Source organism: Myxocyprinus asiaticus, chromosome 11 (assembly GCF_019703515.2).
Source record: "Myxocyprinus asiaticus isolate MX2 ecotype Aquarium Trade chromosome 11, UBuf_Myxa_2, whole genome shotgun sequence".
Taxonomy (NCBI): Eukaryota; Metazoa; Chordata; class Actinopteri; order Cypriniformes; family Catostomidae; genus Myxocyprinus; species Myxocyprinus asiaticus.
In genome coordinates this window covers 51582129-51726307 of record NC_059354.1, presented here as the reverse complement: position 1 = coordinate 51726307, position 144179 = coordinate 51582129, and the positions used below count along the sequence as shown (strand labels likewise).

At 38.3% G+C, this 144179-nt stretch overlaps 7 protein-coding genes across 9 annotated transcripts in view; 4 read left to right on the top strand and 3 right to left on the bottom strand.

Annotated features, from left to right (window-relative positions):
• Positions 1–5457, top strand: part of LOC127448250 (plastin-2-like) — a 20508-nt gene extending 15051 nt beyond the window's left edge. The window contains exons 14-16 of the mRNA XM_051710644.1: positions 3561–3681; positions 3789–3913; positions 5011–5457. Of these exons, the coding sequence (XP_051566604.1) occupies positions 3561–3681; positions 3789–3913; positions 5011–5143 (379 nt within the window). The 3' untranslated portion in view covers positions 5144–5457. The remainder of the gene's footprint in view (positions 1–3560; positions 3682–3788; positions 3914–5010) is intronic.
• A 99-nt stretch (positions 5458–5556) lies between these two features.
• cnot11 (CCR4-NOT transcription complex, subunit 11) lies at positions 5557–15749 on the bottom strand. Its single transcript, XM_051710676.1, has 8 exons — positions 15558–15749; positions 15005–15380; positions 12295–12459; positions 11887–12039; positions 11597–11799; positions 8079–8281; positions 7852–7948; positions 5557–6025 (listed from the first exon to the last, which is right to left on the bottom strand). Exons 2-8 carry the CDS (start codon positions 15321–15323, stop codon positions 5828–5830), a joined length of 1338 nt encoding a protein of 445 aa, XP_051566636.1. The 5' UTR covers positions 15324–15380; positions 15558–15749; the 3' UTR covers positions 5557–5827.
• Positions 15750–23996: 8247 nt separating this feature from the next.
• On the top strand, positions 23997–30379 carry rpl31 (ribosomal protein L31). 2 transcript variants are annotated; one of them, XM_051710712.1, is made up of 5 exons: positions 23997–24044; positions 24402–24505; positions 29277–29402; positions 29519–29631; positions 30324–30379. In XM_051710712.1, the coding sequence occupies exons 2-5, from the start codon at positions 24402–24404 to the stop codon at positions 30353–30355; spliced, it is 375 nt and encodes a 124-aa protein (XP_051566672.1). In that variant the 5' UTR covers positions 23997–24044; the 3' UTR covers positions 30356–30379. The 2 variants fall into 2 exon arrangements, with proteins under 2 accessions (XP_051566672.1, XP_051566673.1); XM_051710713.1 differs by having other exon boundaries at positions 24019–24069.
• An 843-nt stretch (positions 30380–31222) lies between these two features.
• On the bottom strand, positions 31223–81054 carry LOC127448220 (TBC1 domain family member 8). Of its 2 annotated transcripts, XM_051710595.1 has the most exons (21): positions 80987–81054; positions 80398–80691; positions 69673–69783; positions 69416–69534; positions 69093–69321; positions 67094–67334; positions 64899–65106; positions 63356–63553; positions 62846–63007; positions 61851–62001; positions 61087–61301; positions 55009–55126; positions 54240–54525; positions 47479–47584; positions 46955–47053; positions 45906–45974; positions 42691–42928; positions 42492–42557; positions 41200–41286; positions 38000–38097; positions 31223–35845 (listed from the first exon to the last, which is right to left on the bottom strand). In XM_051710595.1, the coding sequence occupies exons 2-21, from the start codon at positions 80522–80524 to the stop codon at positions 35453–35455; spliced, it is 3321 nt and encodes a 1106-aa protein (XP_051566555.1). In that variant the 5' UTR covers positions 80525–80691; positions 80987–81054; the 3' UTR covers positions 31223–35452. The 2 variants fall into 2 exon arrangements, with proteins under 2 accessions (XP_051566555.1, XP_051566554.1); XM_051710594.1 differs by having other exon boundaries at positions 69416–69783.
• A 2463-nt stretch (positions 81055–83517) lies between these two features.
• On the top strand, positions 83518–91728 carry pdcl3 (phosducin-like 3). The gene is made up of 6 exons (XM_051710702.1): positions 83518–83707; positions 84990–85113; positions 85230–85320; positions 90535–90678; positions 90864–91072; positions 91268–91728. Exons 1-6 carry the CDS (start codon positions 83702–83704, stop codon positions 91414–91416), a joined length of 723 nt encoding a protein of 240 aa, XP_051566662.1. The 5' UTR covers positions 83518–83701; the 3' UTR covers positions 91417–91728.
• Positions 91729–91878: 150 nt separating this feature from the next.
• nms (neuromedin S) lies at positions 91879–94692 on the bottom strand. Its single transcript, XM_051710709.1, has 8 exons — positions 94578–94692; positions 94020–94072; positions 93673–93726; positions 93552–93578; positions 93418–93471; positions 93256–93324; positions 93040–93082; positions 91879–92056 (listed from the first exon to the last, which is right to left on the bottom strand). The coding sequence occupies exons 1-8, from the start codon at positions 94654–94656 to the stop codon at positions 92016–92018; spliced, it is 420 nt and encodes a 139-aa protein (XP_051566669.1). The 5' UTR covers positions 94657–94692; the 3' UTR covers positions 91879–92015.
• Positions 94693–108409: 13717 nt separating this feature from the next.
• Positions 108410–133606, top strand: LOC127448256 (E3 ubiquitin/ISG15 ligase TRIM25-like). The gene is made up of 8 exons (XM_051710654.1): positions 108410–109012; positions 111218–111313; positions 111416–111649; positions 112370–112538; positions 113420–113551; positions 123500–123600; positions 132893–133018; positions 133214–133606. The coding sequence occupies exons 1-8, from the start codon at positions 108437–108439 to the stop codon at positions 133394–133396; spliced, it is 1617 nt and encodes a 538-aa protein (XP_051566614.1). The 5' UTR covers positions 108410–108436; the 3' UTR covers positions 133397–133606.
• The last annotated feature ends 10573 nt before the right edge of the window (positions 133607–144179 follow it).

The following is a 144179-nucleotide window of genomic DNA, read 5'->3' as shown; positions in this document are numbered from 1 at the left end:
TGGTGAACCAGTCCTTTGAAACATATTTCTCATTACAAATTATTTTTTAACGATGTTCCGAAGAACATCGTGTGTGCTTCAAATCTCAACAGAGTTCACGTGATCAATTACAATATTTATTTACATTTCATTAGTCACCTATATAATAATGTATAGAAACAGTGCACCATCTGATATATTTCTTTGTTTTACGTCATAATGTTTCTTTAACTAATACTGAGACAGTTTTCTAGAATTTATTTGTGATTTTTTTGTTCCCTCGCAATACATCAACCATGCTTTTACTACAGTTACTGTATTTTAACCATGATACAGTATTTGTAGTGAAACTATAGTAATGATACACAAAAACTGTGATACTAATCATTCCACCCAAACAACCAACAACCAACAACAACAACAAAACGTGGTAACTACAGTTTTACTAGTAACTGTGCTCATTTTGGTTATTCTGTTGTTATTTTGTCCACCAAAACAAACAAACAAACAAACAAATTAACAAAAAGCATGCCTTTATGATTTTTTTTTTTTTTTTTTTTTGCTGAAGGGTTATGATATTTATTAGCATGCTTTTGGTCCTCGTGTTTTATTACTACTGTGTGGTTTTACCACAAATATCTTTGTAAAAATTTGGTTACTATAGTAAAACTACAGTACATGGTGTGGCCATATTTTTACCACAAACACCATATTTGAACTAGAGTTACTAAAGTAAAACCATAGTATACAGGTTACTAGTGAAACCATAGTAACCACAAAATGAACCATGGTTACTACAGTCATGGTTGCTACAATATTACTCTAGTAAAACCATAGTAACCACAAAATGAACCATGGTTACTACAGTCATGGTTGCTACAATATTACTCAATAAAACCATAGTAACCACAAAATGAACCATGGTTACTACAGTCATGGTTGCTACAATATTACTCTAGTAAAACCATAGTAACCACAAAATGAACCATGGTTACTACAGTCATGGTTGCTACAATATTACTCTAGTAAAACCATAGTAACCACAAAATGAACCATGGTTACTACAGTCATGGTTGCTACAATATTACTCTAGTGAAACCATAGTAACCACAACATGAACCATGGTTACTACAGTCATGGTTGCTACAATATTACTCTAGTAAAACCATAGTAACCACAACATGAACCATGGTTACTACAGTCATGGTTGCTACAATATTACTCAATAAAACCATAGTAACCACAAAATGAACCATGGTTACTACAGTCATGGTTGCTACAATATTACTCTAGTAAAACCATAGTAACCACAAAATGAACCATGGTTACTACAGTCATGGTTGCTACAATATTACTCAATAAAACCATAGTAACCACAAAATGAACCATGGTTACTACAGTCATGGTTGCTACAATATTACTCTAGTGAAACCATAGTAACCACAACATGAACCATGGTTACTACAGTCATGGTTGCTACAATATTACTCTAGTGAAACCATAGTAACCACAACATGAACCACGGTTACTACAGTCATGGTTGCTACAATATTACTCTAGTGAAACCATAGTAACCACAAAATGAACCACGGTTACTACAGTCATGGTTGCTACAATATTACTCTAGTAAACCATAGTAACCACAAAATGAACCACGGTTACTACAGTCATGGTTGCTACAATATTACTCTAGTAAAACCATAGTAACCACAAAATGAACCATGGTTACTACACTCATGGTTGCTACAATATTACTCTAGTAAAACCATAGTAACCACAAAATGAACCATGGTTACTACAGTCATGGTTGCTACAATATTACTCTAATAAAACCATAGTAACCACAAAATGAACCATGGTTACTACAGTCATGGTTGCTACAATATTACTCTAGTAAAACCATGGTTCATTAATGGAAAGGGAACACAAAATTTTGAGGGAATGCAAAAATATCGTATTCCCTCCCTGTCCTCTAAGCAGCTCTGTAATACTAAATGTTTCATAATAATTTATTAGAATTTTGGACCACACAACTTATTTATCTTTCGATTGAGATACTACAGATGGTCTGTTTGAATACTCCTTTCTGATTGGCTGGAATGTGTGTGTTAAAACCATTTAATACACCGGTAGTTCCAGTCAGTTTTAATAAGTGTTGTTTATGAATGTGCCCACTTTGCCAGAGTTTTACACATCTGTTCAACTTCTGGATGTAAATATATTGTATCAAGAGCTGGTGTTTCATATTGCGTTAAATGTTTATTATTGAAAAGTTTCGGTATTCAAAAAACTCATAAGTGTTTCTAACGTCTCCTGCACATCTATTTTCTATTTTTGTATTCTTGCTTTCTTTTTTATTGTTATTATGCCAAATAAATAGATAAATAATTTATCTGTCACATCACAAAACACAACATAATGAAGTCATGCAACGCTGTCTTTAAATCAGCTGTGAAGCAGTGTTATTATCGTTAACGAAAAGTCAAATGAAAACTAAATGAAAACATTTTCATTAACTGAAATAAAAATAAAAACTGAAATGATTAGAGAAAAACTGAAACTAAACTAAAATACTTTGTCATAACTCCAAAACTAACTAAAATAAAATAAAAATGGACCTTTAATTAATTTGAGTTTTTTATACACAGCATGGTGAATATGACCAAAGTGGGACACTTTTGTTATTTTTGTCACTTTTAATTGTGATCCAAATGCACATAATCTGACATTATACCTTTATAGAAAGCTTAGGATGTCTCACACCTTACTCAAAAGCAAAAAGTAAATAAAACTCAATACTGGAAAGAACAACTTTTTGGACACCCTCTTTTGACCAAATCCCAGATTTTTTTCAGGCAGTGTTGGTAAAGTGGGACAGAGGAAATATTATTCTGTACAAAATATCTACAAATCATTTTTTTAAATATATATTTTCTTACACACCGTTACACCATAAATCATCATATGTAACATTTGCAAACTTTAAGTTAACTTTTACTTTATCACCTTTAATATTTGCCTCAAATTTTTGTCATTTTCTTTACCATTGCTTTTGCCACCGGTGGTCATGAGCTCTGCCACACATCCCAAAGTAAAATCATCCATTTAAGACCTCAAAGAGTTAATTGTTTACTTCTCAAAGATTAGTTTAGAAATTATTTTTAACCTTTTAAGCAAATACATATGGATACAATAAGGGTCAAGTTTAACTGTCCCACTTTACCCATCTTTACCCTATATTATAAAACTTGAAACATCTATATTAATTAAACATGACAATGCCAATAAATAGAAGAACACAAGACTGCCCAATTGACTGTTATTACTATAGTAAATACATGTAATAGGTGTAACAAGGACACATTAAAATAAAGTGTTACCCAAAAATCAATGACAGCTGTAACTAATCAATCCTGGCAAGAGACCATGGTATGAGTGGGATAATCCATGGAGAGGTGTGCGTTAAACCATTTTAATGCACTTCGCATCGGGTGGTTCTTTGCCTCCACATCGTGCATTAAAACAGTTTAACGCACTATTTAGGTGTGGTCTGCAGTAATGGTCTGTATGTATGTCTGCAGGTATACTCTGAACATACTGGAGGATCTGGGTGATGGACAGAAGGTGACTGATGACACGATTGTCACATGGGTGAACAACACGCTGACAGAAGCCGGTAAACGCACCATCAGCGGCTTTAAAGTAAGCAGCACATATTCACACTGATGGAGAAGACACATGACTGTATAAACACTCGGATTACTCTACTGTCCACCTGAGCAAATGTTTGATGTTTTACGATTCTTAAGGATGGATCTATAAGCAGCAGCATGCCGGTACTGGACCTGATTGACGCCATCCAGCCCGGATCAATCCGTTATGACCTCATCAAGACAGAAGATTTGACAGATGAAGAAAAACTCAATAATGCCAAGTATGTTCAGCTATGAGAAATAAATCCTCATTAGTGTACCAGTGATTAATATTAAAGGGGTGTTCTGGGTTCAAAACTAGTTCAGTTCTATTCAGTTCAGTACAGCATTAATGTGCATCACCACAGAGAATCATTTCAACTCATCTCTCAATTAAAATAAGAAATTAAGATCATGGGGAGGTCTGGGTAACTCGGCGAGTATTGACGCTGACTATCACCCCTGGAGTCGTGAGTTTGAATCCAGGGCATGCTGAGTGACTCCAGCCAGGTCTCCTAAGCAACCAAATTGGCCCAGTTGCTAGGGAGGGTAGAGTCACATGGGGTAACCTCCTCATGGTCGTGATTAGTGGTTCTCGCTCTCAATGGGGCGTGTGGTGAGTTGTGTGTGGATCGTGGAGAGTAGCATGAGCCTCCACATGCTGTGAGTCTCCGCTATGTCATGCACAACGAGTCACGTGATAAGATGCACGGATTGACGGTCTCAGAAGCAGAGGCAACTGAGACTTGTCCTCCACCACCCGGATTGAGGTGAGTAACCGCGCCACCACGAGGACCTACTAAGTAGTGGGAATTGGGCATTCCAAATTGGGAGAAAAAGGGGATAGAAAAAAAACTAAGAAATTAAGTTCATGGCTACCACAGCCCAGTCATTCAAACATTAAAATACACTTTGTTTCAAAAGTACAGCCACAAGACTTAAACATGTGAAAACATGAGATTAGGGTGATAGAGTCGCTGTACACTTATATCTAATCTTTATGTTCTGATTGGCTCTCTCACCGCTCACCGCTACTGGGTGGGGCTAAAGAAGTGATTAAAGGTAAAGCAGGCGTTGATGTGTTGTTGTGGAGGCAGTCAGATGCAAATGTCTAGTGTGACATCACAATGTGGAGGAAGTCGAGAACGAGTCGTTTTGGCAAATTCTCTTTAAGCAGTGAGGAGGAACTTTTGCGTTCTGAAACTTACAGTGTGTTTATAAAGTACAATGTCCTCTTATATGTCAAAAGATCAACGAACATTTGATTCCTCATGTCATGATTCTTTGATTAGAAACAGCTGACATCAAACTTGAACATGTTTTTCTTTTGTTTTGTAAGGTACGCTATCTCCATGGCGAGGAAGATCGGTGCGCGTGTGTACGCCCTGCCAGAGGATCTGGTGGAGGTCAAACCGAAGATGGTGATGACGGTGTTTGCCTGTCTGATGGCGAGAGGAATGAGACGCATCTAAAACCTCCAATCACAACACATCTTTCACTCAAGGATTATTATCCAGATTTCACTGGCAATAATGATGCCTTTTATTTTGTTTAGTTGTCTCACAAGCGTCCCAGTCATAGAAAACCTGGAAATATCAGGGAATTTTAACATTGTGGTTTCCAGGCCTGGAAAAGTCATGGTCACTTCTGTATCGAATGTAAATGTTACTATCTCATAGGCTGGATATTACTCTTTGCCATGTCTTAACACAGTGTTAATAACCTTTCAAATAGTTCTGTTACATGCACATGAATCAAAATAAAAACAGGTCCTTTTTCTACTAAATTGTGTGCGTTTGTTCATTTAAACATGGTTCAAGTTCATTGCATCTTCACCTGTGGAGCAGATGAATACTACAGAGTAAAGAAACATTGTACACTGATGTCCCATGTGAGGATCCATCACTTTAATGGGGGAAAATTACAGCAACTGGAATTAACAAAAGACAAGTTTCAGAATGCTGTACATGTACCAACAGAACTGAGCAGAAAGGAAATAATCAGGTTGTTCCTGTTAACAGGATGAAATCTGTGATGATAGAAATACTGAGGTTACCTGGACCTCTGTCAACAGGCCTGATCTTCTGGGAAATGAGAAGAGTTCATTCAATAGAGAATCATGTTTAGCAGTCAATATCGTGCATCGTTGTGACGGATTATTTGGCGGTCTTGCTCTCGGGGGGTGTCTCTCCATTATCAAGCGTCTTCAGGAGTCTGAACAGACCTGCCGCCTCACGGATTCGACTGAACTCGATGCAGAAGGCTTGAACCTCGATGAACAGATCCTGAACATTGATGATCTTATTCCTGATCAGTGATTGGAGGAACACACACACCAGACGCACCAATCGGTTCTGTGCGAGAGAGAGATGTGGCATTGTGAGAACATAAATACAGTAAATGACAGTAATAAAACAAAACTGATCTAAAGCAACTCAAACTATCCTTAAAAAAAACATTAAATGCTGTGGATCCATTATTTTGTACAGGGGGGTAAAAATGATATTTTCTTGGATGATTTTGGAGCAAAAATAAGTGTAAAAAACATATCCTTAGAAAGGTGTCAGCATCATGATTTTATTTTTACACAGAGATATTTAATACACATATTACACCATTATATGTCAATGGTGAGAGTCCAAAAAATGGGAAAAACACCTTTTTTTTTTTTGTGTTGTTTTTCCAAAGTTGGAGTGTCTATAACTTCAGAAGTATTAAAAATATCTTAATGTCCTTTGAGATTCTGGTTCTGAACAAACTTTGTTTTATATCTTTATTTTTAAGGCCCTAAATGGTTAAATCCCAGAGATATGGGGCTCTCAAGGTGGCTCCATGCGTAACGTTTTTAATTTTATTAAGTCAATTGTTAAATGTTGACATTAATATTATTTTTTAATTATTATTTATTTATAAATTTGCACACAAAAAAAGAAACAGAAGCAGATATAAAGAAAATACAAAAATAAAATATTAGGGCTGGGAAAGAAAAAAAAAAGCCCATAAGGGCTTATACAAAGAAATTAAGTTCTTATTTCATAAAGAAATTAAGAAACAATAAAAGACAAAAAGATAACAGGGAAAAGCAAAGAAATCATAAAGTCATACCAATTAAACTTTGGTATTGATGAAGAGTTATTGTGAAACAAGAAACATAAAAAACAAGTGGTGAACTGTAATTAAGTATAGAAGCTCCAGTTCCACAGAGACGACCCTCAATATTAAAACTGCAAACTGACCAAGAGATGTCCTGAAAAAAAAATGTAAAAACAGGAAGACGGTTTTCTGAAGATGTTGTGCGGTGATGATGAATCTGTGACTTCACCTGAAAAATATTTTTAAAGGAGTCTGGCAAAATAAATTGACATACTTGATTAATTTCATAAAGAGTTTGTATCTTCTGAAAAAGTGGATGTGAGGTTACTTGAAAATGAGATGAAGTAACCATTCTAACAAATCCCATCATTATTGTTTTGATGTGAATAAATAAAAGGTACATTTCTAGTTGCAACATTATTTGTACTTCAGACATTTGCTTTAATGGACATGAAACACATTCGCTTCATACCATGTGAGGCACAATTTACACATGGAGTCACATTGAGAGCCCCATATCTCTGGGACTTAACCACATTATTCCTTAAAAATAAAGAGGAATGTTTGCTCTGTAGCAGAATCGAAATGGATATTAAGATATTTTTAATACTTCTGAAGTTATAGACACTCCAACTTTGGAAAAACAACACAAAAACAAAAGGTGTTTTTCCCATTTTTGGACTCTCACCATTGACATATAATGCAACAAGAGGTGCTGAACTCAATTGATTTTAGTAATAGACCTAAATATCTGTGTAAAAATAAAATCATGACACTGACACCTTTCTAAGGTTACTTTATCCCCCCATAGTTTTGCTCCAAAATCAAAATGTGAAAATTGTCATTTTGACCCTCCCTTTACAAAATAGTGGATCCATGGCATTTAATATTTCATCTTTCTTCAGAAAAAGTATGAAAATAAAAAACTTCATCCAGGGAAGATTCTGAAATTTGGTTGATTTGACATGGAATAACCCAATAATGTTGACATTTTTAATTGCATGATAATCGACACAAACTTGTATTACGTGTTGTGTAAATCTCGCTCACATACATGCATCATGTATTTTATGGGTGTGTGTGGTACCTGCATGTATTTGTCTTTGATTTGTTCACATGTAGAGATGCAATTGGAGATGTACAGATGAATGAACTCAGGAGGAAGTTCCACAGCTGTCGTTAATCTACAACAAAGCACACACAACTACATTTACACATACATCACCTACATTCAAAATGACTGAATGAGTTGATTAAATGAAATACATCTATCAGTTTCAGGCTGTTGAGCTCTTCAGAAGAGCCGATCTGTACCTGTTGACCACCTCCATGGAGTGCAGTGACATGTCCATGTTGACCAGGACAGAGAAGTATTCTGTGATCTGACTCGATGACATCAGCTTCAGCAGCATCTCGATGGCCACCAGAGGATTGTTCTCAACCAGGTCCGGTAGTTTAGCTGGTGTCAGGCCGATGTGATAAACCAGCTTTGGGTCTTTCTCCAGTTCACCCAGCAGCTGATGGGAGAGTTCAATAAACACATATTTTTAGGAACATGTTTTGCATTGACATTATTCACATAACATTTAGAAAACATTTTCTCTCCCAAATTATCATTACTGTAATGCAATGTTTTTCAACACCTCAGAATTCCTGAGGATTTTGACTGAACAAGCAGTAATGGACTAATAACATCTCATAACTTCAAACAGAGTCATTAAGTGTTCAAATTAGGGCTGTTAATCGATTACAATTTTTAATCGATTTAATTACATGATGTGCCGATTAATAAACCTAATTAATCACAATTAATTGCATATCATTATTGACAGAGAAAGGCCCCCCAAATGAACATAACTTAGTATATAATACTTAAAATAACTATAAATATCATACTGTATATATTGTAATTCAGATCATTTAAATACATTACATCATTTACATAAATTGTGGCAAAAGACAAATATTTAGACAATACAAAAAGTGGCTTTAAAAGTCAAAATATTGTTCGTTTTATTTCCATATCACTGAGCATACTCCTAGTATTGCCATACTTCCCTCTGCACTATTTTTAATAGTTGGTCTAAGTACTCATGCGTCAGACGGACGCCTTCAGAGCGTTTCACTTTGCTTGAGTTGCATCTCACTAGTTTTCAACATCTCTAGTCACACGAGTTGTTTTTAGCATGCAAGTATCAAGTTAAATGTAGTTGAAAAACGCATCTTGAGATCCCTGAATTCTTTTGTGCTCGATCCAGCTGTCTTTAAGCACAAGTGCGAATCATCTGTGGAAGACCGTGCTGCTGCTCATTGGTCTGACAAGGCGTGATGCCGGTACAGCTGGAGCGCTGACTGCCCCCTACTGCATCAAGCAGGGCCAGAGTGGGATTCATATTCAGAGCAGGAATTTTATGTCCAAGTCAGTCCCTTGGGGTGGGGGCGGGAGAGGGGTGTAATAATAAAATGAGATCATAGCAAAAATATACTTAAAAATATTTACAATTACTATAAAAGATTTCCATGTCTTTATAACACATATGGCATTAAAAATGGACATTTGAATCACTTAGATTTGAGCTTTCTGACATACTTCACTGCAAAAAAATTTTTTTAAATGCTAATAATTTTTAAAATGTGATCTCAGTGATTTATCTCAGCGTGGTATGATTGTTGATGCCAGACGGGCTGGTTTGAGTATTTCTGTAACTGCTGATCTCCTGGGATTTTTCACACACAAGTGTCTCTAGAATTTACTCAGAATGGTGCCAAAAACATCCAGTGAGTGTCAGTTCTGTGGACGGAAACACTTGATGATGAGAGAGGTCAACAGAGAATGACCAGACTGGTCTACGGTAACTCAGATAACCACTCTGTACAATTGTGGTGAGAAGAATATCATCTCTGAATGCTATTCTGAAATGCGGGTTGGCGCCGTTTTGGTGGCATGGGGGGGACCTACACAATATTAGGCAGGTGCTTTTAATGTCCCTCGTGAGCCATAGGTTCCCAACCCCTGCACTAAACCATCATTAAATCTAGTTTACATGAGGGAAGTATCTGTGTGCCTGTCACGGCGTGGTAAACTTTCATCAAGACGACAGTCAATGAGTGAGTATTTCAGTACAGTAATTTATACTGAGTCATAAAAGCCTTTATTGTAAAAGATTGTGTTGATAAGTAGGTTTATAGTGAATTTTTAAGATGTTGTCCGCTGAGTTCAGCATGTGCTGCGTGGTTAAAGCGCACTTTAACAGTCTCGTCTCGTCTCTCACTCCAGCTGCAGTACAGAGCACCACACGCGCGGCTCACAGGCCCAGTTTAACCTGTAACCTGAAGACACAGGTTGCGATCGAAAACTGGAAAATGCTGCCTTCAGAGGCTGTACAAGGATGGATGAAGTTAGGATAAAATAAGGTGCTTTTTAAACTGTTCAGAGAGATCCATTCATCCAAAAACACCGTTGTTTAAACCATTAACTGATAAGGCAGCTGCCTATGTTTTCCGATGCAGCCAAAGTTCTGATAAAACAGCCCTAAACAAACAAAAGTGTAGCTCCAATCTCGGCATCCTCCGTCGGTGTTGTTGGTTTTATTGTCGTTTCTATTGAAACGCATGTGCAAATAACGTCAGTAAAAAAAATGGTCGATACTAGATGACGTCACTATGGTGGCTGTGAATGCAACAGGGGAAAGTCTCCTCGGGTGTTCCGTTCCTCGTAAGAGTTCTCATCTAGAAAGTTACTGAGGGAAAAGTACCAGGACTGTAGGTGGGAAAAGTCCTATTCACTCAGCTAATAGTACCTGTTCTTGGTGGATCTTCTGTGATTCTTCCCCTGTTGTCATGTGAAGCGGTTGTGTGGCGCAACAGCCAGTGTTTTGTCTCTCTCATTTGTTTGGGTGTGAAGCGATAAAGAACGGTAGATATAAAACGGAACGCAATTCTGATCTCATAAACACCGGCCCTGGCATAAAAGGTGGTACATGAAGCTTGAATTGCTCCAATGGAAGGAACAACGTACAGATCAGGAGCATGATTGAGTTAATTTTTTATGCATTATTTTTCATATATAGTTAAATCGCACTAAATGAACACGGTAAGTCGACAGCCCTAGTTAAAATGCTAATGAAATGGTGGCCTGGGTAGCTCAGCAAGTATTGACACTGACTATCACCCCTGGAGTCACGAGTATTAAATCCAGGGTGTGCTGAGTGACTCCAGCCAGGTCTCCTAAGCAACCAAACTGGCCCGGTTGCTAGGGAGGGTAGAGTCACATGGGGTAACCTCCTCGTGGTCGTGATTAGTGGTTCTCGCTCTCAATGGGGCGTGTGGTGAGTTGTGCGTGGATCGTGGAGAGTAGCATGAGCCTCCACATGCTGTGAGTCTCCGCGGTGTCATGCACAACGAGTCACGTGATGAGATGCACGGATTGACGTCTCAGAAGCGGAGGCAACTGAGACTTGTCCTCCACCACCCGGATTGAGGTGTGTAACCGCACCACCACGAGGACCTACTAAGTAGTGGGAATTGGGCATTCCAAATTGGGAGAAAAAGGGATAAGAGACTCTACTCTCTCCATCAATAGTTGGTGTGTGGTGACTGTACTGGTGCACTATGGTTGCCATCGTATCATCCAGGTGGATGCTGCACACTGGTGGTGGTTGAGCAGAGTCCCCTGTTCACCGTGTAAAGCACTTTGAGTGTAGTGTCAGAAAAGCGCTATATAAATGTAACGTTCATTCATTCATACATTTTAAAAAAGTTAAATAAAATGCTACTGAAATGCTTCAGATGTGGCGAGGTTGGGCACTGATGAGTCAGTGGTCATGTGGTACCTGCGTCTGCTGTGCGGCTGACAGTGGACTCTTGAAAGCTTTGGCCATGACGCGCTTAATTTCCACTCCTGTGCCGCTACGCACACACATGGAGCGGTCCCACTGGATCCTGTGATCCGGTTCACACGGGTTCAGCCAGGCCAGCTCGTCCTCACACACCAGCAGAGGCGGAGCGGGCCGGATCAACTCCGGACGGAAGTGACCTGAGACACAATCAGACAGACGGGTCACTCAGTGTTTTAAAACACGCTTAAAAACAACTACAGTTTAATTAATACACTTTCACTCACTCTCAAGAGGAGGACGTGGTCCTGTCATCAGTGATTCTGTGATCTGACTGGCCACTGAGCTGTCAAAGCCAGAGTTGGAGGAGTCAGGGTCGGGGTCGCTAAGCAGGCTGGGAAAACTGGCTTTACTCTGAGTGGGCAGCTCAGACTGACGCTCTGAAACAAACAAACCATCTGTGCGTCACTGGCTGAAGAAAGTTCCATTAGCCACGTAACAGCACTGTTTATTACACAGCTCTCTGGAACACTTGATTGTGATTGCTCAGATATTTGTCTATATTAACACTAAACTTTATAGTTGACAGGCAAGTAATTTCTCTCGTATCACTCAACACTCTTCTCACATAATAACATCATAATAAAAGCAGCGGTCTACTCAGTGAGATAACGTACAGACAGTCGGTCACGTACCAGCGAGTGCAAGTTGCAGTCCACTGATGTCTATAGTCTGCGGCGCTGAGCCCACGTCCATACAGGACACCTGTCTCGGTGTCTTCTTAAACAGGTCTCGCGGTGGGGCGAGCATCAGCTGGGACAGGAAGAACTTCTCTGACAGCGTGATGGGAGGAAGGAAACCTGGAGACATTGAGTGATTGACTGATGAGGGATTCACAAAGAAAGTTGAGTGGCCTGCCCTTAAAATACTGGAATTAGGCACTTATTGTACACAATATTTACTCAAAACTCACCAACATTTTAAAAGTGTGTAATTATATATTATATATATGTGTGTGTGTGTGTGTGTGTGTGTGTGTGTGTGTATTATCCATTGATAAGACTGTTGGTTAAGGCTGCACAATTAATTGAATAAATAATTGAGATCACAATTACATGCTGAAGTGTTCAACTTTTCTGGTGTTAAAATACTCTCACCTATCCCAGCTTAATATGTACAGACTACTATAAGTTAACCATTTGTAGGTTGATGTTTCTTTAAAACTGTAAACATTGTGTCAATAAAAAGTAGTCTGGAGCGGCCCGTCTAGCCCGACATGACAACAAATGCTGCCTTCGGAGGCTGCATGATGAAAATAAGGTGCTTTACAAACTGTTCTGAGATCAGTTTTCATTCAAAAACACTGTCGTTTGAGCTGTTAACTGTTTTCAAATGCAGTATGTGTTTGACTCAATCAATGGCATGAGTTGGGGGCGGGACTATCTATTTGTTCGAGAGGGCGTATTCGGAAAGCTGTTTGAAAACAAATGTTTTCTTTTGCGATTCCATTCAGTGGCGCAAACAAAATTCCACACTTCATCTTAAAACAGGATTCCTCAATGGGCGGCCCACGAGAGACAAATGTTTGGCCCGCGCTAAAGGCCTCTTCACACCAAATCCGTGACAATTTTGCGAGATGTACTTCTGACTATAGGTCTATACAAACGGAGTCCATAAAAATAAAAAACAAAAACAATTTCACCCCTGTACAGTAGGCGGTGCTGTTGCTGTTCTACAAACATTTATGCCAGTCTCCTGTCTGCACCTTCAGCTGTTGGAGATTAATATAATAACGCTGTTAAAGCATTTATTTACCTAATCTGGCATAACTGTTTCATTACGTTCTGTCCAAAGTGTTGATGCATTCTGAGGAGCATATAATCTGTGTTTTATGCGAGTGAGATGAGTGAAGTGCGCTGTTGCATAAATATACATCCTCTTTATATTTGCACATATATTTTGCTACGAGTACTCCCGAAGACAATTACTCTTTTTATAATGTCTGGATTAATGCCTGGATAATATAACACAAGCTACTGTGACAGAAAAACACATGGAATAGTGCACATTAAGAAAGTGTAGTACGGGGGGCCTGGGTATCTCAGCGAGTATTGACGCTGACTATCACCCCTGGAGTCGCAAGTTCGAATCCAGGGTGTGCTGAGAGACTCCAGTCAGGTCTCCTAAGCAGCCGAATTGGCCCAGTTGCTAGGGAGCGTAGAGTCACATGGGGTAACCTCCTCGTGGTCACTATAATGTGGTTCTCGGTCTCGGTGGGGCGCGTGGCGAGTTGTGCGTGGATGCCGCGGAGAATAGCGTGAAGCCTCCACACGCACTACGTCTCTGCTTAATGTGCTCAACAAGCCACGTGATAAGATGCACGGATTGACGGTCTCAGATGCGGAGGCAACTGAGATTCGTCCTCCGCCACCCAGATTGAGGCGAGTCACTACGCCACCACGAGGACTTAGAGCGCATTGGGAATTGGAATTGTTGAGCACGTGACCGCGGAGACATAGCGCGTGTGGAGGCTTCACGCTATTCTCCGCGGCATCCACGCACAACTCACCACGCGCCCCACCGAGAGCGAGAACCACATTATAGTGACCACGAGGAGGTTACCCCATGTGACTCTCCTCCCTAGCAACCGGGCCAATTTGGTTGCTTAGGAGACCTGGCTGGAGTCACTCAGAATGCCCTGGATTCGAACTCACGTTAATACTCGCTGAGCTACTCAGGCCCCTGGCTTTTTATTGTTGACTGAATTTTACTTCTGATGTAATTACGTTAAATACTATATAACAATTCTATATATAAAAAAGTGAATTTAAAATCAAAATGATTAATGTTTAATGTTAAAATGTATGTTTTCTAATTTAACGCTGCCCCCTTAAATTCTTTGGCCAGTTCATGAATAATATATTTGATTTATTTGAAGTAATTAAATGAACAGTTTCATGTCTATCCTTGTATTTTTCATCGGGTCGAGGTTGATAAGTGTTTTAGAAAGTAATTAGTAATAAGTAATGCAACTACTTTCAGAGTAATTCGTACAGTAATCTAATTACACTACAGATGTAATTAGTAGTTAGTAATTAATTACTTTTTAAGAGTAACTTACCCAACGCTGGTGTGATGTCATAACTTCGAATGGTTAAATTATTTAAATTGGTGTAAAAACACCCGCTTGTAAATGTAAGGACAACTTTTTAATTCTTCACCTGCAGTTTTTCCAAGAATGTCAAAATGGCCAAATATCGTCCAGACCGATATACCACTAATTAAACCATTCTATATTTCATGAACTTCATAAAGTATGGATGACCACTTCATATTTACAAGTCTAGTTTGACGAAACACAGCACAGACTAAAGCACGTGTCCACACTGTGTGCTGCTGTAGTACCTGAGAGCGGGTTCTCCTGCTCTTCTCCGGCAGGTGAGGGGTTCAACAGGTGTGCAAACACAGCGGCGAAGGGGTTTGCGGCCAGCGGCTCGGTGCGGTACATCTCCCACAGCAGATAGAGCGCTGTGAGCCGCTGCGGAGCGCTCGGGAGAAGATCCGGCTGCTGCAGTAACATCACCAGAACCGAACCCACACGGAAGTGTTCGGCTTTACCGAAGCAGTGGTGGAACGCCGTGGAGAGCTGCTCGAAACTGTTACTGCACGCGTCCTCAGACATGATGCCCAGCAGGTTCGACAGCTCTTTAGGAGCCAGAGTCATGATGATGATGATGATGATGATGCTGCTGTCACACACACCACTGGATCACGAGAAAAACTACAAACACACGGAACAACAATGGATTTAGACATACATTAGATTCCATTAGTACACGCTGAGTGTATAAATCTCATTTGTGTCTCAACACTAGTGAGCTGCCTACATAAACAGCACTTATGGCGGGTTAGACTGCTGACCATGTAGGGAGCTCACTAGAGTAGCAGCAAAATTTACCTGAGGCGAGTTCATTTATAACGTCACATCAGCTCATGAATATTCAATGAGAACGTGATGACGCTCCAGTATATCCCGCACTCATAGAACGGTTTTCTGTGAGATTAAACACGCGTGTGTTTGAATTATTTCACTCTTTTTGTTTTAGAATCTGAATCGTCCGTTCGACACAGAACTTCCGACGAGCACTTCCGGCGCGCAGAATGGGCTTATGGGAAGTGTAGTCTATTAGAAAATCACTGCGCAACACTTCCGGAAGTCTCCCTTCAACCTTAAACTACTTATTTATTTGTACATACATATCGGAATATTTAGCAATAAACGTAAAATATATTGCTTCCATACTTATAATCAACAACCTAAAATAAATAGTTTTATATATTCCCATCGTTTGTTTTATTTAATTACGTCATTCGCGATGCTTCATGGGATTGTAGTTCATTCCCTCATTAAAGATGTGAAGTACACTGTGTTGTATCTTTGTCTTTACGTCTGAGCGAGAAACACTATTTTACCTCAAAACAAAGTTTATAATGTTGTGTTTCACCCCGGAGCTGGATGCTCATGCCAACGAATCCTGTTGATTTATAACCTCTTATAACAGACCTTTACCACACAATGTGTTTGCAGGATAAACTTCGACAGCAGTGAATGGGAGATCACAGCAGTTATTATTTTCACTTACACGTTTGCTCCAAGAACAAAAGACAAAATCCACTGTTACATTAGAATGACTTTCCAGAGGAGGAAATAAACAGAGAGTTGTGGATTAAGACAGTAAGATGGGAGAAGATGCCAAATATACTGGCACTCTCTCAGCAGCTGAGGGTAATTCAGTTTTTTAAACTAATTCCAAGGTAATATAACACAAAGCATAATGTTATAAACTTACACTCAATATTTAAAAAAAAAAAAAAAAAAAATCATAAAAAAGTTTGCTAGATTTACGCTGCTGAAAAAGGCGGAAACGCGTCATCACAGCCTTTGAAAATAGATCTATTGTTTCCCTCCGGCTGTTGTAGTTTATTTATTTATTAGTTTATTCTTTTTACAATAAGCAACTTTTGTAAGTATGTAGACTGTTCTTGGAATTAATAATAATAATAATAATAATAATAAAATAAAAGGTTGTTCTTGTTGACGGATTACAACGCCGGTGTTGCGCCAATTCCTACGGGCGGCTGAAACCTACCCCCCTTCGCGTGCACGCGCACAGTACCGCCGTGAAAAGTGGGAATTTCGTCCTCACCCAACCCATCACTTATACATTTTCCAGTAGATGGCAGCACAGACTCTAAAATGTAATTCAAAGGATTTCAAACGCCATTGCCCCACGTCCTTATGGAAACAGTTATTTGTGTTTCTACACAACTCGTGTAATAAGTCGATTAGATATGTGTGGCAAATGTCATAAATATTATTACAACAAGTGTTGGAAAACCCTTGAGCAGTCCAAAAAAGAAAATTATTATTTAACTTGTGGCTATGATAATATCATTGAAGACATCAAAAATCCCTTTATCAAATTTGAGATAAAGTCTATATGAAGAGTCTCATGAGCTGAAGGCACTATGGCCTTGACCCACCATAACCACATTTATGTCATATTTATGCCAGTAATGTATATTGCCTCGCCTTGGCAACACCTTTCAATATATCAAAAATCGGTTCACAATTTAGCATCTTCAATCTCTTGGCATAATGTTGCCCACATTTGGTGCCAGTCACATGAATCCCATAGGAGGAGTATTAACAGTTCAGGGCTTGCAATTAAAACAAACAAACACAGTACAAAATAGCGGACATCCTGTTGAAAGATGTCTGGCTTGATAAGAACTATGTACCAAGTGAAACTGACCCCACTAATTTAGTATCAATGTGTATCTATTAAGAAAAACAATTGGCTCCTCTCGGAGTACACATTCTGCAAACTGAAAGAGAGCAAATCAAGCAATTTTATAATATAGAGAAATCAAACGTATATTACACATCAACTGACCATATACACCATCATTTGTCTACATTGTCCTCAAGCATGATCTTAGGAAACACATTGTCAGTTTAGGATAGCATAAAAAAAAAAACTATTTTACATCACTTACTTTCAAAGCTAAGACACCACATGATGTGCCATCTTTTTGCTTTGGGTGAGGCAGCGTACTGCAAGACCACCTTGACACATATATATATATATATATATACTCTCTCTCTCTCTCTCTCTCTCTCTCTCTCTCTCTCTCTCTCTCTCTCTCTCTCTCTCATTTGAAGAAATGTGTCCCATGGGATCAAAGATCAAAGCCCTCCTTTGGGATGGCAGCATAATCTTTGTAAGTTTTTAAGTGTAGAAAATTAAAACATTTAGGAGATAAGGACACTTCTTTACACTTTGTTAATTCAACTATTTCTATTCATTAAGTAAATTCAATACATCACAGGTTTTAGAAAAATCACTATAAAAGATTCTACAAGCTTATTAATAATTCAATATCTGTATTGTACTATGAAATCTTGCAAGTGTCTTATTTAAAAGTCATTTGTTTTGTTTTTACTACAACTGTCCCGTGGTGGTCATTCACAATGCCAATTAGATATTTGTACATTGTGGGATCAACCTGAAATTCAGAAAAAGTATTTTAATATTTCTGTACTACATTTCAAAATTGCGACATAAATAAACCTGAATAAATTCTTTTTTTATAAGGATCTTTTTCCATTCAAGATGTTTGTCATTTCAGATGAGTTGATTTGGAATGCTTGTTCTTCTGAATGTGCACTGAATCTCTTTACAAGACGACATGTATGCATTTATGACCTTACGCATGACAGTGAGGGATTTACAGTTAAAGTCATCATTTGATACATGATCCTCGTCTATGATTTAAATCACTGAATTTTTTTAAAACTTTTACCTCACTTTCAAGCTCATTATTTGGAGCAGTTTTATTAATGTCTGCAAAGAAGATTTTGTTTGCTGTCCAGAATTGGACCAACACAGATATTTTTTCCTGACCAAGCTTCTTGGATACCTGTATTGATAGATGTTATAAGAAAACTTTTCAAAAGCACTATCAGTTAGCATATGTGACCAAGTAAGAGTTCTAACTTACATTGGTTTATAACTTTTACTGCTGCTGAGGTTGTGCTGTACTGCTGTTGCTGTGGTGGTTGATTCCACAACTGCTGTTAAGCTGAAAGGGAGAAAGCACAGGTTTTGCTAAGGTTATAGGTGATCATTCTGTGGCAGAGATGGTGGGTGATGGCATGGTTGCAACTGAAGTTACAGGTGTTGCAGATGCTGCAGATGTGGCTGTGGTGGTGGGTGATGGCACTGATAATGCTGTGGTTGTGGGTGATGCCACCGATGATGCTGAGGTGGCGGGCGATGCCACCGATGATGCTGTGGTGGCGGGCGATGCCACCGATGATGCTGTGGTGGCGGGCGATGCTATTTCCATGATTTCTATTTTAAAATATCTGTGCATCTTAAATTCATGTAGATAAGTTCACACTGAATGCAAAAAAAAAACACACACACACACACACACACACACCCTATAATGTCAGGGACCTGAGATGAGTATCGTGCCTCATGACCAAACATAATGTAAAAGGGGAAGAACTTTGTGGTCATCTGTTTTTTGGTCCTCGGTCCAAACATGACAGCATCAAGATGTTTATCCCACTGCTTTGTTTTTTTTTGTTTTTTTTAACTAATTTGCAGAGAGCCCAATAAAATTTTAAATACATTAAAATAGTTAACATACATACATACTGTAAATAAAACATTAGTTTTGTATAATTTTGGTCCAAATGCCAATACTGCAAAGTACCCATGTATAAAATCAGATGTATAATTATAGTAACACCTCTGTATTGACCCATTCATTCTTTCAACAAGACCATTAGTCTGCAGATAAGGGGAGCACAAACTCCTTTTGATTCTGATAATTTGACACATTTTTGTTGATCTGTCACTACAAACAAAACTGTGATTAATTCTGGTAAAATTATAGAAAAAGCATTTGGAGTTACATTTATCACTTGTATATGCTGTTATTGTAGAGCGGTGTACAACTACAACTTACCTGATTAACAAACTCCATCCCTTGATCTGCGAGTATACGTTTTGGTGCCTCAAACTGATACAAAAACAACGTAATAATGCAGTTTGTGACCTCCTCTGCAGACTTAGATCGAAGTGGACATGCCTGTGGCCATTTGGTCAAGTAATCAATCATTACGCATATACTGTATACTGATGGCCACTATCTGCGAGGGAGAGTTTCCCAATCAGATCCATACTCAAAAGTTCAAAGGGCTGTATGACCTTGAAAGAAACGTGAATACATACAGTCATGTGAAAAAGAAAGTACACCCTCCTTGAATTCTAAGGTTTTATGTATCAGGACATAATAAAAATCATCTGGTCATTAGCAGGTCTTAAAATTCGGTAAATACAACCTCAGATGAACAACAACACATGACACATTACACCGTGTCATGATTTAATTAACAAAAATAAAGCCAAAAATGGAGAATCCATGTGTGAAAAACTAAGTACACCTTATGATTCAGTAGCTTGTTGAATGACCTTTAGCAGCAATAACTTCAAGTAATCGTTTTCTGTATGACTTTATCAGTCTCTCACATCGTTTTGGAGGAATTTTGACCCACTCTTCTTTTCAACGTTGCTTCAGTTCATTGAGGTTTGTGGGGATTTGTTTATGCACAGCTCTCAATCGGGTTGAGGTCTGGACTTTGACTGGGCCGTTGCAACACCTTGATTCTTTTCTTTTTCAGCCATTCTGTTGTAGATTTGCTGGTGTGCTTGGGATCATTGTCCTGTTGCATGACCCAATTTCAGCCAAGCTTTAGCTGTCAGCCAGATGGCCTCACATCTGACTCTAGAATACTTTGGTATACAGAGGAGTTCATGGTCGACTCAATGACTGCAAGGTGCCCAGGTCCTGTGGCTGCAAAACAAGCCCAAATCATCACCCCTCCACCACCGTGATTGACAGTTGCTATGAGGTGTTTGTGCTGATATGCTGTGTTTGGTTTTCGCCAAACGTGGCGCTGTGCATTATGGCCAAACATCTCCACTTTAGTCTCATCTGTCCAAAGGACATTGTTCCAGAAGTCTTGTGGTTTGTTCAGATGCAACTTTGCAAACCTAAGCCGTGCTGCCATGTTCTTTTTAGAGAGAAGAGGCTTTCTCCTGGCAACCCTTCCAAACAAACCATACGTGTTCAGTCTTTTTCTAATTGTACTGTCATGAACTTTAACATTTAACATGCTAACTGAGGCCTGTAGAGTCTGAGATGTAACTCTTCTCTGAGCATTGCACGGTTGGACCTCGGGGGGAATTTGCTGGGACGTCCACTCCTGAGAAGATTGGCAACTGTCTTGAATGTTTTCCACTTGTGAATAATCTTTCTCACTGTAGAATGATGGACTTTAAATAGTTTGGAAATGGCCTTATAACCCTTCTCAGATTGATGGGCAGCATCGATTGCTTCTCTAAGATCATTACTGATGTCTTTCCTCCTTGGCATTGTGTTAACACACACCTGAATGTTCCAGACCAGCAAACTGCTAAAACTTCAGCTTTTATAGAGGTGGTCACACTTGCTGATGATCAATTAATCAAGGGGATTTGATTAGCAGCACCTGGCTACTACTTAGCCTCTTAATTCCTATGGAAGCAGTAAGGGTGATTTTTGATGATTTTTATTATGTCCTGATATGTAAAACCATAGAATTCAAGGAGGGTGTACTTTCTTTTTCACATGACTGTATATATATATATATATATATATATATATATATATATATATATATATATATATATATATATATATAATGAATGTCAGTGGGTGGTGCCTAGCATCATCAGTGGTCCAGACAGGTCTGTAAGCAAACTGAAGTGGATCAAGTGATAATCTAATATCTTCTTTGAAGACAGATACTACTAAACATTCAAAACATGACATTACATTTGATTGAAACCACAGGTCTAATATCATTGTTCTCAAATGAACGAATTTTTTTAGGTACAGGGGAAATTATTATTATTATTTAATCACAATGCTGGAATTGTCTGTGTATTCAAAGATTTTTGAAAAACGGGATACCATGCTAAAGTAAGTTCAATGGCAGACGTTTTTAACAAAAAAGCAGAGATGCCATCTGGACCTGTAGATTTCTTAGTACACACATTCCTGAAGAGTGACCGTACTGCATGAGGAGTTACCTCCGGTCTCTGATCTAAGTCACATGAGATGGCATCTACCACAGTTCTGTTCTCAAGGTGGGAATCGTGAACTTCAAATCTAAGATAAAATTAATTCAATTTGTTTACTTTTTGTAGATCAGTATTTTTTTATAAGACTCTTCCTGCACGGTTCCATATTTGTTACCCTTTTCATGGCATCCCACAGTTTTTTAGAGTGCCCCAATTTAAAATTCTGTTCAATAATGTCTCTGTGCTGCTTCCTTGCACTCTTTAGCATAGCATTTAGGTCCTGTTGGACTTACTTGACTTCCCTTCACTCATGATTAATAAAAAGCCATTTTTCCCCTGTTTATACATATTCAATTTTTTTTCTGTTTGTACCCCTGAACAACAAGATTATGTCAATATAATAAAATGTGTTATGAGACATACAGTGCTGCTTATGTCAATACAGTATAAATATTTTTATGACTTTTTTGACATCCATGCAGAACAATGAGGGAGGTAGAATCCAGGCAGAGGTGTCAAAATTGCCCTGCCTAGATAATACCCCCCTGAATTATATAAGTGTTTAAGTCAGTAGAACAAATGTATTATGAGACATACAGTGCTGCTTGTGTCAATGCACTGTACCTATTTTTATGACTTTTTGGGTATTTATGCAGAATAATGAGGGAGGTAGAATCCAGGCAGAGGTGTCAAAATTGCCTTGCCTAGGTAATACCCCCCTGAATTATATAAGTGTTTAAGTCAGTAGAATCAAATGTGTTATGGGACATACAGCACTGCTTGTGTCAATGCACCATACCTATTTGTATGACTTTTTGGGCATCCATGAAGAATAATGAGGGAGGTAGAATCCAGGCAGAGGTGTAAAAATTGTCCTGCCTAGATAATACCCCCTGAATAATAAGTGTTTAAGTCAATAGTATCAAATGTGTTATGGGACATGCAGTTCTGCTTGTGTCAATGCACTGTACCTATTTTTATGATTTTTTGGGTATTTATGCAGAACAATGAGGGTGGCAGGATGCAGGCAGGCTTAAATGTTTTATAAGTTTGGTTTTACTGTCATGTTTGTTTTCTAATTCTGCATGTTTAATGTTCTCCTTTCCTTTTGTTGTGTTTCTATGTCTTGACTGCTCAAATAATATAAAGCAATACCATTATTGTGTGGGATGACATGGAATGTGTGTGTGTGTATGTGTTCACTTACTGTATGCTAAAAAGTTTTCAAAATAACCAAGAAAAAATAAACTGTTGAAGTAAATAGTATAAGATATGTTATGGGATACACAGTGTTGCTCGTGTCAGTACACTAAACCTTTCTTTCCATTCTGAAGATTGATGGAGGCAGAAATCAGTCAGGTGGGTAACAATGACCCTGCCCATTTAATACCCCCTTGAATATTAAGACTAAATATATATATATATATATATATATATATATATATATATATATATATATATATATATATATGAATTCATGTTTGTTTATGTTGTTTTTGTTATTCATTTGTGTAGATTTCTTTTATTAATTTGTTAAAAACTTTTTGCTTAAATGCTGAAAGGTGCAGTAGAAATAAAGCTAGGCTATATTACTTATTTCCACCAAGAGCCAATTACAGAACTTTACGGCATCTACTACATGTACAATTTTAACAAGTGTTTTAGATAAAATACCAGTAACATTATTCATTATCATGCAAATTAAATACACTTATGTGTTCATTTGGACAACATTGTAACATTACAAGTGTTGAGTGTGTCAGACCGACAAACTCATTTTCTTGTGTAAAGCATGTAACACCTTAGTGTAAAATCTACCAGCAGGCTACATACTGATTTAACGTTCAATAAGCAGACAAAAAAGACCTAGAATCAACTTGTCACTTTTTTACTGCCATCTAGTGGAAACACGGCGGTACTGTGCGCGTGCACACGAAGGGGGATCGGCTTCAGCCGGGCAATCGGAATTAGGCAAAACGCCGGCGCTCAGAATGGACTTATGGGAAGTGTAGTCCATAAAACAAAACTCACTGTTGAAATTATTTAGTTTTCTGTGTGACTTGATCAAATTTTGTGTTGATAAATAAAAGTACCTTTCATAATATTTACGATTGCATCTATTTATTTTTGTAACCGAAAAAAAAAAAAAAAAAAATGTTGAATGACCCGGATGTAAACATCATCCGCCTTTGAATGTTTCCCACAATCCCTCTCTCTTTCCTTTCCGACATTGATCGCTCAAAGTGAGTATCAACATCTGAAACATCGGTAATAAATCTACTATCATCCGCTTTACTAATCACATATTCTGAACTTTAACGTCATGTATGAATATGTTGACACGTAATCGATCATTATAATGGGGTATGTTGTGGTTAGGGTGCATATGTAAGTTATTAAACGCTGATAAATTGGTGAAACTAGAAAGAGTTCCATGATATTAAACACGATAGTGGAAAAACGCGTGTAAAGTAAATATTATTTGTCTTTGTCAGTGATTGTTGATAGCGAGTCGTTGTGCAATATACGTTGTTTTATAATGAGGTGATTCCTGCAGTTGTGTAGTTTGTAACGGTGTTTGTGTGTGTGTTTTTGTGCAGATGGCACCTATGAAGAAGGGCGAGAAGAAGAAGGGTCGCTCTGCCATCAATGAGGTGGTGACCCGCGAGTACACCATCAACATCCACAAGCGCATCCACGGCATGTGAGTGACAGCTGTCAATCATCATCAAGTACATCCTGAGAAACAAATAACGTTGAAGTTATGAATTGGTTTGGAAATGTGTTGTTTTGAGTTGTGTCTGAAATCGCGTACTGTCAAGAGTATGTACATCATTTAATGAAGTATGTACTTTAGGTATGTATGAGAGTAGTATGAATAGATTCTGGATATCTTTAATGTCACGTATTCAAGTGGGTAAAAAAATACTGCAGAAGCCAAACTCAAATACATAATGAACGACGGCAAAATCTGTGCACACAATTTATTAATGCACGGTATCTAACAAATTATTAGTGCGGTCAGTCGATTAAAAATATGTAATCGCGATTAAATTAAGTAATTTTACATAGTTAATCGCAGATTTCAAAAGTGCTTAAATTCAACTCTATATGTGATTCATGTCAAAATGTATTTATATCCCTCTAAGAAAAGAAAAAAAATATGTAATGTTTTATTAACATGTTCCAAACAAAGTGTTCAACAATATAAAAACAGAAATGCACTAAAATCACACCAACCAATCGCATTAAACGTCTCCATCGGTTGAGTATTCATTGTGATGTGCATTAAATCTATTAAATGCTCATACTTCACAATATTAATCATGGCAATCGTGAAGTCGCATTCACATGATTTCGTGCTGTCTTGAACTCCACATGAAAAGCGCTTGCAGATAACTTTTTTTTTTTTTAATTGTTTTTTTTTTTGTTGCTTTTAGCGCTTTCATTGCCCACGTTAATTATACTTAATCTAAATTATACGGTAAGACGGAAGCGCGATACAACGGCGAGTTGTGTGAATGCAGCTTTTCACAAATCCCATCTGGGTTAGGGCTGCAACTAATGATTATTTTGATAATCGATTAATCTAACGATTATTACAACGATTAATCATTAGCTCTAAACTGACTATTCGGCTTAACCAACTTAAAAGGTTGTATTAAATGTGCTTACTAACAATAAAGAGGACAAAATCATCTTTTAAAAATCTCTCTAAATGACATTCACTGAATTACAGGAAAAAAAATACTTTTTATTAAGTTTAATTAAGTGAAAAAATCACTGCAAAAAATCCTCTTATCAAGTGTTTGTCTTGTTTTCCATTTATAATGACCTAAAAATCCTTAAAACAAGATACATTTACTTGAGAAAGAACATTTCTTTAAGAGAATGTATCTGAAATATAAGTGTATTTTGTATATATGTGTATTTTTTCACTTCTGTGAGTGCAGTAAAGACTAAATACACTTATATTCAAGATCTATTCTCTAAAAGCAAGTTTAAATATCTTATATGCTTCTTCTCAGGTCAATGCATCTTTTTTAAAGGATTTTTAGATATTTTAAAATATTTGTGTTTTTAATATTATATTCAACATTCTCAGATAACAATTGTTTCTTCTGCAGTATATCTGCTAAAGTAAATGTACGTTATTTTAAAGCAGTTTTAGATATTTATATTGGAAAACAAGCCAAAACAACAACAAAAGTCAAAAACTCATCCATCTTTAACTCACAAAAAACAAACTTTCTCTTCTTAATAGAGCTGCGTATCGCCGATTTCTTGACACGCGACAAAATGTATTATGATTCAATAAGTCTCGAGTCATCACGTTATAATCTAGCTGCATTAAGCGTGTGCGCTCGAGGGATGAGCGTCCCGTGACAGAGTGTGCATCAGCCGGTGCAGTTTCAATCACTTCCCCCTTAGATCGGGACATTCACACAACTCATAGAAGAGACACTGAACGCACAGAGAAATGACCGTTTCCTTATTATTTGAACTTTAATAAAGCTATAACGCATTAAATAGAACTGCGTTAAAGATGTAACGCATTAAATAGAACTGTATTAAAGCTGTAACGCGTTAAATAGAACCACATTAAAGCTGTAACGCATTAAATAGAACCGCATTAAAGATGTAACGCATTAAACAGAACCGCATTAAAGCTGTAACGCATTAAATAGAACTGCATTAAAGATGTAACGCATTAAAGATGTAACGCATTAAACAGAACCGCATTAAAGATGTAACGCATTAAACAGAACCGCATTAAAGATGTAACGCATTAAACAGAACCGCATTAAAGATGTAACGCATTAAATAGAACTGCATTAAAGATGTAACGCATTAAAGATGTAACGCATTAATAGAACCGCATTAAAGCTGTAACGCATTAAATAGAACCGCATTAAAGATGTAATGCATTAAACAGAACCGCATTAAAGCTGTAACGCATTAAATAGAACCGCATTAAAGATGTAACGCATTAAAGATGTAACGCGTTAAATATAACCGCATTAAAGCTGTAACGCATTAAATAGAACCGCATTAAAGATGTAACGCATTAAAGATGTAACGCATTAAACAGAACCGCATTAAAGCTGTAACGCATTAAATAGAACCGCATTAAAGATGTAACGCATTAAAGATGTAACGCATTAAACAGAACCGCATTAAAGCTGTAACGCATTAAACAGAACCGCATTAAAGCTGTAACGCATTAAACAGAACCGCATTAAAGCTGTAACGCATTAAACAGAACCGCATTAAAGCTGTAACGCATTAAACAGAACCGCATTAAAGATGTAATGCATTAAACAGAACCGCATTAAAGATGTAACGCATTAAACAGAACCGCATTAAAGATGTAACACATTAAATAGAACCGCATTAAAGATGTAACGCATTAAACAGAACCGCATTAAAGATGTAACGCATTAAATAGAACTGCATTAAAGATGTAACGCGTTAAAGATGTAACGCATTAATAGAACCGCATTAAAGCTGTAACGCATTAAATAGAACCGCATTAAAGATGTAACGCGTTAAACAGAACTGCATTAAAGATGTAATGCATTAAATAGAACCGCATTAAAGATGTAATGCATTAATAGAACCGCATTAAAGCTGTAACGCATTAAATAGAACCGCATTAAAGATGTAACGCATTAATAGAACCGCATTAAAGCTGTAACGCATTAAATAGAACCGCATTAAAGATGTAATGCATTAAATAGAACTGCATTAAAGATGTAACGCATTAATAGAACCGCATTAAAGCTGTAGCGCATTAAACAGAACCGCATTAAAGATGTAACGCATTAAACAGAACTGCATTAAAGATGTAACGCATTAAACAGAACCGCATTAAAGATGTAACGCATTAATAGAACCGCATTAAAGCTGTAACGCATTAAATAGAACCGCATTAAAGATGTAACGCATTAATAGAACCGCATTAAAGCTGTAACGCATTAAATAGAACCGCATTAAAGATGTAACGCATTAAATAGAACCGCATTAAAGATGTAACGCATTAATAGAACCGCATTAAAGATGTAACGCATTAAACAGAACCGCATTAAAGATGTAACGCATTAAACAGAACCGCATTAAAGATGTAACGCATTAAATAGAACCGCATTAAAGATGTAACGCATTAAACAGAACTGCATTAAAGATGTAACGCGTTAAATAGAACTGCATTAATGATGTAACGCGTTAAATAGAACCGCATTAAAGATGTAACGCCGGGGTGTTTCCTTTAAAGGCGCTTGACACGCAAGTTTAGCTTAAGCTGAGCGTCAGCTCCGGCTCTGTTTATTCCACAACAAGAGTGCTTCTGTATTTACTTATTTAGTATTTTTGCATTATAATTCCCTCATACTTTGATCTACATCAGCTGAATCTGTTTGTAAAGTTTAGAGTGTGTCTGGACTGTGAGATGTGTTTTCTTCCTCTCCTCAGTCAGGTGCGAGCTGCAGTGCTGCTCGTGTGTGCAATCATTAGAGTTTCATATGATCTTATGTTACATTAAATGACATCAAACGACTATTTGAGAATTTTGTCTGCAATTTTTTGTTGTTGATAACATCGACTAATCGTTTCAGCCCTAATCTGGGTTTGTTTTGTTCAACAAATAGCATTACGAGGTCTTTTCTTCATCACTTGATCATTGACATGGAATCGTCAGTTTAAGGTTCTGCTCGATTCCAACCAGTGTTACAACTCACACGGAGCTGAAATAAATGCCAGAATCTAATGTCAAATCAATAAATGCATTAATCGCGACTAAGAAGAATTAACACGTTAAACTTTAATTGCATGCGTTGATGTTCATTTTAACAGCTCTACAACTTCATTAATTTGAGTCATTAGTTGACTGATATATCACAAGTTAATACTTTTGAAATAAAGGTTGAAATTATTTTGCATAATCATTGGTGTCCTCATAGTTCATGTTGACAAGAATTCAGAGTTTCCCATTTGTAAAAACGACTTTGCTTAGTCATTCATGTGCTCAGAACTCGAAATTATGATATTTCTGACTCCACTTGAAGGGCACAGTTGTCCGTGATGTGAACTATATGACATAATAACAACTGCGAAAATCTTCTCGGGTACTATTTTTGGTATACATCACTTACAGTTTGAAACAGCTGTCGACTCGCGGTTCTCCACTATTTGTTTTAAATCCAGCGTTTGGAACGTGATGTACTATTATGGGATAGTAAAGCATCCTGTCCATCCGGATACTTCAGAATCTCACCAGAAATAGATCATCCAGGTATTTGTTGTCTACTGTTTTATGAATTCTGAGGATTCGGACACACTACTGTAGAGTAAGGAAGTATGCATATTGAAAACCCGTAGACCCTGAATCTGATCACATGGGTTACGCAGACAGTATTTTGAGTTGTACTGGTGTTTGGAGTATTAATGCGAGTAAAATCCGTGTTTTATCTCCATAGCTCTTTCAAGAGGAGAGCTCCGCGCGCGCTCAAGGAGATCCGTAAGTTTGCCATGAAGGAGATGGGAACACCTGATGTGCGTATCGACACCCGTCTCAACAAGGCAGTGTGGGCTAAAGGTGTCAGGTGAGACTCAACCCGTCACTTCAGCACTTCTGTTTCTGTCTTATTTGATGACATCATCTTGAAATGTGTCTTAAGACCGGCAAGTTCAAAGTGACGTCTCGCTGAATGTTTTGCAGGAACGTGCCGTACCGCATGCGCGTGCGTCTCTCAAGGAAGCGTAACGAAGACGAAGATTCTCCGAACAAGCTGTACACACTCGTCACATACGTCCCAGTCACCACGTACAAAGGTGAGAACACCAATGCCGTTGAATCCATATATTTGTCATCTGACAGAGCTGCACACACATGAACAGAAAATGCTCAAACTCGAATGTTGCACCTCAAAGACCCCATGACATCATAACTGCACTGGAGTCGTTTTAGTCTGTAGAATTGAGCTCATCTACGTGCTAGTGTACTCATCTGCTGCAAGTGAACATTATCGGCTATTATATGTACACTATTTAGTCTTCTGGAACACGTTTGTCCAGTCGAATGCTCTCTAGAGCGGTGTTCCCAACCTTGTTCCTGGTGGCACACTGACCGTCTTCCTGAATGACGCATTCGTTTCAAGTCTTGATGTCTTGCTAACAGACTGATTAGTTGAATAAGGTGCGTTTAAATAAACATTGAGAACGTGTTCTGTTGGTGTTCCTCCAGAAACAAGGTTAGGAAACACTGCTCAAGAATGAGAATGTATGACTAGCGATAGCTAACAGCACGTTTGATGGCGGTGATGTAAACCAAACTGCTCAAGTCATTTCATGGGGTCTTTAGATACAGAGAGGTGTCAGATGAGCAGTCACATGTCTGTTCTTGTGTGATGAGAGATGATGCTACATTATTAAGCTCTCCATAGCAACAGTATTTATATCCGGTTCTGTCCGGTTCTTTTAGAAATTGTTTCCTTTCCAACTTTTCTGTTTTTCTCTGTTTGCAGGTCTTCAGACTGTTAATGTGGATGAAAATTAAATAAAAGAAAAATATAAAAGAAAACATTGTGAATGATTAATTTCTTCAGATGTGTGTTAATACCAGGATTAAAAGTGATTATAATACAGTCATGTAAACTGAAGTCCATGTTCTTAAAGGAATATTCCGTGTTAAATGCTGTCGATTGATCTTGTATTAATGGCATAATATTGATTACCACAAATTAATTTCTAAATCTTTAAAAAAAAGCACAAATCTTCCATTTGCATTGTAAGTGTCTTACTGTAACAGTAAGAAATTAATTCTTGTGGTAATCAACATTATGTCATAAATGCTGTCGATTGATCTTAACTTGTGTTAAACCCAGAATACTGATTTCAGGACATCGAGTTGCTTGGAGTCTTTCATCATCGGCTGAAGTTTTCCCCTCACGCTCCACATAACATCAGTTGACAAAGCTGTCTGGATATTTTAAGACTCTTTTATTCTGTGAATCATTTGAAGTGAACAGCATTCAGAAGGAAAAGTTACAGAAGTGAAATTGTGCTTAAAACAAACAAAAGTTTTCAGTCTACATTTTTCCAGCCAAGAACATCATCTTACATGACACGCTTCACATTTCAGCTGTAAATGTAAGCAGATTGATAGTCACAGAAATATTAAAATAGATATGCTTTTGAGATAACATCATTGAACTGACTTAAAGTAAAAGAAACACTTCATCAGACCGCGGTAAAGATAGTTTGCGGTTTGAAATTCAGACTTTGACTATAAATCCGCTATGCACTGTTGTAGACATGTAAATAATGTTGCATGTGATTCTTCATGATTTGTGAATTCAGATGACATCATCGGTCATTTACATTTTACAACTCTTCATTTTCTAATGCAAATAGCTCTATAGTATTTCTCTTAACCATTTTTTTTTTTTTTGAAAAATCAATGTTTAGGCTTTGAGAGGTCACATTCTGCAAACACAAGATAATTATGATAGAAAAACATTAGTTTTACACAACTGGATTTATGAAAAATTTCAGAGATTAATATGACTCCGTTTGATTGCGTTGGTTTGTTGTTGACGAATAAAATTTTGATATGGATGATATGTCAACTAGCTAGTCATTTTATTTAACCTTTGTGTGGATTTCCGGTCTTTTTTGACCCATTTTGTATTGGTTTCTTTAATAAAAATGGTTTCATCTCAGTGGCCTGAGGCTTGGTTACTTTTCTTTCATTTGCCATCTGAACTAACACAAATAAATTGGACTGGATTCGATTCGTTTAGCCCACGTGACAAAAGTAACACTCGTGGTGTTCCGGGTCATTTTTGACCCGCCATAGGAAATGAATGGGAAAGACTAAAACACAGAGCAATTACAGGTGCATCTCAATAAATTAGAATGTCGTGGAAAAGTTCATTTATTTCAGTAATTCAACTCAAATTGTGAAACTCGTGTATTAAATAAATTCAGTGCACACAGACTGAAGTAGTTTAAGTCTTTGGTTCTTTTAATTGTGATGATTTTGGCTCACATTTAACAAAAACCCAAAATTTAGAATACATCATAAGACCAATAAAAAAAAAAACATTTTTAGTGAATTGTTGGCCTTCTGGAAAGTATGTTCATTTACTGTATATGTACTCAATACTTGGTAGGGGCTCCTTTTGCTTTAATTACTGCCTCAATTCGGCGTGGCATGGAGGTGATCAGTTTGTGGCACTGCTGAGGTGGTATGGAAGCCCAGGTTTCTTTGACAGTGGCCTTCAGCTCATCTGCATTTTTTGGGCTCTTGTTTCTCATTTTCCTCTTGACAATACCCCATAGATTCTCTATGGGGTTCAGGTCTGGTGAGTTTGCTGGCCAGTCAAGCACACCAACACCATGGTCATTTAACCAACTTTTGGTGCTTTTGGCAGTGTGGGCAGGTGCCAAATCCTGCTGGAAAATGAAATCAGCATCTTTAAAAAGCTGGTCAGCAGAAGGAAGCATGAAGTGCTCCAAAATTTCTTGGTAAACGGGTGCAGTGACTTTGGTTTTCAAAAAACACAATGGACCAACACCAGCAGATGACATTGCACCCCAAATCATCACAGACTGTGGAAACTTAACACTGGACTTCAAGCAACTTGGGCTATGAGCTTCTCCACCCTTCCTCCAGACTCTAGGACCTTGGTTTCCAAATGAAATACAAAACTTGCTCTCATCTGAAAAGAGGACTTTGGACCACTGGGCAACAGTCCAGTTCTTCTTCTCCTTAGCCCAGGTAAGACACCTCTGACATTGTCTGTGGTTCAGGAGTGGCTTAACAAGAGGAATACGACAACTGTAGCCAAATTCCTTGACATGTCTGTGTGTGGTGGCTCTTGATGCCTTGACCCCAGCCTCAGTCCATTCCTTGTGAAGTTCACCCAAATTCTTGAATCGATTTTGCTTGACAATCATAAGGCTGCGGTTCTCTCGGTTGGTTGTGCATCTTTTTCTTCCACACTTTTTCCTTCCACTCAACTTTCTGTTAACATGCTTGGATACAGCACTCTGTGAACAGCCAGCTTCTTTGGCAATGAATGTTTGTGGCTTACCCTCCTTGTGAAGGGTGTCAATGATTGTCTTCTGGACAACTGTCAGATCAGCAGTCTTCCCCATGATTGTGTAGCCTAGTGAACCAAACTGAGAGACCATTTTGAAGGCTCAGGAAACCTTTGCAGGTGTTTTGAGTTGATTAGCTGATTGGCATGTCACCATATTCTAATTTTTTGAGATAGTGAATTGGTGGGTTTTTGTTAAATGTGAGCCAAAATCATCACAATTAAAAGAACCAAAGACTTAAACTACTTCAGTCTGTGTGCAGTGAATTTATTTAATACACGAGTTTCACAATTTGAGTTGAATTACTGAAATAAATGAACTTTTCCACGACATTCTAATTTATTGAGATGCACCTGTATAACACTAAGCCTATAACACTGATTTCACAGGAAAACTGTTGACTCAAGAACTCAAAAAAAGGTTTAAATGACAAAAACTGATCTGTGAAAAAATGGTCAAATCATGAAGGTCTTTTTGAGTTTACTGTGACCTGTGAAGATGGTCAGTTTTTAGAATTATAAGCTGATTTCTCTGATGGCTTTATCCATTGACAGCCTATATCGTTATTAAAACACAAGGCAATGGGGGTAGAGCAGTAAGGTGCAATCAAACGTGACCAAATGTGATTGTGAATGTTTTCACAAATCAGGCTCTTTCTAATGAAAGTGAATTTGCATGAACCCAGATTGCGCATTTACTGGAAATAGCCATTAAAAGTGAAGAGCGCTTATTGTCACCGTCCCGACTCAAGGAACACAATCTGCTGTGAGTAAATTCTCAAATCAGACTGGTCAAGAAGAGTGTGCTTTCAGTCTTCTAAGGTGTTCAACCTTTGGAGCTATTTGCATTAGAAAATGAAGAGTTGTCAAATGTAAATGACCGATAGCGGAGGATGATGTCATCTGAATTCACAAATCATGAAGAATCACATGCAACATTATGAGCATCGTGAATTTACAGCCAAAGTCTGAATTTCAAACCGCAAAGTGTCTTTACCGCGGTCCTTATCGGCACCTGTCTGGAGGCAAATGGTAGATTTATAAAAGATGGTTACAAACTAACAGACTCGGTCTCTTCAGTTCACACACACACTAATGGATACTTTAAATGGCTTATTGTGTTTAAGGCACTATAGATCTGAGAGGTACAGTATGTTTTCATGAGATCAGTGCGTGTGGTCTCAAATTCACAACTTCACAAAGCTCTACCATTTAAACAAACTGCAGCTGTGATTAGAACATTATCATCATTGCAGACAATTCTGATTTGATTTCTCATATATACTTCATGACTGTCACAATATCATTTGCAAGTGATGAATCTAGATCTGATTGTTCAGTGTAGTTATGAATATGTTGTACATGTGTAAATGTTAACTTTAATAAGATTTATGAAATAAACTTAGATTTAGAATGGGTGGGATTTCATGTGTTTTGCAGTTCAGACTACAACAGATTTGAGTAAAAGGGTGTAAAAAGCAACAAGAAAACAAACATAAAAAAATAAGGGAACCATACACTAACATTTCCATGTTTACTGTGAAAACCTCGAGTGAACCAGGCATGAGACTTCAGTCTAAACGGATTTGAATACTGATTCATTTAACAAATACAAGCTTATAATGCAGTTTAAGACAGAACAGAAGAATTTCACATAATGTCAAAGATGAGAATGTTACAGAGCCCCTCAGAGGACAAGGGAGAAAAATATGTTTTTCAAATGGTTTTGCTTTCACTCACAATGCCTTTATCCATCCCTTATTGCTACAAAATAACCATGGTTTACTACAGTACCCACATTTTAATCATGATATGTGGTAAAACCGTAGTAACAATACAGGAAAGACAAAGTATGGTAATGAACATCAGTCATTCTGCAAAAAAAAAAAAAAAAAAAACACCATATTTTGGTTACTACAGTGCAACCATGATTAATTTTTTTAAAACCATACTTCTACCAAAAATTAATTCATGGTGTTATCATAGTCAAACCAAGGTAACCATGTTTGTTTTTTGGTTTGTATTTTTACCATTACTACAGTTTTTCTACTAATGTCATGGTTAAAATAAGGTTACTGTAGTAAAACCATGGTAAATGTTGTGGTTACTATAGTTTCACTAATTTTAAAATAATTGCAAAGGAATACACAACTGTTTCAGAACATAAATTCCCTTCCTGTCCTCTAGGGGGCACCGTAGTGTGCTGTACTGAGGAAATTTGGCTAAAACAACATTAAGGCCATTCTGTGGCTCAGGAGATTCAGGCTTCATTAAGTCACACTGGAGAGTAAGGCATTGATTCAGTACTTCCTCTTGTAAAGCTGAATCAGTGGCATGAACTGTGATTCGTCGGGGAGTCCAGCTCACCCCAGCGGTCTTTGAGGAGTCATATCAGTGGTCTCCTGTGACTCGTGTGGTCCACTACAAACTTGTGTATCATCACAATCAAATATCTGACGTCTTGCGGAACTTCAACTGCCGTCTACGAATGTAGAAATGAATGACATCATAGTTTTTGGTATATTATTGAACGCTGCCCGTGTGTTTCATCATCTGACTGCCTCGTGCTGGATCATGAGCAGACCGGCGCGCTCGCGATACTGCCGTGTTTTTGCAGCTGTGATTTTTTCGCTCAGATCTACAGGTCGCTCTAGGAAGTTCACCAGCACCTGCTCCGTTAGTAATGAGGCCAGAATCTGTTCAAAGCTCACTGACCAATCTCTATCTGACTCACTGGCTTCTCCACCAATCACAGCAGGGTGGGTGTGCCCTGATGCTCCGTCCGCCTCTTCTTGTTCTGTTGACAGCTGGCCGCAGTGTCGCGCCTCTCCAATCTGTAGCACGAGACTTGCGACCATCCCGATAGCCTGGAAGAGCTCGGCTTCACTCGGGTCGCCCTGAAACATGCTGTAGAGCGTCTTACAGAACTGAATAAACTCACGCTGGAGGAACAAAACAGGACATGACATCACACAACAATAAACATCTGTTCAGTTTTCAAAAGACACTATACAGTGCATCCGGAAAGTATTCACAGCGCTTCACTTTTTCCAAATTTTGTTATGTTACAGCCTTATCCCAAAACAGATTAAATTCATTATTTTCCTCAAAATTCTACAAACAATACCCCATAATGACAACGTGAAAGAAGTTGGTCTGAAATCTTTGCAAATTTATTAAAAAGAAAAAACGAAAAAAATCACATGTACATAAGTATTCACAGCCTTTGCTCAATACTTTGTTAAAGCACCTTTGGCACCAATTACAGCCTCAAGTCTTTTTGAGTATGATGCTACAAGCTTGGCACACCTATTTTTGGGCAGTTTCTCCCATTCTTCTTTGCAGGACCTCTCAAGCTCCATCAGGTTGGATGGGGAGCGTCGGTGCACAGCCATTTTCAGATCTCTCCAGAGATGTTCAGTCGGGTTCAAGTCTGGGCTCTGGCTGGGCCACTCAAGGACATTCACAGAGTTGTCCCGGAGCCACTCCTTTGTTATCTTGGCTGTGTGCTTAGGGTCTTTGTCCTGTTGGAAGATGAACCTTCACCCCAGTCTGAGGTCCAGAGCGCTCTGGAGCAGGTTTTCATCAAGGATGTCTCTGTACATTGCTGCATTCATCTTTCCCTCGATCCTGACTAGTCTCCCAGTTCCTGCCACTGAAAAACATCCCCACAGCATGATGCTGCCACCACCATGCTTCACTGTAGGGATGGTATTGGCCAGGTGATGAGCGGTGCCTGGTTTCCTCCAGACATGACGCTTGCCATTCTGGCCAAAGAGTTCAATCTTTGTTTCTCATGGTCTGAGAGTCCTTCAGGTGCCTTTTGGCAAACTCCAGGCGGGCTGTCATGTGCCTTTTACTGAGGAGTGGCTTCCGTCTGGCCACTCTACCATACAGGCCTGATTGGTGGAGTGCTGCAGAGATGGTTGTTCTTCTGGAAGGTTCTCCTCTCTCCACAGAGAAATGCTGGAGCTCTGTCAGAGTGACCATCGGGTTCTTGGTCACCTCCCTGACTAAGGCCCTTCTCCCCCGATCGCTCAGTTTGGCCGGGCGGCCAGCTCTAGGAAGAGTCCTGGTGGTTCCAAACTTCTTCCATTTACGGATGATGGAGGCCACTGTGCTCATTGGGACCTTCAATGCTGCAGAAATGTTTCTGTACCCTTCCCCAGATCTGTGCCTCAATACAATCCTGTCTCGGAGGTCTACAGACAATTCCTTGGACTTCATGGCTTGGTTTGTGCTCTGACATGCACTGTTAACTGTGGGACTTTATATAGACAGGTGTGTGCCTTTCCAAATCATGTCCAATCAACTGAATTTACCACAGGTGGACTCCAATCAAGTTGTAGAAACATCTCAAGGATGATCAGTGGAAACAGGATGCACCTGAGCTCAATTTTGAGTGTCATGGCAAAGGCTGTGAATACTTATGTACATGTGATTTTTTCGTTTTTTCAAACAAACTTCTTTCACTTTGTCAGTATGGGGTTTTGTTTGTAGAATTTTGAGGAAAATAATGAATTTAATCAATTTTGGAATAAGGCTGTAACATAACAAAATGTGGAAAAGTGAAGCGCTGTGAATACTTTCTGGATGCACTGTATATGCAGGCGATGGGGCGGTTTGACCAGAATCGTATTTCATGGTTTGAGTAAAAATACAGTATAGTCACTTTATAGTTATTGGCTGGAAATTTGTTAAAAAAGTGGTTTTCATTTTAATAATCATGTGGTAATGCCTAATTTTTGGATAATCCTATGAATGAAACATGTTACAAATTAAAAGTAATTCATCTTATTATTTTCATCTTTTTATTTGGAACTTTTGACACAAATAAATAGATACGATTATTCATAACAAATGAACATCAGTGCAAAAACTTCTTCACATTATTTAACACTTTTCTACATTTTTCACATTACTCATTGTTTCTCTCACATGTAAAAAACATATGGCAGTCCTGACCACTTGTAGCCGCATGAATACATCTACCACTATATAAAAGGTATAGCAACATCTCTACTGATTGACACATTTTTGCCACTGCACGGTGTACACCGTCATACCACCCAAATCTATTATTGATGAACATTCACCTGATTCATATGTGGGAGATGTTTCTCCTCATACTTCTCTTTTCTGGTCAAATCTTGCAGCATCTGCTTTAGCTGATCTTCATAACTTGTCCTCTCACCTGCACACACAATCACAACACATCATCCTTCTAGTGCTATTAGATCTTAGTGCTGCCTTCGACACCATAGACCATGACATTGATGAACTGAGAATTGTGTTGGCATGTGTGGACAGGCATTAGCATAGTTTAGGTCCTATTAATCAGACCGCTACCACTTTGTGTAAATTAGGAATTGTCATAAGCTAAAGTTAAGTATGGAGTGCCGCAGGGTTCAGTATTAGGGCCTCTGATTTCCTCTGATGTCCGTCCAGCGTGTCCAGCGTGCTTCCCCGGGAGACATTATCAGGAGCCGTATAATTAGTTTTCACTGTTATGCCAATGATACTTTGCTTTATATTTCCTGATGAGACCTAATGAAATTTCCCAACACTCCAAGTTAGCAGAGTGTATCGATGATATCTAAGATTGGATAGCTAGAAATTTCCTTCTGCTCAGTTCTGACAAAACAGAGGTACTAATTATTGGACCAAAAACCTCTAAATAAAAGTTGCTAGAATAAAATTTGACTCTAAATGGATGTACTGTTACGTCGTCTTCTACAGTAGGGATGTGCACAGTTACTGTTTTTAACATTCTGTTAACCGCGCTGTTTCACAAATGGTTAATCGGTTTTTCATCGGGAGTCTGGACGTGGGAATAAAGCATGTTTATTGGCATGGAATTTCCTCAAACACTATTCAAAACAGCAGCAAATAACATGCACAGTGAGCTATAAGCCTAAATAGCACAATACAGATCTTCAATGATTAAAATCTCACATTAAACTCAAACAAATATAATCAAACTGTCACTGCCTGTATATGCGCTCCACACGGGCAGCTTCACGTTTCTGTGAGGGAGTGAACACAAGTATTGTCATATGCATGCAGTTACACTGCAATACTCAAATGGCATTGTCTAATTATTGTATGTAAATATGCATACCAGAGCAAAAAACACCATCTTACCGTTTATCAAGCGTTGAACCTTTGCAACCTGAACTTCTTAAAAAAGCAGCACAATAAATTAAACGCAGTTGTTTTGTGATAGGCTTATAGAAATTAAAGTTATTTTTAACTTCACTTGGTGTCTAAAAATGTAGCGATCCTGCGCGAGACACTGAAATAAAAATGTGAGATTCAGTGCAACAATCAAAGATGTCCGTCCAGCGTGTTTATAGTATATAGTAAAAAAGCGCAGACACACAGAAAAGCATGTGGACAGCACCTTACTGGCCCTTTACTTGAAAAACGGACCCAAAACCTGATGGTTTGTCGGAACTCATGCAGTTTGGGTCGGGTTGAAGACCTCTAATGCACATTTAGAATAACCGAATAGTGATTTTGATATTCGAATAGTGGTGCGTCGAGTGATTAACCGAATGTGGACTATCCGTGCACATCCTTATTTTACAGTGAAGAACTTGGGTGTTATTTTTGACAGCAATTTTTCTGAGGTGGAAAAATGCCGTACTACAAACACTGGACATTTTATTTTCATGGGAAAGATTGCTAAGTTACAACGTATGCTGTTTCTGATGCCGAAAAACTAATTCATGCATTCATGACCTCAAGACTACATTATTGTAATTCATTTCTGTGTGGATGTCCTGCAGGCTCAATAAAATAAGATTCAGTTGGTTCAGGGTCACAAAATTCTGGCCTATCTGTTGAGAGTACCCTAAAATATCAAAATCCACAAAAGGAAATAGATCTTTTTCCTATTTGGCTCCTGAACTATGGAATAGTCTTCCTTGCATTGTTCGGGACTCAGACACAGTTTTTACCCATTAACACCTGGTATTAAGATGCGTTTTTGGTGATCGGATAAAAACCCCCACGTAAGAATGAGGTCAAAAGCGCATTTGACCACATCGCATTTGAGGTGTAAACGCTAATTGGTCCTGTATGCGTCTCGGACAGCACTAAAGCACCACCCCTCACCTGTCAATCAACCACTCCACAAACATGAGTTTAAACTTTGCCGGTTATGAGTTAAAAAAAAAATAAAACATCCATGAGGGCCTGGGTAGCTCAGCGAGTATTGGCGCTGACTACCACCCCTGGAGATGCAAGTTCGAATCCAGGGCGTGCTGAGTGACTCCAGCCAGGTCTCCTAAGCAACCAAATTGGCCCGGTTGCTAGGGAGTGTAGAGTCACATGGGGTAACCTCCTCGTGGTCGCTATAATGTGGTTCTCGCTCTCGGTAGGGCGCGTGGTGAGTTGTGCGTGGATGCCGCGGAGAATAGCGTGAAGCCTCCACATGCGCTACGTCTCCGTGGTAACGCGCTCAACAAGCCACATGATAAGATGCGCGGACTGACGGTCTCAGGCACGGAGGCAACTGAGATTCGTCCTCCGCCACCCGGATTGAGGTGAGTCACTACGCCACCACGAGGACTTAGAGCGCATTGGGAATTGGGCATTCCAAATTGGGTTGAAAATAATATAAAACATCCGATTGGAAATTATGAAAAAATGGATACATATACAAGCACAAGAACTTCACGGATCTTCTTCAGTTTGTCTGAAATCAGCATGACACACAGATGACAAGAGCACACATCTGAAGCATTATTAATACAGGAAATCCACTAAAATAACAGACAATTCTGCTCGAGATGTTGTTTGTGCTTCAATTCAATTTCAGCTGCTTCTGGGAGAAACTGTGCACCGTTTCTTGTGTGCTTTCTCTGTTTTTTATGACTTTGTTGCACTTTAATGTCATGCAGTAACAAACTGACATAGTGATTGATGTATGTCGTCATGAAACAGAGACCCTCCCCTTGAAATCCAATCACAAGTGGTGACAGGAGATGCATTTAAGTGACCAGGAGTGAACAGCGATGTCTCGTCTGACCACATGTGATCGGATCACCCGAGACACATCTTAATACCAGTTGTAAACAGGATCTTTCTCAGTTTAAGTGTAGACTAAAGACTCATCTCTTTAGACACACATATACCCAATTTATTCCTCAAAGCCTCAAAACTATGAAATAACACAAATGGAAGTATGGGAATCAAGTAGAGATTAAAAGGTTTTAAAATCATGAGAAACATACATTCAGTTCAGGTGTGCCCAAACTTTGGACTAGTAGTGTATCAAAATGCGTGATACCGTTTGGCAGGTCGACACAGAGCGGTCTACTGCTGGACAATAATGGACTCTTCAGGAGAGACGAGTCCTCATCATGTTCAGTCATGGCTAAAAAAACAACACAAACAACAGCCAATCATGAGCTCTACTGGGAAATATTAATGACCACCACTAAATAGGATCATGAAAATTGACTACAACTTTATAACAGAGGTTTTCAAACTGAGGTGTGGGGATCCACAAGAGAGCAATTGCGTGCTAAAAGTTCAGAGCAAAATAATTGCATAAAAAAAATGAACATTTACCGAATTTGATATTACAGTTTCTTTCTGCTTTCTAAAGACTGGTTGGAAATCATGTGTTTAATAGAATTCTGTGTTGGAAATGACGCTGATGGAAATGACATTAACACTTTTCAAATAAAATGACCGACTCCTTTGTCTTGCGGAGGCTCATTTCATAGCTAACATTTTATACAGTATGTCCTAAATACATACATTCAAATAATAGTTTTCAAACTTGTGTAATTTGGAAAAAAATAATAAAATAAATGTAAAAAAAAAAACCACAGCTTGATTGGAAATGACGGCCAATAATAAAAAGAGATATTTCCCTTGATTTGTCTTTGTTTTGTCTCATATTTCATGCTCTTCACTGACACTTTTGTCAACAAACACTAACTTTTGACACATCTTTATTAGGAGAAAATTGTTTTTAGTGTGATGGAAATGTTGCAATTTTTGATAAATTAATAGAAATAATTTTCAGACAATTTCACACTCTTTGTTAAGACTATCATAGTTTTATACATGTAATAATTTGCATTTTTATAATGGATTTTCATAGTTTAATTTTGGAAGTCTGGCTCTGAAGACAAAGCTGTCAAATCTAGACATAAAAGACATTTGAAAAGTGCCAAAAGTAAATGATGAAGGCCTGATGAAACGTTTTCCAATTCAGTTTAATGAGACCTTCATATAACAAAAAGAAAAAAGTTAAACATTTTTATTTTAATAAATATCAAATCAAACCCTGCAACATGAAAGTGCCCGAGAAACACCCATTCCTAATTTATAAGCGAGATAAGTTTTTCATCTCACTTTCCTCACAGCGTTCATACTTTCAAGAATCGTTTGTACTTGTGTTGTTTCTTTCTACTGAAGTTTTAGTGAGATGGTCCCTCACAAGAGCATCATCACATCTGGGGGTCTTTAGCATCAAAAGATTTGAAACCCCTGGTTTATGGCATAATCAGAGCATAATTCATGTGTAAATGAAAGTCAAGTGTCTGAAACAGTTATCAGTGAATGAACCTGGTGGGATGTGCAGTCGATAGAGCAGCCGGATTCTCTCATTCAACTCCTCACAGTACAGAATATCTGCAGACAGACAGAGAGACAAACTCTATGAACAGGAAGCAAGTAGGACACATTAATGAGGGGATGTCTCACTAGAAACCCTGGACTCACACCTAGAGATTGTTTGCACACATGCATACACACAGTGTCGTACCCAGCCAGTGAGTGAACTGTGAGAAGTTAATGAGATTGTCTCGGTCGTGGTCCAGCAGTGTGAAGGTGCGTTGAGCGACAGTATCAGTGTGTGAGCCGCAGAGAAACGGAACGAGCAGCTCGTACAGACTCTTAAACTGAGCTCGATCCACAAAGTAACGCTCTGCGCAGAGGCCTGCAGCTGGAGGAGGAGACGAACACACACCATCACCCCAATATATACTGATGAAATGCTCCGTCTGAAACACACACACACACACACACTGATACAGCAGAACAAACTGAACCAAAACAACATCTTAATACACATTAGGTATTAATTACAAGGAACCAATTAACCATGTTGCCTATTTAAAATAATGTTCAACACAACTGACATATAAACGCAGGATGACATGATGACCGACTGTAGCAGGTCGTGTTATGAGCCGGTTAAGTTTCATCTGTCTAGATCAGCGATTTTCAAACTTTTAATGATTACCTTGTGAGGGACCCCCTTCTTAAAGTATAAAGGCAGCTATTAGGGCTGCAGAATTAATCCAATAAATAATCGAGATTACAATTACAGCTGCCACAATTAACTAATCGGGAAAAGTGTCAATTATAGCAATGGATGTAGGTTTACTCATGTTGTCAATTTTCAACTAATTCTCTATTTAACTTATGTTTTACAGAGGCTGAGCATTGTAACTAATCACAGACAAGTCCCGCTTCTATGTAATTTATTCCACATTTCAATAATAGCTTTGTTTTCATGCTTCTAATGGCACTTTTCCACTGCACGTTATGGTTCGACTCGACTCTGCTCGCTTTACTTTTCTAAGCTTGCTTTTCCACTGCAATTTAGTGCCGCCTCAACGTGGGTGGGATTATAGGCTGATCGTCATAGTTGCGCCACCTCTACTGCCGTGACATCATCTTAAACATGACACAAACATTACTGACCATAAACAATAACACGACTGCTAACAGTTAGCTACTAGCTCATTGTGCTGCATAAAGCAGTTGTTGCATGGTGATTTTACACAAGTGTAACAGTTAAATTGGCCTGGTTGTTGTTTTAGAAGCAAGCTTTCCAGTAGCTGGTCAACTAAATAAAGTGAAGCTTTCAAGCAGAACGTACCATCCTCCATCGTGGACTCCAACAACACCGAGTCCAGGGCACTCTCCCTCCCATTGCTCGCCGGTCTATTGCCGTAGATAGCGTCCATTTGGTCGAACCACTTCCACCTTCTTCTGTTTGAACCACTCCGGCTGTTGTGGTCCTTGATGGTTCTGTAGTCACTTTTAAGTTTTTTTTAACTTTTCCCTACACTGTTGGTAGATCCGGTGGTAGCCGTGTGCGGCCAACAGCTGAGACACTTCCTGAAAGACTTTTTCGTTTCACGTCGTTTCGTTCGTCGCTAACGAGAGGAACGTCTGCACCTCGTTTATTGACCACAGCATGGTTTTGCGCACAGCCATTTGTTTTTACAGTTCGAAAGTCGTGTGAACAAATGATATTGCTGTCGCTGTTGCCAACTTTTAAAACTAGTGGGTTGATGTCCCGTGTCACAAATCCAGTGACGTTGATAGTGACGATTCTCTCTGACCAATCAGTGATCTGCAGGGTTTTGACGTCACGTTTAGTATCGGCTCGGCTCACTTGGAACCTTGGTACTAAAAAAAGTATCAGGTACCAGGTACTATCCACAGTGGAAAACACCCAAAAAGCGAGCAGAGTCGAGTCGAGCTGTACCAGCTATACATAAGTTACAGCTTAGCCTAATTGTGGTGTAAATGGGCACTAGGTCACAATTCACGCACTCAGGGTTTCTGCAGGTTTTATGAAGTTAAATTTAAGACTTTAAGACCTTTCTTAGACCACCTAAAGGAAATTTAAGTACTAAGTTCAAGGGAAAACAATCGTTGCATTGTTCTGTAAATGTCTCAGGAGCACAAGAACAGTCATGTATTTAGTATACAGTATTCACACTTCATGTGTAGCCGACATTAAAGAGCACCTATTATGGTTTTTAAACGTGCCTAATTTTGTTTTAAAGGTCTCATACAATAGATTTACATGCATCCAAGGTCAAAAACACTTTAATTTGCTCATAATTTAAATTGCAGCATTACCTTTTTTTCCCCAGTGTCTCAAACGACTCGTTCAATGATCCGTTCTAAAAGATTCATTCTAAACTCCTTTCAGAGAGCATACTCTGCTCTGATTGGTCAGATGTCCCAGTCTGTTGTGATTGGTCTACCGCTTAGTCTAGTGTTTGAGGGCGGGTCAAAGCTGTTCGCGAGCAGCCAGTGAAGACCAGAGGCGGGTTTTTTGTTACCAAATTACATAGGTTAGTACAGGAAGTAAGTCTGGAATTACTAACGACTCGTTTCAGGTGTTCAGAATCGGTTCGTTCTTTTGGGAGTCAATAACTCCATTTGTCGTGCGCTTTGATTTTTGAAACTTTGCAGAATTTTTTACATTCACAAACAGCTATATAACACACTACATGAAAGGTGATATTTGAAAAACCGTAATAGCATGCATGTTGATCCACCCAAAATAAGTATTTAAATGTAAAAACTATTAATCGAAAAATTAAATCACAAATATAATAACAAGGGAAATAAACGGCAATTATGATTTGTCATAATAATTGTGGCGCTCTACCAGCTATACGCTTTCATTTAGAAAGACCCTCATATACTGTGTGTGAAACAAATGGTACTAATGGCAAAAGAAATGATTGAAATGATATCTGTAAAATATTTAATTTGCATTAAGTTGACAGCATATCTTATTTTAACCCACTTTATAAACCTAAAGAAAAATTCAATTTGAATTGTCAACTTGATTGAAATTTATCTGTAGACTTTAGAAAGCAGATTGCTTTTTTTTTTTTTACATTTTGGACCATTTTTGTTTGTCTGAATTTTTCCACAGGCCCCCTAGCACCCCTCTGGGGCACCCCAGTTTGAAATGCCCTGCTCTTATTATCTCTCAAACCTATCAAGTGTTTTAAGCTTACTGTAAAGCAACCTTGAGGTTGGGAAAGGCGCTATATAAATAACACTCCTTCTTCTAGAGTATTTTTATCACAGTGTCTTTTTACACCGTTAATTATACTCGTGAATGTTTAGATCGTATTTATAAATGGTGTCACAACTTTCATTCTACTCTGTAAAGCTATAACTGCAGTCATACACTGTTTCACAGAGTGTGTAACGCACCTTGAAGAGGTCATAGAGGTCAGACAGGTTTTCCTGTGAGAGTGTCACATCTGGAGTAACCAATCGCAACTGCAAACACACAACAGACATTTAACCACGTGCAGTCAGTGGCATTTCATAGTAGTGGTGGGTAAAAATATAGTTCATCTGATTAATCGTGCTCTTCATCAGAGCGATCTCGATATCGATTCTTAAATCCCAAGATCGATCTTTCACTCAATGCTCAACGCTCCACCACAATGAGAGGAAATCACTCGCGTTTGCAACCAAATTTCACACTGTGTGACTAAAGTGAATATATTTGACAACTGTCTGGTAAATGTTTACATTTCACTCAGCAGTAATTGTGTAGTTTAGTCGTGAAGTGTTCACCAGCGAGATCTTTCACAGCGTGTTAAAAGTTGTTCCGTGTAATGTGTGTTCAAGGACGAGATCCACGCAACCCATTTATCATTGAATACTGTCTCTTTAAATACCCGTTCTGTTCTTTACAGTCAGTTATTGATCAAAAACAACTATAAAAAAACATTTCATTCTAATTATGCATCACACAGATGATGTAAAGTCATTCGAGTCTCTCAGTAACATGAGCTCATTTAAAGGCATTGTTTACAGAAATGCTGTTTTTTGTTAAAGAGACAGTACCGGTTTTAGCACGTGTTCAACAAATCAATATAAGTACAAATTATGCAATTTAACAATAAATATGTAACAACAATAATATATGAAAAATAACATCTTATTTATTGATTGAATACTTTTATTTGTTCATTTTTAAAAAGCCAAAATGTGACCAATAAGTAATAACATATAATTAGTCAAATTAATATTCGCCTAATATACCTAGTTAAACAGTCCCCTGTGTAATTAACAGCATTAGCTGGGAGAGGATTTCTTTTATATGTAAACAAAAGGGACATTATAGTGAAATAAACCCATATGAATCGATATTGAATCAAATCAAAATCAGAATCGAATTGAACAGGAAATCTGTATCAATACCCAGCCCTATTTCAAAGAGAAACGTATGTCAGTATTTAAAGACTCACCGCGTTATCTTTGGTGGTGTCTTCATGCGCCTGCAGCACTTGAATGCGATGCCTGCAGCGCAACATCTCCACATGCTTCACTGTCAGAGAACCAAATTTCTGAGGAGACATTCGGCTTTCAGTTTGTTCATTTCTATCTATGTGCAAAGTGCTCAACCAATATGTTTTTAAAGACTGACTGATATCTAGAGAGCAGTTATATAATACTACTGACACACAATACAATCTATGACAAATGAGATGTACACAATAATTGCTGAAGTCAAACTTACACTTATGTTACAGACCATTTACTCAAAATTCACTTCAAATATTGAAAACAGAAAATGTTTGTTATTCCTCGTCCAGATGGTCAGAAGATTTTGGAATAGACACAAGAGAGAGCTGACACTTCTGTTAATGACCACAAATAATTTAAAATTGGCCAAAAATAGTTAATCAATAATCAAGTTACTCACCATGTTAGCTGGTAACTTTATAAGGAACAGCAACATAATACATGGTTTACACACGAACACACACACCTCATAAGCGTCAGTGATCAATGTTGTGACTTGTACACGTGGAGAAGATCTTGAAACATCAGCACAATCATGTGTCTCCTCCTCATGTGTGACCTGCTCCAGAAAACTACACACACATGCAAACGCACGCACACACACACACAGTAAATTGCTATTTGACAGCTGCTGAGTGAAACAAAAGAGCATAAAGGGTCTGTAGCAACTCATAATAAAGCATAATGTAATTAATAATGTAATAAGTTAAATGTAATAATTTTCTCAAAATGTAATAAAATTCTGAGCGCATCACTGTAGCAACTCATAATGTAATAACAGCACACAATGTTTAAGTAAACAATATTTATAACAATACAAAACATTATATACAGTATATACAGTAGTGGCCAAAAATATTGGCACCCTTGGTAAATATGAGCAAAGAAGGCTGTGAAAAAAAAATCTGCATTGTCTAGCCTTTTAATCTTTCATTCAAACAATTCACAAAAATCTAACCTTTAATTGAAGTAAAACAATTGATAGAGGGGAAATATCTCATTATTAAATATTGTTCTCCAAAACGCATTGGCCATAATTATTAGCACCCTTTTATTCAATACTTTTTGCAGCCTCCCTTTGCCAAGATACCAGCTCTGAGTGTTCTCCTATAATGCCTAAAGGGTTGGAGAATACATGGCAAGTGATCCGAGACCATTCCTCCATATTGAATCTCTAAAGATCCTTCAAATTCAGAGGTCCACATGGTGGACTCTCCTCTTCAGTTCACTCCACAGGTGTTCTATGGGGTTCAGGTCAGGGGACTGGGATGGCTATGGCAGAACCTTGATTTTGTGGTCAGCTAACCATTTTTGTGTTTATTCTGATGTTGTGGATCATTGTCCTGCTGGAAGATCCAATCAGGGCCCATTTTAAGCTTTATGACAGAGGCAGTCAGGTTTTGATTTAGGATCTGTTGGTATATGATAGAGTCCATGATGCCATGTATCCAAACAAGATATCCAGGACCTCTGGCAGAAAAACAGCCCCACAAAATTCAAGATCCAGCACCACATTTAACCGTGGGCATTGGGTGGTACTTCATCTCTGTGTGCGCCAAACCTATCTCTGGTGTTTGCTGCCAAAAAGCTATTTTTTTTTTGTTTCATCTGACCATAAAATCCTGTCGCTTTTGAAGTTCCAGTAGTGTCTGGCAAACTGAAGGCTTGAGTTTGTTGTTGGATGAGAGCAGAGGCTTTTTTTCTTGAAACCCTCCCAAACAACTTGTGGTGATGTAGGTGATGTCTGATTGTAGTTTTGGAGACTTTCTGACCCCAAGACCCAACTAATTTCTGTAATTCTCCAGCTGTGATCCTTGAAGATTCTTTGGCCACTTGAACCATCCTCGTCACTGTATGTGGAGACAATATAGACACACGTCCTCTTCCAGGTCGATTCTTAAGATCTCCAGTTGATTGAAACTTGTTAATTATTGCCCTGATGGTGGAAATGGGTATTTTCAATGCTTTGGCTATTTTCTTATAGCCAATTCCCATTTTGTGAAGCTCAACAACCTTTTGCTGCACATCAGAACTATATTCTTTAGCCTAACCCACTGTGATTGATTGATGATTAAGGGAATTTGGCCTGTGTGTTACCTCATATTTATACCCCTGTGAAACAGGAAGTCATAGCTGAACAATTTAATGATCCTAGTCACTCAGGTGCACTAAAAAAATTACAAATATGAATGGGAATATACTGCAGATATATTTTACTCATAAGAATTTCCAGGGGTGCCAATAATTGTGACCAACATGTTTTGGAGAAAAATATTTATTTAATAATGAGATATTTCCCCTCTTTCAATTGTTTTACTTCAATTAAAGGTTAGATTTTTGTGAATTTTTTTAATGAAAGATCAAAAGGATAAACAATGCAGATTTCTTTTCACAGCCTTCTTTGATCATATTTACCAAGGGTGCCAATATTTTTGGCCACTAGTGATTTTATATATATATATATCTCTATAAATAATGCAAAATGTAATAGGTTATAGGCATATATATATATATATATATATATATATATATATATATATATATATATATATATACACACATACACACACACACACACACGCACACATATATATAGCCTATAACCTATTACATTTTACATTTTATATATATATATATATATATATATATACATACATACATACACACAGCTCTACCACTGTAAAATGATCAGTTTCTCTGGATTTACTATTTATAGGTGTGTGTTTGAGTAAAATGAACATGTTTGTTTTATTCTATAAAGTACTGACAACATTTCTCCCAAATTCCAAATAAAAATATTGTCATTTAGAGCATTTATTTGCAGAAAATGACAACTGGTCAGAATAACAAAAAAGATGCAGTGTTTTCAGACCTCGAATAATGCAAAGAAAACAAGTTCATATTCATTTATAATCAACACAATACTAATGTTTTAACTTGGGAAGAGTTCAGAAATCAATATTTGCTGGAATAATCCTGATTTTCAATCACAGCTTTCATGTGTCTTGGCATGAAATCCAGAGAAACGGATAATTTTGTGCAGTGGTTTCTTAATTTGTTCCAGAGCTGTATGTATATATTATATATATATATATATATATATATATATATATACACACATGTATATTATATATATATATGTATATATATATATATATAAAATGCAAAATTTCATAGGTTATTACATTGAGGATGTATGCTTATTAGGCAACATTGTGAACTCAAATATGCTCATAAAAATGTAATAGTTTTATGATTGTGACCTGCTCCATAATTTTGAGTCGCTTTGACCAAGAAACACAATTTGAGCTTTATGCACTGAATTAAAAAAAAGAATGTCTCAGCTTTGTGATTAAGTTTCTAATCAGTGTCTAGATTTAATAATTAAAATAGTAACTGTAATAAGTAATTTGTTTGAGGAAAGGGCTCTTTTTTTAAAATATTTGACAGAATTAGGAGATTTATTCAGACATAGGCTACATTAAATAATTTATAGACATCAATAACAGGTAAGTAAAAATATAATGATGTCCATTTATAATTTTAGCGATATGCTCCTCTATAGAGTTAATTTTTCTAGCAAACTAATGAGCAAAGAACATTATAGGCCTAACTCTCCTAAGGTAAACGTAACGTTAGGCACCACTGGGCAGATTACTTGTGAATTGTAATCCAGTACTGATTACAAATTACATGACAAAAAATGCAATCAGTAATCTCGCAGATTACATTTTTTGCAGTAATATAATCTGACTACTTTAGGATTACTTTAAATATAATTCTATTTTATACCCGCACTCACACACATTATCAACTCATCTCTCACAACTGGAAACTTTCCCAATATATTCAAGCAGGCACGAGTAACCCCACTATATTCCACAACTACAGACCGGTCTCTCTCCTACCCTCTCCTGTCAAAAACTATTGAGAGGGTCGTATTCAACCAGTTGTCTACTTTTCTCACAGAACAACCTACACAACAGACATCAGTCTGGCTTCAAAAAAGGACACTCAAGACAGACTGTCCTCTTGTCAGTAGCTGAAACCCTGTGATTGGCGAGAGCTAACTCCAAATCATCCGTCCTCATCCTCCTCGACTTTACTGTTGCCTTTGACACAGTGAACCACAAGATCCTCCTGTCCACCCTCTCTGACCTGGGCATCACAGGAACTGCACTTGGCTGGTTTGAGTCATATCTCACTGGAAGATTGTTCAAGGTCTCCTGGAGAGGAGAGGTGTCCAAGACACACCAGCTGACCACTGGGGTTCCTCAAGGATCAGTGCTTGGACCCCTCCTCTTTTACACAACATCACTCGGACCGATCATTGAGGCAAATGGCTTTTCCTACCACTGCTACGCAGATGACATGCAGCTCTACCTGTCGTTCCAGCCTGATGACCCTACAGTCTCAGCTCGTATCTCTGCCTGCCTCTCAGACATTTTGGCCTAGATGAAGAAACGCCACCTTCAACTCAACCTTGCCAAGACAGAACTGTTGACCACAGCCTCACTATTCATCTTGGTTCAGCTACACTAACACCAACCAGAACAGCTCAGAACCTGGGAGTGATGGTAGATGACCAGCTTAATTTCACTGCACACATCTCATCAACCGCCCGGTCTTGCAGATTCCCACTTTACAACATCAGGATAATCAGACCTTTCCTGTCTGAATATGCTGCACAGCTCCTGTTCCGAGCTCTGGTCATTTCAAGACTGGACTACTGCAATGCTCTGTTGGCTGGCCTTCCACTCTTGATTTCACGTCACTGGCTACCTGTAGCTGTCCACATCAAATCAAGGCTTTGACTCTGGCCTTCAGGACAGCCAATGGAACCACACCCTCTTACTTCAATTCACTTCTTCAGGTCTATGCTCCAACTCGCTCTCTGTGGTTTATGAACGAGCGCTGCCTGGTGGTCCCATCACAAAGAGGCTCAAAGTCTATTTCACGACCGTTCAATTTCTCTGCTCCTCTGTGGTGGAATGAGCTTCCAACATCCAAACGATCTGCTGATACCATCTCAACATTCAAGAACCAGCTGAAAACTCATCTGTTCCATGAGCACTTAACCAATCCACACTAATTGCACTTACTACTGCACTTAACCTGCAATTAATGTGTCTCTTTCTTCTGTGCTAGCATCTACTCCAGCCACTGTGAGAACTTGGCAGTCCTATACTGCAGATGTTGTTAAACTTTGTATGACAAATTGCTTGCTATGTGTCTCATTTGTAAGTCGCTTTAGATAAAAGCGTCTGCTAAATGACTAAATGTAAATGTATTTAATGTCACATGCATTTGAGTAGGATAATCATTTTAACATAAAACTACAAAGAGGAAGAAAATGTATTCCATTCTTTATTATGATCAAAAAGAGCCTGACAAAAAGAGCTCCTTATGAAATGTTTTAAATGTGCATTAAACATTACATGAATGAAATCAATATTAAATCTAACAGCAATGGCCAAAGTTTATAATTCAAAACACTGAGACATCAAGTTCATTTTAAGTGCATGAAACAATAGCAATGTTAAGAACATTAATGACAATAAAATCGACTGCAATGATGTTGTTTTGGTCAAAGCGTTCATCTAAAAACACTTTTAACCCTTACTGCTTACTGATAGTCTATCACCTATTCCAAAGATGAGGTGCAAGATACTCTCTTTTGAACACCAAGAACATTCTAAAAGAGCAGAATATAAAAAAAAAAGAAAAGCAGAGATCCACCGAGTCACACAAGGAACATCTGTGTCAAGTTTTATGTCAAGTTTCATGCAGTGGACTCCTCTTCATCAGCAACAACAGTAGAGTGATGTGCTTTCATATTGCTGCAAATTTTGCAGTTGAACTATTGTGTACAATGCAGGCAGGACCCTTAGAGATGGCATCCACTAGATCCTTCGAAGCAATTAAGTTCAATGTGTTAGCTGCACACCACTGGAGTAATTTCATTCTTTTTTTCTTTTTCTTTTCTCCCCAATTTGGAATGCCCAATTCCCAATGCGCTCTAAGTCCTCGTGGTGGTGTAGTGACTTGCCTCAATCCGGGTGGCGGAGGACGAATCTCAGTTGCCTCCGCGTCTGAGACCGTCAATCCGTGCATCTTATCACGTGACTTGTTGAGTGCGTTACCGTGAAGACAAAGCACATGTTGAGGTTTCATGCTATTCTCCGCGGCATCCATGCACAACACACCATGTGCCCCACCGAGAGCGAAAACCACATTATAGCGACTACGAGGAGGTTACCCCATGTGACTCTACCCTCCCTAGCAACCGGGCCAATTGGTTGATTCGAACTTGTGACTCCAGGTGTGGTAGTCAGCGTCTTTACTTAATGAGCTTCCCAGGCCACTGGTGTAATTTCATTCTTAAATATGAAATTCTCTCTATAGAACCAGTGGTTAAATGCTGAGGTAGACTGCTCCATCTTCACATGGTTGGCTAGTAGCGAGTATCAGTTCTGAGTGCAATACACACAGCCCTTCCCCTCTCTTCTGAAAACACTTGAAGACTTGCTGAACGTATATCAGCGGTGTACTGATTTAGAATGAAAAATGTAAAGATTGAAAAAAAGAGAATGATTAGGATGATCAATAAATTAACAATTTACTGCTGTTGCCTTGTTAATATGTAATCGTGTAATCTATAAAAAGTAATTAGTCCAATTATGAGTATTCTAAAATGTAACGTAATCCAATTGCAAGGATTTGATTTTGTAATCTGATTACATAATCCAGATTACATGTAATCCATTACTACCCATCACTGATGTTAGGTGACAGGTTGTCCACATGCTGTTTTATTCGGCTTGCTCACTGGGGTTCTAAATACAATTATTTAATTATTTATTTTTATACACAATTTACAATCATATTTTTAATCAAACTGCACAGTGAGGACTAAGACTGTCTATAAAGCTGCTTTGAAACGATGTGTGTTGTGAAAAGCACTATACAAATAAAAAATGACAACTTGACTTGTTCAACAAGTCACAGTTGTTGTTATTACGTTAAACATTTGTCTGGAATCTATTCATACTACTCACCTGCACACCTAAAAGAACCGTCCAAAAGAAGTGTGTCCTTCATCAAATGCAGTACATACTCTGAGAGTACGAGATTTTGGATGCAGCCTTTATTTTGCTTTTTGCATTAAACATTGTGAATGCTAAGCACTAAGCAACAGCAAGAGTAAGGGAATGTCAAGCGCTTCACCTGGTGAGTATCATGAGGGCCTGTCCTTCATCAGTACACGTGCACAGCTCTCCTGCATTCGCGTCCAGTACCGCCAGACTGATCTGGAAGATCGATTTGATGCCGTGATAGAAGAAGCCATCGAGGACACACAACGCGCTGCGGAACGGTAGAACGCTCAGGAACAGTGTGAGGAACCACGTGAGAGAGACAGATGCCAGCGAGGAGACATCGGGAATGTGTTCAGTGAGCTCCGGCAAACGCTCACGAATCAGCTCCTCAAACACAGACTGATCCACCTGAGCACCTGACGGACAGGAAGTGACATCATCATCACCACCACAGCGGCTGTTCAGTATAGACACACAGCCAAAGCAGCACAAACACACACAATATCTGACTCATTAATGATACAAAGAGTACGAAGTGTTGAAAAAACAGTATGTGTGACCAAAGTTGCCTTGTTGAAACAGGAAGTTGAGGGTCATCTGTACATGTGAATCTCATGAAACCTTTCAAGAACACTTCCAGGTCACACTTTACCCCAAGAACCTCAACTTAGCATAAATAAAATTAAACCAATTTTCAGGACCATTTAGATTTTTGCATTATTTTCATGACAATTACACCACCAAATTTCTTGACATGAGCTGGACATGTTTTTGTGATATTTTCTTTTGAATCTGATATCCAATTTCCTGTTACAAGAAGTCAACTAATGATATATTTACTATATATAAAAAATAAATCTAAATAATTGCATTATACACACACACACACACACACTAACCGATGACTCTGCGGTTGAAGTAGTCGGGCAGCATCCTCTCACACACAGTGACCAGCAGCCAGAACGCTTCTTCCTCTTTAGTGTACAACAGCAACACAGATGCCAAGATATTCATGGACTACAGACAGACAAACAATAATCACTTATCACATTCACAGACAAAACGAATAAAAAAAAAAAAACACATTATATGTACAGTATATGTATAAATGCACTTATTTCCTTCTTAGGAAAGAAAACAAAACAACATGCAACAATATAATGCTTCATTAACCTGTTCCAAACAAAAAGTGGGAGGTTGACTAATTGAAAGAACTAGTCCCCATAGGTTGCATATTCATTGCAATGGGCATTAAATCTCCAAACTCTCAGCAGACTGCGGCTGCCCGCTTTGTTACAGCAATCGTGAAGCTGCGTTCATGATTCGCGTCCAGACGACAATGCCAGCATCAAGCACCGCTTTGAACTCCACATTAAAAGTGTTTGCAGATAGAAACGTCTCATTCTGTAATTTGGTGATAGTTAAGACTTGTGTATAACTTCTGTGGTAATTAAAATGCGCCTTTGTTAGGAAAAAGATACTTGATTTCTGTCACCAAAAAAATAGCGTTAAGAGCTCTATTTGCTATATTTTTGCGCTATTTTGTTATCGACAAAGTGAAAATGCGTAACATTTTTTTTTTTCAAGATTTGCCATCTTCTGCCCGTTTCCATTCAAATGGCCTTTTATCTATAAAAATGGTGTGCGTGATGACATCATGCCTAAAAAAACACTTTGTCGCATAAGTTTTGGTTTATTGCAAAAGAAGTCTGCCCTTACGCCGTTTCAATTCAGAAATGTGTTTACCGCTAATTGTGTACCTTTCGCCTCCCAGATGTCCCTAATTTTTTCCCTCCCGAAGTCTTTGTAAAATGGGGAGAGTATCGAGACAATTCATTGACAGTAAGCTGGCTAATGTCATTTTAATTTCACAAATAAAAGCAATCTTAAGACGAGGAATTGCAATCAAATTGGAGCAGTTGCACTTCTGCTAGGACTGTAATATCGGTCCTGATGTTGCGCCAATCGCAGGTTGCCACCGGTTCCGACCCGAAAGCGAATCTTCATGACCCTGTTCAAGCTGGCAACCTGCACCAAGTAGTGGAGGAAACTTTCAGTCTTAGTATAAGGAGCATCCATCGATGTGTATATGCTGTGTGCACAGATATTAAAGAAACATTGATGCGGTGTAATATCAGGGTTTACATATATGATACATTCCTGATATTAAAGAAACATCGATTACATATATGACACATTCCTGATATTCAACAGGCTACTTTGAACAATCATCTAAAGCATCGCCATCACAACTGCATTATGTCCCGCATATTTGTCCAGCAACTTTTAACGACCAACTGAACTTGATTGTCATCTAAAATTAATTTTAGTGTCATAATGCAGTTTACATCATCTGAAGAAGCTCAGCAAATGTGATCCGAGGTAAAAAGGGTTCGATTTAAAATATTTAAAAATTTTAAAATGTTCAAAAGCTCGTTTTCTGAAAGTGACCTCAGCATTGCACAAATAGTTCTGATAGTTTATAGTCTTGGGAAAAGTCTAGAACATTCTAAGAATGTCATTCAGCAGATTTTAATTCATCTAATAATATTTTTTTTCATTTGGTAATTTATCTTTTTAATTTAATGCTTTATTCATTTGGTAATTTATTTAATTTAATACAGGGAATTTTGCCATCATTTTTTCAAAAGTAAACTAAACAATAATTTTATAGAATTGGGCTATATGTTAGTGTTCCAGAAAAGCACACTGATGTTTTTCTCCAGTATTGTGTATTAATTTTTAATTTAAAACATCTTTGTGCACAGAAATTATATGTTTTTTGTATTGTGGGCTAATTCCATGACTGCCGTCTATTATTTTGAATGATGTGGAAAAGCAACTTTAATAAATAAACAGATGGATTAAATTTAATAGCAAACAGTGGCCATTCATTGGTTCTCCTTGCACTTGTCGATGACAGGTGCATGATACGAGATATTTGTGTTGGCACTCCTGGAAGTGTCATGTTTGGGTTAGGGTTATAGGGTTAAGTTAGGGTTAGAGGGTTAGGGTTATAGGGTTAAGTTAGGGTTAGAGGTTTAGGGTTAGAGTTATAGGGTTAGAGGCTTAGAGTTATAGGGTTAAGTTAGGGTTATAGGGTTAGAGTTATACGGTTAAGTTAGGGTTAGAGGTTTAGGGTTAGAGTTATAGGGTTAGAGTTATAGGGTTAAGTTAGGGTTATAGGGTTAGAGTTATACGGTTAAGTTAGGGTTATAGGGTTAGAGTTATAGGGTTAAGTTAGGGTTAGAGGGTTAGGGTTATAGGGTTAAGTTAGGGTTATAGGGTTAGAGTTATAGGGTTAAGTTAGGGTTAGAGGTTTAGGGTTATAGGGTTAGAGTTATAGGGTTATGTTAAGGTTATAGGGTTAAGTTAGGGTTAGAGGGTTAGGGTTAGAGGATTAGAGTTATAGGGTTAAGTTAGGGTTAGAGGGTTAGGGTTATAGGGTTAAGTTAACGTTATAGGGTTAGAGTTATAGGGTTAAGTTAGGGTTAGAGGGTTAGGGTTAGAGGGTTAGGGTTAGAGGGTTAGGGTATTGTGGGCTAATTCCATGACTGCCGTCTATTATTTTGAATGATGTGGAAAAGCAACTTTAATAAATAAACAGATGGATTAAATTTAATAGCAAACAGTGGCCATTCATTGGTTCTCCTTGCACTTGTCGATGACAGTTGCATGATACGAGATATTTGTGTTGGCACTCCTGGAATTGTCATGTTTGGGTTAGGGTTATAGGGTTAGAGTTATAGGGTTAAGTTAGGGTTAGAGGGTTAGGGTTATAGGGTTAAGTTAGGGTTAGAGGGTTAGGGATATAGGGTTAGAGTTATAGGGTTAGAGTTATAGGGTTAAGTTAGGGTTAGAGGGTTAGAGTTATAGGGTTAGAGTTATAGGGTTAAGTTAGAGTTATAGGGTTAGAGTTATAGGGTTATAGGGTTAGAGTTATAGGGTTAAGTTAGGGTTTGAGGGTTAGAGTTATAGGGTTAAGTTAGGGTTAGAGGGTTAGGGATATAGGGTTAGAGTTATAGGGTTAGAGTTATAGGGTTAAGTTAGGGTTAGAGGGTTAAGTTAGGGTTATAGGGTTAGAGGTTTAGGGTTATAGGATTAGAGTTATAGGGTTATGTTAAGGTTATAGGGTTAAGTTAGGGTTAGAGGATTAGAGTTTTAGGGTTAGGGTTAGGGTTAGGGTTAGGGTTAGGGGTTAGGGTTAGGGTTAGGGTTAGGGTTAGAGGTTTAGGGTTATAGGGTTAGAGTTATAGGTTTAAGTTAAGGTTATAGGGTTAGAGTTATAGGGTTAAGTTAGGGTTATAGGGTTATGGTTATAGGGTTAAGTTAGGTTTATAGGGTTAGAGGTTTAGGGTTATAGGGTTAAGTTAGGGTTAGAGGTTTAGGGTTATAGAGTTATAGGATTAGAGTTATAGGGTTATGTTAAGGTTATAGGGTTAAGTTAGGGTTAGAGGATTAGAGTTATAGGGTTAAGTTAGGGTTAGAGGGTTAGGGTTATAGGGTTAAGTTAAGGTTATAGGTTTAGAGTTATAGGGTTAAGTTAAGGGTTAGAGGGTTAGAGTTATAGGGTTAAGTTAGGGTTAGAGGGTTAGGGTTAGAGTTATAGGGTTAGAGGCTTAGGTTACGTTAGGGTTAGGTTTGGGTTATAGGGTTAATTGGCACTCCTGAAGTGTTATGTTTGCAGCATCGGATCTATATGCCCTTAAGATCAATCCATAATCACGTACAATAAATTGGCTTTTAAGGATGTATACCTTGTCGTCATGATTAACACAGGCTAACGATTGGGGTAAACTCTATCATGTGACACTACATTTTTGCGTTAATGTCAATTTTCTCGACAAAGTGTTTCCAAACCAGTTTTTCGCAACATTTGCGCTAGAGTTTAACGGAAAAATATTATGTCGACACTTGTGACATTTTAGCACTAATTTGCGTTTCCATCAGCTTTATTTTGAATCGCTAAAACTTATTTCATAAAAAATCCTTGGAGGGAAATGTAGTTATTGACACGGAATCATTGTAATGACTCCAGGCGGACATGTCGCAAAGGTTATATACATATATATATATATATATATATATAAAAATCAACTTTAACCCCCATTATTTCCCCCTCCCCAACCTGTCCCTCAACAAACATCCCTGTGGTCAAAGCCTAAATTACACAATGCACACATATAAACAAACAAAACATATTTGAGATAAGCAAAAATATAAAAATCAACAAAGAGAAAAGAAAGAATTCCACAAAGAACAGAATCCACAATTACTACCATAATTGTGTCTCTCTCCACATGGTCCTCACTGAGAGCCTTCCAGAAAGCACAAATACCTGTCCCATTCCTAACCAAACCCGTCCAATCTGCCAAACTGTTTATATAACATCCTTTCAAAAGCTGCTACCCTACCCAATTCGGTGAACCATTCTTGAAACGAGGGAGCGGCGGTTTGTGCTTTATTAACGGTACATGTGTTATTGTGATCAAGAAAAACTGACGCTTAAACTTTTTAAATTAATCGCATGTGTTAATGCCTTAATTTTGACAGCTCATATATATATATATATATATCTCAAGGTTCGAACAGATGTTTCAAAGTTAAATTCAAGGACTTTCAAGGACTATGCTCGAGATGTCATTAAAACAAATTCTTTATTTGTTCATTTTAAATAAAAATATTTTAACCATTTAGTTAATTTATTTTGATATACACCACTTATTAAAACACACTTCACTTTCAAACAGAAGTGCATATGACTCATGTGCTGTTTCATGTTTTCTAAAGTCACACAACAGATTTATGTGAGGAACTGACCCAAATTGCAAATGGGTCATTCTCAAATTTGACTTCCCAACTTATTTAAGGGTTTTCCAGGACTTAAATTTGAAAAAGCAACATTCAAGCACCTTGTACGAACCCTGACATACATACACACACACACACACACACACACACACACACTGTATATATTAATATTATCTATACACACATACATACACATACTATATTTAATATACACTTATTTGTGTTTTCTCATTTGTTTTGTATATATACAGTATATATGCACACACACATATAGAGTATATTAATGTGACTGCACTAACCCATGTTTTTTGGTGGTGTGTTAAGATCCAAGAATTTTGGTTGAGGGTTCAGAGTTTTATGTGTGACGTATTGGGCACTCAAATTTCATTTAGCCCCAGACTCTGTATTTTAGGTGATGGGGCGGTCATTAATATATGGGATAAGTATTGGGTCCTGGCCAGTGTTATGATCAGCAGACGGGTTATTCTCAGGGGATGGAAGTCGGCTGGAGCTCGCTCATTTCGAGAGTGGTGCACTGAGATGGGCAGGGTGGCGGCATTTGAGATGATGTCATATAGAAGGCTGGGCAATCTGGGGTTATTAGATAGAAAATGGGGCAGATATTTGACCTTTTTGGAAGGCTCTTGGGGAGGGGAAATGGAGAGGGATCTCTAGTTTTAAATGTGTGCAATTTTATTGTTTTTTGAAAGTATACTTTTTATGTTTTTTTTTTTTTTTTTGTGTGTGTTTTTTTACGTTTATAAATATTTATGACCACTGGGGTGCTTGTTTGTGTCAGGTGGGGGGGGGGTAATTTTATATAATTTGATTCTGCATTTTCTGTCATGTTTATTTCATTTGTTGAACGGAAACAATAAAACATTTTAATAATAAAAAAATATTCATAAATGTAATTATTGACTGAACTTTTATCATGTCACTGTTGTTGGAGTTTTGTTCCTGTAATAAACCACTTTGAGGCTGTGTGTTACATTGATTTGACCACGATTAAGGGGATTTTATGCACTTCACAAAACTTTTATCAGTGGTAAATCACTGTAATCTTATTATAATGCATGTATTTAGTGTTTTGACTGATTTTCAAACAGCGGTCAGTCTGTCTGTGAAATCTCTCTATATCACGAGTGCCGATGCGTTCAGGTCACCTGGCAGTAGCCGATAGTGGGGTTGCGGTGGGCATAAGCAGTGAGGACTCTGCGGAGGGCACCGATGCCCGTCTCGTTCTGGAAGGCAGGATGCTCCGGCAGCGAGCGATGAAGATCTCGCTCTATTTCCTCTGTGGCGATGTTCGTCTCTCCTCGGCATCTCTCCAGCAGATCAGCATAATAGTTTGGATGAGCTGCCAGCGACGAACACGCATCTGTGAACCAAGAGTTCCACACAGAGGCCACAATTAACACTCGTCAAACGGCAAATGCAAGTAAACGTTGGCGAGTGCTGGTCAGGTGGACGTTAGCGTAATAACATTTGAATGTACTTTCCCATGACCCTCACTGATGTAAGTGACGTGTGAGACAACAATCTGTTTTTTTAATAAAAAATTTAATTCAAAATAAAAATAACATTTCATGACAGGGAAGAAATATGTCTGGGGTTTAAATAGTCTCGATTCATTCACCTCATTTGATTTAAATTATGTTACTGAAGTAAAGATTAAACTGATAACTGGGTAACGTATGGACAATGTCATGAAACTGGATGAAACTATTGCTGCATGTAGAAAAACCCCTAATGACGATGAGCGAGTAAAAGCAGGGGAGTTTTATACGAACATTTCTACATAAAGCAACAAAAGCAGAACTGAGACACTTCACAGAGAGCTGAAGAGGAACTAACAATGATAAAAGTAGAAGAACATGGAAGTCACTTTCTTTTGTTCTGTGTCACTGTCTTTAATTCTGTCTCTCACCTGAGAAATTGAGCCACAGTTCTCCCCGCAGTGATTCTGGTATTCCCAGTGCCACCAGCTTGCCGAGTTTATCGGTGCGGAACATGTGAACACTACGACCAAACTCTGCGAAATGATCCTCCCATAAACGCTCTTTAACATGCTCTGTGTTCTGAATGAGACAAAAACAACAAATAACAGTAACACTTTACAATACGGTTACATTAGTTAATTATTAGTTAATGCATTAGCTATCATGAACTAACAATGAACAATATATATATTTTTTTACAATATATCATAGTTTTTTATTATATACGGGTGTTTCTTCAACTTTGGGCACTTTTATCTCTGTGGACTTCTAGAAAGTAAAGTTTCATTTAAACATGTTTCTCACACTCTCACTAGTTGATTTTATGTGTCTCCTAACAATGTCCATCAGTGTGTGTTCATGCATCACAGGAGATTTATGAAAATGTCATTTCCATCTCAAATTCTGTTTTGTGTTTAATAGAATTCTGTGCTGGAAATGACACTGATGGAAATGACATTTGTAACTCTTTTGTCTTGCTGAGGCTCATTTTATAGCTAACATCTGATGCATCCTAAATACACACAATGAAATCATATTTTTTACACTTTTTGTATCATTTGGCAAAAAGAAAAACAGTCAAATCTATACATAAAAGTATAAAAAAAATAAATGATGAAAGCCTGGTAAAAAGTTTCCAAGTCAGTTTTAAAGAGACTGACTCGTGAATAAAAAAAATTAAAAAAAAAGTGTACTTTGTTGGTTTTAATAAAATCCACTCCTAGGCAATGAAAGTGCCCAAAGTTTAAGAAACACAAAGTAATGAAATTTTGGGGGAAATGTGCTTAACTGCCAAGAAATCAATGTCACACAATGCAAAAACAAAATCCTAATGTTTCTTCTAATTTCTTTAAATACCACTTCTGATTGAGCTGAATGCGATCAGTGATGTAACATGATGAGCGATGACATCACGTGTACTCACACACGTGTTGTTGGTGTAGTCTGATTGGCTGGGGTGGAACGTAGTAATGAGCGCATCTGTGCAGACCGTGTGACGTAGAGCTTTATCAGTGATGATGCTGCTGTCCTCGTCATCTGATTGGACGGTGTCGTAACAGAAGGTGTAGTACGGTGTGGCAGAGATCTAGAGATCATGAAACACCAGCTGCATTCAACAGTCCTGACAGAACTATATCACACTGAACTCAGAGTGAAATATGAAATCAAACATCAAATCGAGCCACGGACACACTGCAGAGTTTTGAGAGCAATAACTGAATCCCCTCAAATATTGTTTCGTGTGTGTGTGCAGAGTACAAGAGTTACGAGTGATCATTTCAATCTGATGTTGAATGTGGTCGTTATTTTTGTTAATAACTGAACTCTGAGCGAACAGAACGAGATTAAACACTCAGGAGAGGAGTGATAACTGGATTTAACTGCAGTGTGAACGAGGCCGGAGTATTATGACAAATGGGATCCGTGTTTTTACTGTGGATTTCCTGCGTTGGTCGTGTCCGCGTATCATGCCGTGTTTCCAGTGCAGCGCGCGCTGTCGCTCTCGGACATTCTCCACTAACTCATCACGACGCTGCAGCTCGATCAGCTGAAACGCTCGCTTGCATCGCACGCTGATGATCACGGGGTTCGGCAACGCACTCGTGCTCTCCGCCTTCTCAATGCACAGCATCTACACACACACACACACACACACACACACACACACACACACACACACACACACACACACAGAGCATTAATGAGGGTTTTGATTAATGTTTTTAAATCTGTATTTTTAAAACAGCAGAGTTTTTTTTTATTTGATGCCCTTTTCTACCAGTTTGGAATGCACAATTCCCACTACTTAGTAGGTCCTACTCATCTCAATCTGGGTGGTGGAGGACAAGTCTCAGTTGCCTCCGCGTCTGAGACTGTCAATCTGCACATCTTATCATGTGGCTCGTTGTGCATGACACCGCGGAGACTCACAGCATGTGGAAGCTCATGCTACTCTCCACGATCCACGCACAACTTACCACACGCCCCATTGAGAGCGAGAACCACTAATCACGACCATGAGGAGGTTACCCCATGTGACTCTACCCTCCCTAGCAACCGGGCCAATTTGGTTGCTTAGGAGACCTGGCTGGAGTCACTCAGCACACCCTGGATTCAAACTCGCGACTCCAGGGGTGATAGTCAGCGTCAATACTCGCTGAGATACCCAGACCCCCTGCAGATTTTAGTTTTAATTTTTTTTTAAGAGGTGGAATTGACCCTTCACTAAGCTCCGCCCCCCTTGGTTACTGTTGCTCGCTCTGACAATCTCTGCAGAACTCCCCATTGGAATGAATGAGCTTGCCATGAATGACACGATTTTTGGCAACATCTTCTCATAAATGGAATGGATAATATTTTTCCGTGGGCTGGTATGAAGAGTGACACTGTAATGCATATTTATCTGAAGTTTTTTGTAAACCTTTGGCCTAGTTTGTTTACCATTTGAATTTATCAGATCTGAAATGTCAGACTTGTGTGTGGAGTTCTGAATTTCTTCTTAATCTATTTTTTATTTTTTACCTTTAATTCTGTAATCTGAATTTTTGCAGCTAATTCGACCTCTAAAAAAAAAGACAAAAAAAAAACTGCTGTTTAAAAATACTCATAGTCACATGTGTAGTAAATGAACAAATACCTGAGTCATGGTTCTAGCTCCATACAACTATAAGTGAACCATTTCTATGTTGAATTCATTTCACCTAAAAGTGTAACATTGTAACACTATGATGCTTTCAAAACATTGATTTGTTACATAGCAACACTAATTCAAATGGAGTGACTTTAGGGCAGGACTATCTGTTTGTCTGACCAATAGAAGACGGGGGTGTGTTCAGGAAACCTGTCTGAAAACAGTCATCATTTTGCATTTCCGTTCAGTTTAAGCAACAGTGAGTGAATCAAAAATGGCAAGAGTTTAGTTTTCGCAAACAAGTTTCTGTTACTGAGCACTTCGTCAGCTTTGAATGTTTAAATACCTCTGCTAGTGGTATAATGAGCGTGCACTGTCCCTCCTCACGGCTGCTGAAGCACAAATACCCGTCAGTGGTGTACAGGGTTCCCGGCGTGTGACAGCGTGCATGAGGTGTCCAAACGGAGCATGACATCACTTCCTGTAGACGCTCGGCCCGTGGCAGACCAAAGAGAGAAAGCACGTACTGCCTGAGCATCTGTTCCTCCAAAACCCTGAAATGCACACAAACACACGTTAAAGACCTCAACAGATTTGACTATCAAAAATAAATAGTTGTTTGTGCACGGCAGAGCAGAACAGATAAATTTTGCTAAACACAAATGTGGTCAGGAAATAAAAACCAATGTGAGAAAAACACCACTGCTTATCTATAAATACACAAGTGCTGCATTTCACACGCAGCTGTAATTTGCACAGAAATACCCACACGAAACCAGTGAAGCTACTTTGAAACTGTAGTGTCAACGTACAAGCCTATCATCATTTTAAGTAGCTAAACTGTATTCAAGCTACACTTTTTAAATTAAAGTGAACACACTTCAAGCTATTAACAAAAAGTGATTCACTGAAATGAAGCAATTAGACTTCCCATATGAGACAGAGCACGCGTTTCATTATTGACTATTTCTTCAGACGGCTCGACTGTAAAGCTGTGTAATACATGTAACGTGACACACTGGAAAAAGTAGTTAGTAACTGGAAAAATTTCACAGTTTTGAAAAAAAGCACCTGTCATACAGATAGAAGCACTGCAACTTTTAGCAATAGGGGCCTATTTTAGGGCACATTTAGGGGCCTATTTTAAGAGCTCTAGCGTTAAGCGCAGTGCTATACTTTAAGTCATGCGCAAAGTCAATGGGAATGGCCATGAAGTTTTGGTATTTTCGTGCAAGCGTGCACTAAGTCTAGGTGCAAGTGGGTTTGGTTAAATTGCGCATGCAAAGCGCTAATGGACTGGATCAAGTGTAATTTAATTCTGAGGTTCTTCTCCGGTTATTGCAGCGTCTGCATCCTATTATATAGGATGTATGCTCCGTTAAATTATAGAGAATGTTAGCATTACTAATAATCTACTGACACACAAATTATGGCTCATATTAACAGTGCTTGTATCGGCACACACTTCACTTTCACTGGTCGATTTTGAAAAATTAAATTAATTTATTGAAACACGAAAAAATATTTCTAAATTCAAATTACACTTCAAACGAAACTAAAACTAAAAAACTAAACTATGACCTATAGATAGATTAAAATGCAAATCTCATACATTTTTGTTTCATAAAATGTCTACAACAGTGATCATCAGGGACATCACCTGCTGGTTGAATCTTCAAACTACAAATGCAAGAACTGAGTTTAGACTTTGTGCTGAAAACAGACCTGCATTCTGAAACGTCTTAAAACAATGACCTATATGCCTCAGGAAAAAAAGCAAACTGCGCTTTGCGCCACTTCATTACCATACAACACACCCGCAGTTTGCGCAAACACCCACTCATGCCCACTTACTTTGCACGGGGCGGCTGTGGCTCGGGTGGTTGAGCGGGTTGGCCACTAATCGCAGGGTTAGCGTCTCTAATGTTTCAGTCAAATCTGACTCTTCCCTTTAGTTCTCTGTTCTGCTTTACTTGTTTTACTGTCTTTCTCATAAATGATTTTCCTCTTTAGCTGAAGGAGAATTTAAGAACCAAAACACAGCTCAAGACTGGCTGCATGAAAATGTAAGTGCTCATTCAGTTTCACAACAGACAAACAGTGAGGTCCAGACATCTGAGAGCACTAGTGAAAATGTTTGTTTTGCATCCTTGTCTAATTCAATACAAAATGTTTCATTACAAAAATATTGCTACAGAATCAACTTGAGTAAAAGGTTCAAATTTGAGAATGTCTTATTGTTTGCATTATTGACATCACATAATGTTCTCCAGCATGATTTGAGAATGTTCCACAGACCTTAAGTCTGACCGTCTGTACTAATGAGTTCATGTGATCAAATAACTCTCATTTATTGACATTTAATTAATGACCTACAAATAGGGAATATTTCTTCTTCATTTCACATCAACGTTTAGTTTATGTCCAGGCTTTAATAAGATTTTGAATCCCAGATGTTCAGTGTGGACTTTTGGACACCTCTGAATATGTGCTAATGTGTGCTAAACTAATCTAGGATGTATATATAATGTATATGTTCACCTCTTGGTGATGTTTGTGCAGTCCTGCAGTGATTGGTCGAGAGTGAGTCCACCGCTGTCCAGCAGTCTGCGCAGAGCGATGTCAGTCAGCTGACACATGACATTCATGACCTCATCTACATTCATAAACATGGAGAAATCTCTCTGCTTCCGTCTCGTGTGCACACGGATCACATCCGTCAGTAAACCCACCGACACGCGCTCCAGTCGCATCACTTCAGCCCACGGAACTAACAGCTTCACTACACACAAACACACGAGACAGAGTTACACACAGACAGCGTAAAGATCTGAAGTAGAAACAAAACACTGAGCTGGAACGGTTCAAATGTTGTTTTCTCAAGAACACGAACACAATATCTATACTGGACAAAACGACAACGCTCCCATTCTAATCTACACTGGAAGCGCCTGTTGCTGCATTTTTAGTTGATGGAAATCCCATTTTTGTTTTTGTCAGAAAACTACCACTCCCTACCCTGTCTAAAATGTTTATTTATTTATAGATATCATATGTGTGAATATGTTTTTGCTAACTTTATTTATTATATATTCAAATATATTTTGACCATTACATCAAAGCCAGCTCATAATGTTTCTGGCCTACTAATTTAAATAATAATTTGTTTCTTAACATGTTTGCACTCAATTCAAGTGATACTGACATTTACTGTAGATGTAAAATTATTTCAATGTTAATAAAAGTAATCCATGCAAACAAACTTTAAACCCAATAGACCTCCATTAAAAATAAACCCTCATATATTTTTTATATTTGTATTATAATATTCATAATATCATTTGTTGCATACTTTATTTGTTATATATTACACATTTTGACTTTAACATCAAAGCCAGCTCATTAGGTTTCTGGCATATAAATTTAAATAATATGTTTGTACTCAGCTGCAGCAATCCTAACATTACATGTAAAATTATTTCAATTTTAATAAAAATAGCACATGCAAAATCTATTTTAAAATCAACACTGCAAGTTTTTTCTTGTTTGCTCTCCACTAAACATTTGAATATTTAAAAAAAAAAAAAAAAAAAAAAAGATTAATTTTCTTAAGCAAAATGACATAAGATATGAAGTCTTCTTTTCAGAGAAATGTTAGTGGTAAATGCTTATTACAAGAAAAAAAAATTGCCAGTGAAAAAAATAAACAAAGGGAAAACCAGTTTATTTCTCTCACCCCATTGGCAAATAGTTTTTTCTTGTTTTAAGCGTAAACCCCACCAAATTTTGTTAGATGTATCTGAAAACTGTCATGACCCCGATCTGACAGTCCTCTCCTTTCTGTTGTCTGTTAATGTGTTTGTTTCTGTCTTGTGTTTGAGCGCATGGCTCTGTTGTGTTTTCTGTCTGCCATGCACTCTCTTTACCCTGCTTGCATGTTTCCTCTTGCCACGCCTCCTCGTTTAGTCCTCGTCATGTTGACTGTCTGCTATATTGTCTCTATATATTGTGCCTTCTTTCCTCTTATGTTTGTGGAGTCGTTTTGTTAGTTCTTGTTAACGGTCTTCATTCTAGTTTATGTTTTGGTTTGTTTTCTCTCCCCCGTGAGAGGTTTGTGTTGCCTGTATTTCTGTTGTTTTCATAAATATATTTACTTTCACTCATTCCTGCACTTGGGTACTTCTTCCTGCTGACATCTTGTGAAAGAAAACAAGTAATTTTTTTCTTGTTTTAAGAATTTGTTTTTATGGAAAATAAGACAAAAATACTAGAGATTAGAAAATGATTTTTCTTTTTTTTCTTTTCTTTTCTTTTTTTTTTGCAGAGAATGTATTTCCACTGGAAAAAATAAATAAAAATAATAATTATTTAGTTGCTGAAGTGTAGCCTCAAGCTCACAGCTTACTCGTGATCAAACATTCAGAGGCTGACGGCAGTAGTGTCCAGTGTAGACATACATACGGTGCCTAAAACAAAACTCATTTTACAGAAACTCTTCCAAAGAACATCTATGTGATATAATGTACAGTGAACCTCTCACCCTCTTTGCCCAGCAGGAATGAGTAGAAAGCGATGTGATTGGTGGTGAGGTACAGCGAGCCCTGGCGTGGCACGTGTCCCTTCCAGCAGCAGCAGGAGTAATGCGTCACCAGTTTCTCTCGTTGAGGCAGACCGAAGCGCTGCTCGAACCGCACCAGATCTTCACGGAACCGAGCCGGGTCATCCTCGCGTGCGGCCTGACCGCCCAGAACCTCCTCAGCGATTAAACCCTGTCCGTGTACATGCACATATGCAGAGACATATGAGCATTTGTGTAGTCACAATAATAAGTTTGCTTGTTTCCCAGTCTCAATGAGGCCGTACCTTGACTTTGCCCTGTACAAAACTTGCAGCGTCTTCTTTATTCTCAAACACAGACATGTACGGCATTAAGTTTTGATCGAGCCATTTCCAGTGTCTCAACACCTCCTCTAGTGTGACACCTGCAAACACACACATAAACACACAATAGAGACTACACAACAGCATGATGTTTATGAGGGGGAGTACCACACAAGAGTGAACCATGTGTCCATGTATATATACTGAACATGAAACATGAACATGAGTCGTGATCTCACCACTGGCTATGACCCAGCTGACCTGTGACCCGGGCACATGCAGAACAATCCGGAATGGAGCCACTCGAGCATTTGAGTCCAACACGGTGTCCAACGCCCCCACCAGCAAACCTACAACACACAATATAGACATTAGAGGATCCGTATACACAAATCATCATCACACAAAGAGCTTTATTTCTTGCCAGAGAGGAACTGACTCCCCCAGCTGAGACTGTTTTCTCAGTTTTTTAAGTTTTTTATTTCTCCATTAACTAACATCTTATGGAGTTTTGTGTTTCTTGCCACAGTCGCCTTTGGCTTGCTCACTGGGGACCAAAAGACTATCATTTTTAAGGCATGCTTTTCAAATCACGTTTTCCTATGAAACTGCTCGTCTCAACAGACATTTTGTAATTTTCTGTAAAGCTGCTTTGAAACGATGCGTATTGTGAAAACGCTTTACAAATAAAAATGACTTGACTTTATGACAGAAGAGAAGTATAAAATAAAATACAAAATGAAAAGTGAAGGAAAGTGTAAAACATAACCCAAAAAATAAAAAAATATAAAACAGAACAAAATAAAATGCATTTGAATGAAAGTACAAAATAAAATAAGCAGAACATCAGAAAAAAGGAAAGTTAAATATAAAATTAAGAACACAACAAAATAAAAAAATTTAAATGGAAGTTTAAAAAAAAAACCTGAATAAAATAAAATAAAAAATAGAACCAGGGACTAAAAACGGTTCAAGGAATGAAAACGAACCAAATTTTTTGCAGAACGTAACCGAAAACGTGAACAAAGTGATTTTCAATTGTTCCGTAATCAAAAACGTAATTTTGAAATGCTGGTTACGGGTTATAACCGGTTAATTTCATTGTGATAATGTTTTCATGAAACTAAAGGTCAAAGGGTTTACCACAGTACATTTTTGGAACTACACCACTTCCTGTAGCCCAAAAAAATGAAACATGTGCTTTAATCCTGAAGGAAACTGCTGCATCACACATTTCTTTGCCTAATTGCCCGTTGTGGAGGAAACATTCTGTGAATTGAAGAACTATGTATAATTACTACATACACTGTACATGCACGACTAATCCAGATACAAGGAAAACATTTCAATTATTACTCAATGGGGCAGTTTTAACGGTTCATGAGATGGATAGCCTGAGGGAAAAAACTGTTCCTGTGCCTGACGGTTCTGGTGCTCAGAGCTCTGAAGCGTCGGCCAGAAGGCAACAGTTCAAAAAGGTAGTGGGCAGGGTGAGTGGGGCCCAGAGTGATTTTTTCCAGCCTTTTTCCTCACTCTGGAAGTGTATAGTTCTTGAAGGGGGGCAGGGGGCAACCATTAATCCTCTCAGCAGTCCGAACTGTCCTTTGTAGTCTTCTGATGTCTGATTTCGTAGCTGAACCAAACCAGACAGTTATTGAAGTGCAGAGAACAGACTCAATGACCGCTGAGTAGCACTGTATCAGCAGCACCTGTGGCAGGTTGAATTTCCTCAACTGGCGAAGGAAGTACAACCTCTGCTGGGCCTTTTACACAATGGAGTCAATGTGGGTCTCCCACTCCAGGTCCTGTGAGATGGTTGTGCCCAGGAACCTGAATGACTCCACTGCTGCCACAGTGCTGTTTAGCATGGTGAGGGGGGACAGTGTTGGGGTGTTCCTCCTAAAGTCCACAATCATCTCCACCGTTTTGAGCGTGTTCAGCTCCAGGTTGTTTTGACTGCACCAGACAGCCAGCTGTTCAACTTCCCTTCTGTATGCAGACTCATCGTCATCTCGGATGAGGCCGATGACAGTGGTGTCGTCTGCAAACTTCAGGAGCTTGACAGAGGGGTCCTTGACTATGCAGTCATTGGTGTAGAGGGAGAAGAGTAGTGGGAAGAGCACACATCCCTGGGGGGCACCAGTGCTGATTGTACAGGTGCTGGAAGTGAGTTTCCCCTGTCTCACAAGCTGCTGCCTGTCCGTCAGAAAGCTGGTAATCCACTGACAGATAGACGTGGGAACAAAGAGTTGGTGTAATTTATTCTGGAGTATAGCTGGGATGATGGTGTTGAAAGCGGAACTGAAGTACACAAAAAGGATCCTTGCATATGACTCTGGTCTGTCCAGATGTTGCAGGATATGATGCAATCCCATGTTGACTGCATCATCCACAGATCTGTTTGCTCGATAAGCAAACTGAAGGGGATCTAGAAAGGGTCCAGTGATGTCCTTCAGGTGGGCCAACACCAGTCTCTCAAATGACTTCATGACCACATACGTCAGAGTCCTGTGATTTTGGGTTTCTTTGGGACAGGAATAATGGTGGAGCATTTGAAGCAGCAGGGAACTTCACACTGCTCCAGTGATATATTGAAGATCTGTGTGAAGATGGGGGCCAGCTGGTCAGCACAGGATTTTAGACAAGTGGATGAAACACCATCTGGGCCCTGTGCTTTTCTTGTCTTCTGCACATCATCTTCACAGATCTTAAGTGCATGTTGAGTAGAAGGAGTGGGGGTGGGGTTGCAGGAGGTGTTGATGTTTGTGTGAAGTGAGGGTCAGATTGGGTGTGGGGTGTGAGATTGGGCCTTTCATATCTACAGTAAAACATATTCAAGTCATCAGCCAGTTGTTGGTTCACTACAGTATTGGGGGACGGTGTCTTGAATTTAGTAAAGTCTTTCAGGCCTCTCCACACTGATGCAGGGTCGTTAACTGAAAACAGTTTTTTCTGTTTAGTTTAGGTTCTTTTAGCCGCTCTAATCTCCTTTGTCAGTCTGTATTTGGCCCGACTGTACAAGATTTTATCCCCAATTCTATAAGCATCCTCTTTGGCCTGACAAAGCTGCCTGAGTTTTGTTGTAAACCATGGTTTGTCATTGTTAAATATTAAATAAGTCCTAGTAGGAATGCACATATACTCACAGAAACTGATATATGATGTAACAGTATCTGTGAGCTCGTCCAGGTCGGTGGCTGCAGCCTCAAAAACACTCCAATCAGTGCAGTCAAAGCAGGCTTGTAGTTCCAGCTCTGCTTCATTGGTCCAGCTCTTTACAGTTTTTACTACAGGTTTAGCTGATTTTAGTTTCTGCCTGTAGGTTGGAAGAAGGTGAACCAGACAGTGATCAGAGAGTCCCAAAGCTGCTCTAGGTACAGAGCAATATGCGTCCTTTATTGTTGTGTAGCAATGATCCCGTATGCTCCTGTCTCTGGTGGGGCATGTAATGTGCTGTCTGTATTATGGCAGTTCATGTGTGAGGTTTGCTTTATTTATTAATTTTTATTTTATTTATTTGGATTTTTCCCCTTTTTCTCTCAATTTGGAATGCCCAATTTGCTTTTAAGTCCTCGTGGTCGCGTAGTGATTCGCCTCAGTCCGGGTGGTGGAGGACGAATCCGCGTCTGAGACCGCCAACCCGCGCATCTTATCACGTGGCTTGTTGAGCGCGTTGCCATGGAGACATAGCGCATGTGGAGGCTTCACGCTATTCTCCACGGCATCCACGCACAACTCACCACGTGCCCCACCGAGAACGAACCACATTACAGCGACCATGAGGAGGTTACCCCATGTGACTCTACCCTCCCTAGCAACCGGGCCAATTTGGTTGCTTAGGAGACCTGGCTGGAGTCACTCAGCACGCCCTGGATTCAAACTAGCAAACTCCAGGGGTGGTAGCCAGTGTATTTTACCACTGAGCTACCCAGGCCCCCGAGGTTTGCTTTATTAAAATCTCCCAGAATAATAATAACTGAGTCCGGGTATTGTTGTTCCATGCCTGTGATTTGATAAGCCAGCTGTTGCAGCGCTGCGTTCACACACGCGTGTGGCGGGATATAAACACTCACCAGAATAAACGAGAAAAACTCCAGAGGCAGTTGATTAAGAGTGCTTCCAAATTAGGACAGTACATCTTCTTTAACGTTGTTACATCCGTACACCAACTTTCATTGATATAAAAGCATGTTCCACCACCTCTCGTTTTCCCCATTAACTCCGCGATGTGATCCGCTCTGAACAGCTGAAAGCCCGGCAGATGTAACGCGCTGTCCGGAATGGCTTCACTCAGCCAGGTTTCTGTGAAGCACAAGGCAGCAGAGTTTGAAAAGTCCTTGTTTGTATGGGTGAGGAGACGTAGCTCATCCGTTTTGTTAGAACGAGAGCAGACATTCGGCAGATAAATTCTCGGCAGCGCCGTTCGAAAGCCGTGCTGACGGAGCTTGACCAGCTCGCACGCTTGAACAACACTGCTGCGCCTCCGACTAAAATATCCAGCAAAACATCCGAATAGTCCAAAACTGGGAAAAGATTGTCTGGTATATGCTGCCGAATGTTCAGCAGTTCGTCCCTGGTAAAACTGATTGGAAAACACAGGACAAACAAACAAAAACAACAAAAGAATTCGAGAGCTCCACACTGAGGCTGCCATCTGCGGCGCCATCTTGACTGTCGGGTTTTGACTGAGAAGCAGATCTGTAATTAAAATTATACTTAACTGTTAATTAATTGTATGCTTGTTACGATTTCTATTGTGATAAATCGCAAAAAAAAAAAAATTATTTTGAGGCAAATGGCTTAGCTTGTTTTTCAAGACCAGGTTGCTTGTTCCTCTTGCGAGATCTGGCAACACTGCAGTTGTATTTCACCCACCCTTTAGCACAGAGTACTGTCACTTTAAAAAGAACGTTATTAACCGTTCTTTTATTTCGTTCTAACCGGTGACCATTTGGAAAGGAGGCTGTGGAATTTCTGAACCTGAACGAAAGAATAGTTTTCGCTCAGAACGAACCGAAATGAAAAACATTTCAATTGAACGGATATATATATATATATATATATATATATATATAATAAAAACAAGGGAAGTGAAGTATAAAATACATTAAAAAATTTAAAAAAAAATCTCTGCTCCATTTCTAAGATGTGCAGCAGTTTTTTGGCAGAATACAACATAAGTTTTGTGCCATAAGAAAAATCATATAACCCCTGGAGTAAACATGAGCTGATATACTGTGCAGGCCATCATATGCATTATCTGTAAGCCTCTGCACAGCACATGCTTCATTTCTGCATGCCACAGACAGCTATGAGTGATCCAACTGCCTGATGAAGATGAATTTTGTCTTCGTTTACAGGTGCTGAGCTATCTACTTTCCATTTAATATTATACTGCACATCATATATGGCCTTCTTTAACAACACCATGTCAAAGTTTCACCGTTTTGTATCTCTTTCTTTCCATCTGATTTTCTAATACCGGTCGGGGTTACCTTTTTTGCTTCAAATCTATGTTTGTAATGTTGTGATTCACCTCGGAGATGTTTGGTTTGGTTCATGGCGCACAACTCTTTTATGAAGGATTTTATGAAAAATCTCTGTGGAGTAAATGAATGGGAAAAATACTTCTGGAAACAAGACAGGAGAAAAAGTGAGCGCTCAATGTTTCTCTCTGTACTGACTATCATCATGTTAACACAAGCAGTAGAAATGAAATTCCCCTTCATATGACTTCATCAACAACAGCTGCTCAGTTAATGTTCATTATAAACACTACAGAGGCATCCACTGCACACATGATCTCTCTAAAACACAAGTCATGTGACCTCACTCGTGTGTGTTCTTATTCAGCGTTTAGTCCTTAAGGACATTTACCAGTTAATGGAAAAGTAGAAGCTGTTGTGTGGAATCACGAGAGTCCATTAAAGCAGATTCGATTGGTATTTATAATAAAATGCACAACTCTCCTCAGAGTGAAATTCTGACATTCGATAATTGCTACTTAGTACTCAGTTAACTATACAAATTTACAGAAATGAATCAATTGGTTACACACAGTAAGAGTGGATAGTTTAGCTCAGACCATTTGCTTTTGAGAAATATTTGAGTTCAAACTGAGATCTCTGACTTTTCATCGCAGACTTCAGAATCATGGCAAATGTGAGCAATGTTGAGATCTCTTGTGAAACTCTAGAGGAGAATTATTATTCTCAGGACACACGTCTGAGAAGCAGAAGACTTCACTTTAGTTCCATTGATGTCCATTGATGTCACGGCATGGCATGGCAGATTAGACTTGTTCACACTCATGAAAGTCATTAAAAAAAGAGATTGTATCACATTGTTCACAAACAGTTCTAAGCCACTTTAAAAGATGGACATTGATGATGATGATGTCATGTACAATGGCAGATTTAGTAATGTATGATCTCATGCACTGATTCTGAGCCAATCAAACACTCTCAAATCTGCTGAAGTTTCACTGCAGTAAACGTCTTTCGTTGATACAGCACGAGATCACATTTCTGATGAATGACGGCATGTCAAACATGTTTATCAGGTACGAGGAGGAGAAGTGAACAGTTGAAAAGTGTGGAACTCCTGAGCGGTAAATAGGAGTCTAATGTTTGACATTCCAGCTCCCTGTGCACACAATAGAGAAAGAGAAAGAGCAGAAGACAAATAAGCAGCTCTCCTGGAATGTTTCCTGGTTCTAAACACACACACAGAGTTTTCTTTTTTAGTTGAACATGAGAATCGTGTGCTTTGATCTTGAAGGAAACAGCTGCATAAAATATTTCTTTGCCTTCTGTGAAATACTGAAAACCATTTTAACAACTATATATAATTACTACATATATATGCACGGTTAACCCAGATACAAAGAAAAATAAAAGAGGTAAAAAGAAAAAAGTGTCTCAATTCTTTTTTTATTATTATTATGTATTTATTGTGAGATATTAAACATTAATACAGATTTAAAACGGGACACCTTTGCTGTTCGTGGTCAAAACTGACGACCATAGGAAATGAATGGGAACGACTAAAACACAGAACTTCAATTTGTCAAATAAAATCTATAAATCAGCCACGATGCAAAAAAAAAAAACACACACACACACATGTACTCGGAGAGATCAAAGAAATATCGAGACAAAGTCTGAGGGGCCGTTTACACGACAACGTTTTCAACTAAAAACGGAAAACGTTTTATGCATTTTGGCTGTTCGTTTATACGACAACGGCGGTTTGGGGCCTGAAAACGCAAACTTTTGAAAATGGGTTTCAAAGTGCAAGTTTTTGAAAACGATGTCGTTATCGTCTCCGTGTAAACATACAAAAACTAATTTGTGAAAACGCTGACGTTATGCGCACGCGTATTACATTTTCAGTCTATAGGCATGCGCGCGATTACTTCAAAACTACAATGGCGGACTAGAGGACTGTGTTTGTGCTGCTCAAGGTTTTGAGTTTATTGACGCTTCTCCAGCAAAGTGTAGATTTACTGCATCACTACTACGACCAGCGATCGTCATCTTCATTGTTTGTATTCACCGCTCTGTGGAAGAATGCTTATGTGCGCAGTCGCGTAGTGTTTCTTTACAAAGTGACATCGCCAACTACTGGCCTGGCATGAATAATACAGCGTTTTTTTTTCCTCCCAATCTGGAATGCCCAATTCCCAATGCGCTTTAAGTCCTCGTGGTGGCGTAGTGACTCGCCTCAATCCGGGTGGCGGAGGACGAATCCCAGTTGCCTCCGCGTCTGAGACCATCAACCCGCAGCATCCACGTGACTTGTTGAGCGCATTACCACGGAGACATAGCACGTGTGGAAGCTTCACGCCATCAACCGCAGCATCCACGCTCAACTCACCACGTGCCCCACCGAGAACGAACCACATTATAGCGACCACGAGGAGGTTACCCCATGTGACTCTACCCTCCCTAGCAACCGGGCCAATTTGGTTGCTTAGGAGACCTGGCTGGAGTCACTCAGCACACCCTGGGATTCGAACTAGCGAACTCCAGGTGTGGTAGCCAGCGTATTTTACCACTGAGCTACCCAGGCCCCTAATACAGCGTTTTTAGTCGTTTTCGCGGATCCGTGTGAACAACGTTGTCGTCTGTACATGGAACTTTTCAAAAACGCAAAGGAAAAACATTTCCGTTTTTAGTACATCGTTGTCGTGTAAACGTACCCCGAGTCTTCTGTTTAATACATTAATTGAATTGCTGTTCCTTTCTTATTATGACTGTACATTTTCTTGACATTATTATTAATTTACTTATTAGTTATTACATTTTGATGCTTGCAATAAATGATTGGTATTAAAATGATTATTTTATGTCCTCTCTTTGTAACACCAGGTCAGGTTTGACTGTAAGCACTAAACAAGCACTAAACTGACACTTCAAAACAGTTAAAAAAAATAAAAAAATACTAAAATTTGACAAATACAAGTTTGATAATGTAGTGAAGTTATTATACACCAATCAGCCACAACATTAAAACCACCTGTCTAATATTGTGTAGGTCCCCCTCGCGCTGCCAAAACAGCGCCAACCCGCATCTCAGAATAGCATTCAGAGATGATATTCTTCTCTCCACAATTGTACAGAGTGGTTAACCGAGTTACTGTAGACTTTCAGTTCAAACCAGTCTGGCCATTCTCTGTTGTCCTCTCTCATCAACAAGGCATTTCCATCCACAGAACTGCCGCTCACTGGATATTTTTTGTTTTTGGCACCATTCAGAGTAAATTCTAGAGACTGTTGTGCGTGAAAATCCCAGGAATACTCAAACCAGCCCATCTGGCACCATCAATCATGCCACGGTCAATTGGTCAAGGTCAATTTATTTATAGAGCACATTTAAAAACAACAAGTGTATACTAAAGTACTGTACATGGGCAAATAAAACAATGAATTAAGGGGAAATAAAAAAAGTTTCACTAAATACAATAAACACCACATTTTTTTTTCTCCCCCTTTTCTCCCAATTTGGAATGCCCAATTCCCAATGCGCTCTAAGTCCTCGTGGTGGTGTAGTGACTCGCCTCAATCCGGGTGGCGGAGGACGAATCTCAGTTGCCTCCACGTCTGAGACCGTCAATCTGTGCATCTTATCACGTGGCTTGTTGAGCGCGTTACCGTGGAGACATAGCACGTGTGGAGGCTTCACGCTATTCTCCGCGGCATCCACGCACAACTCACCACGCGCCGCACAGAGAGCGAGAACCACATTATAGCGACCACGAGGAGGTTACCCCATGTGACTCTACCCTCCCTAGCAACCGGGCCAATTTGGTTGCTTAGGAGACCTGGCTGGAGGCACTCAGCACCATATATAATTAATTATTCAAGAATTTTGACGTTTGCTGCAAAGGTCATCAGTGCTCTCTATCGTTCTTCAGAATCCCAGACAAAACAGTCAGTCCTAATCAATTTCCTCATCATAAAGTGACTAGTTCTGTCTCAGCTGCTATAAACACACCATCACTTCAGTGTAATTAGCCAGCATTAATACAGTACAAGTGGCCTGTTGGTAAATTAACACTAATGGCTACAAAATACTATAAACCCATAACAAATTAGTGCATTAATAACACTTACTGAAAGTCTGAAAGTGAAAGCCGGTGTTTGAGAATCATCAGAATTTCACTTCTTTTTAACAAGGCCATATAAGTCAATGTTTTCCAAAGCACAAGAACTTCCTTTTATGCATGAATAAAACTCACTGAACCTCAATCTGTCACAACTGAAGCTGTGCAAGACCTTTGACCTTACACAATGCATTTGGGAGCCATAGTGGGAAAAACAGGCATGGATGTCTATTGTTCAGTAAGAGGATTACAGCTTCCCTAAAGTGTCTTCTCTCCAGAACTTTCCCAGATATATTCCAGGAGCAGGGTTGGGAGGGTTAATTTTGAAATGTATTCTAATACAGATTACAGAATACATGCTGTAAAATGTAATTTGTAATGTATTCCGGTAGATTACTCAAGGTCAGTAATGTAATCTAAATACTTTGGATTACTTCTTCAGCACTGGTAGATTTTTTCACTTGTTTTGATTATAAAAACTCTGCCAGTACAGTAAGACAAAATACACGTTAAAAATACATTCTCTGAAAAACCGAAATATCTTATGCAGTGTTTGTTTCTAAAACAAGATAAATCTAATTGATCTTGTTTTAAAGATTTTTAGATATTTTTACATGAGAACAATACAAAAATGATCATCAAGAATACAATTTTTGCCCTAATATCAAAGATCTTACTAGAAAAAAAATTAATTATGATCTAACGTGAATTTTCTTGATAAAAATATATGATCGTGTCTGGTAACATGTGCATGTAAAATGGCTAGAAATAGCATTTTATCTTAGCGTAAAGCTGACAATTTACACAAGGTTTATTTCCATTTCTTCTGCTCCAAACTTACTTCAAACGTACTTCTCTGTCTGCTCGTATGAATGTAACACATCATAAGAAAGTGTTTCACCGCTGTTCAAATGCACTTTAGATTACATTATTTATATGTATAAATGTTTTCCATCTGAAAGGACTAAATATTAAATGATACAAATGACAATAAAATCAGTCAATCAATACTTTTTGAATGTAACTGTATTGTAATTACCAATGATTTAAATTGTAACTGTAGTGGAATACAGTTCCTTATATTTTGTATTTTAAATATGTAATCCCGTTACATGTATTCCGTTACTCCCCAACCCTGTCCAGGAGGATTGAAGCAGCTGTTATGAGTGTTTGTTTGGATAGTTTTCCATGTCATTCTCATGGAAGGAAACTCCCAACTGAGACAAAAGACAAACCAGGATGTCTACAGATCGAGCCTTCAGCAAACCCTGAGTTAGTAGTTAATACTGTGACATATTCGCTTGAGTTTATAGACTACTGTGATGACATGTGATGATGATGTGATGTTTGGACTCACCTGTGATTTTCCCCCCGGTATCTCCATGTCCTCTGCGGTGTTGTAGGAGGAAATAATCATTGGATTTCTGTGTCACCCAAAGTTTTAGAGCGTTTTTCAGCACAACTTCTTCAGGAGTAATCCACATCCTCACACACACTCTGCAGTGCGGATTACACACTCATATTATCAGCTTCTCTTCTGCATTTAACGCGACTGTTGTTTATTTCCGCTATTCCAGCCTTTCCTGCTCGTGGTTCCGGTGAGGGAAGTTTCACGCCCTCACTCAGTCATTCCCGCCCTTATATTATTCACCTAATAAAACAACAATCTCATGAAAAAAATTCTGATTTCATCTCTGTAGGATTTAAGACAGTTAAACGAGACGGCGTCCGATTGTTAGGGACTTTATTAGTATTTATTAGTCATTTATTTATCAAGTCTGATGGTTTTAAAAGGTAATTGTGTATGTGTTGTTGTTGTTACACTGTCAAAAGTGTATGTGGTTAAGTAAAAAGCTACGCTGATTTTAAAAGCTTGACGTTATAGTGCAGGTTAAAGGTGTTGAGTGTGATTTTGATCGAATAAACACATAAAATGTCAATACTACCTGAATAATTTCGCAGAAATCACACCTGTCTCTTTAACAGCGCTTCACTTGACGTGCGGATCCTCCACTTTAATCCGAAAAGTACTAGCCAATCAGTAACGCTCTCTGCCTGTCAATCATTTCGGGTTTGCTGAGATTGGGTTGGCTGACTTGTCTCTAAAGGGCGGGGTTTTGAAGAGTGGGCGTGTGTTTGAAGTGATTGGAGTGCGGCTAGTTTTGCGGAAGTAATCAAAGTGCGGTTTAAAAACTCACATTTAGATAACTTTATTGTTGATTCATGGATTTTTTTTTATTCATAAATGTAAATGGTCGTCACAGAAACCAAACTTCACACATTTCAAAATAGAATTAAAATATTACTTTAATATGTTAACAGGAGTAAAAAACAGTAAAGCGCTAAAGAGTATTAACTTTTATAAAGCTTTAAATATCCCCTTTTGAATCTTAATGTTATATGCATTGTATATTGTATAACTTATAGCCTTTTGAATCTGTATATTGTCGATATACCTTTTTTTAAGTTTTTTTTAGTTTTATTTTTTAGTTTTTTATTTCTTATGCTTTCAGTTGGTTTGGCTGTCATGTTATACTGATTAAAGCAAAAAATAAATAAATAAATAAATAAAACACTCACATTTAGTCTGAAGATCCCCCAACCTTTTATACAAGGGTTTAGTATTCTAGATGTTAAATGTACAAATCAATTTTTGATACATTTTATCACTGCTTCTAACAATTCCATTATTAAAGCTCATGGAAAATGGTTAGCACTTTACCCAATTATTAATTTTCAGAAGGTATGGACAGTGCCAAACTAATTTTTGTTTAATAATAAAATAAAATAAGTCCATTTCAAAATGATTCATTGTTACTACCCTTGTAATAAATATTTAAATAAATTCATCCAAGGTGTTTCCCACTCTGTTCTTTTTGCCAAGAGGAAGAAGAATCTTTTCCACACTTGTTCTTATACTATTTATTTCTGGCTTCAAATTTTTGCATCCTTTTTCCTTGTATTCCACCAACTATGTAATATTTCTTTCATGAAGGTTTATTTTTCATTTTGATATTTCTGAAAAGAAGGAACTAGATGATGCCTTAAACATTATTTGTATGATGGGTAAATACCATATTCATAAAGCAAAAGATCTTAAATTCAAACCTAACTGTAAAGTTTTTGTTTCTGATTTACATTTACTACTTTCATCACTTCCAAAGATCTTCTTCAATAAAAAAGCTTTGAGAACATCCCATATTTTAGAAAAAGTTTTACAGATTATTTTAATTTTATATATATATATGTATGTATGTATCTCCCCATATGTTCTATGTTCTTTGTTCTTTAATCCTTGTGTTTTTTCCATTGTAATGCAAATTTGTTGATAATAAACGGAAAAAAACAACAACTCACATTTAAAGGAATATTTCAGGTTAAACACAAGTTAATCTCAGTCAGCAGCATTTGTGTCATAATGTTGATTACCACATAAATTAATTCCGACTCGTTCCTCCTTTTCTTTAATAAAAGCACAAATGTGTGTTCCAGTGAGACACTTACAATGGAAGTCAATGGGGTCAATCTGTCAACATTAAAATACTCACTGTTTCAAAAGTATACACACAAAACATAAACAATATGTGTGTTAACATGATTTTACTGTGATAAAATCACTTACTAACCACATCTGTGGAAAGTTATAGACAATTTTACAACTTCGTTGCCATGACGATATAATGCCTTAATCCCACATAATGATTTAAACAACTTCACAGCTCAAATAATACACAAGTTTAACAGAAGAATTAATGCAAGTACTTTTATAATATTATAAGTGTCACATTTCTGCCTTTAAATCCTCCAGAAACTGACCCCATTGACTTCCATTGTAAGTGTCTCACTGGAACACACATTTGTGCTTTTTTAAAGAAAAGCAGGAACGAGTCAAAATTCATTTTTGTGGTAATCAATATTATGCCACAAATGCTGTCAATTGAGATTAACTTGTATTGAACCTGGAATATTCCTTTAAATAACATACAAATATAAATAAATGAGATTATTTACAAAATCCCAATGTTATGATTCAATACAACACTTTTATTATGCTCCAATAAACGACAAATGACAAACAGATAAAGTTCAAACTAAAGGTGGGCTCCTTTCTAACACTTTTAAACGTAATATTAGACTTTACTAAAGAACACTTAAAGCATATTTCACACAGGGTATAATATCAAAATTATGAAGTATCAGCATTTTATAAAAAAGAAAGGACAGGTGCACATATCATCTTTTCAGCAGCTGTTTAGAAATTCTAGAAGTTTGAATACGGCTTGACTTTGTTCTCAAAGAGTAAATTTAGTCTTTTGATACATTTGTGTCGGTGAATATGAAATGTATCTGATAACAGTAAAAGATTAACTACAGTTCAAATGAGTGAGTAAATAAGTGAATGGTTTGATTGACAGCGCGTTCTGCAGCACCTTATATGGACATTTAAAAGCCAAGCGGAAGTCAGTGCAGCACCTTTTATCTTCCGACCAGCTTCTGTTCCACTCGACTTCAAATGTTTGCGTACATCGTATTTTAACTGTGTATTTTTGTCGGAATGCAAAGGTTTCGATTTTAGCCGCAGATTGGATTGATTGATCGATCAAAGACAAAGCGACGGATATTATTGATTTCATATTGAGGATTGACAGCAGAGATTGAACATGCAGGTTAGTGAGTTTAAAACTAAACTAGTCGTACTTTATTTCATGTCATATAGGAAATTATAATGACACCTTTCCTTTTAAATATTTGCTTTCGATGTTTCATCTGTGTGTGTGATTTACAGTGACAGACTGATGTGTTACAGCAGAGAGTGGAGAGTTTAGAGCGTGATTGTGGTTATTTTAATGCTTTAGTTGAGCTTTCATCAACACCTATAACCTAGATACCTAGTCATTTGTATACATTTGTTTACGGTATTTGTTATTCTGAGGTTTGTTTAGCTGTGACCTTTGACCCAGTCATGGAAATCCTGGAAATATCTGAGAAAGTCTTTTGTCTTTATTAAAATGTTAATTTTAGGGATGCACTAAAATTAAATTTTTATTTTTTATTTTTTGGCCAACACTGATTTAAAAATAAATAAATAAATATTGGCAGATACAGATATTTTACCACTTACCTACCTTATTTTGTCATCAGATCTTTTTGTTTAGGAATTATGCTTTAAACATTTTTCAGATAGATACAAAATCGAATATTTTGTTCTTGCATAAATAAATCAATTGAACATGGACCGGATCTGTTGAACATGATGGGCCAAATTTTTTAAGAGAGCCACAATGAAAGATAAATACAAAATAAACATAAATAAATAATAAAAATAAAAAATAAATATATATATATATATATATATATATATATATATATATATATATATATATATAATATTTATTTTTAAATATATATATATATATATATATATATATTATAATTTTTATTTTTTAAAATATATATATATATATAAAACTTGGGAAGAAAAAAATATTTTACCCTTCTGTTTGCAGTTTTAAAAAATATAACTCAAATTTAGCAAATAATAGAAAATTACAAATTCATATTATGCACATTTGACATGCTTTACTTTTTTGGATTTCATTTATTTTGGTAGTTGTTTTTTATATTACACACAGATAAAATGCACATTAACTTTATGCAATGCAATAAATTATAAGTAAACCATCATGCTTATGACCAATATGCCGATGGGTTTAATTTGGTCCGTAACTGGCTGATCGCTGGACAATATATTGGTGCATCCCTAGTTATTATTCTGTGTCTAGTTGTGTCTCTGTGAGTACTGGAAACTTCTGAGACCGAATTCCTTGCATCTGTGTGAGCATAATAGGTGGAAAAAGCTCTCTTCGGTTCTCATTTTATGATATTGTTCTTTGTAGAAAGTCAGTGTGATGATATGGTGCTTGAGAAAGTGTTTTATTGTGATTGTAGGACCCAAATGCAGATACGGAGTGGAATGACATCCTGAGGAGGAAAGGCATTCTTCCCCCGAAAGAAACACCACAGGAGGATGAAGAGGAGGAGGAGCAGCTGCTTCATCAACAGCTGTCTGTGGGTAAGATGAGTGTTTACACAGTTGCTGTCAGACAGCTGTTGTTTCTATTCCAGCTTGTCATTAATGAATCTGAGCACAGCTGTATGTACATGTGTAATACTGGTGAATTATTGCAGTGAAAACGTATGAGAGTATGACACTAGAGGAGCTGGAGGAGAATGAAGATGAGTTTAATGACGAGGATGAGCTCGCCATGGAGATGTACAGGTGAGATCACACACAAACGTGTTATTGATTAAATTTAACAATTTCATTATAGTTTCGTTAAAACATGTTTCACACTCAAACTAGTTGATTTAATTTGATGTGTTCATGCATCACAGGAGATTTATGAAAATTCATTTCATTCTGTTTTGTGTTTAATAGAATTCTGTGCTGGAAATGACATTACATACATGTGATTCTTCTGGATTAATCCAGAATTCAGTTTTTTTTCCGACCTAAAAATATTATTCCATGCACATAGCAAGAGTTATATTTTCGGTTTCACTCGCTCCGTGTCCACAGAAATAATCCACATACTCCATTTTGTCGATTGAATGTCTTCTTTTAATCTTGATTTGTAGATAAATCAAAACAAACAAATGGAAACAAAATATATAATCTTAAATATCACAGATGCTGTAAAGAAACTGTGTGACTCCCCCCTCAGTTCTACTTTCGCTGTTCTTAAAGGGACAGTACTCAATTTAAACATATGACATATTTCAATGCAAAGTAAGACATTTTCATCCAAATAGTGCACATGCATCAAATTGGTCCCACAAATGCAAACAATCAAAACACAATCATCCAAAGGGCATAATGCACTACAAAATATACGATACCAACATGCACCTGGGCCTTTGCAAATAGGCTCCTACAAATATGACCCGTGTGAATTGTGTTAATATTTAATCGGGGGTTCATGTTATTGACAATGTCCTGTCCGGTTCATTCTCTGTCAGCATTTTTCTTACAAACATGCAGGGACTAAAAACAGTTCAAGGAACGAAAACGAAAACGAACCAAATGTTTTGCAGAACGTAACCGAAAACGGGAACAAAGTGATTTTCAATTGTTGCGTCATCAAAAACGTAATTTTGAAATGCTGGTAACGGTTATAACCGGTTAATTTCGTTGTGATAATGTTTTCATGAAACTAAAGGTCAAAGGGTTTACCACAGTACATTTTTGGAACTACACCACTTCCTGTAGCCCAAAAAATGAAACGTGTGCTTTAATCCTGAAGGAAACTGCTGCATCACACATTTCTTTGCCTAATTGCCCGTTGTGGATGAAACATTCTGTGAATGAAGACCTTTTTATCAACTATGTATAATTACTACATACACTGTACATGCACGACTAATCCAGATACAAGGAAAACATTATTAGAGGTCAAAAGTTCATTTCTCAGTTGTTTCTTCACTGAATTATTCTTAGATATGTGTGATAGATCATTAGCTCTACTGAAGGAGGAAGGCCAGGTGAACAGTCTACGTAATTCTTTATTATGTACACTTTTCAGCCACACATTGAACACGCACACACACGCACACACACGCACACACACACACACACACACACACACACACACACACACACACACACACACACACAGCTTTGTGCGTCTCTCTCTCTCTCTCTCTTCCCTCCGGCGGTCTGGACTGCCCTCTTATCCCTCTCCAGCTCTCACTAGCTATATTTCCATCAACGCATTTTATGTGCATTTTAGGATATCGCATAAAATCTGCTGGATGGAAATGCCAAGATGCGAATAAAATCTCCAAAATGCACTTGGAAAATGTATACGCTCGCTTGGGGTGGACACGTTTTTTATTCGATAAGAAGAAATGTGCATAAACTTTGCACGTGTTAAACATTCACCGAATAAACTCCTTTTGAATTTAACAGGAATACAAGATGCGCATCAAAAAAAATCATGTGACTGAATAATTCATTCATAACTGAATTGTTGCCGTGGTCATTCTGAAATACCGCTGTCCTAAAAATCCAAAGCCTGCATAGAGTTTCAGAGCAAATAAGTTAAACACAAACTTGCACTTTTTCCAGAAGAGCAGGTTTATAGATACTTTTAAAGAATATCTTATAGATCCACACTGCAAAGTCATGATGGAGGAACACACACACACACATAGTGCTCCCAGAACTGTGTGACACGCTGTCATTTCAGTCATGAAACGAGTTATTAAAGTGTTTCGTCTGCGCGTCCTAAACCGAGAGTATTTTAGTAATAAAAGAGTCACACAGTTGCTACAGTTTCACCGGAAGTGACTGTTTTGTTCTTTTGAACGCAAGGGATAGAACCGCACATTGTTTTTGCACTATTCTGTTTTTTTGCATAAATTAAATTTGCAACTTGGATGGAAACATAGCTAATGCAACACAGAACAGCTGTTAGAGATAATTTCCCACAGGTGTCAGTCCTTACTGTTCTTCCTCTCCCGGCCTCGCTCTCCACAGATGTCGCTCTGCCACGCCCACGTCACCACAATGTGACACATTAATACAGATCTGATGCTGTCGTGTTTTAAGAAGCAGATCTGTAATTAAAATTATACTTGACTGTTAATTAACTGTATGCTTGTTATGATTTCTATGCTGATAAATCCACCACACAGTGAAAAGAGTAATTGCTTATTTTGGTGAGTCAAGTGGCTCATTTTGGGCTTGTTTTTCCAGAGCAGGTCGCTTATTTCTGTTGTGAGATCTGGCAACACTATACTTCACCCACCCCTTTATTACAGAGTACTGTCACTTTAAAAAGAACATTATTAACTCTTGATTTTAGTTCTAACTGGTGACCATTTGAAAAGGAGGCTGTGAAACTTCTGAACCGGAACGAAAAAATATAGTTTTTGCTCGGAACGAACCGAAATGAAAAACATTTAGTTTTTAGTCCCTGCAAACAAGTGTCATTCAAACTTCCCTCGTAACAACTTCACTCACAAACTTCACAGCTGCTTCTGCGTCACACTTTGTTGAGAACACGCGAGACGGAGGCTTTTGATGTTCGCCATCAGGACTTAATTAATAAAGTAAGACGGGTTTATTTTAATTCATCAAGAGAAATAAAATGGTCGGATATAAAACCGGTTTGAACCGTCACCACAGTTGCTAACAGGTTAAAAATCGCTAGCTGTAATTCCAGCATTATTGATGTGATATTTGCAGTGAAATCCTGCAATTTATCTTGACATATATCAAACTGTTTGTCTGTATAATCATAAAACCCTGCAGAGACAGTGCAGAAATGTGAAAATGTTCAGATCGGAAAATGAACTTGGGTTACTGATGTAATAAAAATGTAGTTTTTGGTAGATCATTGTGTAATGCACAATCCAGAAATAATACACGATGAAGAGGAGTCGGCACTCCTAAGAACATGTAATATTACATTTGTTTTTTTTGTGTGGATTTTTTCCCCTTTTTCTCCCAATTTGGAATGCCCAATTCCCAGTGTGCTCTAAGTCCTCGTGGTGGTGTAGTGACTCGCCTCAATCCGGGTGGCGGAGGACGAATCCCAGTTGCCTCCGCATCTGAGACCGTCAATCCGTGCATCTTATCATGTGGCTTGTTGAGCGCGTTGCCATGGAGACAGAGCGTGTGGAGGCTTCATGCCATCCACCACGGCAACCACGCTCAATTCATCACGCGCCCCACCGAGAACAAACCACATTATAGCGACCACGAGGAGGTTACCCCATGTGACTCTACCCTCCCTAGCAACCGGGCCAATTTGGTTGCTTAGGAGACCTGGCTGGAGTCACTCAGCACGCCCTGGGATTCGAACTAGCGAACTAGCAAACTCCAGGGGTGGTAGCCAGCGTATTTTACCACTGAGCTACCCAGGCCCCTTGTAATATTACATTTTTATAAAGTGGCATTTTCACATTAATGTGGAAAAATCAGCATGACATTTGTAAAAGCAGCACAAGAACAGTACATGTAGAGGGGAATCTCTTTAAATTCTGCAAACGTTGACCTCTGAGATATTGGTATATGATATGAAATCCTTATTATGAAGTGAATTAAGATTGAAATCGTGATGTAGCCTTGCATGCCATCTCCGCATTTAACAGCATGCATTAACTGCTTCAGTCAGCACTGCACGAGCTGATGATGTCATCTAGCGGCTGGGTGCGGGGAAACACTGAAATGACCCAATGTTTATCATATTTCAATCCAAATCATGAAGCTTGTCAAAAGGATCCCTTCTCCAATGTTGGCTGTATATTTATAATTTCTACACTCTGTTTGGGTGGTTCTGTGCTGTGTTGGTCAAGAACTATTGTTAACACTTTACAGTAAGGTTTTATTTGTAAGTATCATGAACGAACAATTAACAATATTTTACAGCATTTATTATATGTTATATAATTTGGCAAAATTACAGCTTGATTGGAAATGACGGCCAATAATAAAAAGTGACATTTTTCATGCTCTTCACTGACACTTTTGTCCACTTGGCTAACAAGTACACTAACTTTTGAACAAAACTGTATTGGTTGCTGTGCTGGAAATGACGTTGTAGTTTTTGAAAATGTATAGAAATCATTTTCACACGAATGTTTTCTTTTATTTCACTCTTTGCTTATATGATCACAGTTTTAAACCTGTAATAATTAGTATTTTTATAATGTATTTTCATAGTTTAATATTGAAAGTCTGTCTCTGAAGACTAAAACAGTCCAAATCGATACATAAAAGACATTTAAAAAGTCCCAAAAATGAATGATGAAGGCCTGATGAAAAGTTTACAATTCAGCTTTAATTAGACCTTCATATAACATAGAAAAAACTTGACCTCTAGGACCTGAAATTGCCCAAAGTTTAAGGAACACCCAGAAACGTCCATTACATTTACATTTACGCATTTGAACCAGCAACCTTCTGATTACCAGTTATGTGCTTTAGCCCACTACGCCACCACCACCTCACCGTCCATGTGTAGAACATGTTTATAGAATGTGTCTGGTTCCATGTGCACTTGTTTTTATTTCCATTTTTCCATGTTTTGCATTTCCACCTTCAGTAAAACACCTTTACTCTTGGTCCGAGTTAAAGCTTGCATTAAATAAACTATGCAGATCATGGTCTTATCCTTGACAAGACTACTTGTCTTTGTAGTTTAATGGCTATTTGAGTGTTTGCAAGGCAGACACAAACATGCACTTTTCTTTACAAATTTCTGCAATTAATTCAGGTCAAATAGCTTAACGCACAGACTCCATTCATATGTAGTTTTAAAGATCATTTCGGTGTCCGGCGTGCTTTTGTTTTGTATTTTTGAAACAGTCTACTTTTAAACAAATGTAACATTAAAGTTTGATAATCTCACTTTGAGCTTTGACTAAATGTAACTGACAGTGATAGCGTTAATCTAGTTAATAAACATTAACTTCTGCTCTCTCTCAGACAGAAGCGGCTTGCAGAATGGAAAGCGAATCAGATAAAGAACGTGTTTGGGGAGGTGACTGAAATATCCGCTCAGGATTATGTCCAGGAAGTGAATAAAGCTGGAGACGGGATCTGGGTGGTGCTGCACCTCTACAAACAGGGGTGAGAGAGCTTGTGCTTAACTTTTTTTTTTATTATCCAAAAACGTTATTTCCAGTTTATATATAGCCCTGGTTTGTTTATATCACAGAATGTTCCACATAACACAGCAATGAAAGATTATGCATTAGATGAGTTGTCTTGTGTTCATTTGTGTTTGCCTAATAAATGTTGTTTATACCCCGCAGCATCCCGCTGTGCTCGCTGATAAACCAGCACCTGTCAGAACTGGCCCGCAAGTTTCCTCAAACCAAGTTCCTCAAATCTATTTCCAACACCTGCATTCCCAACTATCCCGACCGGAACCTGCCCACTCTGTTCGTGTACTACGAGGGCGAGATGAAGGCACAGTTCATCGGTCCTCTTGTGTTTGGTGGCATGAATCTGAAGTGTGATGGTAAGAATGATTTTATGACTTATAGTTTTTGCCTTCGAGTCACTCGGTGACCACATTTTCATGTTTTATTAAGTGCATCTGTCAGAACCCAGATCATGAGTTGATCATGATTTATTCATTGCAAAGTATGAATTGACTAACGGATTGTGGTCTAGTTACATTTTTTCTGTAACCTGAAACACTTGTTCATTTCAGAGCTGGAGTGGCGTTTATCTGAGTCAGGAGCTGTGAAGACTGAACTGGAGGAAAACCCCAGAAAACAGATCCAGGATCAGCTGATGACATCCATCCGCTGTTCTGAACCCAAACACAGAGACAGTGATGAAGACTCTGATGAAGACTGAAGCTCCACACTGAGATTATTATATCAGGAGCACAGTGGGAGCTCCAACACGTAAAGACAGACTGTCCATCACTCAAACGGAGTCAACTTCATTTCACCGTTTTACTCTTTGCCATATAAAGAGACGACTGCGAATGGGGACGTCGTCTCTCTGAAACTATGACTCTAAAACATTTTTAAGCCAGTCTTCATTATATTAATTTCCAGAAGTGCCACATTTGCATTGCTTTGTTTTATATAAGATTTATAATAATACAACCTTTGTCAGTTCAATGCTTGTCACAAGTTATTATATAAAACAGATTGATTTGGATATGTTTTACTGTGTTTGTGTTTGTGTGTGCACAGTAGTGATTTAGCACTAATATGTAAACGTTACTTTAACACATTTGGGAAACACTTTATCCAAAGCTTCTTACAGTGCATTCAAGCTACACATTTTCATCCATACATCCATATCGCCATGCACTACCAGTTTACATTTACAGGAACACATAAACCATCAGCAAGCGTGAGGTTACATTTATTCAGAGTTTGAAATGAATTCTGGTATTTTTTGACTTTTTTCTTTGTAGTTTACCACAGGATCTTCTTCAGGAGTTACGATGTCACAGAGCATCCCGGATATGAACACAGCACATCTGTGGAAAGACGATGAGATCATTAAAACGCATTTGTTTAAATCCATCATTTCACACTGACAAATATGATAAAAAAACGAAAGAAAAAAGTGATTTCCAGGCCTGGAAAAGTCTTGGAAATTAATGAAATCTTCATAAAGTCATGGGAAATTCTTTATAGTTGTTGTCTAGTTAAAGCAGCTAGAAATTACTGTTTGTGAGTGCAAATAAAATAAAAAACATTTATTTCAGTTCTTAACCAGTTGTCATGCACAAATGGTAAAGTCATGTAAAATGCACTGGTCAGCAGTAAGAAACTTTTATTTACATTAGGGAAGTTAAAAATAATTTATAGAATTATAAATTATATGTATGGAATTATATAATTATTATATTATTTAAAAATTATTATTAATTTCCAGGCCTAGAAAAGTCATGAATATGTCTTAAAATATAACATTTTAATATAAAATTTAGTAGTTATGATCTGCTCTAAAATACTTTGCTTGGTGATAGACCGACATATCGGCCAGGCCGATTAATCGGTCCTTTTTTTGGCCATTTTGCAATTATCAGCATCGGCCGATAACTGTGTTGGCTTGGCCGATTGACAGAAGTGTCAACTTTCCCTTGTGTCAGTTCCAGAATCTTCCAATAGATGTGTCAATGGATCGCAAAGGGGTTTTATTTTCACGTTTAGGCAAATTTGAGTAACTATTGTTTCAAATAAGTGTTCGTTTCACTTTAGAAATTGTGTGCACATCTGATTTGCTGTTGTTAAATTTTATTATGTATATCAGCATTTATATCGGCCATCCTGCCTTCTCAACATCTGTATATCAGCACTGGCCACTGAAAAACCCATGTCGGCCGATAGCTAATTTCATTTGCTTGAAATTGCTCTCTGTGAGTGTGGTCTCTATCAATTGATTTCTAAAAACCCTTATCAGGAAAAATCATTGAAATTAATTGGTTAAAAAGTGTGTGAACACTCTTGTACGCACCTCGAGTGAGCCTTCCAGAGGTGTCACAAACATTCTTCAACTTCTCTAAGAGAAAGACACACGTTACTCACAAAGATCACTCAGCCTCAGTATGTTCAGTGATTACTGACTTAAACTGGCATTATGGTTTCGAAGTTAAAATACAGTGGCAGTGATACTTTAAACTGAGTATGTGGCAGATGAATAACAAATAAACGAGAGAAACTGCCTCGACACCTGCTGCTGTTTCTTTCGCCGCAGAGAGAGTTTCGGGGAGAGACGCATCAACGGATGAACCGAGTGAGACTGAAAACAAAGAGTTGTCTACGTGTTAGTTGGGCATATTCATACATACCAGAAAATATCCATTAAATAGAGAAAAAGCATGAGATATGATACCTCTCTCTCAACTGAGCCCACTGAGTTGTGTGCTTTAGAATAATGAAACAGAAACTGAGGGACAGAAGAGACATCAGGGGTTTAAAAAGTGCTGTACATCCTAATCTCTGTAAATATATATTCAATGAACTTACCCTTTTGAAAACATTCTGAATCTGCTCCTGATGAAACACAAATAACAGATGAACTTTATATGTACAGACACACAATTGCAGGTGAACTCACACATGATGTGACATACAAACACTGCTTTACCTGCTCCTGGTTCCTCCACTCCATACCACACAAAGTACTTAATAAAGCAGAGCCCTAAAACACACACATACAGGATGATTATTGATTGTTAGATATGTGCTGTATCCAGCCATAGAGTTTATAGACGCATCTGAAGAAATGTAATAAATGCAAATGAACCAAATCTCAGGCAAACATTGTTGTTATCCATATACTGATGTCATCATATCAAAAAAGTCATGAATTTGCAGCACAAAGTAAAATTATATACATATAAACATTTGGGATAAAAACTAACCAGTATACGTATAAATGATGAAATCTACTGAACAAACATATTGATTGATGGCTGTGAAGCTGTCTTCTACCTGTATATAATCACCATAATCGTCACAATCTGTCAGTGGACTTGGATAGCTTTCTGGAAATTACAAAATAACTTATTAACTTCATTTGATAATTAAAATAAGCCAATATAATTATGAAACCAGCTATTGTACCATTCTATCATGATTTGGAACAAACCCTAATGGGAATGTCAGCATAACTAGACAAAAATGACATTATTTACATTTGATCACTGTCATCATTTGATCGTGTGTTTTCCTGTAAGACATTATTCCTATATTCATATAAGTAGAATTTCTTATACAGAATGCACAAAATCAAATCAAACAAACATCCAGTATGATTTTACTTGGATTCTTATCCCTTATTGACTCCAAAGTCCAATAAGCATGTTTCACTATAGGCTATTAACCTAAAAAACATTAAAAACTGTATACAATCAAGCCATTGCGTCTTTTACGATTAATCTGACACACAAATCAAATTCATATGAAAACTGAAAAACACAACAGTGAAAATACACTTTTACATAACTCTTAATCAAATATAAACTCAACTTAAACTGTTTTTCTACTCACCAACAGCAAAGTAAAAGCTGCTGATACACCAAAGTAAACAACAAATAACATAAAACTGCTGATAACATGTGCTCCCCATGTCCGTGTGAGTGAGTTCGGTTCGGTGCTGATGTTGTGACTGGTTAAGTGCAGTAGAACTAGTGAACTGAAGTGATGCTGAAGAGAGAAAGTCTGTCATCATGGGTGACCAATCAGCACCCACACTGAGTTCCCACGAGTCATCATCCTCGTCATATATCTGCTCATTTGGCCATAACACATTAATTAGCACAGTTTTTTCATCAGAATGTTTTCATCGAATCAGGGAGTCTATTTTCCTCATTTGACTAATTGTTGAGTGAATGTTTCCTGTTCTGACTCTGTTATGTCTGCAGGTGCTAAGCACTAACTTCTAACATGAAAAACTGGCAGTTCATTAAGAAACAATATTTCTCTTTGGAAATATTGTTTTAATTGGTAATCAATTTATAGCCTAGCCTTTTCATTTGTCCTCAATATCACTTTCCATGCAGTTTGACCTGAATTATACTCTGCACAAGTACATGAACGCACACACTTCTAGTAAGCTGGCTTGATTTCAATGTGTCAAACTGCAATAGAGTGCAACACTCTGGTTCTGGAAGTACAAATCCCATTCATTTTTTCCATATGTATCGGTAGCCAGCTGGTAGGTAGCTGTGCAGTATGTAAACCTCACTCCTCTGGCCTCAAGAGGCACACTAGTGACTGTCACACTAGTGACTCCCATGGCAAAGACCCCGGTTCGAATCCCATATTGAGCGGGTCGAGCAGGACCGGTTACATATAGACAAATTGATTTTCAATGATAACTTATAAACCTTTAAAGACAGACCTACCGTTAGCTCTGAGATTTTTCATCAGATGGTATATGCTTCCCTTGAAGTCATCAGTCTGTGTTATTTCAACTTCTTTGTTTAAAAATCATGTTTGATAGCGGAATTCCTGGTGTACAACGACATTACCCATGGTCCAACAGAGAAAGCTTCACTAACCAGAGAACTGCGGCCAACATAGCCAGCGAAACGAGCTTCACCCTTAAGCTACTTATATATTTGTACATTTTGGAATATTTTACAATAAACATGAAATATATTGTTTCTATTGGCTACTTATAATCAACAACCTAAAATCAATAGTTTTATATGTTCTTATCATTTTTTATTTAATTACATCGTCCGCAATGCTTCATAGGATTGTAGCTCGTGGCCACGTGAAGGACAGTAATTACACAGTCTTTTATCGACTGTTCTTTTTTTTTCAAATCAAAGTTTGTAATGTTGTGATTCAACTCGGAGCTGGTTGGTTTGGTTCATGGCACACAACTGGTTCATGGGCGGGCAATATTGCGCTCTATTAATAATGCAACACGTGCTGTCCGTGTGCAGCCCAATATTTCAAGACATGCTGACAGCGTCTGTCTCCGTCGTCTGCTCCTGCGCCTGCTCCTGCGCCTGCCGACTGTTCTAAAAAGTATCACAAAGCAGTTATAGTGTGCATGCGTCAGACGTGTCCACATGCACTCGCTGTCAAAAGAGTGTACTTTGGGGGGCCTGGGTATCTCAGCGAGTTTTGACGCTGACTATCACCACTGGAGTCGCGAGTTCAATCCAGGGCATGCTGATTGACTCCAGCCAGGTCTCCTAAGCAACCAAATTGGCCCGGTTGCTAGGGAGGATAGAGTCACATGGGGTAACCTCCTCATGGTTGCTATAATGTGGTTCGCTCTCGGTGGGGCGCGTGCTGAGTTGTGCGTGGATGCCACGGAGAATAGAGTGAAAACTCCACACGTGCTATGACTCCGTGGTAACACGCTCAACATGTCACGTGATAAGATGCACGGCTTGGTCTCAGATGCGGAGGCAACTGAGATTCGTCCTCCACCACCCGGATTGAGTTGAGTCACTACGCCACCACAAGGACTGAGGCGCATTGGGAATTCGGCATTCCAAATTGGGGAGAAAATCTAAAAAAATTAAAATAAAAAAGAGTATACTTTGAAAGGCTAAGCGCTTGACGAGGACTGTCCGAGAGTCGAGAAAAACTGGGCTGTACACGGACAGGCTGCGCAAATTGTGCAGATGTACCAGAACCCGGAAAACTATAAACTTTAGCCTTTACAGTCAGTTTATTTTATTTTTTTACAGGACAACTACTGTAAAGTTGCTGTCATGACGGAGCAACAGTTTGAAGAGAATCTCACTAAGCAAGTTGAAGTTAGTTAAACCGTAGGTCTACATGATTGTAGCTAGCTAACTGAATAATAACACACCAGGCTTAGTGGCAGACGTTGGAAGGAAACTATCTTCTATCTTCAGTTAAAGATAATCTAACGCCCTCTTGAGTACTGAGGATTGCTCCACCATATTAACACAAGAATGCTCGTTAAGCATGTACAACAGGACCGCATGCTCAGTGGCGCCTGCAGCTGCTTCATGAGCGCTCCGACTGACCTGAGAATCCTTTTCGAGAATATTTCGGCCATCATGATATGTGTCTCATATGTCGACTGTATAGAACCAGAACTAGAAATGTCCTATTCACGAATTAATCCTCCTTTTGAGTCGATACTTTTCAGTAAATTAGCGAAATGAGTTAGAAAAACGGTCTAAAAAGACTCATGATTCAGTAAGATTCGCTCAAACAGCTCACTCACTGAATCATTTGAAGCGGTTTCTCACTCAGTATAACAGTATTGGGATACTTTAGAAAACAGAGAACAAACAGAGTGCTGGATGAAGTGGATCGTTACCTAGAATCAATTGAAAAGGCTACTTTTTTCAGAGGTAACTTTGAGGAACTTCAACTAGTGCTGTTTCATGTGAACAAGATTTTTTTAGAAATGCTTTGTAGCCAATTGTAACATGAATGCTAATAAATACTAAGAAACTTCTCTTTTTTATGCTGTTTACATGTCTCCTAAATTGTAGGGAGTGTAAAATGTAAGTATAAAAGTGGAAAAATTAATGGGAATAGATTAAGCGAACATGGACGAAAGGAAATAGCTAAGACTATATAAAGTCTAGCTATATCGCCTGAACATTATGCTGCCTCAGTGAGGTTCTTATAGAGTGTTTATTCATTTAATCTCTTTAGATTTGATGGAAAATATAATACATGTGCCCTGTTTAGGCCTAAACAATTACTGCTGTAGGATGTTATCGTTTGACCAGTTGCAAAAATCACTTTGACATAATGATTTCAATAATATGGCCTACATCTGTGAGTGTATCATCAAGCAGCTACAGCTCGTATGAGGCAGAAAATAGTTTCATAAAGCGTTCGTCTATTGCTGATTGTATTGAGGCGTTTATGTGGCCTTTTCCATGAATGTTGACGCCACTGCGACCGCTGCTGATAAAGTTTCCAGTGTGTCATCTATGAAGCATCAATAACGAATTACACAGTGGTTCGAGGGAGGCGTAGTTAACGGTGTGTTACTGGCAGCTTACACGGTAAACTGAACACAGGCAAAACCCATGTGACACTTCACTTTTTCCATTTACACAGAGCATCTGCTGCATGCTTGATTAGTTAAGTCTATTGCTTACCTTGTGCGCACAAGGGAGCTTCAGTTATTGGCGTCATTGCCAAAAGCATAGGATTGTGGGTAAATTCTTAATGATTGGGATCTTATTAGATTGCAAGATGTACCATGCACATTACATCATTAAACAGAAAACACCTTTGTCATCAGTACATGTGTATTTGACAGTCATGGCTGCTTCATCTTTAAAGTATTGACTATTCACTTTCAAGGTGGTAAGACAGATTTATATACTTAATAACTTGTACATTAAAGACAAGCTGTAGTGATTTAAAGGGATCGATTGAGGGACAATAACTATAATGTGTGTCTTTCTAAAGTAAAAAGTTTTAGCTTCCCTTTTTATATATACAGTTGAAGTCAGAAGTTTACATACATCTTAGCCAAATACATTAAATGTTTTTCACAATTCCTGACATTTAATGGTAGAAAACATTCCCTGTCTTAGGTCAGTTAGGATCACTACTTTATTTTAAGAATGTGAAATGTCAGAATAATAGTAGAGAGAATGATTTATTTCAGCTTTTATTTCTTTCATCACATTCCCAGTGGGTCAGAAGTTTACATACACTTTGTTAGTATTTGGGAGCATCGCCTTTAAATTGTTTAACTTGGGTCAAATGTTGTGGGTATCCTTCCACAAGCTTCTAACAATAAGTTGCTGGAATTTTGTCCCATTCCTCCAGACAGAACTGGTGTAACTGAGTCAGGTTTGTAGGCCTCCTTGCTCACACACGCTTTTTCAGTTCTGCCCACAAATGTTCTATCGGATTGAGGTCAGGGCTTTATGATGGCCACTCCAATACCTTGACTTTGTTGGAAGACCCATTTGCGAAGATCTTTGTCCCCATGTGCACTTGCAAACTTTTATGGCGGTTTTGGAGCATTGGCTTCTTCCTTACTGAGCAGTCTTTCAGGTTATATCAATATAGGACTCGTTTTACTGTGGATATAGATACTTGTCTACCTGTTTCCTCCAGCATCTTCACAAGGTCCTTTGCTGTTGTTCTGGGATTGATTTGCACTTTTCGCACCAAACTACGTTCATCTCTAGGAGACAGAATGTGTCTCCTTCCTGAGCGGTATGATGTCTGTGTGGTCCCATGGTGTTTATACTTGTGTACTATTGTTTGTACAGATGAACGTGGTACCTTCAGATGTTTAGAAATTACTCCCAAGGATGAATCAGACTTGTGGAGGTCTGCAATTGTTTTCTGAGGTCTTGGCTGATTTCTTTTGATTTTCCCATGATGTCAAGCAAAGAGGCACTGAGTTTGAAGGTAGTCCTTAAAATACATCCACAGATACACCTCCAATTCAGTACACCTCCTATCAGAAGATAATTGGCTAACTGTCTAAAGGCTTGACATCATTTTCTGGAATTTTCCAAGCTGCTTAAAGGCACAGTTAACTTAGTGTATGTAAACTGTGTTTACAAAATGTTCTGACCGACTGGAATTGTGATATAGTCAATTAAAAGAGAAACAATCTGTCTGTAAACAATTGTTGGAAAAATTACTTGTGTCATGCACCAAGTAGATGTCCTAAACGACTTGTCAAAACTATAGTTTACTAATATTAAATCTGTGGAGTGATTAAAAAATGAGTTTTAATGACTTCAACCTAAATGTATGTAAACTTCTGACTTCAACTGGTAGATATCTGGTAAAGAGTTTTTTTTTATTAACGAACCCTCTACACTTCAGTGGCACAAAAATGGGATATGCAGCATAATCAACGCATATGGGCGCCACGCAAAGGTGAGCGGCGAAACAATCTTAAAGAGTTGTGCTCGGAAAATGAATTGATGAATTGACAGTCATGAACAGTCACACTTAAAAAGGATAGTTTGTGAATACCAGTTATTAACCAGTTAAGAAATTCTGATTACAGAATTTAATATCTCCTGGAAGCTATATATTTAATTAGGGTGATGTTCCCTTACGAAAATTAACCACAGTTTAACCATGGTATTTGTAGTAAAACCATAGCAACCACAAAATTAACCATGGTTACTACAGGTTACTACATGGTTCATTTTTAAGGGTTAAACATATAGGATGACAACGTTAGATTGAACATAAATTTATACTTAATATACACTAATAAACATCTAAGAAAGCAGTCTATTTTACAAAACTGAATCGAAATATAGCATGCAAAACAGCATATACTGTATAATCATATGGACAACGGCTATTAACTAAATATGAAGGCAAAGTCCCTCTCTCTGATAGCACATGTACATCACTCAGATGTCTATTTGATGTGTGTTACATCTGGAAGATGTATTTTTTAGGTTGTTTGTTCATCTGCAAAAGGGTACATTGGGGCTTAAGGCACCCCTTAAGGAAAATTGGCTTTTTCTGGTCACAAAATGTATAAAGATCGAAAAATTTGATTTCTTTTTATTGAATATTGATAGAGCAAAATTATTTGTGTGAAAAGAAATAATAACAGAGGGTTGTTTTGATTAAAATCCAGTTTATTTTTTTCCTTTTTCTCCCAATTTGGAATGTCCAATTTCCAATATGCTTTTAAGTCCTTGTGGTCGCGTAGTGATTTGCCAGTTCAGGTGGCGGAGGACAAATCTCAGTTGCCTCTGTGTCTGAGACCGTCAATCTGTGCATCTTATCACGTGGCTTGTTGAACACGTTGCCACGGAGACATAGTGTGTGTGGAGGCTTCACGCCATCCAACGTGGCAATCATGCTCAACTCATGACGTGCCCCACCAAGAACGCCCCACATTATAGCGACCATGAGGAGTTAACCCCATGTGACTCTACCCTCCCTAGCAACCGGGCCAATTTGGTTGCTTAGGAGACCTGGCTGGAGTCACTCAGCATGCCCTGGGATTTGAACTAGCAAGCTAGCGAACTCCAGGGGTGGTAGCCAGCTTATTTTACCACTGAGCTACCCAGGCCCCCTTAAAATCCAGTTTTTAAAAAAAAGGTGGCAAGGGAGACTCTTACCCCACACCTTCATTATTGTTATTTTTTTATCACACATAATACATTCACACATATCCCAGCTAAGCTGGGGTCAGAGCACAGGGTCAGCCATGATACAGTGCCCCAGGAGTAGATAGGGTCAAGGGCCTTGCTCAAGGGCCCAACAGTGGCATCTTGGCAGTACTGGGGCTTGAACCCCTGACCTTCTAGTCAGTAACCCAGAGCCTGAACTGCTGAGCCACCACTACAGATACTTTATCAATGTTTTGTCCACAGAATGACCAGAAACACTTTAAACTGCAGTACAGCCCATTGAAGAGATGGGAAGTCTATCCCTCACAGCCTCGTTGTCATTCCCATTAAAAATCAAAGATGGTGGGGACCTGGGTAGCTCAGCGAGTAAAGATGCTGACTATCACCCTGGAGTTACGGGTTCAAATCCAGGGTGTGCTGAGTGACTCAAGCCAGGTCTCCTAAGCAACCAAATTGGCCTGGTTGCTAGGGAGGGTAGAGTCACATGGGGTAACCTCCTCGTGGTCACTATAATGTCGTTCTTGCTCTCAGTGGGACATGTGGTGAGTTGTGCGTGGATGCCATGTAGAATGGTATGAAGCCTCCACATGTGCCATGTCTCCATGGTAACATGCTCAACAAGCCATGTGATAAGATGCATGGATTGACAGTCTCAGACACAGAGGCAACTTCCACCCAGATTGAGTCGAGTCACTACACCACCACAAGGACTTAGAGCACATTGGGAATTCCAAATTGGAGAGAAAGGGGGAGAAAATTGAGAGGCACCAGTGTGAATAAAGTCTATTATATGCAATGATCTCATGGATCAGGAATATTTCACAGTGCACAGTGACAAACAGGTGTTTAAGAAAGTGCTGTGACAGTTTTTGATGCTGTTTAGTGGTTTGGGAGAGAAAGACATTTCCTCTCTGATGTCAACAAGTCTTTCAGCGGATGTCTTTGAAACGTTGAGGATTTAGAATGTTTGTAAATCGGATATTTTTAAGATGTTTTACAGATGTTAATTAGAATGTGATGCTTTCCAAATTAAACACTCTGAAACAGACATCTCAGAGATGTACATGTGCTATCTGGGTTTAAGGCTCTGTTGAGGAATTACTGAAGAATTATCCTAAAGAAATAACTCACTAAAATGAGTCAGAGTTCCCAGTGCTAAATAAAAGGGAATAGTTTATTTTAATCTGAAAGAACTAATTCACTGAAATGATTTGTTTATTCCAAAGCTTCATATGAGAGAGAGAGAGAGAGAGAGAGAGAGAGAGGACAGTTTAGGTGAGGGTGTTTTGTGAGTTTGTTACTATGGTACGTGGTTGGCTCATGTAGCTTTAAAGCTCTTGGAGGAGTTACAGTCCCAAATCTTTGTCTCAGAAGAAGAAATTTAAATAGAATATCAGTGTATATCTGCCTTTTTAAGACAACATAATTATCATCAGAATCTGCTGACAGTGGCTGCTGTACTCCACTGAGAGAGAGATCGAGAGCTAGAAAGAATAAAGACGCACACAGTGAGAATTTTCCAGTTTTTAATGTGGTGAACAGAGGAAACATTTGAATAGCAATCTGATACAGATTCATGATTCTGTTGCGTGCATCTGAAGGGCTTTTAAGAGTCAACCTCAGCCCATTTCTTCCGAAATGCAGACATAGCCTCAAAACAATTGTATCACAAAATGTCATGTGTTCCCCACTTGCCTATCAAACCATAGGCACATTGACTGGCTCAATGGAATAACGGCAGAGTCCTTTAGTCATCAGTGGAGATATGGAACCTGACATGTGTTTTATTGCAGATAGATTAGAGGACTCTGTACTGGGAACAGTTTCGTGTCATCTTACTTATTAAAAAATAAAGTTGCAGCAGAACATATTAGAGCCATATCATTATCAGTGGTCCACATCACAGATGGCATGGGGACTACAGAAGTTCATAACTGCTTTTACAGTCACAGTAATCGTTATTCTTCATGGCTAGAACGTGCAATGCTTAATGACGAGAGAGCCCACGAGGTTCGGTCAGATGTCACACCACCTGGAGCTAGCTAGATGTCTCATTTATACCTTAAATCTAAAATAGAGAAATGAACTCACCTGAAGCCAATTTGTTTGAAAGCCACTCCATGATGTGTGCTGACTGGATGAGTTTCTTGCATTGTTATATTTGAGGCTTGTCATCAGTTTTCTTTGGAAGCTGAAGGGGACAAATAAGTGTGATAGCACAATTGTGTGAAAGTCTTGGTCTCAACCGGTTTAACGATGTCAGGTTGTCTGTCTGGATGATAGGTGAGGACACGAGCCCTCGACCCCCATAATGAGCCAGTGTAACGTCAGTGGAGACACAGAGATGAGACATCTATTCGGTCTTGAGATCCTGGTGTCATCCATGAGAAGAAACAGATTTTGCATGCACTATATATTTATTGCAATGACAGTTTCAAAGTTTCAGGCCTGGAAAAGTCATGAAAATTAACAAAATCTCAAAAGTCTGCTCCAGTGTAGAGTTACACTTATGCTGATTTGTCAGTGAGTTCTCTGTCTGTCTGTAAGACCTATATAACCTTAAATTAAAGGCTTTTAAAAACGTATAATTTTTTTTTTTTTAACTTAGACATAGCTTTGTCAAACCAAAAAGTTCAACATTTGTCCTGACAATCTTTCCATTTCTAGTCTATTTTTTTCATGTTCTGTTAATCCATAAATGGTGTATAGATGCATCAGAGTCTGCTTATACCGCTGTTACCACATGTAGGGCCCTGTGATTTCCATGGTACAGAAAACACAAATGGAATCATTGAATCCATTCATAAAAGTTGCATTACCTATAAAATGCAGAATGTCACAGAATTTGACATATTTGGGACAAAAATGAATGTTTTAATGCACAATAAATCAAGTTGAAATCTCAATATGTCCTAGTGTGATTATTGAACAGCAAAAGGCTGTGATTTAATTAAATAAATATATACTCTGCATGTGTTGCGTGCTTCAAAATGAATATGTGAAGCTGGTCGCTCCAACGCTGAAAACGTCTCATCATGAGCATTATGCATACTCTGGGTGTGTGCATGTGTGTAGTAGATGACATTGAGTAGAGCGCTCTGAAGCGAGCAGCACATAAAGACTATACATATTTATTTTACTGAAATCACAGCTTTATGGGTTTTATATTTGTATTTTATTTTTTGGATTTTCCCTCTTTTTCTCCCAATTTGGAATGCCCAATTCCCAATATGCTTTTAAGTCCCCATGGTGGTGTAGTGACTCGCCTCAATCCGGGTGGTGGAGGACGAATCTCAGCTGCCTCCGCGTCTGAGACCGTCAATCCGCGCATCTTATCACGTGGCTTGTTGAGCACGTTACCGTGGAGACTTAGCACGTGTGGAGGATTCACGCTATTCTCCGTTGCATCCACGCACAACTCACCACACGCCCCACCGAGAGCAAGAACCACATTATAGCAACCACAAGGAGGTTACCCCATGTGACTCTACCCTCCCTAGCAACCGGCCAATTTGGTTGCTTAGGAGACCTGGCTGGAGTCACTCAGCGTGCCCTGGGATTCGAACTAGCAAACTAGTGAACTCCAGGGGTGGTAGCCAGCATATTTTACCACTGAGCTACCCAGGCCCGCTTTATGGGTTTTATAATCACTCTGGGACATGTAGCAAACTGCTTATCTAGAGAAACTACAGTCAAAAACACACAAACTCCAAAATAATAGCTCAACTTAAATGGATGTGTGAAATGGGTAAAAGATCATGTTTTTGCAATTAAAAAAATAATAATGTATAATAATAACAACAACAATAATAATAATAATAATAATAATAATAATAAAGCAATATCTCACATCTGTGATGTTCTGTTGTGCAGCACTTTTTGGACTGTGCTGTGAGGATTTGGTAGAAAAGCACTTCATTTGATAAAAGTAATGCATTGTTATGTTGACAAACTGAATTAACTAAAATAATTAATGTTTTAACACGTATATTTTACAAAACACCATTTCGATGATGAAATTTAATTAAACTGATGAATACGGAATTAAACAAAGAAAACTCCAATAACCACAATTTTAATGGACTTTTGTGTGTTTTTCTTAAATATTACAAATGTGTGGGTCCGTGTACTTTTGCGTCCATTCTTTTTTACTTTTAAAACCCAAAAATGAAAAACAAAAAATGTGGTTTCTTCTTTATTGGTTTTAACACTGACGAATAGAATAAACAGATACAAACTCATTTCCTGTTTAAAAAGGAATAAAGAGATTGGGGAAATGGCTCAATTTTGGTTTTCCTTCATTGTTTAAAACATTTATTTATGCCTTCAATATTTGATACGCACATGTGAGTGGCACTGAAATGCCCCTTTCATCTGATTGGTCAACTTGTCCCGTCTTCTGGACTGCTTTAATCCTATCAACTAGAATTAGAGTTGGGATTGCTCTGCAAATTTGTCTCAATTTTCGTTAAATATTGTCCCGAACCACCACTAACTGTGAACTATGCATGCCATATGTATTAGAATATTGCTGCTGGGCACTTCATGGTGTTGTTGCCTCTAATGGACAGCACGTGAGAGATCACATGCCACATCACATGGCCATATGCTGACTGGGAGTTGGTCTATTATATATTATTTTTAATAACATTTCATGATTTTGTAGTGACTGTAGTGCCGCATCCCATTGATAAATGTAATTTAAAAAAAGTTGTCACTTTGCATAAAAGCCCCATGAGTTGAGTTCACACATTTAGTTTTGACCTTTAACCTTTGTGCATCAATAAAAAAAAAAGTTACTCAGAGTTCCGTAGTGTAACACTGGTCTAGTGGAAGAGATGGAGGAATAGATACTTTACATCTTTTAATAATAAATGCTGGAGTGGAACAACAATAAAGCTAAACATCACACCATAACCATTAAACATAACACTTCAAGGACTGACAAAGGAATGGGCAAAACTAGAGGATATTTATACAAAAGAAATTAATGAGGGAATGGAGGACAGGTGAGGAGGATTGGAAACAGATGGAAGTGATGAGGGCAGTGAATACTGGGAGATGTAGTCCGGGGAAACATTTAAAAATAAGAGTCCTAGGAAAACATGAGGGAGATAGACTGTGACATTTAGAGGACAAAAATGTCCACGTCAAAAACTGCCATAATAATATTATATAGTCATATTATTTTCCACTTTCACTGACTTTTTTAACCAGCATCAGTCCTGATCATAACTACCACATATTCATTCATTTTCAGGACTTTAACACTTTAAATACCAGTTTGTTCACATAATGCCATTGTTGTTTTTTATTTAAAAAAACAAAAACAAAAAACAAAAACAAAAAATTTATATTTTTCCATACACTAAATGCAAAGGGGATTTTTTTTTTTTGTTTTTTTTTTTGATTATCACAGTCTGGGATATGTCAATGATTAGCAACAACATTGATTCTGATGCATTATTTATTTTAATGTTATTTTTTTGTGCTGTGTCAGATTAAAAAAAAAAAAAAAAAAAAAAAAAAAAAAACCTCACACTCAGGACCTTAGAAGACAAAAATTTCCATGTCAAAAAACTGCCATAAAAATATTATATATTAATATTATTTTCCACTTTCAATGAGTTAATTTTTTTAACCAACATCAGTCCTGATCATAACTACCAAATATTCATTCATTTTCAGGATTTTAACCCTTTAAATGCCAGTTTGTTTGTTTTTTTACACACACATACACACAAATTTTTCAATACACACATACAAAACACACTCGGACATCCATACCAACACACCCCCCCCCCCACACACACACACACACATACACACACACACACACACACACACACACACACACATTTCTTAATACACACATACAAAACACACTCTGACATCCATATCAACACACACACAATTTTATCTGCATCATTTATTCAGTTGTCCTGCAGTGCTCTATAATACAGCAAACAGAGAATAGGGGAAAAGCATGTATTTGCTCCATAGGCTAAACATGAGAAAAATGGCGCCATCTGGTGGAAAATATTAAAAATGTAAATTTTGAAGCATAATATCCTAGAATTCTTGATTTTATGCTTTAATGGCACTGGGATCAAATATTGCAGTTTTAATGGGTTTCAATGGGGACATTTTTGTCCGGAAGTGATGCAGCTTTTTTAAAAAGTACATTTATCAGTGGGATGCAGCACTACAGTCACTACAAAATCATGAAATGTTATTAAAAATAATATATAATAGACCAACTCCCAGTCAGCATATGGCCATGTGATGTGGCATGTGATCTCTCACGTGCTGTCCATTAGAGGCAACAACACCATGAAGTGCCCAGCAGCAATATTCTAATACATATGGCATGCATGGTTCACAGTTAGTGGTGGTTCGGGACAATATTTAACGAAAATTGAGACAAATTTGCAGAGCAATCCCAACTCTAATTCTAGTTGATAGGATTAAAGCAGTCCAGAAGACGGGGCAAGTTGACCAATCAGATGAAAGGGGCATTTCAGTGCCACTCACATGTGCGTATCAAATATTGAAGGCATAAATAAATGTTTTAAACAATGAAGGAAAACCAAAATTGAGCCATTTCCCCAATCTCTTTATTCCTTTTTAAACAGGAAATGAGTTTGTATCTGTTTATTCTATTCGTCAGTGTTAAAACCAATAAAGAAGAAACCACATTTTTTGTTTTTCATTTTTGGGTTTTAAAAGTAAAAAAGAATGGACGCAAAAATCTTGGACACACAAAATCTTTTGGAAATGTCCTGGAAAATTGTGCCTTGAAAAGAATGGGAACCCTGATTATTATTTCTCTGTATTTGTTTGTAAACTGAATGCAAGAGAATGTGTCTCTCTGCTGGAAATATCTGGTAGTACATGAGTCTGTGGATTATTATCTTGAAAAAGCATTGCAGTTTTAATATATATGCAAAGGACAAAATATAAAACAAGTTAATCAATATCTTACAGAATAATCAATAATACAAATTCTCAGAATATTGCACATTGTGATTAAAAATTAAGTATACTTTTTTTCTTATTTCAGTCCCACATAAGTAAAATGTCAGATTCTTTTTCCACATTTAGCTTAAATCTAGGAATATTCCGGGTTCAATACAAGTTAAGCAACAAAAAGAGAAAGAGACAACAAATGACAGACAAAAGAGAAGAAACGAAACTAACACTTGAGGAACAGCCTGTTGAGCAGGAACACAAGAGCAGACACACCCCTTTCTGAGGACAATAATAAAGTGATGAAACGAAACTATACTGCAGATAAGTTTCGTTTGCATGTGCAAATACGAGTCCTTTTCATGCAGCAAGATGACCGATCAGGAATCTCTCAGCTGCTCTATCTGCCTGGATCTTTTTAAAAATCCAGTGATAATTCCTTGTGGAGACACTTTCTGTAAGGACTGTATTACAGGTTTGTGGGAGCAGTGTGATCATCTAGGACTTTTCAGCTGTCCTCAGTGCAAACAGACCTTCTCACAGAGACCTCATCTTATCAAATGTGTTGTAGTGAAGGAACTCTGTGAGAAACTGAGGAAGATGAGACCCCAGACACTCAGTGGTGTGAGCTGTGATTCCTGCACCACCACAAGAATGAAAGCCATCAAGTCCTGCCTCACCTGTCTCCTCTCATTCTGTGACAGTCACGTTGAACAACACAATGACCTCCATGGGGGAAAAAAACACCAACTCATCGATGCCACTGATCTACAGAGTAAAACTTGCTCTCAGCATGGGAAACTTCTGGAGTTTTATTGTCGTACTGATCAACAATGTATTTGTGTCCTCTGTGGAATGAATGACCACAAGAATCATGACACCATCTCAGCAGCTGATGAACGAGAAGAGAAACAGGTATGAACTGCAGAGAACATGACAAATCAATATTTATAAATAAATAAATATAAAGTCTACAGCCATTGGTCTGTGCAAGATACTCTTTGGTTGATTAGGATTACTTTACTTACTTTAACTTTTACTTTAAGCTACAGTCAAGCTACTCTTAAAAAAAAAAAAAAAGTAGTTCTCTTTCAAGTGGGTCACTTCGACGCTGCGTTAGTAGCTGACGCTATGGGAAACTCCCCCAAGGAGCGAGGAAACCTTTAAAAATCAACCCAATTTATTGGCAGATGGCGCTTGATGCTTCGCCCCGTTGCGCGCATCATCGTGAGCATGTAAATCTGAAAAAGCACTGTGCCATTTCGTCAGAATTTTCTCCTTCAGAATCCTGATTTCATCCCTCGTGCTTTTCTATTGTGCACCGACAGACAGTGTATCCTTTACTTCCACGTTTGAAACGCGATTGCTTTGTGATTGTGTATTTCATTGTGTATAAAGCAATGTATTTTTAAAGATAGCATTTTGCAAATGATTTCCACCTTGTGAGCATTATATCACTCTGTCTGACGGGCACAATCGCTGCTTTATTTGCCTGGGCCAAGCTCACGCAGAAGCAGCACTCGGTGAGACTGATTGCGTTCACTGCGAACGCATGAAACTCAGGACGCTTTGCTCTCGGCTCATGCATGAGGGAAGCGTGCAGGACTGGGATGCAGTGTGTGTAGAGTTTGAGTAGGAGTTGTCGCCAGCACAAGCCTTGCGTGCCTCCCTGCTTCTATTTCAAGCGTCTTCACCTGATGAATATGACCATGACGATTTGCGCCCCACTATCGACGCTCACGGGATTATTACATTTTGTGATTATGATGAAGACGGAGATGCTATATCACTCGCAGCGTCTGAAGGTGAGGCCTGGTCTCACTCAGCCGATTAATTTACTGGTATTTTTCCCTGCGGGGAGGAAAACCGCTTGTGATCTCTTACGCTGAGCTGACTCAGGCTGTCTCTCGGGCGGTCGAGAAGCTCCAGCTGGGGTGGCACATTCTAGGTATGCCCGAGCGCTCTCGACTTGATGGACAGTGCCGTTTCACCCTGAGCTGCATGACCAGCTGGTTAAAACGTGCATTTGCCCTGCTCTGTGTAGACGCATGTCTCTGGCACCACAGCTTTCACGACGCTTGACCGCGTCGAGCAAAGGGGCTAGACTGAGATTGCCCTGGTGGAAGAGGCAGTAGCGGCCCACTACTCAGTTGAAAAGCCAGGCCGGCGCATTCGTCCAAACATTGCAGGCTTACATCTGCCTTCCTAAGCAAAGCCTATGGAGAGGCAGGTCAGGCTGGTTCGGCCCTGCACACCATGCATCTTGCAGGCCTACCAGGCTGACCTGCTCAAGGATATGGAGGACAACAACCCCATCTGGAGAGATGACACTGCAGTCGTGGTATACATAAACCGCCAAGGGGGAGTCTGGTTGCGCCAATGTTGAACCTGGCGCACCAGCATCTCCTCTGGTATGAGAAAGATCACCTGACGATACGTGCAACCCACGTCCCTTGTCACCTGAACTGCGATGCAGATTTGCACTCACGTCAAGGTGTTATGCATGGGAAACAGCGACTTCACCCTCAAATGGTTGTGAGGACTTGGGAGGTATTTGGAGAAGCCGTAGTGGACCTGTTTGCCTCCCTGGAGACCACACACTGTCGCCTCTGGTACTCCATGACTCAGGCTCCGCTGGGCTTGGATGCCCTGGCTAACAAATGGCCAGCGAAATGCAAATATGCATTCACTGCAATTTATTGCCTTCACCAAGTGTTGAGCAAAGTTCAGGGAAGACAGGGAGATCATGCTGTTGGTTGTGCCGGAATGGCCCAACTGCCCTTGGTTCCCAGAGTCGGTAAAGCTGCTGGATGCTCTATGTCTTGAAATGGCGAGAATTCGCTGACTGGTGCTCCTCAATTCTGTGGCAAGGACCCAGCACATTGCCCTGTGCAGACAGTACTTCACATCATGCAGGAGCGTTTGGATGCAGGACTCACTCCATCCACGCTTAATGTAGATGTCGCTGCTATAGCGATGGGCCACGACCTTTTGCGATTGTTCAGTGTCCAATCAGTTTGTGATTGTCATTATAAGGGCCTGAAAGTTGATGGTATGTTAATTTACCAATTTTTAATTTGCTATTAATAACTGAAAAATATAACAATTCATTGTTCACAGAGTACATTGATGAAGACACATGAGAAGTTTCTGCAGAAAATCCAGGACAGAGAGAATGATTTTAAAGAGCTTACAAAGGCTGAGGAGTCTGTTAAAGTGAGTATTGATCAGTGGTTTCTCAAAGTATGCTGGACCTGACAGATTTCTCTTTAGATCTTCATCAGAGAATTAAAATGATCCATTTTTGTCTTCAAACAGCATTCAGCACAGACAACAGTAGCAGAATGTGAAAGAATATTTAGTGAGGTCGTGAGCTCCATACAGAAAATAAGTGCTCGAATAAAGGAAGTGATATCAGATAAAGAGAGAGCTGAACTCAGCCGTATTCAAGAGCTTCAGGAAAAGGTTCAACAGGAGATCGTTGACATGAAGATGAAGGTATCTGAGCTTGATCAGCTAATGCCCACTGAAGATCATATTCAATTCCTCCAGGTAATACATCCCACAAGCAACCTCAGAAATAACAAATGAAATAATGAATAAATCTAAAGCTGCTTTCACTAAAATATACTTTTTGCTGCTCAAGAAGTGACACATTAAAGCATATATTATTAAAGCATATCAAACTATAAATTCTTCAGTTTACAGAACATTCTTGAACACATACTTCAAGTTCATAGATTATATATCTATGTGTCCAATTTGGTTTCAGACATTTAAAACAAAACAAAAAAAAAAACATATTAATAGAATAAAAAAAAAGAAAAAAGAAAATGATTTTAAAAATGTTATGACAATCATGACTTTGATTTGGTGGAAAAAAAGTTTTTTAAATATTAATTATATTTTAAAAAAACAATTGTTTCACTGCTTTTAAAGAAATAAAAATAAAATATGATTCTGCACTTAAAAAATCTAAAATAAATCTCAAATTGACTTTGAACTCAGAAATTTGAAGCATTTTCATCATATAGGTGATGTATTCAAGTAATTGTTTGTGTGAATAAAATGTTGTATGTATTTTTGGACAAAAGAAATGAGCGCAACATAATTGACCCATATACAGTATATATAATATATAAATGTATATATTCAGTATAGATACAGTACATACAGTATATATTAAATTAATGTTACTGATTTTGATTTATTTAACAGATTTTTTATTTTGATTTGATTTGTCATTTTTTATGATTTATATTGTATCTATAGAATTCTTCATCTCACTATGATGAACCCACATCTGAAAAAATTCAAGATCTCTCCAGCATGTCTTTAAATGCAAATGTCCTTTTTCATGATGTGATGATGATGGTTTCCAAAGTGCAAGAGCGATGGATGGATGTCAACAAAGAGACAGAAGCCGAAATATCTGGCAAAGGTTCGAACATTTTGTTTAACTCTCCATATTAGCTGGCAAGATTTGGAATATATCTACTTAGCTTTGGTTTGTTCATTTTATGGATTGTCACCATGAAATCCAAATGTAATTTACTTTTGTAATACACATCCATGGTTTTATTATGAATGATTTTTCAGTGCACGTTATTTCAAAGAAAAAAGAAAACATTTGTCTTCTTTTTTTTATTTATTTTTTTTTTTCAATATGGAATGCCCAATTCCCAATGTGCTCTAAGTCCTCGTGGTGGCGTAGTGACTCGCCTCAATCCGGGTGGTGGAGGACGAATCCCAGTTGCCTCCACGTCTGAGACCATCAATCCATGCATCTTATCAGGAGGCTTCACGCTATTCTCCGCGGCATCCACGCACAATTCACCACACGCCCCACCGAGAGCGAACCACATTATAGCGACCACGAGGAGGTTACCCCATGTGACTCTACCCTCCCTAGCAACCGGGCCAATTTGGTTGCTTAGGAGACCTGACTGGAGTCACTCAGCACACCCTGGATTCGAACTCGCGACTCCAGGGGTGGTAGTCAGCGCCAATACTCGCTGAGCTACCCAGGCCCCAATGTTTGTCGTCTTGATCTTTCCTTAAAATGTAATAACTTGCTCCACCTCTGAGAAAACTTCTTCTGGCTGACGTCGACAATCCCTCTTTTTTTTTCAACCACCTGTCACATAGAGACACCTTTCATCATTAAATAAATTCCTGATGGATGAAATCAAGTCCCTTGCTAAATTTTTTTGCTCAATGAGTATCCTGTTTCATTCAGAAATACGTCATGTTACAGAAAAAAAATTGTGTTGCAATTTTATGTTGACATCTGATCTATTTGCTTTCCTCCTGAATTTTCAGACTTTGTCGATGAAGCTGTTGATGCACCAGAAACTGTGAAACCATCTGCCGCACCAACGTTCTCCTTTCAGTCGCACTCTACCAAGAAAGAAGGTCAATGGGACTGTGAAAAAATGAAATCAATATCACAGGGTGGGTTATTTTTTCTAAACGATGAGCAGTGGTATTGTGACATCTGCTTAGTGAGTAATGCAGGTAAATCTAGCCATTGTATCTGTTGCCAGACACCAAACCCAAATATGAAAAGCAAAACTCCTACTGTGCCAACAAGTTCATTGTTCACCTTTAGTTTTCCTAGTTCTTCCAACCAACTGGCTGTAAAAGAATTTGAAGCATCTCCGGCAAGCTTCAACTTTTCTACAACCCAAGCGGATAAGCAGATAAAGAATAAAAGTTTTTTGTTTTCGAGTTAAGCTTCTTTTGCTGGATGTAAGTTTGCCAATGTGTCTTCATCCATTCCTAAATATAATGCTGAACCAGACAAGAATAAAGAGACCTGCTCTCCATCTGCAGAAAAGACCAGTCACGATGAGAATCCCCTTTCTATTAGTAATCCCAATACTTTGAGTTTTGCAGACTTGGCCAAGTCCTCACAAAGTTCTTTTCAGTGTGGCAAGGAGAATGCTTTCTGTTCTGGGGAATCAATTGCAGAAGTTAGCTTTAGTTTTCCTTGTTTTCCCAAATCCTCTTCTGTGCTAAACCAGAGTCAGACTTCACAGATCATGAACAAGAAAGAGCAAGATAGTCCGTACTTTGAGCCATTACTTGATCATGTTGAGATCTCAACTGGAGAAGAAAACGAGCAAGAGGTTTTCAGTCACAGAGCCAAACTCTTCCGCTATGATGAACAAATATATCAATGGAAGGAAAGAGGTGTAGGAGATCTGAAAATACTTCAGAATTATGAAACCAAATGTGTAAGACTCGTGATGAGATGCGACCAGGTTCTTAAGTTATGTGCAAATCATTGGATTACTTCAGATATGACACTCAAACCAATGAAGTGCACTGAGAAAGCGTGGAGCTGGAGTGCCTTAGATTGTGCTGATGGAGAGGTCAAATGTGAAACGTTAGCAGTGCGATTCAGACTGCGGGAGACTGCAAATGATTTCAAAGATATCTTTGAAAAAGCAAAAGATGCCAAGGCAAAGAAAAAGCTTCTCAATCCCCCAACAATATAAAAGAAAACATATTTTTTCTTTGCAAGATTTTCTATGTTAGTAATAAAATTGAGTTTATTAATATAGATGCGTATGTTTCCTGGGAATATGCAGTCTTTGCCACGAAAGACACTCAATCATGAAGAGGAAGAGAGATTTGATGATGAAGCATCTAACCATGTAGATATCCAATCACTACCCTGCTGGAATAAAAGTCTTCTGAAATATCTTTAAAAAAGAATAAACATGCAGTTAGGAAGTAGCTCTAAAAGTAATAGCTACCTTGCCTTTGAAGTGATTGTCTTGTGGTTGAAACCACTTGCACATTGACAGATTTTGTTACTTTTGCTCCATGTCTAAAGCTCTTTGGTTTTCTTGGGAAATATTTGTCTGGAGATAAGTTGCTGATGCCATCTTTGATTAAAAGAGATTTTTTTTTTTTTAGAAATATTTACTTTTTTGTTTTTTGTGTATCAAGATTCAGATCACACGTGTATCATTTAGCACTTGCACAGGTGTAAGAGAGAGAATGGGGTGGTTGTGGTATGTAACTGTAGTCTTTATCTCATGTGAGTGTACATCATTTTCAACAGATTTGTTCAAATGTTATTCATTTCTTCTTTTTTAAGTGGATAAAATACTTGTGCACCTTTGCAAAATATAGCATGTCTATTCTTTTGTACATTCTAACTAACTGGGAAGTAGTTGTGACTGTGTACTATATATTATTTTTTTTTTTTTATTGTAAAACTTTCAAATAAACAACAAACAATGCACCAAAACAGTATGATAAATATCTCAACTAAGCTGAGCAGGAGAAGAAGTATTAACATTTAGTGGTATGGCATATTATGTTTTATGTGGCTGGAAGTTGTGGTACATCCAGTGGCATATCTGCTTGTGAGTGGCATGTGCCACAACACTCACAAGCGGATATGCCACCAGATGTGCCACAACTTCCAGCCGCATGTGCCAGAGGCACCAAAATGCTGGATTTTGTTGCACATCCAGTGGCATTTCTGTTTTTTAGTGGCACGTGTCACTGAATTTTGTGGCATTTCTGGTCATTAGAGGCATGTGCCACTGAAATTTGTGGCACATCTGGTCAATTGACTCATGCCACTGTATTTTAAGGCATATTGTAGACGCTGTCAATGATACGCGCCGGTTTAGTCAATGGTAGTGATCGCGCACTGACATACTGTAGCATGTTGCATCCAGACATAAGCCTTTAGCAGGCTACCTGCACCTAAATTAAAAAGATATGCAAAAAGGATTGTTTTACACTGTAGTTTAGTTCTGTCTCGTGTTACGCTGTAATTCGCGTTATGCATGAAATGCATTTAGTTTTCTTGTAATAAAGCCATTGTCATTTAATAACCCATGTTGGTCTTTTATTACTTTGCTTAAACAACATAGGTGTTTTATTTTGAAAATGGTCACTGTGCTCTGACAGCTTAACCACTTAAACTGCTTAACTTTTCATTATATTTGTGTGGCTAAGAGATGTTATTGTGATCAACAATGTGTGACTGTATTCTTTGTAGAGTGGTGGCTACAACTGTAAATTTAAAGAGAGAAAAAGGACAATTGCCACCAAGAATTTACAATCAGGTTTGGCTTAGATCATTTGTAGACTAGCCATGTGGAATATGACAAGATTATACAGTGGCACCTTTTGTCTTTTGTCTGGAATTACATATGAAAGGTGCCTACAGTTGAAATCACAAGTGCCCTGGACATCTATAAACTGCCACCTCACAATTCTGTGTAAACATAGGTCTAGAGATGCCATCTAAAACCAAAAGGCTGTCCATCATAATGCGTTAACAAATGGATATTAATATTCTTGTCATTCTGTAAACAGATTATGTCAAAGCAAATTAAACAATGTATACTTCCATTCTGTAAATGCATAAATGTAAATGTAAATGGTTGCAAAAACATGCAATTGAGACATTAGTGCCTTTCCAAATACAGAACTGTACCTTTCACCTCTCCCTAACTGCGAGCAGTGTCTAAACCAAGAACACAACATCTAAACAGATGCACAGGTAGCTGTAATAACACCTCCACTGGTGTCTTCAGCCCAATCTGGACACCGGATCCCCTCCAATGGCTCTCATCCTTGCCTTCCCATCTAGATATCCTTCTGTAAGGGGGTTTAGTGGAAAGGAGGAGGCGAGAACCGGCTTGACAACTTAAATAACAATTTATTAACCAAAACACACAACTAAAAACACACAGTACAGCTGCCTGCAATTCTCTCTCTCCCGAACTGTCGTCCCCGGCCGCCTTTATCCCTCGCACGCCCCATCAGGCTGATTGGGGACCGGGTGTGTCTCATTCCAGCCCGGCCCCGCCCTCCTCAGCTCTACACTCCTCCCGGCGTTGCCTCAGGCCGGGGAGGAGACAGGAGGGGAAAAAAACAACACAAAATGGCGAGGGAAAGGCCAACATGGAGCGACAGAGAGAGAGAGAGGTGAGAGAGAAAAAGAAACTCACCGGTTCTCTGATGCGCCGTCGCGTGGTCCTCGATCACTACTCCACCCTGTCAGGCGGACTGCAGCCGCTCCTCCCCGGGCGGACCGGAGTCAGACCTCCGACCCCCAGCGGACAGAACACCCCTCCGCATTCCCGGCGTCCCGTGGGGACTCTCCTCCGCCCCTGGCAGCGGCCCTACCACTCCAGTCGCTTCCCTCCTCCCTCCGCGGACGGCAGCGGCACTCCCCTGGGTGGACGGCAGTGTCGAGGACCCTGCGACGGGAATCCCTCCTCCTTCCCGGTTTTCGGCACCAGTGTAAGGGAGTTTAGTGGAAAGGAGGAGGCGAGAACCGGCTTGACAACTTAAATAACAATTTATTAACCAAAAAACACAACCAAAACACACAACTAAAAACACGCAGTACAGCTGCCTGCAATTCTCTCTCTCCCGAACTGTTGTCCCCGGCCGCCTTTATCCCTCGCACGCCCCATCAGGCTGATTGGGGACTGGGTGTGTCTCATTCCAGCCCGGCCCCGCCCTCCTCGGCTCTACACCTTCCTTCACAAATTACTTGCAAACAGGGTTCTATATGTCATAATACCTTGACATGACCATAGTTGGCCAACTGGCACTGAGATGTGTACTCAGTGCCCTACTGGCACTGGCTCCGTATCTCTCGGTAACTCAGTGCCACTGGTTCCATATGGCATACTACCTCCGCACAAGCCCTCACCACATATCAACCAAGTTCCCTATTCCTCAGTTTCCTACTTCTGAACCCCCAACTTTTCTTTCTTTTTTTTCTTTTGTAAAAGACACGAGGAGTTTGCCACTGGTCTGCACGCCTGCTCCACCACCACCGCCTCCTGCGTTCACACTGTAGCTGTTGTCAAACAGGTCATGCTGCCACTTGTCTGTAACAGCTGTACGGCGTAGGTCTGCTTCTGCCGCGACTCAGGTTCTGGCGGTTCCTCATGGGGCCCGATCCTCCGCCGCGGCCTCCAAAGCCTCTGCCTATATTTTCAAGCCACCCGGCACCACTGCTGCGGCCGTGGTTGGCTCTTGTGCCTCCCCGGCCACCGCGGCCTCCTCTCCTGCCGAGGCCACCACCACCGCGCTGCTGCCTGGTTTGCTTTATGATGTCGTCTAAGGACATATCCATCTTGTCTGCCATTGTGTGGCCTTTTTTAACGCAAAACACTGTCGTTAGTTAAAAATAAAAAGAGTACGTGCTGTACTACTCTGCCCCTGCTTTAATGCTATGTCACACGAATGGAAGGAAACCAACTCCCCACTTTTCTTAACCATAGCCAGAAACTCCCTTTCTCAGCTTCCTCTGCCAATTCCTTCAAAGACTGTTTTAAAGCTGCTCCTACGATGCCAGCATCTCTAAATTGGTGCTGCATTGATGTTCCCATAAGTCCTCGGCACCCAACCTCCACAGGGTAGATGGCAGTCCTCCATCCATTTTCCCTGCACTCTGCGGCCAGATCAGCATATTTTAACTTCTTCCTCTCATAGGCTGTCTCCAGACCCTCTTCCCATGGAACAGTAAGCTCAATCATTACTATTTTCCTAGCTGAAGTTGACCACAACACTACATCCGGCCTCAAGGAGGTAATGGCAACCTCAGTAGGAAATTTTAGCTGCTGGCCGAGGTCAACCATCACTGACCAATCACTTCCAGGCATCAAGATTGATCTGGCTTCCCTCCCTTTTTAACAAAATCAACACCCTTCCTCTGTAAAGCATGGTTGCCTTTGTTTGTCTTTACTCTATGCACCTCTAGGATCTCTGTCAGCTTCCGCAGGACCTGATCATGCTGCCACCTCTACCGTCCTTGTGCCAGGGCAGTCTTGCACCTGATCAATAAGTGCTGCAAGTTTGCTCTTGAGGCCTCAAAGAGAGGGCAACTCTCCTCTTTGCCATACCAAAGAGACAAATTCCCAGGGCTTGGTAGGGTATCATAGGTGGATCTTATTAGAAAACTTAGCCTGGCCTGGGGTACCTTCTTCAGGTCAGCCCATCCTAACACTCTATCAGATGTCCAGCGCCCTTGCTGCTGCTGGTTGACTGCCCTAACCTTATACCCTTCAGTCTTGAAACCGCCTGGTTTATGACCTCCTCTGCCTTCCAAGTTCTGCCTGTTTGGACTTGGACTTGACCTGCCGTCACTGCCTGGTCTGTCAATTCCCGTAGTTCCAAAACAAGCCTGGTCTTTTCCTGCTTGTAGCCCAGAGTGAGTGATTTTAGAGGCAGTTGTAAAGCATTTCTTCCAAACAATGCTACATCTAAGAGACAACGTGGCAGGCCTAGCCACTTCCTGATATAACTGTTGGCCTTGGTGTCTATCCTTGCCACTGCTGCTGCAGAAATCTAACACATATTTTAAAGCGTTCTCTACAAGAGGAAAACCAAATGCCATCATGTCAATATCAGCAGAGGTCTCAGTGGTACCCTACAAAATACAGATAAATTAAAAATGGTTCAACTCATAAATAAAATACAAACAATGCACATGACAGCATCCCTGATATTTTGAACAGCATTAGAAAAACCTGCTTCTAGAACAAGTCTTGAATGTTGAAATCACAGCTGGTGGTGTGAGGCCACTTTCTGGGTCTCATTGATCACAGCATGTCCTCATAGATAAAATCTCTCTCTCTCTCTCTCTCTCTCTCTCACACACACACACACACACACACACACACACACATGTGATATCAAACAGGCCACTTACCTTTTATTTCCCTAATGAAATAGCCTGTCTATGCTGCTGACTCCACAAATGGCACCCAAGTATCTCAAAATACAATAGCATGTGTCAGTCACTACCAGACGTGCCACACATTTTTCATATGGCATCTTACGTTCTGGTGCCATTGGCACCTGCTGCTATATCTTGTGGCATGTGCCACTGTAGATGTCACAAGATATAGCAGCACATGCCAATGCTACTGAAAGTTGGCACATTCAGTTTTTAAACACAACGCTTTGGCATAGTAAGGTTTGATTGGTTTTAACCAGACAAAACATAAATGTATGCAAAGAATGCTGCATTGACCACAATATATTTACAGTAAACTCTCTCAACTAGTCACTAGTTGAGCTTTAAAGAAGTACAGGGTGATTTTCTGTAAAGCTGCTTTAAAATGATATGTATTGTGAAAAGGGTTGACCATGGGAACCCTGTAGATAGGGATGATCTTTAGGGTTAGGGATTTTGAATAACATTTATATTCAAGAGGACATGCCAACTAATCAGTTAAAACTAAATAAAAAGTATCAGTGTGTCCAGACAGAAATAATACCAAGATATGTTGCAATCAGGTCTAAAATCACCCTTGTCATCAATAGTTGTAATCAAACTTTGATATATATATATAATTCAATTAAAGATATGTCTTCATAAATGTAGCTTTGTGTATATAGAATTTAGCCAGTAAGATTATGCAGTTTATAATGTATGCTACTCCTTGTCTTTGTTTCCCATGACAATCCCAAACCATATGTGTTCACATTCTAGTACAGGCATCTCCATATAAGTCTTAATCCACTACAAAACATTCTTTATAAAAAATATTGGACCTGAAAAAAGAGAAGATCTGTTGTTTTAATGTCATTAGTACAGAAAGAGCTATTGTTTCGCTCATGATTAAAAAGTAACCATAGAAAATCAGCAGAAGGAGACTGTGTGTACAACTACCAGAAGCTGAGGAAATGTATGACTTATACTTATATAACTTATATAGAAGCAAAGTACTTTTTTTTGTATGTTTATTGTATTATGTGTTGTGTGAACAGGCTCCTTGTGACTTTTATTTTGACACTGGAGTGTTTACAGTGAGTGTTCAATGTTTATGTTTGTAAACATCATCATGGGTCACATGTCTGATTCTGATATTGATGAAAGAATGTAAATATTGAAGAAGAAATACCTGCACAGGAGGGATCAGGTGTGTGAGTCTGTGTTGAGTGCTTTACTCTCTCTTTATGTCTGTATCTCAATTATAGTAGAATTTAAACTCCAGAAACGGACTCCTTCTCTTTTAATTTTAAGTTGAACTCTTAGTTTTGTGATTAATATTTGTTATTGTGTAAAATAAATATAAAACAGTGCTGTACGCTGTATTGTTGTTAGGGTTGTACAGTCCTTGAGTTACTGTACTTCTTTTATATACTTGAGTATTAAATACAAATTCCCCAAAATAATACTGAAGTACTATCGAAACTAAATACTTATACTTTGTCAATTACATTTCAAAGGCAAAAATCACTTGTACTCCTTTAACTGTCATAGACAATCTTGACTTAAGCATCTGTGATCAGTACATAGACAACTATATTACTCATACACTATATTCAGGTTTTAGGAAACTGGTTTTAGTGAAACACCTGGTGTGTTTTAGACTTTTATAATCAGGACATGGAGAATATTGTGATTGATATAAAGTTTGTGCACCAAAGTTGCTTTCATGAGAAAATCTCACGTGTCTCCTGATTTCATCAGGCAATTTCAAAAGTTAAGAAACAAAAGTTTACTTTTTACATACGAAAGTAAATTTGATTTTACTCCAGTATGTTTTTGGCTAGTATTTTGTTAGTAAAATGTTCACACAATGCCCAGATCTATTAAAGGGACAGCTCACTCAAAAAAAGAAAATTCTGTCATCATTTACTCACCCTCATGCCATCCAAGCGTGCATGTACCGAAATCAAATTCATTGCACTAAAAGTGCTTAATACAGTGCATAAATACACACACAAATCTAATTTAAAAAAGCCCTATGCACGTTAACTTGTCTTCTTTTGTTTTTTTGGTGATTTGTCTTCTTTCAAATTTGATTTATTTATTCTTTCCCATTTATCCGTCCCTTTTTTTATTTCTCCTCCATGCCCAGTAGGTGGCGATATGCACGATGAATGTGAATCGCCAAAAACACAAGAAGAACTCCTCTTATGAACATGCATAGGAGGGCTGTTTCAAAAAAGAAAGTAAAGGACTTAAATGTTTATCTGTTTCTCACCCACAACTATCATATCACTTCTGAAGACATGGATTAAACCACTGGAGTCATATGGAGTACTTTTATGCTGCCTTTATTTGCTTTATTGAGCTTTAAAGTTCTGGTCACCATTCACTTGCATTGTATGGACCTACAGAGCTGAAATATTCTTCTAAAAATCTTCATTTGTGTTCTGCTGAAGAAAGAAAGTCAAACACATCTGGGATGGCATGAGGGTGAGTAAATGATGAGAGAATTTTCACTTTTCAACTTTAAAGCTCTAAAAAGCACATAAAGGCAGCATAAAAGTACTCCATAAGACTCCAGTACTTATTCATGCCCTGGTAACATCCCGTATTGACTGTTGTAACTCCCTCTTATTTGGTATCCCTGACAAATTAGTTCACCGCCTTCAAATAATTCAGAATTCAGCTTCAAGGACTGTCACTCGTACTAAGACTACTGAACATATCACACCCTCCCTTATTCAACTTCATTGGCTACCTGTCCAATATTGGATCCATTATAAAATTTTAATTTGGCCCCCCTTTATCTCTCAGACCTTCTCCAACCATACAGTACATTCTGTCGCGCTCCTTAAGATCATCCTCCGCTGATTGATCGATTGTTCCATCATTTAAACTTAGTTCTGTGGGAGCTTTTAGTTGCTTGTCCATATCCATCATTTGGATATCATCTCAAGGTTTAAATCTCAGATAAAAACATATCTGTTCAAATTAGCCTACTCATTAAATAATTAATATACATGTGCTTTTAGGTTACTTTGTATGAGTTTTATTGATCTTATCTGGCACCTGCTTGTATGTTTTGTTGTTCTTTGTACTTTAACTTGATTAATTGTTGCTTTTAATGCTGTAAGGTGTCCTTGAGTGCTGTGAAAATGCTCAGTAAGAAAATTATTTTCTGCAGTGTACCTTGAACATTTAGTGTAATCACCAGGACGGGGAGTTTAATTTAAACCTTGTGTGTGTATGCGTTTTTGCACAGAGAAAGTTTGAGTACTCCACAGCGCACATGGGACGAGAAAATGTGGTTCCTAACGTTCCTGAGCCCAAATCCTGCAAACAAAAGAAAGCACTGTCACATAAAGCAGGCAAGGTAATCAAAAGAAAACCAGATCACGATCAGAATATTATAACTCTTTCCTGAAGCTCTCTTTCCTTCGAGAACACTGTGTTTGCTCAAGGTGTTGTGTCTTTTGTCAGTTCACAATGCAGTGGATTTGAAACTGATTTGAAATAATTAACCTGAAACCCAAGACGTGTTTATACAGGAGAGTGGCAGTTAACGCAATCAGCAATGTTTCCATTGTTTTGTTGAATCAAAACAGTTTTTCAGTTCATGTTGTAGTGGACACCACCTTCCTAAAAGTATCTCTGTGATTTGTGTTGTGTGTGTTTGACAGCAGGGCTCTGTACACGGATCCACAGAGAAGCTGTTAACAGTTCGATTGGATTCATGGATCTCACACGAGCATCAGCACCGTCACTGCAGGAGAGATGTGCAAAGGTCTGTCAGACTCTGTTGACTTCTGTATCCAGTATGAGAGAATCTCATGAAAACCTCGCAGGGTAAAATTAAAAATAAAGCAATTATATTTAGCATTAAGAAAATGAAGCCCAAAATCCTAATCACGTTCTTTAGGAATATTCTGCATCAAACTCAAAAATGGCTTGAGCTAACCACTGGGTTACAACATCTGGAATGACTCCAGACAAACTTGATTTCTCTCTTTATGCCATTTATTGCAGAGTTGTTGGGAGACCGGGGTTGTTTGGCACACTTTTCATTCTTTATTGAATATCTCAGGTGGAACAAACGTTAAAGGAATATTCCAGGATCAATACAAGTGAAGCTCAATCGACAGCATTTGTGTCATAATGTTGATTTCCACATAAATTAATTTCGACTCATTCCTCCTTTTCTTTAAAAAAGCACAAATGTGTGTTCCAGTGAGACACTTACAATGGAAGTCAATGGGGTCAATTTCTGGAGGATTTAAAGGCAGAAATCGCAAGCAACAGCGAGAGAGGAGCAGTCTATTTTACTTAAATGAAGTTTTTCGCACCTGCGTTCTAGTCTACATCTTGATGTAATCCTTCCTCATGATCACGCGGCGTGATTTCATCAGCTGAATGGGAGGATAAACACTATTAAAGTGTGACGAGACTCGCACTGCGTGATCATGAGGAAAGATTACATCAAGATGTAGATTAGAATGCAGGTGAGGAATTTATATAAATAAAAGAGTCTACTCCTCTCTTGCCGTTGCTGGCGTGCCAGTGATTACCCCTCTGCATGCTGGCACGCGTGCCATAGGTTGCTGACCCCTGACATAAACAATCAGTGTTCAAAACAAAGTCTTTACCTTACCCCGATTCATTTCGGTAAGCCTATAAAAATAATTTGTATTTTGAGCTGTCGGGTCGGATTTGCCGTGAAATCGCTGGCTTATGTCGTTCCTCTTTGCGTCATGACGTCATGTCTGTAAACACAGGAAAGAAGTGCCGGCTGTCACATGTTTTTGTCGAAATCATATAGCATTCGAGTGCCATTGGGATTTTAAAACACCAGTAAACGCACCTGTTCATGACATGCCATTACATTGTCAAGTACAGTAGTACAGGTTTAATTAAAACACTTAACGTGATGTTCTTACATTTCCCTTATGATAAACACTATTTACTGCCAAAACAATGAGAAATACACTATTATCATGTTAAGCTTTTCTCTCTTTTTCTCTCTTCTTCCTGTCATTTTATTAAAGTGTTTTTCATTTTAAGTTTAGTAGGGGACGTTCATCCTGAACGTGTTTTTACGTCCGTCTGAGCTGTTTTAATGTAAAGCAGCGTCTCGCACAGGAACGCCTGTAAATATGGGTCATTCCTACAATTCTGTGTCATTTAAGTCCCCATTACAAGTATATGTGGTATTTATATCATTTAATTTCACCCAATTACATTTTTGATGGGCTTGATAAAAAGAATAAAGACTTTTTTTAAAGTTACACACTTCTGTGGGCTTAAAAGTTACATTTTAAATAACTGAAATCCTTTTCTATTGCACTTTGTCACTTCCTCTTGTCACAAAAACTGCACATCAAATCTTTGACAAAAATAAATGTTAAATCATTGGATTTCTATTTTCCCCCACATACAGTTAAGAGTTTAGTGTCACATTCTCTCATTAACGTATTCATCTGTGGTAAATGTGTCATTTTAACACTGATAGTGGAGGATTTTTGTGTGTCGCTTCATTTATTGCGCACCCTGTTATGTCACGATACTATGACCTTTCACTGAAGATATATGTTTTGAAATGACATCACACACACTGGAGGTGACATCAGCCATTCTGCAAAATTACTTTTAGTTATTTGAAGTTTATAACTCTTTATTATGTGGTGTTAGTCATATGTGGTCAAGAATACCATGTCCACCCTATTATGGGAAGATATATGGGAAATTAATATAATTTAAAAATGTCAATATACAGTATTTATGTTAACAGAAATAAAATCATTTATATTAGTTTACAGATATGTTTGCTAGATATCAAACACAGACCATGCTCATTTATCCACTGATTGTCCACCCTGATGCTGCCCATTTAATTGGATAGACATCTGAATTTTTTAGTAATTTAGCTTGACTAGTATGACTAATACAATCTTTAATATGTCCCTGTTTTACATGAAGAATCTTGTAAAAGGATGTTTTATTTTTCAAAAGCTTCAAAGCCGGAATGTCACCAAATTGTAGGAATGACCCATTTACGATATATACAGAGCAGGCATGTGCCGTGGGCATTGAGACTGGGCAAGCATCAAATATTTTTTTTTGTGCTTATACCTGAGGGTGGCATTACATAAAGTGCTTATACCTGAGGGTGGCATAACATAAAGTGCTTATACCTGAGGGTGGCATAACATAAAGTGCTAATACCTGAGTGTGGCATAACATAAAGTGCTAATACCTGAGGGTGGCATTACATAAAGTGCTTATACCTGAGGGTGGCATTACATAAAGTGCTTATACCTGAGTGTGGCATAACATAAAGTGCTAATACCTGAGGGTGGCATAACATAAAGTGCTAATACCTGAGTGTGGCATAACATAAAGTGCTAATACCTGAGGGTGGCATTACATAAAGTGCTTATACCTGAGGGTGGTATTACATAAAGTGCTTATACCTGAGGGTGGCATAACATAAAGTGATTATACCTGAGGGTGGTATTACATAAAGTGCTTATACCTGAGGGTGGCATAACATAAAGTGCTTATACCTGAGGGTGGCATTACATAAAGTACTTATACCTGAGGGTGGCATAACATAAAGTGCTTATACCTGAGGGTGGCATAACATAAAGTGCTTATACCTGAGGGTGGCATAACATAAAGTGCTTATACCTGAGGGTGGCATTACATAAAGTGCTTATACCTGAGGGTGGTATTACATAAACTGCTTATACCTGAGGGTGGCATAACATAAAGTGCTTATACCTGAGGGTGGTATTACATAAAGTGCTTATACCTGAGGGTGGCATAACATAAAGTGCTTATACCTGAGGGTGGTATTACATAAAGTGCTTATACCTGAGGGTGGCATAACATAAAGTGCTTATACCTGAGGGTGGCATAACATAAAGTGCTTATACCTGAGGGTGCTATTACATAAAGTGCTTATACCTGAGGGTGGCATAACATAAAGTGCTTATACCTGAGGGTGGCATAACATATAGTGCTTATACCTGAGGGTGGCATAACATAAAGTGCTTATAGCTGAGGGTGGCATAACATAAAGTGCTTATACCTGAGTGTGGCATAACATAAAGTGCTTATACCTGAGGGTGGCATTACATAAAGTGATTATACCTGAGGGTGGCATAACATAAAGTACTTATACCTGAGTGTGGCATAACATATAGTGCTTATACCTGAGGGTGGCATAACATAAAGTGATTATACCTGAGGGTGGAATTACATAAAGTGATTATACCTGAGGGTGGAATAACATATAGTGCTTATACCTGAGTGTGGCATAACATAAAGTGCTTATACCTGAGGGTGGCATAACATAAAGTTCTTATACCTGAGGGTAGAATTACATAAAGTGATTATACCTGAGGGTAGAATTACATAAAGTGCTTATACCTGAGGGTGGCATAACATAAAGTGCTTATACCTGAGGGTGGCATAACATAAAGTGCTTATACCTGAGGATGGCATTACATAAAGTGCTTATACCTGAGGGTGGCATTACATAAAGTGCTTATACCTGAGGGTGGCATTACATAAAGTGCTTATACCTGAGTGTGGCATAACATAAAGTGCTTATACCTGAGTGTGGCATAACATAAAGTGCTTATACCTGAGGGTGGCATTACATAAAGTGCTTATACCTGAGTGTGGCATTACATAAAGTGCTTATACCTGAGTGTGGCATAACATAAAGTGCTTATACCTGAGTGTGGCATAACATAAAGTGCTTATACCTGAGTGTGGCATTACATAAAGTGCTTATACCTGAGTGTGGCATTACATAAAGTGCTTATACCTGAGTGTGGCATTACATAAAGTACTTATACCTGAGTGTGGCATTACATAAAGTGCTTATACCTGAGGGTGGCATTACATAAAGTGCTTATATCTGAGGGTGGCATAACATAAAGTGATTATACCTGAGGGTGGCATTACATAAAGTGATTATACCTGAGGATGGAATTACATAAAGTGCTTATACCTGAGGGTGGAATTACATAAAGTGCTTATACCTGAGGGTGGAATTACATAAAGTGCTTATACCTGAGTGTGGCATTACATAAAGTACTTATACCTGAGTGTGGCATTACATAAAGTGCTTATACCTGAGGGTGGCATAACATAAAGTGATTATACCTGAGGGTGGCATTACATAAAGTGATTATACCTGAGGATGGAATTACATAAAGTGCTTATACCTGAGGGTGGAATTACATAAAGTGCTTATACCTGAGGGTGCTATTACATAAAGTGCTTATACCTGAGGGTGGCATAACATAAAGTGCTTATACCTGAGGGTGGCATAACATAAAGTGCTTATAGCTGAGGGTGGCATAACATAAAGTGCTTATACCTGAGTGTGGCATAACATAAAGTGCTTATACCTGAGGGTGGCATTACATAAAGTGATTATACCTGAGGGTGGCATAACATAAAGTACTTATACCTGAGTGTGGCATAACATATAGTGCTTATACCTGAGGGTGGCATAACATAAAGTGATTATACCTGAGGGTGGAATTACATAAAGTGATTATACCTGAGGGTAGAATTACATAAAGTGCTTATACCTGAGTGTGGAATAACATATAGTGCTTATACCTGAGTGTGGCATAACATAAAGTGCTTATACCTGAGGGTGGCATAACATAAAGTGCTTATACCTGAGGGTGGCATTACATAAAGTGCTTATACCTGAGGGTAGAATTACATAAAGTGATTATACCTGAGGGTAGAATTACATAAAGTGATTATACCTGAGGGTAGAATTACATAAAGTGCTTATACCTGAGGGTAGAATTACATAAAGTGCTTATACCTGAGGGTGGCATAACATAAAGTGCTTATACCTGAGGGTGGCATAACATAAAGTGCTTATACCTGAGGATGGCATTACATAAAGTGCTTATACCTGAGGGTGGCATTACATAAAGTGCTTATACCTGAGGGTGGCATTACATAAAGTGCTTATACCTGAGGGTGGCATTACATAAAGTGCTTATACCTGAGTGTGGCATTACATAAAGTGCTTATACCTGAGTGTGGCATAACATAAAGTGCTTATACCTGAGTGTGGCATAACATAAAGTGCTTATACCTGAGGGTGGCATTACATAAAGTGCTTATACCTGAGTGTGGCATTACATAAAGTGCTTATACCTGAGTGTGGCATAACATAAAGTGCTTATACCTGAGTGTGGCATAACATAAAGTGCTTATACCTGAGTGTGGCATTACATAAAGTGCTTATACCTGAGTGTGGCATTACATAAAGTGCTTATACCTGAGTGTGGCATTACATAAAGTGCTTATACCTGAGGGTGGCATTACATAAAGTGCTTATATCTGAGGGTGGCATAACATAAAGTGATTATACCTGAGGGTGGCATTACATAAAGTGATTATACCTGAGGATGGAATTACATAAAGTGCTTATACCTGAGGGTGGCATTACATAAAGTGCTTATACCTGAGTGTGGCATTACATAAAGTGCTTATACCTGAATGTGGCATTACATAAAGTGCTTATACCTGAGTGTGGCATTACATAAAGTGCTTATACCTGAGTGTGGCATTACATAAAGTGCTTATACCTGAGGGTGGCATTACATAAAGTGATTATACCTGAGGGTGGCATTACATAAAGTGCTTATACCTGAGGGTGGCATAACATAAAGTGCTTATACCTGAGGATGGCATTACATAAAGTGCTTATACCTGAGGGTGGCATTACATAAAGTGCTTATACCTGAGGGTGGCATTACATAAAGTGCTTATACCTGAGGGTGGCATTACATAAAGTGCTTATACCTGAGTGTGGCATAACATAAAGTGCTTATACCTGAGTGTGGCATAACATAAAGTGCTTATACCTGAGGGTGGCATTACATAAAGTGCTTATACCTGAGTGTGGCATTACATAAAGTGCTTATACCTGAGTGTGGCATAACATAAAGTGCTTATACCTGAGTGTGGCATAACATAAAGTGCTTATACCTGAGTGTGGCATTACATAAAGTGCTTATACCTGAGTGTGGCATTACATAAAGTGCTTATACCTGAGTGTGGCATTACATAAAGTGCTTATACCTGAGTGTGGCATTACATAAAGTGCTTATACCTGAGTGTGGCATTACATAAAGTGCTTATACCTGAGGGTGGCATTACATAAAGTGCTTATACCTGAGGGTGGCATAACATAAAGTGATTATACCTGAGGGTGGCATTACATAAAGTGATTATACCTGAGGATGGAATTACATAAAGTGCTTATACCTGAGGGTGGCATTACATAAAGTGCTTATACCTGAGTGTGGCATTACATAAAGTGCTTATACCTGAGTGTGGCATTACATAAAGTGCTTATACCTGAGTGTGGCATTACATAAAGTGCTTATACCTGAGTGTGGCATTACATAAAGTGCTTATACCTGAGGGTGGCATTACATAAAGTGATTATACCTGAGGATGGAATTACATAAAGTGCTTATACCTGAGTGTGGCATTACATAAAGTGCTTATACCTGAGGGTGGCATTACATAAAGTGCTCATATCTGAGGGTGGCATAACATAAAGTGATTATACCTGAGGGTGGCATTACATAAAGTGATTATACCTGAGGATGGAATTACATAAAGTGCTTATACCTGAGGGTGGCGCCAAAGCGAAGACATGTATAAATGTCTGTGCTGCTCAACTGAGATGAAAGATGACAAATTTGAATGAAAACAGTAGTTTATATTAACAATTATATTTAAATATTTCATATTGTCATTTTTATTTTCACCCTTCTGTTAGGTAAGCACTACTTATCTTATATGGATGACATGTCCCTGGTACAGAGTTGCCGTTCAGCAGATCACACGGTCTACAGTAACATGTTCATGGCAATGAAGTTGTAAAATTGCTATAACTTTCCACAGATGTGGTTAAATCATGTTAAATCATGATCACAGTAATAATGACTCATATTGATATTACTAGTTGTAACAGAGTAAAACAAATACTAGTTTATTTTAAACCAGGACAACAGAACTCAACATTTGTTTGTTTTATATCATCAGTATGAGTCATTATTATTTGTAATTAATAAGATTATATTAATATGATTTTACTAATAAATGATTCATTTATGATTTGCAAATAATAGAATATTTTTACTTGTATAATTATATATTAAATATTATTAAATATTTTATGACATATGTACAGTATATATATATACATTCTTTTATTTTATACACTCTTTTGCAGCTTATCAGCTTACACTGATACCCATCACCATCAACAAAAATGTATCTGTTTTAAAATCCTTCTCTATTTTATTTCTATAACACGCTGTCATAGAGGGGTTTAACTTTTATTTTGACATACAGTAGATAAAATGAAAAGTCTTCACCTGAACTTATGGTAACATATTAAAACTTTTTATTTTATCCAGTTGCCTTGACAGAATCAATCAGTGTCAGAACATTCAGATGTTACACTTGTGAAATTAATCATAAAATGACCAGAAATTTACTCTGTGCCAACTAACCCCGGTGTCCCCTACTCATATTGCTGTTGCCAGTTGGACAGTCTGTTAATTTGTTCGTTTAGTTTTGTTGATAACTAACCTTTTTAGGAAAAAAGAGAAAGAAGGAAATAACAAATTACAATTTAATACAGGATAAATCAATAAAGGTTTTTTTTTGTTGTTTTTTTTTTTTTTGCACAGATTGTATCAATGCATAGAAATAGGCTTTCCAAGAAATGTATTTAAATATAACAGCGTAACATTTTACATTAAACTATTCAAGAACTATTTAACATTTTGCATCTAATTCCATTTAAAGTGTCATGAAATCACAATTTGAGACATTCACAGATACGTACAGGTTGCACATCATTGAAAACAGTTGTAGCACTCATTATGTTTATTGTTAAGGGTAAAGTGGTTATTTATTTTTTATTTTATTTTTTCATTTTTTTGAGGCATTTCATTGTTCCGACTTAAAAACGAAACTTGAAGCAACGTCATAAAATATGAGGTATATGCGTAAACTCTGAGGTGTAACTGGTCCATCGCGTCTCCTCCATGCGTCTGATCTTGGACAGGATAACAGGATGGCTTGTTCAAACACAGAAGACAGTGATGAAAACTGAAAAAGTCATGTCGATATGATGTGGTCACATGTGCTTTTGACCACATTCCTATGTGTTTTTGTGATCCGATCACAAAACGTTTCGAACCCTGTTTGCACCTGTATTTAACGCATCTTAATACCAGGTGTAAATGGGGCGTATGTAAATTATTGTGCTTGTCCCTCTCCCATCCTCCCCCTCTTAAGAGGTGTTTCATGACTCTTTAAATCTGTAACTGATTTAATGTGAAACACACATAGCTAATTTGCATATAAAACACACATTTCACCGGAGAACATCACAAGATATGGATTAGCACAATGATACACAGCATATACTGTTTTTATCTTTAAATTCAAAGTAATTAATGTGCATAAATTCACATGGAAGGTTTTATGAGCATACCAGTAGCATCTCTGGAGTTGACCAGATGTCTTCACATTTTTCCCCCAGTTCAGTTGCTTTTCATCACAGAGAAGTCTTCTGTGTTTTCAGATGTTGATTAACACCATTAATCCACTCTTTAATGATGACGTACACCGATTGAGCGCTGCTTCCATTTTTATTTCTCATCTATGATACTTTTAACACACTCCTAATACACTGAACACTTTATATTTGATTTTACTATCATTTCTTAATTTGATCCTTCATCAGTTATTATTAGTCAGCCTTTTTTCTCAAGGAGCACAATTAAATCCACATTTTCACAATCAATTCTTGTGTCCCACATTTTGGCCTTGATGTCAACATGAAGTGGCATTTTGCTTTGCATTTGCAACTTCTGTAATGTGACATTGTTACACACAGAATGTGATTAGCTGTTACATTTGTTTCAGTAATGTTGCTGATGGTGAATGAGTGTTTCATCAAGAGTAACAGACAGATGATGTACAGTGTGATTGTGTTGTCACAGGTTTTGCCTCTGCTGGTGGAGCAGCTGCAGTTGTCTGCACTGATGAAGCTGCAGGTGCAGTTATCTCTGCTGCGCTGCATTTACTGCATTTACTGCTGCATCCTACAGATGGAGCGCAGCACACAGGTAACACACACACACACACACACACACACACACACACATCAGACATTAATACTAGTCTTGAAATTGTATGTGAAAAAAGTGCTTTGCTAAATTTGCTAAGCTTTGTTTGAAAACCGTCCTGCAGAAAGTGTCTGCTGCTGCAGAGTGCAACATGAACATGTTTTATATATTTCTGATATGTCATGTCTCCTCCAGCACACTCCGTTGACCTCCACCCTGGGGCGCTTGGGTGAGGAGGTGTCTCATGGATCAGCTGACCCAGGTAACAGCATTCACTCTCGTGGATGTCCGCTGTTTATGAGCTCCTATTTGCACACATACTTCCTGAGCAGCATCATCAAAACCATCAGTCAAGGTGAAGCTCAAATGAATATATAAAACATCAAGGTGTGTTACATGAGCAGGTGGACTGTGGTGCAACTATCTCTCTGATGTCATGTAACTGTATGTGCAGCAGGTGGCAGTATTGCTGCTGTCAGCTGGCATTTCATATCTGTGATTCACAGTCAACATCATTATCATCATTAATTGATTCAGTTGAATATCTGACATAAATAAACAACACGCTGTGTGTTTTTACGCAGCAAATGTGACCTGAAAGTTTTCTCTTGTGTCTTTACTTTGAAAGTATTTTAATGTTTACAGATTGACCCCATTGACTTCCATTGTAAGTGTCTCACTGGAACACACATTTGTGCTTTTTTTTTAAAGAAAAGGAGGGATGAGTCGAAATACATTTTTGTGGTAATCAACATTATGACACAAATGCTGTCGATTGAGATTAACTTGTATTGAACCCGGAATATTTCTTTTTTTTTTTTTTTTTTTAAAGGGCAGATTTCTGAGTTAGGTTAGGATTATGTTATGGCCTAACCTAACCCTAACCTTGAAGTCATGCAAAGTCTGAAAATATTAGGAATTTTTTAAAAGGCCTGGAATAATTCTATAGTGATTAGATTATCTACAGTATTTTTCTAGAAACACTATACAATATCAAATGTTTCATTGTTTAAAAATCGCTCTTTGTGAGTGTTGTCATTATAAAATGATTTTTAGAACCCTTAATCAGTGATCACAAAAGACTGTAAAAGTCCCACAAGGGGTGGGAACTAGATGTCAACTGACTGTGGATAGTGCTGCAACTAACTATTATTTTGATAATTGACTAATCTAACGATTATTAGAACGATTATTCGACTATTCAGTCGATTATTGCAACGATTAATCATTAGATCTTAACCGATTATTCAGCTTGTGCCTCGACTTAAAAGGTTGTATTAAATGTGCTTACTAACAATAAAGAGGACAAAATCATCTTTTAAAAATCTCTCTAAATGACATTCACTGAATTACAGGAAAAAAAAATTTTTTTATTTTGTTTAATTCAGTGAAAATTTCACCACAAAAAAATCCCCTTGTTATCAAGTGTTTGTCTTGTTTTCCATTTATAATGACCTAAAAATCCTTAAAACAAGATACATTTACTTGAGAAATAACATTTCTTTAAGAGAATGTATCTGAAATATAAGTGTATTTTGTATATATGTGTATTTTTTCACTTCTGTGAGTGCAGTAAAGACTAAATACACTTATATTCAAGATCTATTCTCTAAAAGCAAGTTTTTTTAAAGGATTTTTAGATATTTTAAAATATTTGTGTTTTTAATATTATATTCAACATTCTCAGATAACAATTGTTTCTTCTGCAGTATATCTGCTCAAGTAAATGTACGTTATTTTAAAGGAGTTTTAGATATTTATATTGGAAAACAAGCCAAAACAAAAATATAAAAATATATTGTGTTACGGTGTATAATGGGGTGAAGACTCTCTCACCTTTCTGTTCACTTCAATCCATCTTTACCTCAAACAAACTCTCTCTTATTAATAAAGCTGCATTTGACAATGTTCTTCATGATAAGAAATGCACAGTGACACATATATTATGATTCAATATGTCTCGAGTCATCACGTTATAATCTAGCTGCATTAAGCGTGTGCGCTCGAGGGATGAGCGTCCCGTGACAGAGTGTGCATCAGCCGGTGCAGTTTCAATCTCTCCTCCTTAGATCGGGACATTCACACAACTCATAGAAGAGGCGCTGAACGCACAGAGAAGTGACAGTTTCAGAGTTTGTAGTTATTTACATGACCTGCTTCCTTATTATTTTAACTTTAATAAAGGATGCATTAGGGGGCCTGGGTAGCTCAGTGGTAAAAGATGTGGCTACCACTCCTGGAGTCGCAAGTTCGAATCCAGGGTGTGCTGAGTGAATCCAGCCAGGTCTCCTAAGCAACCAAATTGGCCCGGTTGCTAGGGAGGGTAGAGTCACATGGGGTAACCTCCTCATGGTCACTATAATGTGATTCACTCTTGGTGGGGCGTGTGGTGAGTTGAGCGTGGATGCCGTGGAGAATAGCGTGACGCCTCCACACGTGCTACATCTCCACGGTAACGCACTCAACAAGCCACGTTGATAAGATGCGCGGATTGATGGTCTCAGACACGGAGGCAACTGGGATTCGTCCTCCACCACCCGGATTGAGGCAAATCACTACGTGACCACGAGGACTTAGAGCACATTGGGAATTGGGCATTCCAAATTGGAAGAAAAAGGATAAATAAATAAATAAATAATAAAGGATGCATTAAAGATATAATCTTTCTGATTTCTAGAAAAGTGAATAAAATCCCAAAAGCAGTTTTTTTAGTTTGCGCAACTACAATCCCAATAATAACCAGAGAAATTAAGATTTGGTGCATAACGTGGGACCTTTAACAATAAACAAGCCCAAAACACACCTGGGACTCTTCTTGTGAAATGATAGAGATTTGGCTCTGTTACAATGCGCAAGATCATAAGTATTTACCAAATTAAGCTTTTTATAGCTTATATATTCACCAGATAAAGAGTTTTGTATGGATACATTTCACCAGATAGGATTTTTTTCGATTACCGATAGTTCCAAATAGCAGATATCGGCACCTAGTGGAGTCTAGTGGGAACCCTGTTCATGTAATAGTTGTTTTTGTGTCTGAACCTGCATGAGGTTTCCTGTTATTATGGGTAAGTCAGAAGCAGTTCATTAGAGGTTCTGTGTCTGTATGAAACTGAACTCCATCTGTGTCTCATCAAACATCTCTATAAACATGATCTTTCTGCTTGTTTCTGAGTTTTTAAAGATGTTTTTAACAGTGTGTGCTGCTCACTGGGGCTTTCAGTCATTACTGCTGAATTATTTCTATTCTGCTTTAATGTCTGTTCTGTTGTGAGTGGAATGTTCATGGTGACGTTAAACAGAGTTTAAGTGACAGTGAAAACACAAAACACAATCACTCACTCATCATAAATGAGTTCATTTGCAAAGATTTCTGGGAAATTAGGGGTTTGATTTATGTCTGACCCAGATGATGGGTCTTTTTAAAGGAACAGTTCACCCAAAAGTTTCTCATTTTTTTCATTAAACACACGTGAGACGTTTAGTAGAATGTCCGAGTCGCTCTTTCTATAGAAGAACAGTTCATAGTGACCATGTCTGTCAAGATCCAAATAGGACAATTAAGCCCCATAAAAGTAGTTCATGTTTCTCATGTGCACTATAGTCCAAGTCTTCTGAAGTTATAAGATAGATTTGTGTGATGAACAGACCCAAATTTAAGTCGTTATTCAATGAAAATCTTCTATTCCTCACACAAAGCTATCATATGACTTCAGGAGACTTAGAATATGGTGCATGAGTCTCATGGACTACTTTTATGATACTTTAATGGTGCTTATTTGTCCTTATGGAGTTTGACAGTATTAATAACCATCTACTTTCATTGAATGGAAAAGAGCAGCGTGAACATTCTGCCAAACATACAGTATCTGTTATCTCAAGTCATGTGAGTTTGGAGCAAAATGAGGATAAAGAGTAAATAATTACAGGATTTTCAATTTTGGGTGAACTATCCCTTTAATCGTTTGAATTACCTTGTGTTTCTTCAACTTTGGGCACTTTTATCTCTGTGGACTTCTAGAAAGTAAAGTTTCATTTAAACATGTTTCTCACACTCTCACTAGTCGATTTTATGTGTCTCCTAACAATGTCCATCAGTGTGTGTTCATGCAGTCACAGGAGATTTATGAAAATTCATTTCCATCTCAAATTCTGTTTTGTGTTTAATAGAATTCTGTGCTGGAAATGACGCTGATGGAAATGACATTTGTAACTCTTTTGTCTTGCTGAGGCTCATTTTATAGCTAACATCTGATGCATCCTAAATACACACAATGAAATCATATTTTTATATTCCAGTTTGAACTGAGTCAGAGCTCTTGAAGTTTCCCTTATACCGAAAAAATGCTAATAGTTGCGAAAGCACAAGACTCTCTGTTTGAACTGAATAATTACGTCAGACGCACGCACAACTCCTCAACAATCACAACGGGAATCCCTACCAAAAATTCACAGAATAATTCGGTATATTGATTCAAATGAGTCATTTTCATATTTGAATGAGTTGTAAGACAAGAGTGAGATGTTAGTCTTAATAATAGACTATACTTTTTAGAATTTAAATAGTGGTCACTGTGGCTGAGATGTGTATAGTGTATAGTAAAGTTACAAGAAATAGCTCACCTCTATATATTAACAGCTGTTGTTTATCAGCATGACTTGCATGTTTAAAGATCTTGAGGGAGGGCCGCTCGTCACTGGCCAACATAATAAATAGACAAAGATATTTATCCACATTGCCTCCATGTAATAACTTTACAGCTGTTTGATCGTGAGCTAACAGACATGTAGTGTTTTAATCCATTACAGTTTGTGTATAACAGTTACAGAGGCACAGATGATGCTTTTATAATATATGTTGAATTTTATTACTTCAAGAGTCTAATGCATACGCTAGAATTTTGTTTTTAGATTTCACCTCGGATTTTGAATACAATGAGGGTTGATATTTTATTAGAGCGGCTGATTGCAATGGGTAATAACAGACGCCTGATATTTTGAATCAGAAACTTTTTGTTGCAATGATTGCAGAGGGTTTGGTACAATGGACATAGGAATGTCAGACGAATGCCTTGTTAATACAGGGGCCCCTCAAGACTGTGTCCTATCACCAATATTATTTACATTTTTTGTTAATGATTTCAGGATTTGTAACCCTAATTTTAATGGGGTTTTTTCCCTCCTCTTTTCTCCCCAATTTGTAATGCCCAATTCCCAATGCGCTCTAAGTCCTCATGGTGGCGTAGTGACTCGCCTCAATCCGGGTGGTGGAGGACGAATCTCAGTTGCCTCCGCGTCTGAGACCGTCAATCCGCGCATCTTATCACATGGCTTGTTGAGCGCGTTACCGCGGAGACGTAGCGTGTGTGGAGGCTTCATGCTATTCACAACTCACCATGTGCCCCATCGAGAGCGAGAACCACATTATAGCAACCACGAGGAGGTTACCCCATGTGACTCTAACCTCCCTAGCAACCGGGCCAATTTGGTTGCTTAGGAGACCTGGCTGGAGTCACTCAGCACGCCCTGGATTCAAACTGGATTAGCGTCTTTTCTCGCTGAGCTACCCAGGCCCCCAGTTTGAACCTTTTTTAAATATGCTGGCGACATGGCTTTGGTGGGCCAGTGAATATATGAATTGGGCAGATGATTTACTGAGTTGATGCAATAATAGTGCATTGGTGTTGAATCTAAATAATACCAAAGAACTGGTAATCAAGACCAGAAGTTATCACTCCATTAATGATAAATAAGCATTCTGTTGAAATTGTTGATGCTTCAACAATTATATATATATATATATATATATATATATATATATATATATATATATATATATATATATTTATTTATTTTTTTTTTTTTTAATGTAGGCAACATCTGTTCCTAGTAAGGAAAATAAGTAGTTTTAGTGTGAGTCAGAACATTTTGGAGATTGCCTATATAGTATTGGCTGAGAGTGTGCTTACATTTAATTTAACATCCTGGTATAGGCATCTTAACTGTAAACATAAAAATACCCCGGCTAGAGTTGGTAGTACAGCGAGTAAAATTATTGGCAAACCACAGAGTCATTTAGGTGAGTTGTACATCACTAATAAGTAAAGAAAGGCCAGGAGTATTTTAAAAGATATTACTCACCATTTGTATGACCTGTTTGTTTTGTTGCCCTCTGGGAGACGCTATGTAATGCCTTTGGCAACAAAAATAAAAAAATAAATAATATATATATATAAAAGGTAATTTTACCTACTGCCAAAATAGGTTGTAAGTAATGATTTTTAGATGGTGGCTGATGTGTTTAATAATTTTATGTACAGTATATTTAAGAAATAGACTTTTGTTGTTGTTGTTGTTTGTTGGCATTCTTACCCTCAGGTGACAGACAGACATTACTATTAATTTTATTTAAATTATTTATATTGTTTTTATTCATTTTATTGTATTTGTCTTTAATGTTTATTGTAAAAGTTGCAGGTGCGGTCAAAGACAAATTTCAACTACAGTTGACAATAAAGTTGTTTTGTATTGTGAGATGAATATATGCATGAGTGAGCAAAACTATATGCATATTAACTGTTTGCATCAGTGGCGGATTTAGGCATGGGCAACATGGGCAGTTGCCCAGGGCGGCATCTTGTGGGGGGGGGAGGCGCCCACACAGACCCCCCGGTCAACAACTTTGGGGGCGTGTTGAAGCAGGTTTCGCACAGGGCGCCATACAAGCTAGAACTGCTACTGGTGTGCATATTAATTAACCTCTAGTGACGGTTTAATTACTTCAAAAACAAAAGATGATTTAATGTTAGTAATGTAGGAGAACCAACAATCATATATCAAAGAAAAATGATATTTTACCATTATTTAGAGGTGAAAATGATGATCAGTTCTGTCAGTGTCACTCAGTCACCGTCTGTAAGTTCCTTCAGAAAACTGTGTGCTGAACACTCGGGCGTGTTTAGAATTTCCTGATGTAAAAAATCTGGTTTGGATTATTTATGAAATCTGGGACAGATAATGGACAATGTCGTGTTGTCACAAGCATTGTAAAAAAATCCAGTTTTATGTTTCTAATACTCTAGTTTTGATGAAACACCAGAGGACCCCCCCAAGTTACATTATCTTGGCCTGTTTAATTCGAACAGTGATTGGAAATGACGGCCAATAAAAAGAGATATTTCCCTTGATTTTTCTTTGTTTTGTCTCATATTTCATGCTCTTCACTGACACTTTTGTCCACTTGGTTAACAAGTACACTAACTAAACCTTTATTAGGGGCAAAACTGTTTGGTGTGCTAGAAATTATGTCGAAATTATGTTTGAATAATTGATAGAAATAATTTTCACACTATAAATATTGAAATGGTTTGTGTTTATTTTACTCTTTGTTTAGATGATCATAGTTATAAACATGTAATAATTAGTATTTTTATAATGTATTTTCATAGTTTAATATTGAAAGCCTGGCTCTGAAGGCTAAAACAGTCAAATCTAGATAATAATAATAATAATAATAAACTTTTATTTTGTATAGCACCTTTAAAAGTGCTTTATATAAGTAAAAACAACCCAAAAACAACAAAATACACATAACCATAGAATAAAATACACACATATACAATAAAAGTGAATCAAACACTATATAAACATAAAACATCAACTGAAAGCCAACTTGAAAAAAGGTGTTTTTAGGCAAGATTTGAAAATACCAAGACACTTTGACTCACAAATGTCAATTGGAAGTAATTTCCACAGCTTAGGAGCATAATTTGAGCACGCCCTATCACCCATTGAGCACATGCGTGTTTTAGGGACTATTAAAAGGCCATGCTGAGACGAACGAAGGTTACGCTTTGGAGATAATTAATTAGAAGGTCTGAAAGATAATTGGGAGCCAGACCATGAAGTGCTTTATATGTAAGCATGAGAACTTTAAAGTCGTCCCGATATTTAACAGGAAGCCAGTGCAAGGACTCCAAGACTGGGGTAATATGTTCACCTGTTTTAGTCCGAGTTAAAATCCTGGCTGCCAGAGTTTTGGACATACTGCAGTTTAATTAAGGTAGACTTTGAAACCCCAGCAAGAACTGAGTTACAGTAATCGATGCGTGAAAATACAAACGTATTGATCAACTTTCAGCTACAGAAAAGGATAGCATTGGATGCAACTTTGCAATGTTTCTGAGATAAAAGAATAATGTCCTGACTGTATTTTGCACATGAGGTTCAAACATCAAAGAAGAATCAAAGATCACACCAAGATTCTTCAGTTTTCCCTGAAGCTCCAGTACACAGTCGTCAATAACCAATGGTGTCAGACTAGCATTACGAAGCTGATGATGGGTGCCAAGCAACATCACCTCAGTCTTTTCACTGTTTAAACAGAGAAAATTATTGTCCATCCAGATTTTTGTCTCAGAAATACATTTGGAGAGGAATGTTTCAACTTTGTTTTGACCATGCATGGAATGTATATACATTTGTGTATCATCCGTATAAGAATGATAGGTAAGACCAAGAGATCTTAGGAACTGGCCTAACGGGGATAAATAGAGGATGAAAAGTAGATGTCTCGATTTGATGAAAAAGGCATTTGAAAAGTACCAAAAATAAATGATGAAGGCCTGGTGAAATATTTCCAATTCAGTTTTAATGAGACCTTCATATAACAAAAATATTCTAGATATAAGTTGGCTAGACACAAGCCTTGTCTGAAGGTTTTAAAAAAGTTTAATAACTGAATGCAAAAGCATGATTAAAGGCCTTGTGTGGGTTTGTTTAAATTTGAATTTTAAATTGAGTTTCAAGAGTCTTAGCCCGTTTGAGCATTCTGTCAATGTAAGTCTATTGCATTTTTCTTGAGAAGTTGGGATTTTCGGGAATTGTTTTATCATTCATTGTGCTAAAACCGTAAGTTCGATTAGTTCAAAAAGTCATAGCAACCTCAATCGGAACAGTCTGAAAGTCTGCGCCAAGTTTGGTGGATGTAGCTTGAAACCTCTGGGAGGAGTTATAATTGATCATTCTGGTCTTGGTTTGGGGATTCTGTAAAACCTCTAAACCAAGCCTGTAGAATAACAGTATGTTTGCCCTTTCAAGCCAATGTAGAAAGTTGCAGTCTGTTCGTTTGAATAAAAATCAACCCCTAGGACATGAAATTGCACGAAGTTGAAGAAACACCCAAACACAATCTCTGATTGTTCTGTTTGTTCTCTTTGACCTGTAGCGGATATTTTGTCTCAAGCTCTGGATGTGTTGTCGTGTGCCATGCGAACGGATGAAGGTCAGACGCTCTTCTTGTCATATCAGGCGCTGTCGGCCGTTCTGACTCTGTTGAGAGGAGGAAGTCCGGTGCTGCTGTCTGTGTCCATCAACATACTGCCACAAATGAGCACAGAATCACGTGAGAAACACACAAACCCCACTTCATATTTACTGAAGTTCTCAGTTGCCTCCGCTTCTGAGACCGTCAATCCGTGCATCTTATCACGTGACTCGTTGTGCATGACACCGCGGAGACTCACAGCATGTGGAGGCTCATGCTACTCTCCACGATCCACACACAACTTACCACACGCCCCATTGAGAGCAAGAACCACTAATCATGACCACGAGGAGGTTACCCCATGTGACTCTATCCTCCCTAGCAACCGGGCCAATTTGGTTGCTTAGGAGACCTGGCTGGAGTCACTCAGCACGCCCTGAATTCAAACTCACGACTCCAGGGGTAATAGTCAGCGTAAAAACACCTGTTGTTTATAAACGGTTACACATTCCACACTTCTTGTGTGTTTGTTAATGAAATATTTTGGGCTAATTTGATTGTACTTTGAGTTGGTCGTTAAACACATTCTGCCGTGTTTAAATCCATTCCACAGATTTTAAATCAGCACAGAAAGTGTGAAAAAGTCAGATCACCAGCATTAAAGCATTTAAAACATATGACTTCTTGCAGTCTTTCCATATGTAAGGGTTATATTTTATAAAACCTTTTTTTGGCGGAAAAAATCGATTTCCTGATTAATACCGAACTTCACCTGTAAAATCTCTAGATTGATCTTATACTCTACAGCGGTGCTCATTCAGAAGATCACAATCAACCAGTCAAAACGAAATTAGAGTAAAGAGAGAAACCACACAAATAACGATGATTCTAAAGATCGTTATTTGCAGTAATGCGTTAGAGTTGCAATATCTTGGATACGCGCATAAACGGTAAAATACACTTCAAAGTTCAGTGAAAATCAAGCATTAATGTAAACAAAGATAAAAAAAATATCAGATTTGCAGTATAAATGCACCTGCTGCTGTCTAGTATGTCGTTATATTAATCAAACAACTTGTGTTGTCACGATACCAAAATGTCAATGGTCGTTACCGATTCCAGTGAAATTTTACGGTTCTCGATACCAATTTTCGATCCCACAGTAAATTTGATAATGTGTTATTGAGCACACTGCTTTAGCCTATTTAAAGTTTAATTTCAATGTAAATAATAAATTAAAAGAAATGTGTGTTTCCGTCAAATGTAAGTATGCATTGCTTAAGTGTTTTTAAGCAGGGCCCTATACTGAAATTGTTTTATTTTTTCCCAAATCTTCCAGTTTTTACAGAACTCCAGTTTTAAAGTTTTATTTCATCATCAAAATGTTATCTAATCAAATTAATTCTTAAAACCTTTAACAAGTGAAAATAGAACAATTACTTTTCAACAAAATTTTATTTAGTACAACTCTGGCTTGTGATATATTGCTTAAGTTTTATTATTATTATTTCATATTTATTTATTATTATTATTATTAATATTACTACAGTGAATATTACTTTTAACTATACAGCTGTAATATATTTTTGTTGCAATTTTTTCAATTTCAGGCACCTAGCTTTTATTTTGACGTGTGTTTTGACGGAAGCTTCATTTGTCCGGATAAGCAGTTTGCTACATGGCTCAGTGTGATAATTAAAGCGCAAATGCTGTGATTTAATCATATAAATGTATAGTCTACATGTAATATGTATGGTGCCTGTGCTTCATTAGAGCTCTGCTCTGTCATCTCTCATACAAAGCGAATGATTCTCAATGTCTGTGGAGTTCCAGTGTATGAGCGGTCTGCTTCACACATGCATTTTAAGCACACAGCTCATACAGATTTAAGATTGC

Excerpts from the sequence above, each read along its gene's own strand:
- cnot11 (XM_051710676.1), bottom strand. The coding sequence starts at position 15,323 with ATGACTCTGGCTCCTAAAGAGCTGTCGAACCTGCTGGGCATCATGTCT. Across the intron at positions 12,040-12,294 it reads ACTGCAACTTGCACTCGCTG|AGCGTCAGTCTGAGCTGCCC; the intron begins GTACGTGACCGA and ends TGTTTGTTTCAG. Across the intron at positions 6,026-7,851 it reads TCAAAGACAAATACATGCAG|AACCGATTGGTGCGTCTGGT; the intron begins GTACCACACACA and ends TCTCTCGCACAG.
- rpl31 (XM_051710712.1), top strand. The coding sequence starts at position 24,402 with ATGGCACCTATGAAGAAGGGCGAGAAGAAGAAGGGTCGCTCTGCCATC. Across the intron at positions 29,403-29,518 it reads GTGTGGGCTAAAGGTGTCAG|GAACGTGCCGTACCGCATGC; the intron begins GTGAGACTCAAC and ends AATGTTTTGCAG. Across the intron at positions 29,632-30,323 it reads CCCAGTCACCACGTACAAAG|GTCTTCAGACTGTTAATGTG; the intron begins GTGAGAACACCA and ends CTCTGTTTGCAG.
- LOC127448220 (XM_051710594.1), bottom strand. The coding sequence starts at position 80,524 with ATGTGGATTACTCCTGAAGAAGTTGTGCTGAAAAACGCTCTAAAACTT. Across the intron at positions 69,322-69,415 it reads TTGTACAGGGCAAAGTCAAG|GGTTTAATCGCTGAGGAGGT; the intron begins GTACGGCCTCAT and ends GTACACGGACAG. Across the intron at positions 45,975-46,954 it reads ACACCACCAAAGATAACGCG|TTGCGATTGGTTACTCCAGA; the intron begins GTGAGTCTTTAA and ends GTGTGTTTGCAG.
- pdcl3 (XM_051710702.1), top strand. Across the intron at positions 85,114-85,229 it reads TCATCAACAGCTGTCTGTGG|TGAAAACGTATGAGAGTATG; the intron begins GTAAGATGAGTG and ends GAATTATTGCAG. Across the intron at positions 85,321-90,534 it reads CTCGCCATGGAGATGTACAG|ACAGAAGCGGCTTGCAGAAT; the intron begins GTGAGATCACAC and ends GCTCTCTCTCAG.
- nms (XM_051710709.1), bottom strand. The coding sequence starts at position 94,656 with ATGGGGAGCACATGTTATCAGCAGTTTTATGTTATTTGTTGTTTACTT. Across the intron at positions 94,073-94,577 it reads CAGCTTTTACTTTGCTGTTG|AAAGCTATCCAAGTCCACTG; the intron begins GTGAGTAGAAAA and ends TGTAATTTCCAG. Across the intron at positions 92,057-93,039 it reads CTCTGGAAGGCTCACTCGAG|ATGTGCTGTGTTCATATCCG; the intron begins GTGCGTACAAGA and ends GTCTTTCCACAG.
- LOC127448256 (XM_051710654.1), top strand. The coding sequence starts at position 108,437 with ATGTGCAAATACGAGTCCTTTTCATGCAGCAAGATGACCGATCAGGAA. Across the intron at positions 111,650-112,369 it reads ATCATATTCAATTCCTCCAG|AATTCTTCATCTCACTATGA; the intron begins GTAATACATCCC and ends TTGTATCTATAG. Across the intron at positions 123,601-132,892 it reads TGCAGGAGAGATGTGCAAAG|GTTTTGCCTCTGCTGGTGGA; the intron begins GTCTGTCAGACT and ends GTGTTGTCACAG.